At 38.4% G+C, this 144,179-nt stretch overlaps 3 protein-coding genes across 4 annotated transcripts in view; 1 reads left to right on the top strand and 2 right to left on the bottom strand.

Annotated features, from left to right (window-relative positions):
- Positions 1 to 630, bottom strand: part of GSX1 (GS homeobox 1) — a 2,302-nt gene extending 1,672 nt beyond the window's left edge. The window contains exon 1 of the mRNA XM_026708908.2: positions 174 to 630. Coding sequence (XP_026564693.1) covers positions 174 to 630 — 457 coding nt within the window. The remainder of the gene's footprint in view (positions 1 to 173) is intronic.
- A 39,094-nt stretch (positions 631 to 39,724) lies between these two features.
- LOC113441739 (protein POLR1D) lies at positions 39,725 to 47,141 on the bottom strand. Its single transcript, XM_026708895.2, has 3 exons — positions 47,029 to 47,141; positions 42,909 to 42,983; positions 39,725 to 41,192 (listed from the first exon to the last, which is right to left on the bottom strand). The coding sequence occupies exons 1-3, from the start codon at positions 47,052 to 47,054 to the stop codon at positions 40,895 to 40,897; spliced, it is 399 nt and encodes a 132-aa protein (XP_026564680.1). The 5' UTR covers positions 47,055 to 47,141; the 3' UTR covers positions 39,725 to 40,894.
- Positions 47,142 to 50,702: 3,561 nt separating this feature from the next.
- Positions 50,703 to 126,375, top strand: LNX2 (ligand of numb-protein X 2). 2 transcript variants are annotated; one of them, XM_026708883.2, is made up of 11 exons: positions 50,703 to 50,992; positions 51,691 to 51,825; positions 110,388 to 110,867; positions 114,229 to 114,479; positions 115,948 to 116,147; positions 118,886 to 119,254; positions 119,808 to 119,951; positions 121,300 to 121,477; positions 121,927 to 122,158; positions 123,519 to 123,677; positions 125,098 to 126,375. In XM_026708883.2, the coding sequence occupies exons 3-11, from the start codon at positions 110,473 to 110,475 to the stop codon at positions 125,231 to 125,233; spliced, it is 2,064 nt and encodes a 687-aa protein (XP_026564668.1). In that variant the 5' UTR covers positions 50,703 to 50,992; positions 51,691 to 51,825; positions 110,388 to 110,472; the 3' UTR covers positions 125,234 to 126,375. The 2 variants fall into 2 exon arrangements, with proteins under 2 accessions (XP_026564668.1, XP_087793330.1); XM_087937204.1 differs by lacking the exons at positions 50,703 to 50,992; positions 51,691 to 51,825 and adding an exon at positions 85,455 to 85,717.
- The last annotated feature ends 17,804 nt before the right edge of the window (positions 126,376 to 144,179 follow it).

The raw sequence follows: 144,179 nt of genomic DNA, 5'->3' as shown, positions 1-144,179 counted from the left end.
TGTTTGGCGGGAATCCAGCTGCCAAACCAAGCGCATGTTGCATTTAGACAAGGGAAAACGACTTTCCCAGCCAACGAAGAGAGACGATCGAACTTGGCCGAAAAGCTTCGCGTGAGCTACTGGCGAGAGGCTCAGTCGCTCCCCAGCCCGCCCCGCGCCCCAAAACTACTCACCCACGGAGATACAGTGGAAATGCCGGGGATCGGGCAGCGGGTAGGCGCTCTGGTAGAGGGCGGGTACGTGGCCACCGCTGGAGACGGACGAACCTCCGGGAGACTGCCTGGCAGCCAGGGGCGAAGGGCAGTACTGGGAGCCGAAGGGAGGAAAGGAAGCCTTGAGGAGCGGCAGGGCGGGCGGCGGCGGCGGCGGCGGGTGCAGCTGAGAAGCGGCGACCACGCAGAGGGGGCAGACGCAGAGCAGGCCGGCTTTGCGCGCAGCCGACGTGGACGCGGGAGCGGCGGGACAGGCGCCTCCGGAGGCAGCCGAAAGGCCGTGCAGGGGATGCGAGGGGTGCACGGCATAAGGGAAGAGTGGCGGGGGCGGCGGGCTGCCGGGAGAGACGCCTCCTTTCTTGTCGCTGCCGCCGGCTTCGCGCAGCACCAGCGAGTCCACCAAAAAAGAGCGCGGCATGACTCGGCCCAGTCCAGCCTCGTCCTCGCCTTCCTCGCTGGGGTTCGTCGGCGCCCGCGCAGTTGTTCGCAGGGCGCTGACCAGCGCCAATGGTGCTGAAAGGGCCGCGCGGCCTGCTTTAAATAGCGTCTTTGGGGGCCATGTGATGAAAGCTGCGCCGGCCCCCGTCAATAGGCTTTTTGTGCCGCGCCTTGGCACCGCCGCTACACACTCCCCCATTATGCCCCCTTGTTCTCCAAAAGCGCTGCACAATGTCCCTCATTCTTGTCAACCCCACCCACGTTTCTGGGCTGCCTTCCTTTCCCCCCGCTGCCGCCTCCTCCCTCGTCCCACCGCTAATCCATTGGCTCCTTCGTCTCCAGCTCCTGTTGCGCTTTGCTCCTTCGGACGGGTCATACCGCTTCCTCCCACGCGCTGCTGTGGAGTTTTCAAAACACCTTAAATCTTGGGAAGTTGACTTTTGTGAAGATTGGACAGGTGCAAGACCCCCCACCCCCCCCCACCCCCCACACCCCAGGACCGAGTTACACTCTGCAACGTTAAAAACATTTATAGACTCTGGTAAGAAGAGCGTTTTCATCAGATGCTGAGTTGAAAGCAAAAGTGAACTGGTCTGCAGCTAAATCAACAATCTTCGTTCCCAGCAATGCTACAGGCACTTGGCAAATCTATGGAATCTACTTCCATGAAAGCCTATGTCTTCAGACCATAACCGTCATTGCTTGGTTATAAAATCCATCCATTTCTAATTTTAAAGACTTTTGTTGGCAATTGATTTTCAAGTAAGTGGATGTTAAATAGCAGATTTGGATGAAGATTCCTTTATAAAAAGTTGGAGAGATCTATGTTTATTTATTTATGTTTGAGCCCTGCTAATTTTCAATATCCATGTTTAAAATTACAGTTTTTTTAAAAAAAAAATGGAAATAAAAAACTCTATCCTCTTTTATTTCCTATTGATCTCTTTTTCCAAATTGCATTTGTATTGAAACATACCTTACTTTGAACTAAACCTAGTAATTTAGTCCTCTGCAATAATTAGTCCACCTTGATTTTGTTTCACCAATTTAATAATCAACAAAATATCCAACCTACATTTTAAAGTAAAAATTTGGGTGAGGGAAGCATGATGGATGCTTTTTGACAGATAGCATCACAATTTAAAAATCAAAGCAGAAAGTAACAGATATTTTATTTTATGAAAATCTTACCCTTGCTCTTAGTTGGCGAGAAGGTAAAATTCCAGCTGCCATAATTCAATCCAAATGATAGAACGAGATATAAATGCTATTAAATGCTGATCACAGCCCAATATTCTGATTTTTAACTTTTTGATGTCATATTTAATATTTAAACATATTCAATGTAAATAACTGTCACATTTAACATGCAGTATTTTGTTTGGAATTGCCTTGGAAATATTCGTTTTATTATTGTTTATCTACTCAGGTTTATGCAAGTTATTCAGTATTAAAATAAATATCTGTCAAAATAGTAAATGATATGTTAATTAATTGATAGGTTCATGAGCACACAATCCATAGAACCTAAAACCGAATTTAAAAAAAGAATAAATAAAAAAGAACAAAGTCCAAGAGAATAAATGGCACAATTTTAGCAGTATTATTCAAATGTGATGAAGATTAATGGTTTAAAAAATAAAACCTTCTGCAATCATTCTCAAGAGTCTGATCATTTCATCACTGTTAATACTGATGTAAATCTGGATGGTCCTACCTAGGCTCACCATAGCTTTAAAAATGTAACGCCAAAATACTGCTAATCCCTGGAGGGACCACCATGCCAATTTTTTAGAAGAGATGAAGCCAAATTACCTGGAAAGGAAGAGGGCTTCCTTTCCAGGTAATCACATTTTGGGACGACAAGGTTTGCAGCATTAGTTCTAAACAAAAACTCTGGAATACACAAAACAACTTAAGGAAAGGGATGCTAGTCCACTGAAATCCACAGCTACAGCTTTGCCACAGAATTGTGCTCGCCTTCTCCTCTGCTGAGAATCCTCCATTTCTGGGGAGGGGGGGAATCCCCTTGATTTATCGAAGGGATTGCAATGTTAGGATGCTTCCCAATGCGGTCCAGCCTCTCCATACATCTATTTCCAGAATCAGGTCTCCAAAATGATTTAGTTTGCATAAAATAAGATCGTCCAACTTTTCAATGCAATGCACTCAGCAATGACTGTCTTCTCTGCATATCAAGGATAAAAGGATGCTACTTCAGCAGGCATATTCAAATAATGAGTAAAGGGAGAGAAAGAGAGAGGGAGAAACACTTCTCTCCTCACCCCCACCAATTATTTTGATATCAGTTACTACAGATTACGGAGATTCAAATGTAAGATCTCAGAGAAGAGGAGCGAGGAACCGAATTTGTACAGTGATCAATTTTATTCTTAAGAGACAAATGCAAATATTGTATCTCCAGTGTGTATTTTTTTAAACTATGGAAATGAGAGCTAGGACTGATGCACTAATTGACAACGCTGGTCTATTTAGCTGAACCAAGCAGCGAGGTTGAAGTACCTTGACATTATGTACCAGAAATAAGCATTAGTCTGTCTCTCCTGTTTTCCAGGTTTTTACTTTGGGAGGTCCTAACCAATAAAGGATGTTTATAAAATTATCTAATAGAGACTCAGAATCATACCTGATTCTTTTGCATATCATACCAATGAAAAGGGGCCAGGGAGATATTGTCCATCATGCACAGTATTTAGAAGCAGATCTTTTTTTTGGTGGGGGGGGGGACACCTGACGTGGATATTGCATATATTATTTGAGTGCCATTGGTCATTGCCATCATGGGGGCATCAATGTATTAGACATCACTCCTGAATGTGTAAGGATGCTTATGTCCTGATTCAGAGATACAGAAAAAGAACATTTCATCCACCAGATGTCTGAGTCTTGAGAAACTGAAGGGACTGTCAGGAAACTGAAGGGACTACAGCCACTGGATCCTAAGCAAAATCTAGCTGGCAGAAGGATGGAAATCCATTTTTAAAAATCACCTTCTTTTTTCCAGGCAGGTCTGAATTGACCATTACATACTAGTATCCCCAAACACAATAACTGCACTATGTTTTGGAGCAAGCCTTTAGGTATATTTGGACATCAAATCAAATCCACATAACAGAAGACACAATATGAATGGAGAAAATGTACTTAGTTCAAAGCCAAGAGAAATTGAATTAAAGCCTTTTCTGGTATTTTCATCTGCCTTCTCTTGCCTTTGCTGTTGAAAATTGCCAATCCTGCAATGTGCCAGTTTTAACAGAGAGTGTTGTAAAGTGTCACTGGCCATAATTCAGCAATTTTGAATAACACCCTTTCCAGAGGAAAGTTAGTTATCTATTTGAGTATTTCCCACTGAAATCAATGAGATTTAAAGTGTAACATTGCTGGACTGGACCCATGGCTTTAAAGGAAAAATGGGAAAGATGACAGAAATACCAATGGACAGTGAGACTTACTAAGGGAATTAGAAAGCTGTAGGATTGAGTTTTGCACCTAGACTGAAAGCAACCAAATAACTAAGTTGAGTGTACAATTATTAGTCCATAGGCACACTCTAGATCCTGAAACGAACTGTTAAATCAAAATCGCACTACTTTAGCTGAATGCAGTCTGATGCAAAATCTACACAGAAATGATCTGATCAATTACAGCTTCTAATCAGTGCCTCTTCTTTTTAGAATCCTCAAGAAAGGAGACATTCTTTGCACTTTTATGTTGTTGTTTTTTATGTGTAGATGCCTGCTTGCTTTTATTTTGGACATAGACCAGTATAGAAATGTAAATGCGGTTTTCCCACAACTTCACACAGAACTGAAGCACACTTTTTTGGAAATAAGTTCCAGAAATTATGCTGAACTTAACGTTTCAAATAAATATATCTGAATTCAAGAAATTCAAGAACTTTCCTTTTTCTGTAAAGACAAAGTTGGGGGAGGAAAATAAAGCCATGTAGAGATTTTTTTTTCTAAGTACCACATAACCAGTCCAAGAAAAAGGCTGCTATAGCACCAATATCTCCTGGCTAAATTATTGATGTATGATTGGAATGAAGACAAAGTTTGGTCTTGTTCTATACAGCTTTCTCCCTCTGTTGTCTTCCAGACATATTGGCAGGCAACAATATGCATCTTGTCCAAGTTTTTTCCATGTTAGTTGAAGGTAAACTGAGGTATAAAACAGCAACACATCTGTAAGGTGCTCAGTTGGGGAAATCCTTTTGAATCAAGCCTATGAGTTATTTTTGTTTTAGATGAATGAGCTATTCCTCTTAGACAATCCACCATTCTAGAAGGATATCCTAAAGTATTCCTCTACTTTGAGGATGGAACCCCAATCTATTATCTCCAGGAGGGAAGGAGTTAACCCTTCTCAAGCCCAAAGCTATTGGGAAGAATATGAAGGGGAGAATAACCAGTTCCCCCTCCCTTGTGCTCGCTCCCTCCAGCCGCTGGACTTTATTGAATGTCGCTGAAAAAAGTTTTGAATGCCAGATAAAGGGAGGCGAATTAAACTGTGTGACAGCAGAGGATAAGCAAACACAAAGGGAACTCTGTCACACTTTGGCCAAAATCCATGGGCTTTTTACCAAGTCTTTTTGCTATGATTGAATTAAGTAATAGGAAAACATTTTCTTTCAGTTTAGAGCCATTAAACAAAAACTTCAAAGCCAAGAGCACTTTCTAATGTGCAGTCCCCAGACAATGAAATCTCTGGTTTGCGGTGCAATATTGGAAATGGCTTCTTGTGCAAATTCTTGAAGTCCTTGAAGAAGGGAGGAAAAGAGGGATCACAGGAAAACAGGCGCTCCTTCTCTTGTCTTGATTTTGGAAGCCTAGCTGAGCCCCTGAAAGACAGGAATGGAGACGGAAGGATCCTTTAAAGTGCCTGCATCTGGGATATGGCATCAAAAAAGAACCACATAAGAATACCTGATCTGCAGATAGCAAGGACTACAGAAATGGCGCTTTCCTTATCCTGAGATTACTGAGTAATGTTGTACTTGCCCCCACTTCTGACCCCCCAAAGCAGATCTATTATCTGGAGGTGTCTCTAGAACCGTTGTCACCAATGGAGGCACAAGTAAGCTAAAATGGAAAGAGTGGGTCAATAACAGCTGTTTTAGATAGTGCTAGACATGGAAGAAGGAGGAGGAGGAGGAGGAGGAGGAGGAGGAGGAGGAGGAGGAGGAGGAGGAGGAGGAGGAGGAGGAGGAGATGATGATGATTACCATGTCTCAGTGGTTCTTGCATTTGGTAGCTTACAAACTGGACTATTAGAACATACTGCAGGAGAAGTATCCTTCCATCAGGAAAGAAGCTGCAGTTAATGCTACAGTTCATTTGTGAAGGCAACCTCCTGTCATAAATAACAAGCTGTTCACTGCACTGGCTGACAATTTGCTACTGTGCTAAATTCAAGGAATATATGTGTGTGTGTGTGTGTGTGTGTGTGTGTGTATACATATATATATGTATATTGTGAATATATATATATATATTCCTTTACTCATATATATATAGTTTGCCATTATTTCTGAGTTGTGGTGCCCCAAAGCTGTAAAAAAAACTTCCTCTGCTGCTCCTTTCTGATATCTCATCATGACTGGCACAATGTCACTTTTGCATTACTTCTGAATTTCTTTAAATGCAGCAAATTGTAAGACCTTCAGGAAATAAAAGGGGTGCAACAAACCTACAATTATAAGGTATTCTGTTATTGCTGAGTAGATGCCCAACATACTACAGTATTCCCCCCCACCCAATAAGAATCAGTTTCTTCTGCCCTACTGAAAGAAATAGGTCAGCACGGAATTACAGACGCCTTAAGGTGAAGGACAAGGTGAATGTACACCCAGGTTGGCTTGGCCTAGGGATGTCAGAAGGGAAGGATGACTCCTTTCACGGAAGGATCACCAGCAAAGCAAAAGGTCAGGCTTGTTTGTTTCTCACAGCAAGGTTGCATTAAGAACAAGCAGAGCCTGTGGCATCTCCCCAGCTTTTCGCTCCGTGGGTTCAGATCTCTTGTTGCCCCTCTGGCCTTTTCAGCTAACCTTTCGCTTGCATCTTCTTTTTTCACACACAGGGGATATTTGGTTGTGAAAGGAGGGTCTCCAGTCAGCTTCTTAGTTATCATAATTATGGAAGCTTTCTGACTAGTACCATTACTGGGGATGTTCCAGATTAAAAATTTGTGTTATTCCAAAATGCTAAATTTTCTTCCCAGCTTCTTTTTTATGTCCAAATGACCTCAGAAGTGTGTGTGTGTGTGTGTGTGTGTGTTGGGAAGAAATCTCTTTTTTTCCTTTTTGGAATTTGAAGGAAACAAATAATTCCCTCAACACTCTTAAACTATTTACTAAGTCTGCATTACTATTACTATTAATCCTCCCATCTTTCCTTTTACACATCTCTTCCCACTTATGACTGTAGGACTAACTTTGTGGCTTGTATTCTTACGATTTTTATTGATTGTTTCCATATGATTCGATTGCTTATTTGTACCCGGTTACTATTATTAAGTGTTGTACCTTATGATTCTTGACTCTTAACGAATATATCTTTTCTTTTATGTACACTGAGAGCATTTGCACCAAGACAAAGTCCTTGTGTGTTCAATCACACTTGGCCAATAAAGAATTCTATTCTGTTCTGTTCTGTTCCGTTCCGTTCCATTCCATTCTATACTATTCTATTCTATTCTAGTAGAATGGGAATGTTATGGCTATCCAATTTGCTTTTAGTTATAGCTTTTAAACCTTGGAAAACCATATTAATGAGTTAAAAGTTTGGTGATTTGGGTAGAATTGACTTTCCAGGGATTGCAAAAAATAAGCAGAAGGCAGTGCTATCGATGTTAAATTTAATAGGATCTCTAATTTTGATGGTAACTCTATATTACTAAAGCAACTAATCCACCATGTGAAAGATCTGGTTGTAGAGGCAACTGAAAAATAGGGAAAAATATTTTTCTCAAATGATTTGAGATTGATTCATTTCTTAGCCATGAAAAAGTTGTAATTTTTTTTTATTTCAGACAGAAAGGAATACTTTCTATAATTTTAGCCTGCTTTATAATATAGGTAATGTATGATAAAATGTGGCCAATTTACAAATGATTATTCAAAAATAACTGCAAGATGATTGTAGGTGTGGAAGAAAGTTATATAATGCTGCTGTTAATAGGGCAAAAAGCAAGCATTTTTAAAAGAAAAATAAGTATGTGATCTAATTTTCATGTACTGGGCATTCTTTAAAGTTGTTCAGCTGTAGAATTTGAAGCTTTGCAGTTTGCTAAGTAAAGAATTTTTACTCTACAAAGTATATGCAATTCTCACATATTTTTTGGGGTCCACATTTCAACTAACAATTTCCAAATATGCTTTGTATATAAACAGAAAATTAGGTATAAAATTAACAATAGATTAATGCTTTTTAAAAAGCACATACAAAGACTATTCACCAAAATTTATAGGAAAAGACTTAAGAATGCACAGCCCGTGGTGCACATCATTCTGTCACTTCTGCAAAGACTGGAAAAGTTTGATAACAAATGCACTGAAAGCAGAATAATAGCTGCCTGAATAAGAAAAGAAAGTACTGTATAGGAGTGGGAGGTTATGTGGGAAACCCCCAATTGATGAGAGTGATTCATCAATTGCAGAGGAAAAACTTTCTTTAAGAAAGAAGGTTGAATGAAATTTAATTCTGGGATAGATGCACTTGAAACCATCTCAAAGAAGAGCAGTAATATGCTCAACTATGTTTTCACATTAAAGGCAATGCTATCTAAGTTCATCTTGAACTAGCTGGTGAAAGAAAACTTCCATGTTTATATGAAGCAACATTGTTTGGATGAAGGAGTATTGTAAGCCTCAAGATTAAAAAAATAATCATCAGGAATACCATTAACATGGGTTTCCCAAATATAATATTGCAACTTTTATCAGGTAATAGTAAAAAATGGCTTAGGAGAAAATTTACTGCCATGGCTAAAAAAGATGAAAACTGAACTATAGGCCATGTTGCTATAAGAAAAACTGTCTTTTTGAAGAAGCATTATGTTTACAGAAAATGATAGACATTGTAATCTTTGGAATAACACCATTAATAACTTGTTTCTTTTTGACATGCCATAATCAAAGTATTCTGCTTTTATTTAGTAAGGGCATTCAGCTCACACATTTCTGTACTTTAAAATATGTCATGAATCTAAAGGAAAGACATTGTAACGCATTTTAATTTTATGCTTTTTTATGCAAATGGAAGGATTGCAAGGCAACTGCATTTTGTTGGATTTCTGTGGATTGTCTCCAGTCCATATTTCTTTCCCTTTTTTAACTATTTCCTTTTCTTAGCTTTTGATCTAAGAAATTGATAACCTCCCTTATTAGACATAAAAAAGACATTAGGTTTAAGTAAAACCCACTTTAAAAGGCTATAAAATGACAACAGCAGGAGTAGCAGCAATAACAACAGAACTGTACTGGCTTTTGAGAGGCAGTAAAGTGGGGAAGCCAAGTTGGAGTTTATTTGATTTAATGACCAAGATATTTTCTTAGGAAAAAATATGATGACACCTAGATAATGTTTGTAAAGTGTCCATAACATCCATGATACCAGTTCTAATAACATTCCCTTCCAATACAGGTAGTTATTTACATCTATTCATTTAGGGAGCCTTTGTAGTTAAAAAAAGTGACCAAAAAAAGAAAAAAGTGACTTATGACCATTTTTCACACTTATGACCATTGTAGCATCTCCATGGTCACATGATCAAAATCCAGGCATTTGGCAACTGGCATGTATTTATGATGGTTGCACTATCCTGGGATTATATGATCACCATCTACAACCATCCCAGTCAGCTACAGACAAGCAAAATCAATGGGGGAAGCTGGAATTTGCTTAACACAATTCACTTAATACCTCTGGCCAAAATGGTCATAACCCTTTGGCTCAATTGTGGTAATTAAATCAAGGGCTACCGTACCTGTATAATTTCAGCATCAGCTTTCTACAATTTCAGATCCCCAAGCGGTATTATGGTGGAACAATACAACTTAGAGATCACCAGGTTTGCAAATGGTGTTCACAGCTGCAAACACTATTTAAGCGCCTCCCCAGTTAATGCAAGGATGGTAAAACTCAATATGGCTTTCTGTCTTATTAATCTAAAACAAGAACAACAAGCCACATAAATTGTATATAGAGTCTTTACAGTTTTTGCAGGCTTTCAAGAAATAGTGTGTTGGGGACCCAGATCACACTTACACAAACTCTAGCCATTCCTGGCTCATTCCTCACTTGTAGTTTCCATCGTCACTTGAGTGCCAGGAAAATCCCAACTTTATTTCCAGGCCAAGGTTAGCCTACATTAATCATTGGTAGATTCAGAATTAGAATAGAGCTGGAAGGCCTTCTAATCCAACCCCCCGGTCAAGCAAGAGACGCATTTCAGACAAGTGACTGTCCAGTCTCTTCTTAAAAAATCTCCAGTGTTGAAGCATCACCCACAACTTCTGACGGCAAGCTGTTCCACTGGTTAATTGTCCTCACTGTTAGGAAGTTTCTCCTTAATTCCAGGTTGCAACTCTCCTTGATTAGTTTCCATTCATTACTCTTTGTCTTGCCTTCAGGTGCTTTGGAAAATACGTTGGCCCCCTCTTCTTTGTGGCAGCTCCTCAAGTATTGGAACACTGCGCTCATGTCACCCCTAGTTCTACTTTTCACTAGAGTAGACATACCCAATTCCTGCAACTGTTCTTCATATGTTTAGTCTCCGTGCTCTTAATCACCTTAGCTGGTCTTCTCTGTCCTTTTCCCAAAGTCTCAGCATCTTTTTTGTAATGTGATGACCAAAACCAGATGCAGTATTCCACATGGGGTCTTACTAAGGTTTTATAAAGCAGTACTAATACTTCACTTGATTTTGATTCTGTGCCTCTGTTTATGCAACCAAGTATTGCATTAGCTTTTTGGGCTGCAGCCATATACTGCTGGCTCATATTTAAGTGATTGCGCATTAGGACTCCAGGATCCCTCTCACAGTTACTGTTTTTGAGCCAGGTTTCACTTAATCTGTACTTGTACCTTTGGTTTTTCCTGCCTAAGTGTAAAAACTTGCTTTTCTTCACATTAAATTTAATTTTGTTGGATATATATTCATAGATTTTCACGGGTACAGGTAGGTAGGTCTAGGTGTGTTCGGGTCTTTTCCCATGTAAGATTAAAAGTATCTTGGCGACATTTCAGTGAGGTCCCACTCGACATCCTCAGGCTGGTGCTTTTGGCTTTGTGACAGTGCAAGCAGTGTGTGATCAGAGCTGCCATCTCTCTAAAAAACTGGTGGTGGGGGCTGGTGTGCTGGGCTGGTTGGCTGCGCTGCTGCCTCTTGATTGGTTGATGGAGTTGATGTTGGTATAATGGGCTGTGTGATGGCCTTGTGAGTTTTGTTGTGGAGATATCCTGGATCTTGTGCTGTAATCTCCTGGGTCATTTGTTTTGTAGTGATCTTTTTTCCATTAGCCTCTCGTGTTTTAACGGATTGGGTAATGGGTTGTGTGATGGGCTTGCAAGTTCTTTTGTTGTGGTATCCTGGGTCCTACATTGTAATCTTCTGGTTAGTTTGTGTTTTGATCTCTTTTCCACTAGCCTTCTGTGTAGTAGCAGCTTGGGTAATGGGTTGTGTGATGACCTTGTGAGATTTATTGGTGTGGTATCCTAGGTCTTGTGCTGTGATATCCTGGATCATTTGCTGTGTTGCAACTTCTTGAGTACTTGTGGTGTAATTTCCTGAGTTTTCTGATGTGATGTCCTGAGTGGGTGGCTGTGATGTAGCATTCTGGGTTTTAGTCTGGCTTCGAGTTTGGGGTCTGGGTCTGTGTTCCTGGCATGTGTCAGCTTGTTTGGTTTTGGGGTTGGTGGGTGTGACTAAGCAGTTGTGGTCTGTTTCTGGATGGTGGTTGTCCTTCATTTATAGGATGGGCTTGGGCCTGGGTCTGATGAGGGGGATTGGCGGTGGTGTCCCGTGTTGTTTTGAGTCTGGTGTTGGTTTTCGTGGCTGGGGCTCATTTGTTGGTGAGGGCTAGCTTCCAGATGTCTGGTAGGCGGGAGGTGTCATCCCGTCTATTCATATTATGGGGGTCTTTCTCTATCTCGATAGCTTTCCTGATTATTATCTTGCTGGAGTGTTTAGTGTTGGATATTAATTTGGTTCCTTCGAAATGAATTTCATGTCTGGTGTTGGTTTTTGTGGCCGGGACTCATTTGTTGCCTGGGACAACAAACGAGTCCCAGCCACGAAAACCAACACCAGACCCGAAACAACATGGGGAAACTATATATATCTGAGGTTCTCGCGGGTATTTGTATGTGGATCTTTGGTTGTTCGGGTTTTCTCCCGCGTAAGATTCGAAGTATCTAGGCAACGTTTCGATGAAGTCTCATTCATCATCTTCAGGCTTCTGTCTCCGGCTCTGTGCTTCTCAGAGTAATGTGAGATTGCAGCTGCTTCCTCCTTTAACTGCCAGTGGGGTGGGACTTGATTGGGTGGGGGCTTGGCTGTGTTCTGGTTGGGTGGGGGTGTGTTCTCATTGGTAGGGGGTTTGGCTGTGTTCTGATTGGTTGGGGGGTTAGCCGTGTTCTGATTGGTTGGAGGCGTGTTCTGTTCAGGTGGGGGCTTGGTTGTGCTCAGGTTAGTCTTAGTTGCTGGGGGATTTGAGCTGGTGAGTTTTGATCTTGCTGTTTGGCTTCGAGTTCGTGGTCGTGCTGCATCTTCATAGTGGGTGTCGGTTTGCTTCATGTATGGCTCGGAGGGGTTTGAAGTGGGTAGTGATGCAGCTGCAGTGCAGCTTCTGGTCCATGGTCGTGTCTCATCTTCTGAGTGGGTGGGAGTCTGTTTTCTACATGGAAGTGTGGTGGTGGCATCTTGTGTGGCTCTCATGGGTGTGGGTCCGGTGTCCTTCTTCATGTTAGGTACTCGTCTGTTCATGAGGGCGGGTTTCCAAATGGCTGGAAGGCGGGAGGTGTCATCTCGTTTGTTCATGCTGTGTGGGCGTTTTTCTATCTCTATGGCTTCTCTGATTATTCTGCTGTTGAAGTGTTCGGTTTTGGCGATAGTTCTGGTATTTTTAAAATCAATTTCATGTCCTGTGGCTTTGAGGTGTTGGACCAGGGAAGAGGTCGTTTCTTCTTTTTTGATTGAGTTCTTATGTTCTTCAATGCGTGCACTTATTCTTCTGTTAGTTTGTCCAATGTATGTGGTAGGGCAGGCAGTGCAGGGGATTTCGTATACTCCTTGGTTTTCTAGTTCGATTTTGTCTTTGGGGTTTCTTAGGATGGTGGATATTTTTCTGTTTGTGCAGAATGCTGTTTTGATGTTGTGTTTTTGGAGGATCTTGCTAATTTTGTCTGTAGTGCCTTTTATATATGGGAGGAGGGCTTGGCCGTTTTCTTGTTCTCTGTCTTGGATTTTGGTTGGGGTTTCTTTTTGGATTAGGTGGGTAATCTTCTTTCTTTGGAATCCATTGGCTGTAAGTACGTTGGTGAGAGTGTGTAGTTCGGTTTTTTGGTGTTGTTCATCGGCTAAGCATTTTGTTCTGGAGATGAGTGTCTTGGCTACGGAATTGATCTGTGCTGGGTGGTGGTGTGAGAGTGCATGTAGATAGCGGTTAGTATGTGTTTTCTTCTGGTAGATGGTGTGTCCTAGGGAGCCATTGGATCTTTTGTATACCAAGACATCTAGGAAGGGAAGTTGATTGTTGGCTTCTGTTTCCATGGTGAATTGTATTTTGGGGTGTAGGCTGTTGAGGTATGTGAGGAAGTTGTTCAGTTTTTCTTTCCCGTGTGGCCAGATTATGAAGGTGTCATCTACGTTATCTGAGCCAGAGTTTGGGTTTGTGGTCGTATTTTTCTAGAGCTTGTGTTTCAAAGTGTTCCATGTAGAGGTTTGCGATGACAGGTGAGAGGGTGATCCCATGGGTGCTCCTTCTATTTGTTTGTATTTTTGTCCATTGTAGGTGAAGTAAGTATTGGATAGGCAGTGGTTGGTTAGATCTAGGATGTGCTTGGGGGTTGTATTTGTTTTGGATGGCTGTCAAGGCTTCTTTTATTGGCACTTGGGTGAAGAGGATATGACATCGAAGCTTACTAGTAGGTCGCTAGGTTGTAAGTTTTGTTTCTTTATGATCTCGATGAACTGGAATGAGTTTCTTACGTGTGAGTTGATGGATTCTGCATAGGGTTGTAGTTGTTTGGCAAGAAATTTGGCCAGGTTTTGTAGAGGTGAGCCTATGGAGCTGACTATTGGTCTGAGTGGGGTTCCTTCTTTGTGTATTTTGGGGAGACCATAAAGCTTGGGGCATCTGGATGATTTTTCTCTGGGTATGATTCCTTGCTGGATTTCTTCACTGATGGGGGAGGCTTTTATTTTGGATTTGGTAGTTTTTTCTAGGTAGGTGGTGGGGTCTGTCTTTAGGGGTTTGTATGTGGGGTCTTGGGTAGGTTGGTTAACTTGGTTTGGTAGTCAGATGTGTTCATTACCACTGTCGCGTTGCCCTTGTCTGCTGGTAGGATTATTATGCTGGTGTCTTCTTTCAGGTTAAGTAGTGCAGTTTGTTCTTCTTTGGATAAGTTGCTTTTGGGTGGTTTGCTAGTGCAGAGGATGTTGGTGATTTCGAGTCTGATTTTGTTAGCATCATCAGGGTTGGTTTTGGTCAGGCTGGTTTCAACTCCGCATATGATGGTTTCTGTGGGGATGTGTTTGGGAGCGACAGCAAAGTTGAATCCTTTTGAAAGGATCTTGGTTTCAGCTTCAGTGAGGATCTTGTCTGAGATGTTGTGCACTGTTTGTTTCATGTGTGGCTGTGGGGGGAGGAGTTGGTTTCTGGCGTTGTTGTAGTTTCCTGAGTTTGTTGGTGTGTGTGTCTGTCTTGAGGATGGTCTGTGTTTCGGCTCTCCAGACAGCGAGTTGTTTGGATTTGTCCCAAAGTAGAGGGTGAATCTTGTTGCTGAGTCTGAGGTGGAGTGTGAGGAGATCTTTGTTGATTTGGTCTAGGAGAAACCTTTTTGTGTGAAGTTCATTTCTAATTAGGGCCAGTTCTGTTCTTTTAAGGATGCGTTTGGTGGCTGCTGTGTTGGTGTGGAATTTCAATTGGAAGCTTGTGGGAATTAAATTTTGATCTCGGCAGTTGCATAGGAATGCAAGGTCACATAAAATGGAGGCTCTTTGGACTTCAAGTTTTTCATAAGTCCTGGTCAGATGGTGGGTTTCCTCCCGTAGAGGTGCAATATTTGTTTTCTGAGGTTCTGCGGTATTTGTATGTGGATCTTTGGTTGTTCGGGTTTTCTCCGCGTAAGATTCGAAGTATCTAGGCAACGTTTCGATGAAGTCTCATTCATCATCTTCAGGCTTCTGTCTCCGGCTCTGTGCTTCTCAGAGTAATGTGAGATTGCAGATTGGAAACCCGCCCTCATGAACAGACGAGTACCTAACATGAAGAAGGACACCGGACCCACACCCATGAGAGCCACACAAGATGCCACCACCACACTTCCATGTAGAAAACAGACTCCCACCCACTCAGAAGATGAGACACGACCATGGACCAGAAGCTGCACTGCAGCTGCATCACTACCCACTTCAAACCCCTCCAAGCCATACATGAAGCAAACCGACACCCACTATGAAGATGCAGCACGACCACGAACTCGAAGCCAAACAGCAAGATCAAAACTCACCAGCTCAAATCCCCCAGCAACTAAGACTAACCTGAGCACAACCAAGCCCCCACCTGAACAGAACACGCCTCCAACCAATCAGAACACGGCTAACCCCCCAACCAATCAGAACACAGCCAAACCCCCTACCAATAAGAACACACCCCCACCCAACCAGAACACAGCCAAGCCCCCACCCAATCAAGTCCCACCCCCACTGGCAGTTAAAAGGAGGAAGCAGCTGCAATCTCACATTACTCTGAGAAGCACAGAGCCGGAGACAGAAGCCTGAAGATGATGAATGAGACTTCATCGAAACGTTGCCTAGATACTTCGAATCTTACGCGGGAGAAAACCCGAACAACCAAAGATCCATATATATATATATATATATATATATATATATATATATATATATATATATATATGCACATACATACATATACATACAGAAGCCTGATGATGGCAGATGAGATTCTGCTGAAACTTTGCTACAACTTTAAAAGCACAACTACTACGACGTGGCAAAATACCCGAGCAAAGCCGAATGCCATACATGTAAGTACCAGCGAAAACTTAAGAAACTATATATATATATATATATATATATATATATATATATATATAGGTCTAGGTGTGTTCATGTTATAATATGAATGAACTATAACTATAATAATATCAGACGAACACAATACAGAAGCCTGATGATGGCAGACGAGTTTCTGCCAAAACGTTGCTACAACTTTAAAAGCACAACTATAATGACGTGGGAAAATACCCGAACAAAGCTGAATACCATTCATGTGAGTACCTGTGAAAACTTAAGAATATATATATATATATATATATATATATATATATATATATATATATATATATATATATATATATCAATCAATCACAGGGGCATAAGAAACATTGATGACATTATCAGCAATGTTGTATTATTGCTCTGAACATCCGAAGGAATAATTGAAAACTGATTATGGATAATTTAATCAAGTTTTATCCTGTTCAGTGCTGAATGGAAGATCCTCCTTTAGTCCAATTTTCTCAGCCTTGACAACTTTAACTTATGTGGTCTTCAACTCCCACTTTTCTCCACCCAAGATGCTGCGAATTGAAGGCTTTACATCTTAAAATTGCTAAGACTGAGAAGCACTGCTCTAGTCTGTCCTTCCTACATTGGAAGCTAGGTGTGATCTGATCAATTATTCTAAGTAATTCTTCATTAGTTCTTTTCTCCTAAACATTAATTCCTTGTTTTGAAACTATGTCATATTGTCCATCATTCCTTGGTTTAGAAAACTGTCCCCACACTCTTGTTCTGACCCATACCTTGTTCCAAGAAAACAAACACGAAACACGAAAAACTAAGACTATTTTATGAAATCAAGGTTGGTGTTAATTTAAAAAAAGGCAGGGGAGCAGACTTCAATTCCTTGGTTATGGCCCCTATCTGGATTTGTTTTTACTGAAAAAAAATCTGATTTTTTCCCCCTTGTACCCCATAAATGACTCTGGATAAAACATACTTCCTATTCCATTCCAGATACTTTTTTCTGAATCAAGTTGTTACTACTTTTACCGATGGGGAATTTGTAATTGTTTGCTACATTACTTAAACGATTTGATTATTGTTCCTGGAATCATCTGAAGGAACATTACATTCATACTTAATTAATTAGTTCAGTGATGTTTATACCCACAGAAATGTGAAAGTGTTTATTTTAGCACAGTGAGATTCTTTTCTTTTATAGGGTGCTTGCTTTGATTTTTAGTTCCCTTCATTTTTTTTTCATACAAAAGTGGAATTAAAATATTTTATGACAAGTAAGACTGTGATGGTACACTGGACTTCACATTCCAATAAAAACTAGAATTTTGACACTGAAGCTTTGGATAAATATGAGTTGCTCTCTTCCATTCCCTGCTGTCTTGTTGCTTGAAGGAGCCTTTGCTGCTCTCTGCAGGTCAAAGCTGAAATCATCCCATTTTTTAAAGATGAGTATGTTATTTTAAAAAGTTAGTGCTACTTTGAGGATTTTCAAGAGCATGCAAAATGTCCTGCAAGCCATTGCACAGTCTTCTTAAGTAAACAAAAAAAAAAAGACTTTTATCTATAAAGTGCTAATTCATTCTGAATCAAGGGCATTTTTAGGTAATATCTGCCTTGCTAAATAATTGACCTGTCAGGCCCACAATGGAATAAATAAGAGAACCACCAGATGCAAAAACATATTGTTCCAATTTTTCTCATAAAGGGAAGGAGGGATCTAGATAAGCAAATCCAAAATCTAAAATTACTTAAAACACCAATTAGTAGAATATTCCATTTTCAATCTAGTCTAGCCCTATGGTTTGGAAATTGGACAACAAATTATCCCAAGAACAATTTCCTATGTGGCTTTTCCTGAGAATAGTCAGAAATATATATAATAGTCAGATATATACAACGCTACAAAACTAAAGAAGAAGAAAAGAGAACTCCAGGGAATCCCAGGATATAGATTGGGGAGTTGAAATAGACATCCCTAAATAAGGCAATGGCAAACTTTGTTATTTTACCAACTACATGGACATCTTCATGAAGTCATCAGACGTAGATCTTGAGTTCAAAGGAGCCCTGAGCTGAAATGAGTTGACTTGACTTTCACCACATGGTCACTGTAACTAATTGACAAACTATTTTCTTTTGTGGGTTTCTCTATCCTTTTCCCAAATTATTTGGGGAGCCAACATCAACACACTTTGTGCTGTAGATCTATGATGGGAAAAATATTTTCCTCCTTCATTCCTATGTGTGCTATCAAATCACTTTCTTGTATCACCTCCCAATACTAGCGTTCTGAAATTAAAATTTTTAATACCACAGGAAACAACATTTCTGGAGCAACGCTACACTGAGGCCATTTAAAAGATCTTCTGCGTGTCATTAAAAAAAAGAATATCCCAGAATGTGATAAAGAATTTCATCTCCAGAACTTTAGTGTACTGTCTTTGCCATCTGGTACCCCCATTTAAGAAATTTCTAATGGAGAAAAGGATAAATAAGAAGAAAAATTCTCTCCCTGTTTTCTTTTAATTTTTCTGGGAAAGGATCTCTATTGCTTAACAAAGCAAATTATAAATTATTCAAACTATATGTTACACATCAGTTTGTTTCCTACTCTTCCTCCCTTTTATTCAGTTTTAGCTGGAAATATATGGAAATGCCATCTCACCTCCAAGAATACCACAATTGCAAAATAACTAATTTGCTTAAGAACAAGTTAGTTCTTTATGGACCAAGGTTCAAATCATCTGTGCCAGTTCACCTCAAACACTTTGAGTCTTATATTTTAGGAATGCTTCTGAATTTCTATGAGCTCATATATTAAACCATATCAGTTCACATGTCAGGCATGAACACAATGGTTTCATCCCTGGCAGATATGTGGGTTTCAACATCCAAGAAGCTTTAATTGGAATTAATTACTATGAACTTTCCACTAGCAGCTGCATCATTTAATATGGAGGAGGCAGCCTTGGATCACCTAGAAGAAACTGTTGCTGATTATGCTCTTGAACTGCCTGTCCCACAGTTATTGTTTTTATAAGCCATTGTTGTTTTATAAGATGTTGTTTTTATAAGTTATTATAAGAGCATATTACAAATGTTCTTTTTCAAGAGTAGTAGTATCCAATATTGTATGGCACATGCCTATCTCCTGCCAATATCTTGTAAATTCCAAATTTGTGAAACATGAAATAAACCTCTAGATCTCAAAAATCTTACTTACTTGTTTGCCAATGATTTCACACTTTATTTAAGATTAGAGAGCTAGTCAATGTCACCTGTATGGTCATCCATTGTCAGCCTCTTTTTTTGGCTTCTGGAATCCCTCGGATGATACAGCCCAAATCTGAGTGTCCATCATTCAAATTACACTAACATAATTTTTTTTGTGTGCAAATAAAAGTAAAAGATTAAAACTGATGTATTAAGCTTCCATTATGTTTTTAGTGGACTTAGCAGTTTCATATTCTGCATGCTTATACACCTGTGCGCACCCACCCATCAATACACATTCATTAGGACTTTATTTGTTTGTATCCCACCTTTTTTATTTTTACAAATAACTCATGTCAGCAAACATATCCAATGTTCTTTCCTCCTTTAATTTTCCCCACAAAAGTAACACTCCTACGAGGTACTTTTCTTTGTTTGTTTCTCAAAGCCTGAACATTGGTGAACAAACTCCTGAGCTACATTATGCATAGGAAACAAGCAGTTAAAACCCATAGTACAAAAAAACCCAACAACCCTCAATCAGGGTTTTTTAGTGCCAGTGTTGAAAGTTGTTGCACACTTCCACATTTTAATTGCTACTTCTTTTTGCTTGATTCCTTCAACGAATCATTTTGCCTTGTCCCTGGATTACCCTTATTCTATTTCTGCAGGAATGAAAATATTTGCAATATGTTTTATCAAAAATAATTGAAGTAATTCCAGAAAAAAAATTATACACAAGTTCATTTGTGATTATTTCTTTCCATCTCAATGGGATCAGAATTTTATCATTCATTCATTCAGCTTGCCCACATACTCCTTTGCACAGTGTGAGTCAGAATGGATAACTTGAAGTTATAAAATAATAAAAAGACTGCTAATACCACCACAACGTCTATTTAGACAGACATATGTTATAGTAATGGTATTTTCAATTATTTAAAATAAGCCAGGACACATTACAAATCTAACCTGTTTATTATTTTATTAAGAAATGGAAGCCTTTTACCAAATGCATATTGTATCTGAATAGCCAAGCATCGTTTTCATACTTTTGATGGGAATTATTGACAAAGCAAAGCAATAAGTCAAAATATATTGTTGTTATTCTTCATCCTTCTTAGCCACAGAGTCCAATTATTTTGCACTGAGCTTGTTTAGTTATTAAAACTTACTAATCCATGGTGCAATAAGGTGTTTGTAAAGTGCACATCATCAAGTTATCACAACATCAGCTTATCTCAGAGCCTGATGCTGGTTAGGGCTCAGATGGGGTGACTGGTTCAAGATTACTTTTGAATTGAATTCTTTATTGTCATTGTATGTGGATACACAGTATACATACAATGAAATTCACACAACAGCCAGAGACCAGACCCAACATGCACACATACATGACAATCCCCAAACATCCCCACTCATCCACTAAAATTCCCCGCCCCTAAAAACGCACAAACATCCACACAACAGACCAAGTAATACTGTCCAACAGCTCACTGACAGTGGTCCTTAAGTTCATTGTTAAGTGCAATTACAGCTCTGAGATAAAACTGTTCAGAAACGTGTGGTCCAAGTTTTAATTGTTCTGTATCTTCTGCCAGAAGGCAACAGTTCACAAAGATTGTAAGCAGGATGGGAAGAGTCTCTGAGTTTGTTGTGCAACTTCCTCAAACAGCGAGATGCGAAGATGTCATCCAGGGCTGGTAGCTGGAGCCTGATGATATTTTGGGCAGTTTTAATGATTCTCTGTAGAGATTTTTTGTCCGCTACAGAGCTGCTCCCACACCATGCAAGAATGCTGTATGTCAGGACACTCTCAATGGTGCTGTGGTAGCAGGACAGAAGCAGATGCTGAGATAGATTTATTTTCCTGAGCATTCTCATTTTAGCTTCCATGTGTAAGGAGGATGAAAAACTGGGCCTCTCTACCCTTGTCAGTACCTTGAATACGATACTATGTTGAGTCACAAGAAGCTCAAATATACAATCATATTTCTTTATATTTCTTATTTCCTTCAACTTTTATTCCACTCCAAACATAATAACCTTGAGTGATCACAGTAAACCAATAAAAAAAACAGCAAACATACAAAAAAAGGAAATAAATAACATAGTTAAAAACAATCCTCTCATAGCTCTTAGATTCTTATACTGCTTCATAGTCCTTTACAACCCCCTCTAAGTGGTTTACAGAGTCAGCCTATTGCTCTCAACAATCTGGGTCTTCATTTTACCCACCTCAGCAGGATGGAAGGCTGAGTCAAACTTGAGCCTGGTGAAATTTGAACTACCAAATTGCAGGCAGCCATCAGTTAGCACAAGTAGCCTGCAGTATTGCATTCTAACCATTGCACCACTGTAGTTCTCATAGCATATATAATACATGCAGTACATTTTTTTTTTAAATAAGCAACTTTATACTGTTTGAGAGTCAGTTTGGTCTAGAGGCACCAGGCTAGAAAGATGTGAGTTCAAGTTCTGCCTTAATCATGAAAGCCAACTGGATGATTGGGGGCCAGCCCCTCTCTCTTAGCCCAATTTATCTCACATGGTTGTTGTTGTGGACAAAATAGATGGAGAAAGATGTGTTGGATATGTTTGCTGCCTTGAGTTATTTGTAAGGATAATAGATGCAGGACACATACAAATAAACACAGAGCAGAGAAAAGGAATAAGATAGAGCAAGCCAAAGAAATTAAAGGCATGAGATAAATAAAAGAAATATAGCTAAATCTCATTTATATCAGCACCATTCATGCGGCAATACTACTTTATACTGTCCTTAAAAACCATTCTTGTTTCCAACATGTCCACATGTTTATTTTATTTGTTAAACTTCTCATTTTTTTTCTTCATGAGGATCTCCTGATGTCTTTTTCATGCTTCCCCTTCTCTTGACATATTTCTTCTTCCTTTATTGACTTTCAGATTTGAAAGATTTCAGATTTCATTTATTCATTCTCTATAATCAATCATCTCAATGTTCTTCTTTTGTACTGATCTTACACTTATGTATTCAGTCTTTCACATAGGTGCTTTTTAAGTAACCATAACTATTAAATCAAACAAATCTTCCATGTAGCAAAGTGGACAGGAAAGCCATTTTTATGTCCATTTTAAATTCATGCTATGATGATTGAATGTGTGTTGAAAAAATAACTTTTTCCAACATGCATTCAATCATCTTAGCATGAATTTAACTCAACTCTTCAATGTATTGCCAACATTCTGATATACTGTATATAAATCCCTGAAATATTTCTTCCAGCATTTTTTTACTTTGGTTTCATCCCAAATCACTTTACCACTTTTCTTTTTAATTGCATTTACTGTGCTGGAAATTCATCATTTAGTTTTTTTCACTTATTTTTTAAATACAATTTTATTCCATTTTTACTTGTTCTTCATTACTACTTCTTCCTATGGCTACTGTCTTTACAACTTTGGGTGTTTTTCTATACACATTATACAGTAAATTTCTCTTATTTGTGTAGCATTCATTTTCCAGTGTACATTTTTTTGTCATCCATGCCTCTTTCAGTTCAGCACTTAACTTTTTTTTTTCATTCTTCCTATCTTTGCCATTCTGCACATTTCAATAATGATCCATAACATAATGTTTTTCACTCAGTTTCATGAAGTTTCTAAATACACTTTTCAAACACCCACTTTCCAACCAGTCTTTGGAAAAATTAATTTTCTACTTCTTCACATAGGACTTTTCTCTTCCTGCAGTCATTCAACTTTCACATTCATTTGTTTCCCTTATTTCTTTTTCTTTTATGTCTACTTTACCCAAGACCTAAGCTTCATACTTCTAGGAAACTGATTACATTCATTATGTCTTGTCACAATGTTTCATCATAATCAGTCAAATCTATCATGCTTTTATACCCATCATTTTGTCATCTGTACATAGGAGTAGTCTCATACTTGGAAGACATTCACCAATCACCATTAACGTTCATTCTTGAATGTCTCTGAATGTCCCCATTCATTCTTTTTATACTCTTGCCTTATTCCTACCCATATTGAATGTCACTAAACAAGAATATTTTGCTCCAGATCACGTTCATTCATTCAGAATGGTATGCAATTTTACTTACATGTCATCTCTGGTTCTTCCATGACTACCATTAATTGGAATATGCAACTACTCTTGCTGAGATTTCAAATGCAGATAATTTTCATATTATGAAATAAGCCACCTTTGTTTAGTCTTGCACTAATGCAATGAATCTTGCAATCTTAAATACTGTAAGAGTGTTTCTACAGCTCCACTAAGGCGAAGGGATTTGGTTTGTCTGGATCCCTAGACCAGTGGTGGATAACCTTTTTGGCACTGAGTGCCCAAAACACACATGCATCCCCAAAATGCAATATGCGCATGTCCCCTCCACATGTGCCTCTCCCTCTGCATGCATGCTGCTCCCACGCATCCGTAGCAGAGACCCAAAGACCAGCTAGCCACTAGGAGGTGCTCACACACATGCACAACAGAGCTGAGCTGGGGCAACAGCTCGTGTGCCCACAGAGAGGGCTCTGTGTGCCACCTCTGGTACTCATGCCGTAGGTTCGCCATCACGACCGTAGACTGTTATGTGGTTGTTCCAATGTACCTCCTCATCTGATGCTTCATGCATTTAGGAAGATATAAACAAGGATTTCACCAGATGCTCACAATGAGCTCCACCAAACATCATTCCAGCAAAGGTAGTCATGTTTAAACAAATATTAAGCTTCTGGTTTCTCCAGCATGTTGTATTTTTATCCTTTTAATGGCGATCCAGCCATCTGAGGGGGACAGAGAACCTCTAGATTGTTACTGAATCAGTGGGGTGCATTGCTGAGCAACAATAGGGTCACTTTCATGTGGATGCTGCAGCAGGCAAAGTCTTCCAAGGGCAGGGAGACTCTGAATGTGAATTTAGCTAGTTTTGGATAAAGACTCCTTTCAGCGTCAATAAACACCATGAATGCAGCCACAGTAGAGTTACAACTTAATGAGATGAGGGGAAGTGCAGGGGGTCAGGCCTCCTCTTTGGGCCTCTGTCATGGTAATGAACTGGGCAGCCTGCAGCTGAAAAACTGATGGAATTTTTATTTGCATTTCATTTAGTTGGAAGGAAATTGACCCAGATGGTCTACAAAGGCAAGGGAAGGCTGGCAAATAGTCCAGCCCTGCACACTTTGAGAAGGACTCCCTCTTGTTTGCCCATCCTTTTCAGAGTCCAGGCCATAAAAGACTAAAATAGCGTAAGGGAATTGATTTCATGATTTTTCTTAAAGATAACTTCTCCAAGATTTCAAAAAGGACATTGGGGTTTTTTTAAAAAGAGCCACCCCTAATTTAATCTGCCAGGACCTCAATAGTAATTAAAGGGAAGAAAAGCCAGAGTAATGGAGGAGGTGGTCATGACTTTTTTTGGTGTTGCTGGTGGGAACTTTTCTTAATTAGGAAAAGCCCAAAAACATAATGATGTTAATAGAGACAACCATGAACACTTATTGCAGAGTCTCCATAGCCATGGTCAGCTTTGATGATTAATTGTGCAAACAGCTGACTGTACATGAAAGCTTGAAATAAATTGCCAAGTCAAATGGTTGTCTGAAGAATATCAATGGCATTGTTACCCAAAGCTGATATTCTTACATAACTGCCATGGGGCTCCACACATCTATAATCTTAGGCGTGCTGTGATCATGCTTCTTGAAACAGATGGCTAGAGAGATGCAGAGAAAATTAATAGTCTTTTTAGTGTAATGTTTTAGAAGAAATCCCTTAGAAAATTCTGCTTATTTAGGTTAAGTATACAATGAGATTTCAACAACTTCTCGGGCCATCAGTTTTCTATGTCTGGTCTAATCATAAATATTTAGCTATATATTCCATTTTTATATTGCTGTAATCCCATGGCTGTGAATGATATAAATATAAGCCAAAGTATTATGGCAAAACATCCACCAAATAGTAATATATAGTAATCGGCAAGAAAAATACAGGCTCTTGCTACCTGTAACATTGGCATAATGAACTATGAGTCTAGTGCCAGTCAACCAGCAGGCCTCTGCATTTTATATCAACTGTTGGATTGGAGTTGTTCCCTCTAATGTAGAGTGCAGTACATCAATCTAAATCTCCTAATATTAAGAGCATGAGTTACTGTTATAAGAGCCAACCGTACTAAATATGGCTGTAAGATGCACCAGCTGGGCAAACATTCCTCAGGCAATGGCTTTCACTTGCCCATTCAAGCAGAATTTCCCTTAATCTGTACAAGCAAGGGTGGGATTCAAATTTTTTAACAACCAATTCTGTGGGTGTGGCTTAGTTGGTGGGCATGGCTTGGTGATCATGTGATTGGCTGGACGTGGCCAACTCAACATCACTCATATCGAGGCAAGCATCTCCTCGCCTGGCCTCTCATGACTGTGGGGATGCTGCAACAGTCATAAGTGTGAAAAACGGTCATAAGTCACTTTTTTCAGTGCTATTATAACTTTGAATGGTCACTCCACACAAGCAAAGTACCAGCAAGGGAGAGAAAAAAATTCCAAAGAAGTTCCAGAGACAGGAAGTCTAGTCCTGCCAAGAATGTAATAAGGGTTAACGGAGAGGCAGTTTCTATAAGCAACACCAGAATGTTTCCTTCCTGCCTTCCTTACAGGATTAGGCCAGTAATTTCTTCTAACAACCATTTCTCCAAACTGCTTAGAATGTTAACAACCAGTTCTAGAGAATAGGTGTGAACCTGTAGAATCCCACCCCTGTGTACAAGCAACAGTGGAGAAATATTGAGTATAGATATTTAAATTTTCCCAGACTATAAAACCAACATCCCCACTGCAATTGATTCAACTTACAGTACTGATAGAACATTTCCTATTTTATAAATGCCCTTCAAATGTTATCAGTTCTGATAGCAAGTTTATTAGCCTTGCTAGAACCAACAACTTGCAACCTTCTAAAAAATACGGACACATGAAAGGGTTTCCAGACCCTGGAAAGGGCAGGATCAGCCTTCCACTAAAAAAGCAAAAAGAAGAAAGGGGAGCAAAGAATCAGCTGCAACTGAAGCTTTTAAACACCTCCCTATCCCACCCCTCCTCCTCCTCCATATAGCATCATTTCACCTTTTTAACTCCAGCCATTAAATTACTGTCATTGAACTGGAGCCTATGCGGGTGATGGATGCTTCTCTTTTTATTGTAATGTCATTCTGAAGCTCGATGCTTTCAGCCCCATTCTCCCTGGATGTAGATGGAGGCAGTAGATCACTGCTCTATGTCATGTTTTGTCCTGCTTGGTCTACAGGTTAGTTAAGAAGTCTGGCAAGTGCTTTACATCACCATAGGCCCACAGGACAAGACCAGAAAACTCCTGGCTGTTTTTCATTCATGTGAGTAATGGTACATCCAGACCAAACTCTACTCAGGCCAATGCATTTCTTGAAATTTTCACTCTGCCCTGCATCTCTTGGTATGGCCTTCATTCACATGTGGCATCATCTTAGAAGTGACTTTCCTGATCTATTGGGTATATAGCAATACTAGGCAGCTGTCAATGTTTGTTAGCTAAACTGTAGATTTGGCAGTACAATTCATGTCATAGGCTGGTGAACTGCTGCCAGCATCTGGATCTGGGGAGAATGGGTACTGAAAGGTGAAACTGAGGATATGAGCCCCCTGAACAAATTGCATTGAACTCTGAACTCTGTATGCTGGCAGACATGGTGACTAAATTGAGAGAAGGTAGTGTTCAGGTCTCTTCAGCTGCAATTGATAGCTGTGAGAGCGCAGTGCTGCAATGAAGCATGGATAGCTAGAGAGTGTATTTTTGAGGAATCACTGTTTTAGGTAACCTTGAGGCCCTGCTGAATGCACAAACTGACAGAGCTTGCCTCATAGGCTAAGTAAAAAGGTTTATTTTACGTCAGGGGTATCACACTTGCATCGTCACAGCGGCATCATGTGACGAATTGGGACTTTCCTCCCCTTCACTAAACCGTGGTGTGGGTGTGGCCAGCGTGTGATGCACCTGGCCCATGGGACATGAGTTTGAAAGTCCTGTTTTATGTGGTTAAGCAAGCTTTATAAATGATTTGAAATAATTGTTTATTTAAATATGGATTTAAATATTTAAATACAGAAAAAAGCTACATAAATGTCATATTAAGCTGTATAAAGCTCAGTCATCTATATAAAGCAATATGTGGATGACTGAGAATCTCCATAGATGTCAAGCTATATATGTAAATGTTTTAAATAAATAAATAAATTTAAATAAATATTGTAAGTCCAGAGTCTTTCAATCATATTTGCTAAATAAAGTGTTATCAAAACTAGAGTGCAAACAAGGTGAATTTTCTATGTATTCCAAATGCTTTGTAGGGTTTGAATTTGTGTGTCTGTGTTCGTATGTGTGCATTTTTCAAAGAATATTTTTGCCATTGTCTTCTGGTTAAGGAAAGATTACATAGACATGGCCTAAAGAATGATTCTGGCTTTGCATACATGTGTTGCTTTCTTATTATTTTTATAAATAACTCAAGGTAGTGACATAACAAACATCCTTCCTACTCCTTCCTAATCCTAGTTGTAAGAGAAAGTATTGGCCCAAACTTACCCAGCCAGCTTTCATGCCTAATGTGGACAAACTCATGATCTCCTGGTGTCTCTCTACCTTAACTACTGTACCAAACTGGCTCTTCCTTTTTCTATAGCCTATTTCCACCTTTCTTGCAGCAATCTTGTCTACTTACAACTATAACTACTTATAATTATACTTATACATATAACTTATAACTACATTATATAAGTACTTATAACGATAACTGTGTTGCTTGTATCTTTACAATTTATATTGTTTTATTTGTTCCCTAGTATGATTTGATTGCTTATTAGTAACCTATGACTATCACTAAGTGTTGTATCTTATGATTCTTGATGAATATATTATATTTTTTTCTTTATGTACACTGAGAGCTTATGCACCAAAGATAAATTACTTGTGTGTCCAATCACACTTGGCCAATAAAGAATTCTATTCTATTCTATTCTATTCTATTCTATTCTATTCTATTCTATTCTATTATCCTATCCTATCCTATCCTATTCTATTCTATTCTACTACATTTAAAAAAAATGCTGTCTGGAAAGAAGCTATGGAATGACTGCTATATGGAACTATGTCCTCCCAAATAACTCTAGTTGGCTTCATACAAATATATAAATACTAAAAGCCACAAATACAAATATTAAAAACAATAATACAAAATTACTAGTACTTTATCTTACAAACTCTAAAAAGGAGGGACTTTTTCTCACCTCCAGAAGCACTATTATCTATACAAAATGCAGCATTAGCTAACAATTTGAAAACTTAAGAGAGTGGGTTAGTCATGCAAATAACTTGGTTCCCATCTTCCCATATTTACTTCCAATGAGCTGGCCAGACTCATTTGCTATTTAGGATCATAGAATTATATAATTGTGAAAAGATCAGAAGGATACTCTCACCCAACTATGTGTAGAGTGCTGGAAAACCAATGAAATCATACAGAGGGATGGTTTTCCAACCTCTTCTTCCAGAGATGAGGCATCATAACTTCCATAGGTGAACTGTTCCATGATCTTACAGTCAGGAAAGTTTTTCTCCTTATATTTAAATGAAATGTAGATAGCTGCAAGTTATATCTATTACTTTCAATCTCCCTCAATTTTCTGTCCCAACAGAAAATAGTTCTTAATCATTTTTGCTGTATCTTCTCTTCATTTATCTGAATATGTCTCCCCTCAGATTTCAACTCACCAGAAATCATTTGAGTTTGGACATTGGAGTCCATTTAGGTTGATGGTACATATTTTCCATTTCCATCAAGACATATTTTCTCTGAAGAAGCACAATGAAATGGTAGGTCGGTTTTTCCTTTTAGTGGCTCTAAATGCATTTTTAAAAGTTTTTTTTTATTCCTTTCTTGCTGTCATCTATCACACTGGATTGTCATTACTGGTTGCAGTGATTGAATGTGAGTTCATATATGTTATGTTCAGAGGATCTGATCTAACACAAGCACTCCAAGAAATATGTGTAAGGAATATAACTGTAAACATCTAAAATATATATTTCACTGGGCTAGAGGTCCATACTTCCTTAATCCTCTCTGTGTTTTATTAAACTTTTTCGAACAATGTCACACAAACCCTTGAAATTTTCAGTAAGTTTTGTACCAACAAGTACAGTGAACTTGCTAATAATCAATAGACTTTTCAGACCAACTTGAAAAGCTAGTTTTGTGGCTAACGATGAAGAAGAAACCAGAACACCAGAGGCATTATTCAGAATGTGGTCCTCAGAAGTAAAAGTGGGTAAATGCCACTCCATTGCTGAAAAAGCTTATAAAACTCACTGCCAGGTTGATGGTAAATATCAGTGCTCAGAGAGGAAGAAGGATGATCTAGTGACAAAATTCCCTTGTCGAATGATATCATGGACACTTGATATGGAGGAGGAATCATTGTCATCATATGTGTGTGTACTAGCAAGTACTTTGAATTTACAATTGAACAATGGATGTGCAGAGCATGAATTGGCTTATGATAACTTATAAATGAGGGGAAAGTGCTGTTCTATATATCACTGAAAACCCAAGTTTCAGTGAGAGATATTTTTGGCTGGCTATTTTTTGTGGGCAATGGTAGGGACCGGAAAAAGTGTGCTTGGATAAGCACTGATGGAGCATCCATTAGTTCAGAGCAGTAGCGGGATCCTACCTGTGCCACTACTGGTTTGGTGGGTGATCGATTGTGTGCATGAGCAAATGTGCGCACCCCTAATGCATTAATTAGCTGAGAGGATGAAGAAACAAAAAGCTAGGAGCTACCCTCCCACCCACCCATGTGCTTTTCTCCTATTTTATCCTCACAGCTGATCGGAGGCTTTTTTTTACTACCAGTTTGGCTGAACTGGTCCGAACCAGTAGCATACCATCACTGGTACAGAGTAAGGATGTGCTGTACATGCAGAAGAAATTACTCCTGAATGTCTGGATATATCCTGCTTTATTCAGAGAGCCACAACCACAAAAACTCAGCCTGTTTTTCAGTTTAGATGTGAAACAAGTGGTGAAATTAGGGATATGATCAAACTGTTGTCATGTGTACATCTTTTGAGTGGCCATGACTTTTCATTGAACTGTGTGAAGCAATGAGCAGTGAATAAAGGCTATGTTTGTCCGCACAGAAGTATGGTCATTGTCAAGGAGAAAGGCTCTCACAAAAGGTTTTGAGCTGTGACAAGAAATAAAAAACCTTTATTGATGACAGTAAAGAGGCCCACCAAGATGTTCTTCATTGTTTCAAGCAGAGTTTACTTTAACGATACATTCAGTGCTCTGAATAGCCTCTGCCTTTCGTGTCAGGATCAGTATGTCCAGGTAACATCTCTACTTTAATAACTGTACTGAACTGTATTTGGATTTGGGGTGCAATTTAAAGTTCTGGTTGTCTCCTTTAAACCAGCTAAATCATTACATGGCTTAAAAATGATATGCGAATGCAGCTATTTAGCATATAAGATGCTATTTTTGCATTGGTCTTTAAATTGCTTCTTGGTCAAGCTATTTTCTAAAGCACCTGTAGGCCAGACAAGGAATAATGGATGGAAACTGATCAAGGAGAGATTCAACCTAGAAATAAGGAGAAACTTTCTGACAGTGAGAACAATCAACCAATGGAACAGAAATTGCCCTCAGAAGTCGTGGGAGTGCCATCAGTTGAGACCTTCAAAAAGAGATTGGACTACCATTTGTCAGAAATGGTGTAGGGCAGTGGTGGCTAACCTTTTTGGGCTCCTCTGCCAAAAATTGTGTGCACGTTTGCACGCTTGCATTCATGTGCCAGCACCCAGAAGGCAATGTGTGCCCCCACACCCCCTATGCATGCGCACGTAATCCCCACCCCCGCTACCACCCCCTTACCTGCACTGTGCCTCACAACTGGTTTTCTGCCAGTTTGAGGCCTTTTCTGGCCTCCCAGAGGCTTGAGGAAGGCTTCTGCAGGTTTTGCAGGCTGAAAACTGGCCCCCTTTCGTCACTTCCAGTATTTTCAGAAAAACAAGAAGTGACAAAACAGGGCTATTTTTCAGCTTGCAAAGCCTGCAGAAGCCTTCCTCAAGCTTCGGGAAGCCAAAAATCAGCTGTGAGGTGCGCACATGATCAGTGAGGTAAGTTTGCCTGCAGTTCGCGTGCCATAGGTTCCCCATCACGGGTTTAGGGTCTCCCACTTGGGCAGGGGGTTGGACTAGATGACCTACAAGGTTCCTTCCAACTCTGATTATCTGTTATATTATCTGTTATATCTTTTATTACATTGCTGAAGGGAGCCCAAGGACAAAGGGAATACAATCTAGAAAGGGTGTCAATTATTAATATGTAAGTCCTCAACTTACATTCACAATTGAGCTCAAAATTTAAGTTGCTAAGGGAGACAGTTAATTTTGCCCTATTTTACAACCTTTCTTGCCATGGCTGTTAAGTGAATCACTGTAGTTATTATGTTAGTTACACAACTGTTAAATGAATCTGGCTTCTCCACTGAATTTGCTTGCTAGACAGTCTCAAAATGTGATCATATGACTCCAGGATGCTGCAACCGTCATAAATACGAGTCAGTTGCCAAGTGCTTGAATTTTTATCACATGACCATGGGGATGCTGCAACACTATGAAAAATGGTCATAAGTCACTTTTTCACTGATGTTGTGACTTCGGACTAAATGAATTGTTGTAAGTCAAGGACTACCTGTGATGTACAGTACATTAATAATGACATACTATATGTTTGTATGGTATAAGCAGGAAAATCCCATCACCTGACTTGAAAGTGGTGTTTTGCTGACTGTGCTTTGTAGCAGTGGTGGGATTCAAAAATTTTTACTAACGGTTCTGTGGGCATGGCTTCATGGGCGTGGCAGGGGAAGGACACTGTAAAATCTCCAGTTAGAGTGGTATTTGCCAGTTCTCTGAACTACTCAAAATTTCCACTACCGGTTCTCCAGAACTGATCAGAACCTGCTGAATACCACCTCTGCTTTGTAGGTGGATGTAAAAACAACTCAACTCTTTAGTTGAAGAACACTGAAGAAAAAACTTTATTCTATGTTAAAATCATAGGAAACCGGAGAAAATGTATATAGCCTTCTATATAACTCACAGTTCCAATGGCTATCAGACATCTTTTTCTATACAATACGTAGTTCAAAAAGGGAAAAAAGTACTCCAAAAAGGTTTTGTATAGGAACTTTAACTTCCCATCCCATTTGACTTTAGGTCTTTTAAAAACAGGTCAAATCAATGAATTTAATGAAGGCCACTGAACACAATAGCTTTGCCTTGCATTTTGACCCAGATAAAGAAGAGTCAGTCTAGGTCAAAAAGCTTTAGCAAAACTTTAAGTGGTTAGTACACAAATGTGACAGAATGTTTAGAATCTCAGAGTCTTGCTATTCCCATTGACAAGCAGTTAAAAGTATTTGAAACGGCTGCATGAATGAACTTTGATAAGGTAGGCCCATTGTCTTCTATTGTTGCTTTCTCTTCATACCAGAACATCTCCCTCAAGAAAAGAACAAGAGTCAATGAATGTATAATGTAGTCCCACTTTTACTGGATTTCTTTGGACTTTTTGTGGGCTGTTCACTCCATTTAAATGCCTTGCTACACATTAAAATCTTTCCCAAATGACTGTGACTGTTGAGTCATCCATATCAGACAGAAAACCCTTTAATGATGCCAAGAAAACTATAATGGGTTGGGACACAGATTAATAGAAATGAAGATTTAAATTAGGGATCTTCTGCCTTTCTCACAATATGAATTTAAAAAAAATTCCACTGATACCAGGTTGCTTAGATACCATAGAGTTAAATGTTGAGAAAACAAAATTTGACACTGGAAAGCTGGGTATCATTCATATCTGGTGTTTTCTTTGAAAAGCAAATTTGATAACAACAAAACCATCTTTCTCTCTTTCTCTCTCCTTCCCTCCCTCCTCCAATTATCTTGTGGGACTTTGTACATAACAGGTTTATATAAAATAAATCTCTCAAAATTAGAGGGGGGGGAAAGGGAAAGAATTAAAGATTCCCGCAACTGTGTTAAACTTTCTGACAGATGAAAAAGTTGTCTTTCCATGCCCAGCAAAATGACTAGATCTTACACAATCTCAGCAAAAAGCATGTTCTTGTTATTTAAAACAATTTTGCAAGTTCAAAGACTAATTGATCTTTTATGTATATTTTGGATGGACTGCTCCAAAGAACCATATGTTGATTTCACATGTGTTCTGTAGTCTTGAGCACCATGGTTTTTGGAAGGTTTTCCCCTCAGTAATTTTCTATAGCTAGGTTTTTATTGTATTTTACTCTTTTGTTTAGTTTTTTGTGCTTGGGAAAAACATTCCCCCTTCATTCATAGAAAGGCAACTTTCTGTCACCCATCTCTGACTTTTCTCCTTATGTCTGCATTAAAGCTGTCGTTTACTTTTTTTTATTCCCTCCCTCCCTTCTCAATATTTGACAGCCAAAAGCCCTTGTCTGCTTTTATGGCTTTTTTGTTCACATTAATGACATAACCTGTGCAAAATGGCAACAGCTCCCCCAATCTCTGCATGTAAAATTTGCAACATTTTTTGAGACGGGTCAATGCCCATTTTGGGGGTCCTTTTCTTTATGTGAGGACCGTGTTAAAAGTTTTTGCAGATGTGAGCCATTCAGGAGCGGTCTGTGACTGCATGCAGAGAAGGGGGGGGCGGGGGGGAAGAAAAGACCTTGCTATTTTCTGATTGCCATAGTAACTCAAGCATTGCCTGTGCATATGTGAGTGTGTGTAGAAGGATTTTTTGTTTTGGTTTTTGTGTGCTTTTTAAAAATGTTTTCTTTGGATTTCCCTCTTTTGGTTTAGTAGATCAAAACAATTCGATTTGATTTCCTATGCAATGAAGCATTCTGCTGACGAATATGGCACGGATGTCACCAAGTTGTTTGTATAAAATAAAACTATCTAAATTCAAAACAATAACTGGCTTGAGTCTATTTTGCTACTATTTCTCTGGAACACCAACAGAAAGTCCAATTATTGGAAATATAGCAGAAGAAACTAAGATTTTTTTTAAAAAAATGGTGAATGATGTTTCAATAGGTAGAAAGTTCTAACTGGCTATTAAGACTACAGTTAGCCCTATCATATTATGGAGTAAACCCATTCAGATACTATAAAACTAAAGAAATTATTTCTAGAATATGCATAACATGGAATTTGAGAATGAGAATTGATGAAGGAATATACCTCCATACTCTCCTAGTCAGCATGGCCCAAATCTCATCTACTGAGTTTAGTATAAAGCATGGGTGTCAAACTCACAGTGTCATGTTGCCGTTACATGATGCTTTGCGACATTTTTTTCCCTTCGCGGAACTGGGGTAGGTGTGGCCTGCATGTGACACATCTGGCTCATGGGCTGCCAATTTGACACCCCTGTGTAATGTGATTTGTTCCAGCTTGGCTTGGCGTGTTACATGAATTTACCCAGTCACTTTCATTTGCAGACCACCATAAGAGTATTATGACAAAATAGTATTCTGTGAACACAATCAATTGGGTGGATTTATCTGCAGAACGTCAACCCACTCATGCTCAGCCCAGTGGATTTGGCCTAAGTCTACATTCCCTTTCCTGAAAGCCTATGCCACTGAAATCCACTGATGCAACATGTGTGGTGGCTAGGTATAAAGCTGGAAAGTACAACTTATGAAGTCCAGAGCAACAGTTCCCGAGTGTTGATGAACACAGGAATAGATAAGACTTGAAATAGCTTTGCTTCTTTTGCGTCTCTGGGGGATAGGGATTCCTAGCTTGCAAGAGATACTAAAGAGTTAAAATGCTTTGTGGGCAAATGAAATAATCCTCATTTCCACCACTGCTCAGCTCTGTGTTGAAGCTTGATTGTATTGACACCTGCACTGGGAGGAGGGTGATGAGATGCTCTCCTTTTGTCACTTATAATAGATCATCATTATTGTTCTAAGGCTTTTAAAAAGAGAAGAAAGGGTGAAAACCCACGAAACCCTAATCTTCCCCTTGGTGCTGGTGACAGTCAACAATGGCGAGATAGTTTATTTTTCCCCAGTTCTTCTCTTACCCTGTCCCTTAACCTTCCATTGTCCCCGCAGCCTTTCTGCTAGCAATACTGTGGCGTCGCCTGGCTGGTTAGGGGGCAGTTTCTTGTACTGTACTGCCCCGTGCTTGATTGTTTAAATCTTCCTTATTCAACTGGGTTTTTTTTCCAACTGTTCTGAAGATTTACATTTTTAATGGCTCATTTATGTAATCCCATAAATAGAGGAGCAGCAAAAGCAGCCCCCACACACAAACGAGAGAATCGGGGGGCCTAGGAGGAAAAAAAAAGCCGCTAGTGGGGGGTCACCAGGGGTCTCAGCTGCAGAGGCCTTGATTGGTATCAACCACCTCGTAGCCACTGTGGCAATGGACTTAAGACCACCCAGTCAGCCCCCCAAATGGTGCTTTGCCAAGGAATAGGACGAAACTTCTATAGTTCCCTATTTATGCAGCAAAGACTCATTTACCTTATTGCTTTGACAGCTGCATGTCTCCCACCAAAAAAAATAAATAAAATGTTGCCATGATTAACTTGCCTTTCTGCTAGCAAGCAGCTGAGGTTGTCAGGGTTTCCTCACATCTCTCTCCCCATCCCCATCCCCTGCCCCCCCCCCACCCCCTACCCCAGTCTCCTTAAGCACTATATGCCTCGGCCTGCTGTAGAGTCAGTGAATCCGACCAACTGTCCAACAATGCTGTTTGAATTCCTGGATAGTAAATTAAAAAGGAACTAATATTCGATGACTCTCCATTCTTCTGCATTCCCTCCCTGCTCTTTGCTGCAGTACAAAACTTTGGAGAATGTAAAATACATTCAGTAGGTTTACGGAGGGAGGGAGAGAGGGAGGGAGGGAGGGAGGGGATAAATGGCAACCTGATGATTGCTAGTTTATCTTTAATAGCTTTTTCCATTTTCAGTTCAATTTCACCTAAATTGTAACATGGTTCTGATTCCATCACTGGTTTACTGTGAGTTGCAGGAAAGTACTAGTTTCTTATGTCAATTGATTTAAAATGGCTGTTTTGAAAACTTTCAGAGATTGCACTATGAATATATTTACAATATTCCACTTGGCAATATACACTATATACAATTGAAACATGTAATGATTAAACAGTATGGCAACCTTGAAAGTATCTCCAATATTAGGATCCATAAGAGATAACGCTCTTGATTTGAAACCAGTAATCCAATATTATAAGGAATTAAAAAACAGAATAAAAATTAGTATTAGGTGAAATGTGAAATGGAGAAATGGAATATCCAAAATTGGAAAATAATTGGGCCCGGTGTTTAAGAAGCTAAAACATACTTTCTTTAAGAATGAAATTCATTAATCAGAAATTCTTATTTATATACAGTATATTGAATGCTTCAACTGATTTTTTTAAAAAATGCTGGATATCAGATATTTTTTGTGCTGGCATAAGTAATTTTAAGATTTTTTAACTGATATTTAGTTTTGTCCAGTTATAGCTTTGATTTCAAATGACTTGTTAATATTATCATAAACATATAAACATGGTGGTGAAATATATTCCTAAAACATGGAATCTGCATTTCACAAAAACCTTGAACTCCTCCAAGTCTGGAACATGGCAAGCAAGGTAATTGTATGTAAACTGAAAGAAACCTATCCCGATATTAAGAATTGGTTTCAGAATGATTTTTGTCTATGTTTTGTTATGTTTTAAAAATGAGAAGGTACTTAAAAGAATATATTCCTATATCATCTGGATCAAATGATAAGGTTGAGAAATGAATTGATTTTATGTATATCAATAGCAGATTGATATTACACGGATTTTTAATTAATTTCCCTTTTCTGTTCCATTTAGTTTAGTCACTATAACTTTTTTCGTTGCTACATATCCTGTCAACTTTCTCAAATAAAAATTAATAAAATTAAAAACATAAATAAAAAGATAACAGAAAGAGCAGACTAGGTCTTTTTCTACCATCGGTTCTTTCTTTCCTTTCTTCCTTCCCTCTTTTTCTTTCCCTTCATTGTCTGTCTGCCTGCCTGCCTGCTTGCCTCTCTATCTATCTATCGTTCTATCAATCATCTATCATCTATCTATCTATCTTATATTTTGCTAGTTGGTGGGTGAAAGTTATTCACAATTTCATAGTGAACATATTCTAGCTAGGTTATATTAATCATATTACCATACTCACCCAGCATGGCATTTGGCATTATTTCATCTGGAAAACACACATGGTCCATTTCTCATCAATCAGGGATTGTCATATAGGGGGACCCAGGAAATTTGTGATTTCTGTACCTGTGCCTGCCATTTGGAGTATCGTAATGTTTACGATTCAGATAACTCTAATTCTGCTCATCTTTCAGAAAGCCTTGGAGATCTGGCTGTTATTCCTGGCATGGGAGTCAGGAGGCCAATTGAATCCACATTGTTGGGGCGTGCTGCTTTCAGTAGCTGAAAACATTGCATTTGATTTGTTATGATATGCATGTTTTCAAAACTTTTACTACTCACATTAGTGAGATAGAAGGCAGGCAATATTAATCAATCATCAGTCAATCAATCTTAATGGTAGATAGCCAGTTGGTATCTTTTATTTATTTGTGAGCACTAACAAAACTCACTGTAGAAATGAAGTAACCCTAAGACTTCTCCTAGCTCCCTTGTGTTTAAAATTCAATTGCTACATATTCCCAATAACAAGTGAGAGCAGTAAAAATGCCATGGCAGGAATAATTCCACTTTCTGGCCACTGCGAAATCATGTTCACTGGTAATTTTTCCTTTACTAAAATTGGTTCCTTAGCTTTCAATTCAGATGGCATACTAAATGGATCACAGGGAATGGAATTTTGGGGGCAAGAGGACATAATTCCAAGGAACAGGAAGTTTCAGGGACTATCAGAGGCTTCCTTATTGTGTTATTATTAGAGGCCGGGACCAATGATTGTTCAGCTAGTATAATAATCAGAGGATGACTTGCCTGCATGATATGAAGATTCAAGATATTGTGTACCTTTTAGTTCAGTAGCAGAGGTAGCATCACAAGGAACTGGTACTTATGGTGCATATCAACACCAAAGACATAAGGAAAAGTAGGTTTGCATCCTTATGTTTTGAAAAGATTTGATTTAGCCTATCAAATCTAATCTACTGAGCCATACAAATCCAGATTAATAATTATTAACTGGTTTGTCATTTTCTGATTCCCCACTTCCCACCAAGCCTTTTGCAAAGACAGATTGGAAGGGAAAACACAGGTTTTGTCTCTGATGAGCATAATCACCATAGAAAACAACCATATACACAGTATAATAATTACATGGGTTTAGTGAATCACAAAGTTGAATATTGTTGTATCTTTAGTGCCGCAGACTAGGTTATTTGTGGGACTTTCCCCAAGATTTTCTCCCTGTTCTAACAGGTCAGACTGTTTTTGTGAGCTGCCCAGAGTTGAAATGGGCCGCCATTTAAATAATGTCATACATATAAATAAATAATAATTGACTTTTCAATTTCAGCACAACTGAAATTGTTGTGCTGAAAATGATCAGTATCATTTTCCTAAGGAATGTTAAGGAGGGAAGACTATTTAAAATAGTGATTACATAGTTACCAAACACTGTCTTGTAGCAATCTGATTCCAGAAAGTATAGAGTGTAGAAAATATAGCAGAAAAATTAGCAGGTACCAAAGCAGCAAATAACAGATATGGAATAGGCCACTTTTACACATCACACATAAAAAATACTTATCTCTTATTTTATAACCTCAAAGTGTTGGGCTCTGACCAGAATATTTTAATGAAACTTGTTGTGAAATATTATTTAAGTTGAGAAAACAATTGAGAAAGTGGCCTTTCAATTTTCGGGCACTTAGCTGATTCATAGAATGGTTACTTGGCTAGTTACACACAACTACCAATAGGCAGTACCAAGTGTGCAACACATTTGATACTAGCAAGCTTTGCGGTTTAACATTTGTAGTGGTTTTAGCATCTTGATTTAGAACTGCTTACTCTTCTCTCTGTAATCTACCAGCATCTGATCTATCAATTACTGTATTTCATAGTTTCTCCTACGTACTTTTCTTATTCTTATCAGTTTCCACCAGAAACAGAATCTGTCCTCTTGTTTTTAGCCATCCTGAATTGCAGCTTAAAAGGCCTGGCAAATGTCAGCAATTTGTAATTATCTTTTCACTTTATCAACCTTGTATTGTATATCTCAATCATGTTTTTTTTTCAACTGTCCATTCTTTTCTAATGAATTCTATTTTGAGTTTTATCCGTTATTTACTATTCAAGCTGTGTTATCAGTAAAACTGAAGGTGGATTTATACTATTATGCTGAATCGATGTGAATTTTAAATGGAACAGACACAAATATATGCTGAAACCAGAATGGTACCTGCAGATAGCTGAGGATATTTTCACTTTTATTTCAAGAATGATTGTCACTGACCACTTACTATCTAATTTCATTATTTTCAGGAAAAAAATACTTGAAATATAATAAAGTATCAATTATATAATAAGAAAATCACAGTTTGACTCAACTGTAGAAATTGCAATTGCCAATGTTCAATATCCTTCTGCAGTTTACATATTCAGAATTTTAAAAATAGAAGTCCTGAGATACAATTTTAATTATCTCTTAATACAGAAAAAAAATGCTTCATTGTATTTATTAGCATGGAAATGCACATCATTTTAACTAGACGAATTCAAAACATTAAAACTTTATGATCAGGAAAAAAATGATGAATTCAGACATCTGAGTTAAAAGAGAACTTATTCACTTTGGTGTTGGGAAAAGTAAATCCATACATACATTTTATTATGAAATGAACAGACATTTTTCACACAGCATTCCACATCCCTACAGGAGCTCTGTTATTTAAATAAAATAATTTATAATATTCAGTTACCATGTAAATCTTTTTTCAAATTAAACCTACAGCAAATATATTCAAATTGAAAAAAAAGCCTAGAGAATGATCAAGATCCATATCTAAGAACAAAAAAAAAATTAAAATTGTATTAAGAACTTTTCTGAACAGAGTTACAAAGTGTATTTACATATTGTACTATATAGCACAGGGGTCCCCAAACTTGGCAACTATAAGACTTGTGGACTTCAACTCCCAGAATTCTGGGGGTTGAAGTCCACAAGTCTTAACGTTGCCAAGTTTGGAGACCTCTGATATAACAGGAAAAGATCATTCTTTACTGGACTGGGATCAGTGGGGCAGGTTCCTTCTCTCTGATTCTGATCAACATCAAACAGAGAAATCATTTCTCTAGGCAGTGAAGAAATATAGACAGCTGCCCCACAGGTGGTCCAAGAGATAATTTCCCAAATATCTGAGCCCAAAAGTCTTCACAACCATCAAAATTTAATTTGGGGTAATATAGTAACAGAAAGGAAGCACAGAATCATTTTTTAGGTATGTAAGGACTCAACTTTAAACTGTTACAACAGATATTTGTACTGAGCAATACTTTCAAGTCACAAGTTAAATGAACATTTCCCCACAGTTAATAGCTAAATTATATTCTTCGCCATAATGTTTTCTCATTATTTGCCGGATCGCTTTTCATCCTTGTCCTTTGTGTTCTGGTTCCCGTGCTTGTGCTTGTGCCTATGCCTGGGAGGAGAGTAGCTGACTCTTCTCCTAGACCGAAAACTAGGTTTGTAAGGATGCAGTCTGTGTCTCTTTGGTTTGGTTTCTTCTTCCCTGCTCTGACTTGGCTCAGATTCCTTATTTTCTTCTTGAGGCTTCTGTTCTTGGTCTTGCTCTGTTGGTGAGTGCAATGTGTTCTTAATAGTGTTAATGAGAAACCTTTTATTTGTACTGGCAAGAGGGCACTTCATCCTGCGAAAGTATCAAAAAGCAGTAATATAATATCTAAAATACACACAAAAATAAACATTATGAATATACAAAATGAGTACTACAGCTATTTTATTTTGGCTTTCCTTGTATGCCACCTAGTGTATACTTGAAGTACAGAAAGAAGCAGTCAAGACACGGGCATTTTATCACAGGTTTACCCCCCCTCCCCAAAATCAAAGACTTAATTTCTTCATTAAAAGATATAGAATATCTAGTGACATCTGCACATCTGTTACAAATGTAATTATAGACATTCATGTGACAAAATAAACTCTAACAGATAGAAGCATTTGCCACAATAAATTTGTTATGACATAAACCTTTGTGCTTTACTGTAAAAGATTTAACAGTTTTTCCTTAGCTATACATGAACAAGGAATTTAAATCTGACATGCTTCAGCTATTAGATTCGTAAATTAAGTACACATCCCAAAGCATTCTTATAAACCACTTATTTTTTGAATATTTGGTACATAATTATGTTCATTCTTAGACATTACTAAATTAATTACCAACATTGAAATTAAAATAATTGCAAACCAATATTCTTTCAGAAATAAGTGACAAATATGTCACAACTATTAAAAATCTCAAATCTCAAATCAGGTTAAAATTACTATTTTCAGATAGGGAATATCCTCTATTTTCCAAAATGCCAAAAAATATTAACTAACGGTAGATGGGAAAAATAGACTTGCTGGCTTCTTTTACTGAAACTCTTCTTTCTTGATAAAAGACCTCACAAGTATTCCAGATTTCTGAATTCAGAAAGAGGACCCCATCTTAAAAATGTCTTTGTGAGCTATTTGCTTATTTGTTGACTATGCAACCATAGTGAGTTGACAGAATATGACAATTTCATGTGATTTATTTTCAAGTACTAAAATAGCAATCATATCCTGCTGATTATTATGGTGCAACTTAGGATTCCAAGAATGTAGCATTAATTGCCAGAGTATTTTGATCTGATAAAATTAGGGCATCCAGTTAAACCTGTTTTTATAGCTCATTAATCCCACAGTAGCTACAAGGAATTTTCACTGGATATGAGTCTATTACTTACACTGAAGAAGGAAAGTGCTACCAGGTTCCTGAGAAAGTAAAATTGTTTCTACACTTGCAACCACATGCCATAAATTCATCCAAGAGTAACAGCATTATTGGAGTCTCTAGAATACCAGTATCATCTATTTCCATTAAAAAAATAAGAGCTTCTGACGGGTGGCCAAGTAAGGTCTCTTTTCAAATAGGAAGAATTGAATTATTTAGACATATTCCATTCTTTTTCTTTCTATATAGCACTCCAAGTAGACATTCATATATCTCTGTTTTCATTTCAGAAATATAGAAACATTCTAGAGAAATGTTTTACCAGAAAATGTGTTCAAATTTTTAAGACAATTACAGCTAGATACTGAATATAATAGACAATGACCAATATAATTTCCAAACAAGTAAGAAAAACTATACATAAAAGAAACTAATTCTTATTCTTAGTTATGTGTCTGTCTACTTACCAACAAAAAATACAATATTTTAATCCACTGGTGAAGAATTTATATGACAATGCCCACTATGCATTCTTACTCTAGTCCTTAGTGAGACTTATTTATTAAAGCACATTTGAAATTGCAATGTTTAGGATTTTTTTAAAATAAATATTATTTTAAAACATATTTAGCTTGAAGAACTTACCAGCCCATGGGCCCCATGGTTTCTGCTCTAGTTTTCCCACGCTTAGCTTCTGTCAATAGCTCTTCCACTGCCTTCCTAAATATTAAAAACAAATATTAATTTAACATCTCTTCCAATACCTTTGGAATGTGGGTGTGTTTCTTTCATCCAACAGTAATGCAGATTATTACAATTCACTCAAACTGCAGTCCCTGAATCAAAATCAAACTATAATAATTGAAATTCAGATTGCAAATAATAATCTTTCATGTTCTAGATCCCATTAGTCACTGGACAGACACTTAGGTATTTATCTAGAGAGTCGCTATCTAGACAGCCAGTTAGGTATATAATTAAGGTGCCAATCTACAAGCAGCCTATAACTTTAATCCTCCCTTAGGCATAGAAACCCGCTGGGTAACTTTGGACTAATCATTCTTTCTCAGGCCAAATCACCCTCCCAGAGTTTTTGTGGTAGAAATAAAAGGATGTAAAGATACGTTAAGATTTCTTTTATCACATTTTAGATACCTCTACTCGATTTTTCCTCCACTTGATGCATAGAGCTTGTCAGCTATATAAATTGGGGAAAATGTTTTAATTTTAATTATATTAAAATTGGTTAAAATCTCATATGGACACAAGGAAATCAGCAGAGAGATTGGTAACAGTAATATATTGTGATCATGAATAATTTGTCCAATATTTTTGTATGGATTAATTTTCCCATTAGAATTACAGCATACACTTTTATTCCACTTACATTACTTATCCTTAATATAAGTTTATAGACTGGGGTTAAGGTACCTACAAGATAAGATAACCCAAGTACATCTCCTTAAAGTACCTAACTTTTTATAAAGTCTATGTTTAAGTGGGAAGTTGCAATGCTGATCACTAAGTTTTATTTGCAATAATATATCTAGCTTTCTCACAGCTCTCTAGGCACTGATACAACATTCACCTGTATTATGGAAGGTGGAGTCATCATATACACTTTACTCTATTTGCTACCTAATTTATCAGACATCTGAATCTTTTGATCTCTTTTTCTAATCCTGATATTGATGCTAATTAATTGTGGAAAACTGATTTTAATTCCGATTGTTCTAGATGATGGTGGAAGCTTTAATCTCACTCTTCTAGTTATCTAAACTTTAGGGGTGAGGCATTTCTATCAATTACAATAATAAAGTTTTTAACTGATTTAGGGGCAAAGAAGAGGCTGAACAAAAAGGTGTGTTTTGACCCCTGTCCTTTACCTAGTATACCTATTTTTTCAGCCTTCAAAGAATTTCACAGGAACAAAAAGACTTTTTTAAAAAAACTTGTAATTTCTGATCCCAAGAGAAAAAATGCTTTCTTGCATGAATATGCAGAGATATTTATAAGGGAACTATGATAGTTTGTATGCTGCCATTTGTGTACCTATTTATCTCTTTTAAGAGTTAAAGTAATCTGCAAAATAGAATTAGGGTTTTGAGAACAAAAAAATTTCAGACTATGTTAACATTCATTATTCTTTCCTCCCTAGTCAATTATTTTCTAGCTGTAAATGGATCACACTGGAGTTATACTACTTGCCAATACTGTATCTTGAGTGTACCATTCCAACACTTGTAAATCGTTGATGGGATACAGGAAACAGCATGTTGGCTTGCAAGGTGGCTCTAGATCACAGATCCTAGCATGCATAGAGTAAGCTTTAAATAAAACCAGGCTTTAGCTATACTTGTGGCATACAAATAAATATGTGCCAACCTAGACTCATATTGCACCTTACATTTAGCAAGGAATGCTACATGTGACATAAGTACAACAAAAGAAAATGCCCTATTCTTCATTTGCCACTGTTTCTCTTACTAAAACACATGCAAGTTACAATTGGTCAGTCATGCTAGGCAGTCAGTATTCATGAACCCACCTGTTGACAACCACGGCATATAGAATCTCAAGAAAAAGGGACCATCAGGTTAAAGGAAGCGGAAGGTCCTTGTTTAAAATATTATTTCTGTAGCAATAGGTAAATACAGAAAATCTGTGCTGGATTTGTATTCTATGGCACTAAGTCTTTTTTTCTCTTTTCTATACCAGTTAAAAAATTGGGATTGCTATCTTTGAAGTACACCACAAAATACGTTACATGAATAACACATTTTCTTTACAATTGCCTAATTTTGGCAACACTCATTTGGAACTCTTGTCTCTATATGGTAAATACTATCATATAGTCTTGTATGCTATTTTGGATTTTCTCTTGTTTAATTTATTTGATCCCGATCTGAAGTTCTCTGCCAGCTATCTCCTCGCACACTGTTTGCATGTTCCTATTTAAAGCTGCACACTTTTTATATAATAGATTTGCTTTCCCCTTTTGGCAAAATGGGTGGCTCTTTGTTTAGGGTCCATTGGCTCAGGGAGAATTGCCACCTTTGGTCTTGGATGGGGCTACCACAAACAGACCCTGTGCATAATCTAGGGGTTTTCCTGAACGCACAACTCCTATTCGAAGAGCAGGTGGCGGTCGTGGCCAGGAAGGCCTTTGCGCAACTGCGGGTTGTGCACCAGTTATGCAGTTTCCTGGACCAGTGGTCCCTACTCACCGTCATTCATGCCCTAGCCTCTTCCCATCTTGATTATTGCAACGCGCTCTACATGGGGCTGCCGTTGAAGAACATCCAGAAGCTCCAGTTGGTGCAAAATGCAGTGGCCTGGATGGCTTTGTGCAGACCCTGGTGCGCACATGTTTCACCTCTCATGTGGGAGCTGCATTGGTTGCCAATTTGCTTCCGGGTGCAATTCAAGGTTCTGGTTGTCACCTTTAATGGCTTGGGACCAGATTAACTGAGGGAACATATCTTGCCGGTTACATCTACCCAACCCATTGGAGTGGGGAGACAGGGAAAGCTGTGGGTCCCATCCTGGTGGGACCCAGAAGAATGTCCTCCTCCGTGGTGGCTCCCTCTCTCTGGAACATCATCCCCCAAAGATTAGAATGCCCCCTCTCTAATACTCTTCTGGAAGGCACTGAAGATCTGGTTCTGCCAGCGGGCCTGGGGAACCCAGAATGGGATGGAATCCATCAAATGGCTTGTGTGATCTGCTGTCATCGGGGCAGGGTGGGTAGGAGTTGGGGTGATTTTTTATTTTTTTTTCCAGATTTTGTTCTATTGTACTTTGTTAATTTATTTGATTTTTTTTTTATTTTAAATATGGTTTTACATTCTGTAAACCGCCGCAAGTCGCCATGGGTGAATAGGCGGCAATATAAATTCTATAAATAAATAAATATATGACTGTCTTATATCTTGTGAGTCCAAAACTTCTTTGGCACTAGATGTATTGTTTACAATTCTGCAACTTAAAAAGTGTTGGACTTGTAGCACCAATAGTAGAAAAATAGCCCCTAGTATTGAATCTTCTCAATCAATCACAATTTATAATCAATGGCAAACACATTAAATAGCTATCCCAATTCCCGATTCTCCATTCTTCACATATTCCCTACAAACATCTCTACATCTGCAGCATAGTTAGAAGGATAGAATTGGGATAATTCAGTTTAGGCTTTGTAACTGTTTTATCATTTAGTCATTGCAAACTGACAAGAACCCTCCTGATTGAACTCTGCAAGTAGATAGAAAGTGACGTCATAGCCCCCCCCCTTTATTTTAGGGACAGTAATTTTAAAAAACCACCACTTTCACTCCCACGTTTGGATCCAATATTTCTTTATGGACAGAAAAGGACACCAGGAATTTGATCCCAGAGTTAAGGCTAGGCAACTCTTCAAGCCCTCCAGCAAATGTCCCGGGTCAAAAACTGTTCTAGGTTGCAATTCCCCGAGACCTGCAGCCTTAATTCTGGGAAACCCTTGGCCAGCCCACAACTACGCGGTTAGTCAGTGAGGCAGCATCACTTGACTGAGTAATAAAACCGCTCCAGGCTAACCTGGTGCCCGTGAAGACGGAGTACAATTCCTATAATTCTTTGGCCTGGCTGGGGATGATGGGAAATTGTCCTCCCAGTCCCCTGGCCGGCCCCAGATTAGAGAAGGGTGCCTGCTCGCCCTCCGCTTTGGCACGCAGCCGGCGGGCAGAGCACGAGCGCCTTCCGTCTTTTCGCCGCCTTCCAATCTCACCTCTCCAGCTCAGCATCGTCCGCCATGGCGGGCAGCGGTCGGGCGGGGGGTGGGGGGAAGCCGCTCTCAAGCTCCCACCGCCTCCATCTTGCTCGTCTTGCCGGAAGCGCAGCGGCAGTTCCGCGAGAGCGCGGGCGACGAGCACCAACAGCCGCTCGCGAGGACGCCGAAAAGGGGCGGGGCTCGGCAGCAGGCAGCCCTCAGCCCCGCCCTCCCCGGCATAGCTCGCCCTCTGGCTCATCCGAAGCGGCTCCTCTTGGGGGAGGGAGGGGGAGGGGGCGTGGCAGCTGCTGCCGGGGCGGGGCTTACATCTGACTGGAAACCTGCGGAGGGGATTGCGGATGCTAATGGAAACGTGCTGTGGTCCTGTCTGTAGATGGAAGTTTTGATCTGCTATACCCTTTGGCCTGGGATAGTCTCCTTAACTTAACGCAACTTGTTTGTCTGACATAGTTGCATACAAGTGTAGTAGCACAGGTTTGTGTGTGTGCTTATACACATACTGTATATTGGTTGGATGGATGTGGATGTAAACACACACAGCAGATAGCTAAATCATATACAAACACATCCTTAGATAGACATAACACATAGGCCTGTATCCATAACCCTAATTCCCACAACACTGTCAAACTATTTAGTAAGACTGTATTACTGTTATTATTCTCATCCTTCCTATTACCTATCTCCTCCCACTTATGACTATAACCATGTAGCTTGCATCTTTACGATTTGTATTGTTTTTATTTGTTTCCTAGTATGATTTAATTGCTTATTCATAACCTATGACTATCACTAAGTGTTGTATCTTACGATTCTTGATAAATGTATTTTTTATTTTTATGTACAATGAGAGCATATGCACCAAAGATAAATTTCTTGTGTGTCCAATCACACTTGGCCAATAAAGAATTCTATTCTACTCTACTCTACTCTACTTCTATTCTATATACACCAGGTATTTATTTATACAAACACACATACAAACCAAATAGATAGGTACATTTACATACCAACATATACACACACAAAACCTACGTGCCTCCTTCCTTCTTTTCCTCCCTATTGATCTATTTGGTTGTCACAGCAAATGTATTTACTGCCTCTAACCTTTACTTTCTATGAGGGTAGAACATTCCTAATTAATCTTCATCTCTTAAAGTAATTTAAGCTTTGGCCAGTCATCAAATCTGATTAATTATGTGCCACCAAGTCATTTTCAACTTCTAGGGATTACAATGCAGGCGGAGAGATGTTGAGGGATTGGGGGTTCTGTGACTTTGCATTCCCTCAGAAATTGCATGCTGATGGGGCAGCCCAATATTGTTCCCTTTTTCCTGCTCAGAAGGGTGCCAAGTCTGAATTGATTGTTAGCAGAGATCTTTAATAATATGACCAAAGTTAGAAACTGTGGACAAGAAATTATAAATTAACAATGTCAGTGGCTTATAAAGAAAATTTGTATGTTTTACAGGTGGCACTTACCCCCAACAAGAATAGCGAAGATGTTTAAAGGCAAATCGGCGAAATGTTGGAAATGTCATCCAATACCTGGATCATATTACCATATGTGGTGGACATGCATTGAAGCTAAAAGATACTGGACTAGAATACACATGTGATTGGAAAAAATGATAAAACAACACATAGATTTGAAACCAAAGATATTTTTATTGGGAATTATGCCTGAAGGTTATAATAGAGAGATAACATATTTAATTATTAATGTATTAATAGTAGCTAAAATTGTATTTGCACAAAATTGGAAAATGAGAAAAGTCCGACAGAGGAGGAAACAATTAGGAAAATAATGGAATGTGCAGAAATTAGTGGACTAACAATGGCAATTAGAGAACAGGAAGAAAAAGAGTATTATAAGATTTGGGATTTATTTTATGAATGGTAAGATAGAAGAATAAGAAACCTAAAGTATGTGTAATATTAATAATAAACTATAACTGATCAATCTTGAATGAGTAAGAGAATGAATATAATTTAGCAAGAATGAGATATGTTTTTTTAAATAACTACGTCAATAATATAATTGAATAAGATGATATAAAATATTGTTTAGAATGGTTTATAAAGATAATTAAGTAATGTACAATAATATTACTATACGCACAAGATATATGTACCCAACCAACACTTTGTAAAATTGAAAGATGGTTTTATTTGTTGTCTTTGTTAAAATAAAAAAAACTTTTAAAAAATAGTATGCCCAAAATTGCTGTAGCTGCAGCCACCTCAAAATTCACTTAGCTCAAATGATTCCAGGAATCCTACTGAAGTTCACATGATGGGAAATTACAATCCATCAGAACTTGGGTGTTCTCTCAAAATCTTGACTATTTACAGAACATAAAATATGAAAATCAAAGTAAAACACATTAAGGTTTGCTATGTTTAGCGAGTTCAATCAGCAGTTATATGCAAGATTTACTGAGCCTATTAGAAAGATAAATGTCTTAATGACTGTGGTTACCCATGGTTAATTGAACTAGTTTATTGTATTAGCTCAATTGTATGGATTCCTACTGTGTACAGTATTAAAGCATAAACTAACTCTGCTGCACGTGATTGCAGATTGTACATGAATGACAAGCTTGATAATCACATTTTACTCTGGCTGTTGGACCATTCATATTCTTCCTGCAGGCCAGTGTCTCTAACATGGGAATTTCAAGATGCATGGATCTCAACTCCCAGAATTCCTCAGCCAGCATGCATTTTGAATAATTCGGGGAGTTGGAAGTCCACACATTTTAAGTTCCCAAGGTTGAGAAACATTGCTGTAGGGAAATGATTAAGTACATGCAAAATCAAATAGTGGCCTTAGATCACAGTGGCAGGTGTATAGCCCTGCAAAGGTTGTTGGAAATCATAATCCTTCACTTTGGCCAGGCCATTAAGGCTGTTAAGACAATTTGGGGGGTAGATACAACCCATCTTCCTTGCACATGCTTTTGCAACTTTAATACAGCTCTCATCATCCCCATCCTTAATAATGGGTGGATACCTGGTGGGTTTTGTTGCTTAACAAGGCCATTCAGGGGAAGGCTGCCTAGCGTTCCTGCCATCTTTGCTTCTGCATCTCTAAAAGGAACCAACCACTGGCAACCACTCATAAATGTCTCGCAATTACTGCAAGATCTATTAAGGCTACCAAACCAATCAACAAGGGAGCTTTCACCGCGATATATTTTAAGGCACTGACCACACTGGCACCCAAGACATTTTTATAAGCTAAGGGGAATAGGACAAGACAATCCTGCTGATGAAGACAATCTCGATGATGATGTTACCTAGTCTGGTAACGAGACGTTCAGAAACTAAATTGGAAGAAGCTTGGAGAGCAAACCACTGCCAATATTTTAAGGTTCTCTATCCCTTCCTTCCCCCACCCCACCCACAATCTTGCTCCGCCAAAGAAAACTGCTACAGCCCCCAAGAATCAGGAGCGTAACAGAGACAACAACTCCGGCAAGACTACCACGGCCTGCGCGCCGCATCCCTCCCGGAATAGCTTCCGATGGGCTGCAAGCTCTCTCTCTCTCTCTCTCTTTTTTCTTTTCTCTTCTTCTTTTGCCTTAAGGCTGAGTCGTTCTGATTGGGCGGAACCTGCCGTCGTTTGGCCCGCCGGAGAAAGGAGTCCCCTGGCCGCGGTCGCGCTCAGGCGCGGGTGCGCGCAACCGAGAGGGAGAGAGATTGGCGCTCGGTTAAGCGCTGCTTGGAGCTTCGCCTCCTTTCCCGAGACCGGCGCCGGCGGTGTGGAGGTAGGAACCGACCGCGGAGGAGGAGGAGGAGGAGGAGGAGCCAGAGCCCCAACCCACGCCACTCCATCTGCGGCGCTGGGGAAGAGCTGCTCGGCGTCAGTCTCCCACGATCCTGCCCCTTCGCTCGGAGCACGATGCCCGGGATCGTGCGGTGACACCCGGAGCTTTGCGCTCCCCTACCCGGCAGGGTAAGTTCGGGGACCACCGATCCGACCTCCGAGTTCTTTTTTTTTAACCCCCCTTTCTCTCCCGCCTTCCCTTCCCGCGGTTGTTTCGCCCAGCACCGATGCTTGCAAGCTAGTTTTCAGAACAGATCTGACCCCCCCACCCCCGATCCTTAACGCTCTGCGCTTTCCAGAGCGATCTGGCAGCCCCTTTGCCTTCTGCAGTGGATACTGCCCGTGTCTGACTGGCTCCGCTGCCCAAGAAGCCTCCGGGTTTAGAGCCTCTCCAAGATCTTCGAATTTGCCTTTACCGAACCCACGCACAGTTTTGGCTTGGGGGGGGGCGCTGGGGGGGGGGGTTTTGGGCAACCTCTCTACCTGTGAATCTCTTCCGGGCATTTGCCTCCCGCCTGGGTTTGTTATTGAACAATGTGTTAAGCAGCGAAGCTTCCTGGCTTCTCCTTTCCCAGGTCAGCCGAGAAAGGGTTGCTGGTGACTGCCTACCTATAGGGATGGGGGAGAGGCCCACACCCTTTCCAATGTACTTAAGGATGGATGGATGGATGGGAAATCAATTTCCCGGGTTGCCAAAAATTGGTGATGGGATGCAGGGTTTCTTCTTCCCTCTTCCCCTATCTGAAGAAGTTCTATTTTTTTTTCATAACGAAGTATTTTGCACAATATGCATCATATGCTCTTGCCTCCCACCCCTTTCATTGTAGGTTTCCAAACTGCTGTTTCAAACCATCACCTCATGGACATCTTACCTCACACACTTGAAGTAGGGGCTCTCCAAAGTTTGTTAGATGGGTTCTCTGAGGAACCGCCAGAATTGCTAGCTCTTCTTCCTTTCTCTGGTGAGCTGTAATGCATATATTGATTGTTAGAAGCTGCTATGGATTCTTCTGCTTGTAACATTGGCCTTCTAAGCCAGGGGTCTCCAACCTTAGCTACTTTAAGACTTGTGGACTTCAACTCCCTTTGCTGGCTGAGGAATTCTGGGAGTTGAAGTCCACAAGTCTTAAAATTGCTACAGTTGGAGACCCCTGTTCTATGCTACAGGATATCCTCCTCTCCATATTCCAGTTAATCCACTGCCTCTTGCTTTTGTAAGAAGTTAAGATGAATCTTGTTACTTGGTTGGGGCTTGTGCAGTTGTGGTCTCACATTTCTATTCTAGTCTATCGTTTCCTTAGTTGTGAATTAGAAGAGCCTCTTGCTGAACTGCCTCCCTTGGTTTTGTCTCAGTTAATTGAGTGTTTATAAATGCTCCCACTTGACCTAAAGAAGCTCAGAGAACAAAGCTGGAGGAACTTTGAATCTAGAGATTCATGAAACAATTGGCATTCTGTTCATTGGCAGAATATGGAGGGGTAATGTGAGCAAATGAGTCCCAAACACACAAAACTTTCCTGCTGGGCCCTCCCCTTCCACCCACCTTTTTTCAGGAAAATGTTAAGAAACTGTTTATAATCTGAAGGTGGTTACTTAAAAGGTTTAATCAAGAAACATCTTGATGTGCATGCATACTGAAGGCAAAGGTTGGCTCTTAAATTATAGATCATAGGATTGGTTTAAACTAATAGGTGATTTTATTTATTTATTTATTTTGTCAATTGCTTACAAGATAATAGGTATAAGTAAAAACATAGTTATGAATACATGGATACATATAAGAAAAATAAAAAAAAATAAAAGAAACAAAAGGACAGGGATGGTAGGCACTTTGGTGCGCTTATGCACGCCCCCTACAGACCTCTTAGGAAAGGGGTGAGGTCAATAGTAGACAGTCAAAGGTTAAAGTTTTTGGGGTTTGGGGAAGAAATTACAGAGTCAGGTAGAGTATTCCAGACACTGACCACTCTGTTGCTGAAGTCGTATTTCCTGCAATCAAGTTTGGTGCGGTTTACCTTGAGTTTGTATCTATTCTTTGCTCTTGTGTTGTTATGGTTGAAGCTGAAGTAGTCATTGACAGGTAGGACATTGCAATGTATGATTTTATATACTATATTTAGATCAGACCGAAGGCGGCGTAGTTCTAGGTGTTCTAGGTCTAGAATTTCGAGTCTGGTGGCATAAGGTATTCTAAAACGAGTAGAGGAGTGGAGAACTCTTCTTGTGAAATATTTCTGGACTTTCTCAACTGTGTTAATATAAGATACTGTGGGTTCCGGACTGATGAGCTGTATTCGAGTATTGTTCTAGCAAATGTTTTGTATGCTCTAGTTATTAGTGTAATATTACCAGAGAAAAAGCTTCATAAGATTAGGTTAACAACTCTTAACGCCTTTTTGGCTATGTAGTTATAGTGGGCTCTAGCACTTAGGTCATTAGAGATGAGTACTCCAAGATCCTTGACCCGACATTGGATCGTCAACAAGGTCTTGACTATTCAGCCTGTATTTTATTTTCTGATTTTTTTTTGCCAATATGTAGGACAGAGCATTTATTTGTTGAGTTTTGAAGTTGCCATTTGTTTGACCATTCTGATACATAGTCAAGGTTTTTTTGAAGGGTAGCAGTATGGTCTGTGGTGTTGAATAGCTTTACATCATCAGCGAAGAGAATGCAATTGCTCTTGATATGATCACAGAGGTCATTTATGTAGAGTATGAAACGAGTTGGTCCTAGAACACTGCCTTGGGGGACACCACTGTTGAGAGGTACAGAATTTGATAGGAGGCTCCCTATTTTGACCATTTGTTGCCTGTTTGACAGGAATGCTTCTATCCAGTTATGCAGGTGTCCAGAGATACCATAAGATTGTAGTTTTAGTAGTCGTTTGTCATGTACCACTGAATCAAAGGCTTTACAGAAGTCTATGTAGATTGCGTCTATTGCTTTGTCCTGATCAAGTTGTGTAGTCCATATGTTTTTGCAGTGTAAGAGTTGCAGATTACATGATAGTTTTTTCCAGAAACCAAATTGTTTATTAGAGAGTAGGTTGTTTGTTTCTAAGTGGAGGATGATGGATTGGTTAATAATTGATTCCATGACTTTACAGGTGACGCAGCATAAAGAGATTGGTCTGTAATTTTCAACTAGGCTGGGATCTTCCTTTTTGAAGATAGGGGTGACCGTGGCTAGTTTTGGCAAGGAGCTGGTCCTGAAAGATTTTTCAAAGATTATGCTTAGAGGTTATGGATAGCTTTTTTCCAAGTACAGACTGCCCCATGGAGGCCTACAGCACAGAGCTGGTGAGAAGAATGTGACTGGCAAAAATGTCCCAAATTCACTTTTACAGGGATAGCATAATAGGTCAGAATCTCCAAATTAGAACACTTAGACTTTAATACTTTAAGGCAGGGGTCTTCAAACTTGACAACTTTAAGACTTGCGGACTTCAACTCCCAGAATTCCTCCTCCAGTCATGTTAGCTCAGGAATTCTGGGAGCTGAAGTCCACCAGTCTCAAACTTGCCAAGTTTGAAGACCCTTGCTTTAAGGCAAGTCCCTCACATAGAAATAACTGGCAGTGAACATGAACCTTAAGGGTAATTATCACAAACATATCTGAAATCAATCTGTTTTTCCCATGAATTAAGGCTCACTTCTCGAGGATGATTTGAGGATAACCTAGGAACTTTGCTGAAACTATGGGTCTTGATCTGATCAGGACAAATCTATATGCACTGGCTGGGTGGCTTGTAGCTTAGAACAATGTATAAAGTAACCATTGGGATTTATTCAGTAAATCATAGCTAAGCAAACCAAATTGATATTTGTGAATCTAATAATTGTAGGGGAAAAGGGTAGAGTTTGACAGCATATTTTTCTTTCATTGTTTAATGTCCTTATGTCTAGATTGTATTTAGGTATATGGATCTAATAACTGACAGTATTACAGCTACCAGTATTGCCTAAAGTATTTGTAGATTCATAATTAAGGAACCACATTAACAATATAATGGATTTGAGTATCTAAAAGTACTCAAATCCATTATAATTGTCCATTATATTATGTTTGTTCTGAGAGATCAAATTGCCCAATACAGATCAGTATGTATTCTCCAACTTGCCCTCCAGGTGTTTTGGGTTATAATTCCAAAAATGTATAGCTAACATAGACAGAAAGAATTACTGAAATTGTAGTGTAACATACCTGAAGATGCTACATTGAAGAATGGTTTCTTTATTAAGTTTCTATAGTGAAACTTAATAATATGTATAAGGCTTTCTCTTTCTTACTTCTGTGAGTCAGGAAATGCCCACCATTGAACAGTGATGCCTTTCAGGAAGCCATTATTCTGCATTTGCATTCTTAATTTTCCTTGGGATAAATTGGCCATGAGAGTCCAGATGAAGAGTAGCAGTATATCTGTTTTCATTGAAGAACTTATCATCATCTCCAGGTAGAATTGGAGAATCCTTTCTGGACAGAGGTCAGCAAAGTTTGGGTCTTTTTATAAGATGACCTGGATGCCTCTCTCAAATTATTGAGATCTTGGGCAAACTATCTCATATTTCACATGGTTTTATCAATTGTACAATGCTCAAGGACTTTTTGGCTATTTTGTAATCACCATTTGAAGTTTCCTGATCTGGAGAGATTAGTGGTGTAAGCAGGACTGATATTCCTGAATTAGACTGGATGGATGTAAAGTAGCTTCCATTTTATTTTAGCAGTATTTTTTATAGTAATACTACTTTCCTAGTTTCTGCTAGAGATGTGATGTTTGATATATCCTGGCATTTTAGTTTGCCTGTTTTGTACTTCATGACTTTTTGTGGTTCCTATTTTTCACCTCTTTTTTACAGAGATAAACATAGTGAATAAAGAACTGTTCGATTTTCCATGTTTATTGTATGGAGTTTTGGAGGTTTACTGCATGTAATCTAAAGTATTTTGTTTCCTTCTGTATAATTGCACCCTTTACCTTTTACTTTCACTGTTCAGCATGGTATCATCCATTTTTTATCCCACTAGAATTTTATTCTTTGATTCCTGCAAGTTAGTCTGGAAAATATTAGATAAAACAGGATCCATGTCAAACGCCACTAGATAGTTTTTCCCTCTCCACATCCACTAGCTTTAAAGTTTATTTTTGATAAGGATTATCATACCTATCAAAGATTGTATTCATTTACAGAATTCATCTGCATTTTGTCTATCAATACTAGACTTAGTAAAGCCTTTGGAAAGGCACAACTGGGATATATAATAACACCTCAATGTTAGTATTGCCTGCCATTTATGGCACCATTGCTGAATATGCTACCATTCTTTTCAAGTAATTATTGACATGTTATGAGTAATGGATTCCATAGACACAGTTTGTGAAAATTGGTGACATATCCTGCCATTATATGATGAAGAAATACTAAGATTCTGTGATAACAATTTCTATAAACTAAATTTAACTCTGTTCATATCATACACATATATACAAAATCAAATTGCTCTCCAAACTCTTAAGACAATAGCCAATTAGGATATGGTTGCAGGGGTCTAAGTCACCCCCTTCAAATTAACTGTGTCTCCTCAATTATCAAAAGGTTGCCTACCTTGATCTAAATACATATAGCCATTTTATCTAGATGATTAAGTGAGGTCTTAATTATTTTTTCTACTGTCTGAAACAGGTAATGTTTCCTCAGTCATGTTTTCCTTTTCTATCCTTTAACCCATTTCCGAACCTGCCTGTTTTCTGATTACAGTATTTGAGAAGGCAGAGGTTTATCTGCAGAGAAAAATCAAGAGATGGGAGGAGTTGGCACTTTCCTCCCACACTCCTTTGCCTTTCACTTCCCACTCAGAAGAGTTGGTTGCTGGTATTGCTATCTAGCTAAAGGTTCTCTTCAGGGAGAGTTGATAGCTGGATGATGGTTAGCCACTCCTCTAATTAGATCATTCTCCCTTGCTCATATCCCTCATTTACCTCTTGGTTGGCATTAGCGCAGGCTTGATGTAATGCTGGGAAGTTTTACCTGAAGCCATTAGGTGTTCAGTTTGGGCTGAGCAATTTGCTTGTGGTTTGTAAGCCAGTGCTTACAGTTTTGTGAATTGGTTGAGCTCAGCCAGATGTGCTTTCTTCAGTAAATCATGTTTTAAAAAATGCTTACTATGACACATGAACCCATGTTGTGAGAGTGATTGAACCATTGACTTTAGTGAAGGAGAACTTGACTTAGAAAGAGGATATTGTTCCTTGTTGCACCTGTTGTCTTAGACTCTAGAGAGAGTTGTTAAGCTTTAAATTGTCTGTTGTCAGTCAGCAGTGTGCTTGTGAGTGTCAGTTGTTTGTGTACAGACAGTTATAGATATGCTTTCCTTTTTTGGGAGAGTAACATATCACCTTTTGCCTGGATGACGTTGGGTAAAACAGTTCTTAGATGTGAAAAAAAATGGAATTACTCTGTGCGTGGGTGGATGAGAGAACAGCTGCAAGTCAGCCACTGTTACAAGAAGAGAATTCAGGTTATGATTAGTCCTGGCCAAAAAGAACCAACCCTTTAACACTGGGTAACTTTCTCTGGAACATATCAAACTCATAGTTCTTTGAGAATTTTAGTTTGAGTGTATCCACATCATGATTTTACAAGTTCTTTCTCTCTGACACTTTTTTTCGTTTAAAATTATAGTCTTATAGTGTTCTGTTTTTTTCCTTTTAAATGCATATTTCTGTGTTGTTACAAAAACACTGTTTGCATTTAGTTAATTGATTGAATATTAGTTTTATAAAATTGACATAATTGAGAGCCATTTAAATTTTTTAATATAATTGTAATCATTCAAACTCAAATCTGTGTTCATGCAAATATTAACAAAGTTTTCAACATTTATGATTTTATTTTATATGAAATGAATAAATTCTGTCTGTTTTGGTTTCACAGTTTTTTCTCTCATTGCCTTTGCCTGCTTGGTAGTAGTTGGTTGTTTGCATTTGTAGAAATCTGTTAAGTATTTCTGAGTTTTGTTTCATTCCTTTTTTATGTAACATTACATTATAGGCCTTGTTTTGCTTTTCTTACATATACAGGTACGACCATAATTGAGCCCAAAATTTCTGTCGCTAAGTGACATAATTGTTAAGTGAGTTTTGCTTCATTTGACAACTTTTCTTGCCACAGTTGTTAAGTGAGGCACTGCAGTGGTTAAATTAGTAACATGGTTGTTAAATGAATCTGGCTTCCTCATTGACTGTGCTTGTCAGAAGGCCACAAAAGGTGATCCCGGGACTGCAACCATCATAAATAAGAGTCACTTTGCTAAGTGTCTAAATTTTGATTATGTTGTTGTGGTTCACCAGCAGCCAGTGCAGACAGCAGTGGTAACGGACCGTGAGGAAGAAAGGGAACCAATCGGGGAGTCTGGAGAGGACTTGGACAAGGGTCCTGCATCCGATGCAGGGATGGGGCCAGGACCACCTGAGAGTAGGGTGCTGCCTTTGGAGCCTTCGGAGTCTGGCAGCGGCGAAGCAGAGAACCCAAGGGAGCCTGTTCCCCGTGCACATGTGCACAGAGCTGCTAGAAGGCGAGAGCAGCTGAAGCAGAAGGGGCGACTCGGGAGTAAGTTTGGGAGGTGATTGCCCCTCCCATAAGGGATATAAGTCAGACCTCAATGACGAAAGCTTTGCAGGAAGCAAAGCAGTTCAATAGATTCTGAGCCCTTCTTGAAACTTCGTATTCTAGTCGGCTTTTTCTGCTACTGTTATAATTAATTTGTTTTTGGCAGCATTCCACAGCACTGACAGGCATGTGCTTATCTTGAGGAACTGTTTGAGATTACTTCTGGCTGTGAATGAAAATAATTCCCAGCGTTGCATTAAAATAGGTTTTGCTTTTAAAACAAGTTTGTGTTTAATTATGTTTGATGAAGCCTGGTCAGAACATATGTGACCATGGAGATATTGAAACAATCATGTGTGAAATATGATCATTAAAAAGTCACATTTTTCAGTGCTGTTGTAACTTCAACCGGTTACTAAATGAACTGTTATAAGTTGAGGACTACCTGTGTAGAAATACTATCAGATTCAAAGTATCTGGGAAATATATTTAGTTCTTTAAAAAAACAATTTCTAATTTGTAAACATGATTGGATTTTTGTTAAGAAGGAAACTGGCTAGATTTTTTATCTTTTATCTGTTATTTTGTTACCTATGTAGTCATTGTGAATTCTTCTTTCCAATTCTTAGACTTGCCAATATTTTATAGTTGTTAAGTATATAATAATCAGGCCGAAGATCAACAAGGTTAAAGAATCATGTGCATTGAGTTGCTGTTCCAGTAAAAAGAAGCTTCAGTCATATATGGTTGTTTGGAAATAAATTTCTTTGTGTAGAAATAAACCCATTCAGTACTAGCAAAATGGAAAATTGTTTTACAGCATTTGCAGGATGAGGAGTGATACCGCAGGCAGATTTAAAGAACCGTTGCTGGGTGAAAACCAGCCAGCCTGCCTAACTGTGAGAGATATCAGGAGTTGAGATTTAGAACATCTGGATGGTAACAGTTTCCCTACACCTGCTTTAAGTTGCCTTATATCCTGGGGAATTATTCAGTTATATAGGCATTTCTGTTTACAAACAAGGACTCTGTGTGTTTGTGTATGTGTGTGTGTTTATTTGTTTTCAATAATAAGCATTTCATAAGAGTGTGGAAATTCTTCTGTAAGGCCAGATGAATAATTTCTTTGGCTTCATCTTCAAGAAGTATGCTAAGTCTCAAGCTCCAAAAATGGACCAGGCCAGGACAAAATACACTCAAATTAAAAATTAATTAGACAGCTGACCTGACTGGTTCATCCCACACCTCAAATTACAATTCGGCCAAGGCTTTCTATGGTGCACCAGACCTTCTTTCTTGAAATCTCGAAGGATATCTCTTCTATTGTTGATAGGACTGAGATCAAAGGGCAGGAAGGGAGTGGCTCAAGTCCCAACATAGACTATATTAATGACAACACAACCTTGAGGAGTGAAAGAAAAGGAAAGTATGAATGCTAAATGGAAAATCAAGAGTGAATCCTTGTTAACATAACTGTAGATATGACTTGGCTGATCCTGGAAAATTATGTTGGGTTGAACCTAATTACCTTAATAATTGGATGGGAGATCATCCACCAGTACTAGAGCTAGAGTTTAGCCTAGGTAACTTAGGGGAAGAAAACCTGGTAGGAGGCAATAGAAAAACCCATATTGTTGGCTAAAAGATGACATGGATGGATCCATAAATTTATCAGATGTCAGACTTGATTCAAAAGAAATGATATCTTTTGTATATTTTTGGGGTAGTAATCATCTCTTAATTCAGTCATGTAGACTTGCCTACTTGCCTAGAATGAATTCCACTAACCATGATACTTTTTCTGAAAAAGGATAAGATTGGGTATAAAAATGTGAACATGGAAAACAGAAATGAAATCAGCAGGACTGAAAAGAGAATCTGGAATTAATCAAATTCACGACATTTTGTGTAGAAGCGTTTTTTGTGAAATCGACATGAATGAAATACAATATATTGTCTAATTTTAATTGGGGGTATTTGAGAGTAGGAATCGTTGAAGTTCTAAATAATCTTTAAGGCAGTAAGTTTGTCTAATTTTTTGATATGTTAGTAAAATATAGAAATAAAGTGAATAATCTACAGTATACATAGGTCTTACAATATTAGCATGTTACATTTATAATGTTAGAAGTACTAATTTATATTATGGTACTAACTGAATTGGGCATTTTCCTAATTCAGGCTGGTTCCTTTAAAGCAGGGTTTTTCAAGTGTGGCAACTTTAAGATGTATGAACTTCAATTCTCAAAATTCCCCAGCCACTCTGGTAGCTGAGTAATTCTGAGAGTTGAATTTCACATATCTTAAAGTTGCCAAGTTTGAAAATTACTGCTTTAAACTATTGTATATAATGGAATAAACTTTGTGCTTACCTGCTTCCTCCTTGCTTTTCTTTCCATTGTGAATTTGTTGTTTGGTTTATTACAATTTGTTCAGATCCTCTGAAACAGGAAATGCTTTCAAAACAAAGATTTGGAAAAGATACAAGATTTAAAGCTCCCACAGGCTCGTGGAACTAGTTTTGTGGTTCTTTGAGTAATGGTTCTGCTGAAATCTGCTTGGAATTTTCTCAAAGAGATAAAAATAAAGACAATTTCTTTAAAACTTATTTCTAGCCAGTTGACCAGCAGCCAAAACAGCTGTGCATTATTGAAACTATTGTCAAACATATCTTTATTATTCCATAATGGAGGAGGTTATCACAATCTAATAAGGAAATTGTTGAATTGAAGGGAGCAGCCAATGTCAGTGAAAAAAACCCAAAAACCTAAATTATCACCAGATAACAATTTTCAAGGCGATTCAAAACTCTGCTCTAACTGGGGAAGCAGTTATTTTGCATTGGACCTAATATTTCAAGCAACTTAAACTTAAAACACAATTGTTTTGATAAGAGCCAAAATAATCCTATTTTAATGTAATCTTAAATGTGGACTGTATTCATAGATGAAATTCCTCTGTGTGATAGAGGAACACTTATCAGCTGAAGGTAGCAAAATATTTGTGTCTGCTTCTACTGTGGTCAATACCGCTTGATTTAAGTCGCTTGTTCTTAAAGAAATTTGAGTTCAGCAAAAGTGGCAAGGCAAATTTGGGATCGATAAGCTGAAAAAGAATTCCCTAAACCTCTATCGCAATCCATTTGACAAATATTTTTCTATGGCTTCTCTTAAGCACCTGTTGGGCAATATGTAATACACTCTGGAGTTGAGGTAAACGATGCTATAATATGGTTTCTTGGTGATTTTGTATGTTGCCTGCACCCAACTGTTGCCATTTATTTAACAAAAACAGTTAAACCATGGCTTAATGTAATATGTGAATGTAATATGTGAACCCAGGCACTGTATTATACTAGAATAAGAAGGGATTTTGGAGTTCAGCCCACTGCTGATTTCAGGAAACTTGCAGCTGTAGCATTCTTGACAGATGGTTGTCTGACCAACAAAAGAAAATCCTTCTCTTCCTGATGTAGAACATTTTAGTAGGCATTTTCATACTTGCTCCTGAAGCCCTGGAAAGCCTGAGTATTTTCCTCATATGTATTCATATTTTCCAACATGTCCAGGTCTTATAAGGAGCCTCTCCTCTAAATTAGACCAGAATTGAGGCCAGTACAGGTAGTCCTCGGCCTACAACCACAACTGAGCCCAAAATTTATGTTCCCAAGTGAGACATTTGTTAAATAAATTTTTGTAAAATGAATCACTGCAGTTGTTAAATTAATCTAGCTCGCCCACTGACCTTGCTTGTCAGAAGTTTGCGGAAGGTTGAACACATGATCACAGGGTACTTCAACTGTCATAAATATGAGTGACTTGCCAAGCAGTTGAATTTTGATCATGTGACCATAAGGATGCTCAATGGTTGTAAGTGTGAGAAACAGTCATAAGTCACTTTTTTCAGAGCCATGTTAACTTTGAACCGTTACTAAATGAACTGTGGTAAATCAAAGACTACAGTACCTATATAGCAGCAGTATTTTGTTCTTCCAATTCAGGCCACAAAGTTTTGGGAATGATATTCTGGAGGGATAGCATGTTTTATGCATTCCTTTAACAATGCATATATCAATATCATTAGTATTTTTATATTTTTTTCTTTTTTCCGTTTGTGTTATTAATTAAAAAAAAAAACAAATTTTCAGATTGTTCATCAATCCACAAACTTTCATTATAGGAAAATAATTTAATAAACACTATTTTAACTAATAGTACTATCAATAATAATATAGTAAAAACAACAAATTGACTCCTTGGGTCAATTAGCCACCATTAGCCCTTGGAGGCTAATTTTGATGACTGATTTAATTCTGATTTAACCCTTTTGTGAAAAGATTTTGCAGATTAAATTGGTGTTATTACTTTTATTTCTGTGTCTAGCCATAAGTGTAATTTATTTATTTTATCATGGAAATGGGGCATCAGAAACATATCACTTTTAAAGAGTCATTTGTGCTCTGCATTCGGCATATATTTGAAAAAGCCTTCGTGGATGTGATTTGCAACTTCCTGTCACGGTTGAATAAAATGGCAGGAAATAGAACAAGCGTTTTCTGGCACTGCAAATCGGCTGCAGCTTTCCCTCAGGGATCCCCAACCCCAGTTGCTTCTGTTTGTCAGGGGAGTTTTGGAAATGGATCTAGAAATAAGGATCAGAGAGTAAATAGCTACCACTTATTACAGTAGCACTGAAGTACAGGTAGTCGTTGACTTACAACAGTTTGTTTAGTGACCGTTCTAGGTTACAATGGCACTGAAAAAAATGACTTATGACCGTTTTTCACACTGACGATCGTTGCAGCATCTCCATGGTTACGTGATTTACATTCGGATGCTTGACACAGTAGTTCATATTTATGACGGTGGTAGTGTCCCACAGTCACATAATCATCTTTTGACAAGCGAAGACAATAGGGAAGCCAGGCTCACTTAACAACGGTGTTATTAATTTCACAGTTACCATGATTCACTTAACAAATGTGGTGAGAAAAGTTGTAAACTGGGGCAAAACTCAGTCTTATATAGTACAAACCTCCCACTGATTCTTTTACAGCCTGAGAAGCTAGGGAGGGTCCCTTTTATACTTCTTTCTCAGCCCGTTATGCAGCTATAGATTATGCCCTCTCTTATCTGTTCATTCCCTAGTCAGCATCTCTCCCACACACCCCGCCCCAAAGATTCTTCACACATACCATTCTATTCTGACAATTGAACATATGTTCATATCAGTGGTGGGATTCCGTTTTTTTTTACTATCGGTTCTATGGGCGTGGCTTGGTGGGTGTGGCAGGGGAAGGATACTGTAAAATCTCCAGTCAGAGGTGATATTTGCCGGTTCTCCGAACTACTCAAAATTTCCGCTGCCGGTTCTCCAGAACTGGTCAGAACCTGCTGAAACTCACCTCTGGTTCATATTAAGTTTATATTTGGATTCAGGTGGCTCAAAGCTATTCCTGGAAAAGGTGACTGCTTAAGATGCATCTGTTTTAGCCCAAAAGGTATGGAAGTTGTAATATTAAGCATGTTAAACATCATGGGATATTTGCATTTAGCAAACCCATTTAATCATTTTGGGTGGACTCCATTATGTGTTCCGTTACACAGAGAGTGTGCTGTAAATGTTATAACATCTGATAGGACTTGGAAGGATTTTTAATTTATTCATTTTATCCCACCTGTATTATTTTTATAAATAACTCAAGGCAGAAAACATACCTAATACTACTTCCTCCTCCTATTTTCTCCCCAAGAACAACCCTGTGAGATGGGTTGGGTTGAGAGTGAGTGACTAGTCCAAAATTTTCCAGTCAGCTTTCATACCTAAGGCAGGGCTAGAACTTACAGTCTCCTGGTATCTAGACCAACACCTTAATCACTAGATCAGGGATGTCAAACTCAAGGCTGGCAGGCCAGATCTGGCCTGCAGGGCCAACCTGGAAACAGCGAAGAACTAACCCGAGTGCTTTGCCAGCGAAAACGGGCTCCCGAGCTCCGTTTTTGGCTGCGACAGCCTCCTTCAACCCTCTGCCAGCAAAAACGGAGCTTGGAAGTGCTGCTGGTGGCCATCCCAAGCTCTGATTTTGCTGGCAGAGGGTTGCAGGAGTCTGTCGCAGCTGAAAATGGAGCTTGGGAGCCTGTTTTCTCTGCTAGAGCACTCAGGCTACCACAAGCGCCCCCGACACGAGTGATGTTGAACTGACCACGCCCACCCCAGCCTCTGAGGTCAAACAGAACCCTGATGCAGCCCTCAGTGAAATCGAGTTTGACACCCTTGCACTAGACCAAACTATCTGGTTGTTTACCAATTCCTACTCGGCTAAGAAGGAGAAGCTGGAAGGCTCTACCTCAGTTAGTTTTGCTCTCTCACTTTTTATCATATGGTTTTCTCTGATTCTGGTTAGTTCTTTTCCCTCTGCAAAGAAAAAAGTGACTATTTTTGTCTTGGATGAGACAAGTTGGGTGCAAAATGGGGAGAAGTCACAAGTCAAGCTACATCCTAACCCCAAAGAATCATATTTTAAAACAAATCAAAATCGGCATGACTTTTACAAAAGGGTTCAAAAGTTTCCTTATCATCTCCTAAACCAGTGTCTTCCACCTCTCTATACTCTTACTTCCTTGTTAGATTACCAGTAGTCCTTGAGCTATAGCCATTTGTTTAGCAACAGTGGTACTGAAAAAAGTAACTTATGTTCTGTCCCCATATTTATGACTGTTGTAGCATTCTCAGGATCTCAGTTGGCCACCAGCATGGATTTATGATGGTTGAAGCTTCCTGGAGTCATGTGATCACCATTTGACATTTCTAGCTGGCTTCCACCAAGTCAATGGGGGAAATCAGATTCACTTAACAACTGCATGATTCACTTAATAACCGCAGTGATTTGCTTAATAACCATGGCAAAAAGGTCATAAAATCAGGCACAACTCACTTAACAACTATCTTGCTTAGCTATGGAAATTCTGGTCCCAGTTGTGGTTGTCAGTCAAGAAATAACTGTGCTAACTTCAGTGCGCAAAATGTAATAGGTGAATTGGGTTTCATTAATAGTTGGAAAAGAACTAATACAAAAAGAACTCATACAAATACAAACTGCCTATTTGAACAGTTTTATTTTTCCTATCTTGTTGTGTAGCACAGTTCTGAGGAGAAAATGTTGCTATATTTACTATCTGTATGTGCTTGCTCTGGAATAAATCCAATATGTTTTATATCCAAATAATTATGTGTAGGACAGCTATTCCCAGTTTTCCCTAAGTGTGTCTCTCAACCTCTGGGAGGTTGGCTGACATGGAACATGTAGAAGATGTTGATTAAAAGGGATAAATATTCTATATTGTTGAGAAAAAGGTATATTTGGGATTGGCATTTCAGCATTTTACAAGTATATCCTGATCTTAAGTGTGCTTACTCAGAAGTAAATTCCCATCAATTGCAATGAGACTATTTCCGGATAGTGGTCCTTAGCACTGCTACCTAATACATACCCTTTTTTTTCTCCCATGACCGTAATTGCTAATGGATTAAAATGTAACATTACCTCCCAAGAGCTGTGCAGATCAATGCCAGGATGGTTGAGGCATTTCAGTGTACCTTGGAAGGGGAAATAATCCTGACCTAAGTAATATTACACTCAATAACATTGCTTAAAGGTTCTGCTCTTCCAACTTTTGAGTTATTGACATTGACATTTTAATGTGTATTAGTCAACCCGTGACCCACTGGGGCATCATTTCAGAGAAACAGAATGACCATGCGCAAAAAAATTAGTGGGAACGGAAGTGATTTCCAACTTCCTGCTGGCATTCCTCTTGATTTTCCTTCTAAGACGCTGGCAGGGCGCATTGGAAGTGACAATCTCCAATTCTCTAGTCGCTCCAATGTGACTAGTAAAAGCAATCTTTTTGGCCAGAAGTTGGTGAATGTGAATTTTCTTCAAAGAGATCTTGTTCCTTGGCTGGGCATGCCTGTGAGCATCTATGCAAAAAGGCAAAGATGTGTGGTGGGCCAGGGAGAGGGCTCAGGCTTCCTGGCCCACGACAGGTTTCCATGGGCCAGTGGGTAGTGGCCCTCCCGGGGTCTCCCACACCACATTTGGATCAGAATTTGAGATTCTCAGGGACAAAAAAAAATATCCTTGTCTATAAAAGAGATGGAAGGGTCAATTTATTTTCCAAATCACCAGAGGGCAGGACAAGAAACAAGGGTTGGGAACTACTCAATGATAGAAGCAACCTGGAATTAAGGAGAAACTTCCTAACAGTGAAGATAATTAACCAGTGGAGTTAATCAGCCTTCAGAAATTGTGAGTGCTTCATCACTGGAGGTTTTTAAGAAGAGACTACACGGTCATTTGTCTGAAATGGTATAGGGTCTCCTGCTTGAGTAGGGACTAGATGACCTCCAGTGTCCCTTCCAGTTCTATTCTGATTGATTGATTGATATGGCTGATGCTAGAATGGGTTGGATTTTATACTCAGCAAGTCTTTTTCGTTGCAAGGATCAATTCCTTTGTGGGAGATCGGTGATATGTAACATATGTGGGTAATAGAATAGAACTGGGGAAATGTTTAGATTCTAACTATGACATGCATAATTTACACAAACACACACACAAACACATTTGTTATCCTTCCCAAAATGGCAACAAATTCTTCCATCACTTTTTAGGTGAGATTTAGTTAGGTATCAAAGGCCTATAAAATGGGACTTAAGGACTGTATGTCTTTGTTTGGCATCTCAATTTAAAGTAATCAGACTTTCAGCCTCAGAACTACTTAACCTTCTACAAGGGATTACAGTACTAAATCCTATAATGCAAATATATATATATATATATTCCTACGGATACTTTTTGTAAAATAGTGGTGGTGGATCAATTCATTATGCCTACTTTAGTACCTGGATGGAATAAAGAATTAAACATTGCTAGACAATGAGATGAGATGTTAGTATCAATACCCAAATCTTTAATAGATTACATGTCATTCATTTATTGGACTCTGTTGCCTGTTTGTAGAAAATATTTGAGTAAATACTTGAAGATAGAGTGATATCAGTGCCTTGTCTAAACTTATTTTCCTACAGAGTACTATAATTGCTATATTTGTGGGGAAAGCTGTTGCATGCATTAAATTAACTCTGAGACAAGATTTAATATTTTCAGATATGTGTATTGTTTTGAATCCTATCTTATGGAAGTTGATATTTCAACAAAGATTGTGGATTTTCCCTGCCCTATTTATAGTTTAAAATACTTATTCTTCAGAGTTAGAAGGATATACCCCCAAATCTTCAACATTAAACTGTCTACTATTGACCTCACCCCTTTCCTAAGAGGTCTGTAGGGGGCATGCATAAGCGCACCAAAACCTGTTTATCGTCCCTGTCCTATTGTTTCTTTCTTTTTCTTATTCGTATCCATTTCATGTATTTATAACCATGTTTATACTTAGACCTGTTATCTAATAATTGTTTGACAAAATAAATAAATAAATACAATAAATTAATATATATTCAGCTATTCAATGAATCATTTTTGGTATAGCTCAGCTTTGAAAGATGAAAATGAAATATGCTACTACTCACTGAAATGCTTATGTAGAACTTTATGAATATGTACTCTTGGTATTTTTGCTATTTTTATGTATGTTTTTCTTCTTTTCTTCTTTTGTTGTAATTTGTGTAAAGTTTATTTTATTGTTGTTTTATCTTGTACTCAGTAGAGGCCCAAAGAAGTTTTTAAATGTAGCTGTGGATCAGACTTTGCCTTTGCTACAAAGATGTGTAAGGAAAAGAATTAACTGATTACATTTTTGTTAACTGGAAGCTTCAGAAATATGTGATGGTTGTTGAAAAAGCCATTTTTCTTCTTTTTCCACTGGTGCTAGGTTCAGTTGAGCAATGCATATATTCTAAAATGTTCACACTAACACCATCCTTATGATGATGATTACTCTAAAAAATAATGTGCCATATTCATACTGTAAAAATATGGAGTGTGAAATAGCTAAAGCACTTTTTTTTCCTTTAAAACTGATGAGGTATCTTGACCAAATTGTGGGGTTCCACATGAAGAGTTACTTATTAGCTCAATTCACAGCTATACTTGGTGGAATAAGATGAATAAAACATTTGCAGCTTTTAGATATAAGTTGAAAAATAGTACAGATTTTAACAGGTGCATCAGGTTTACAAGCTCTTCATCCTCTTTGATGGAGGAGAAGATTAAATGAAGAGAAGCACAGAGATAGAAAAAGGAATGTTGGAGAGAAAATAGTGTCTCATCATTTGTTTCAGGCCTGCCTTCGTCTCTAACAGATCATCTTTGAAAGAAAGATGTCAACAGAAGATAGTCTGTGTTAAGTATTAATGTTAGATCAAAATGAACAGTGTTGTTGAAATCTGGGGTAGGATTTCAATCCCGTTCTTTTCATCTGTTCTTTTGATCCGACTGCCATCAAGTCATTTGACTCCTTAGCAATCACAGAGGTAGATTTCCCAATGAAACCTAGATCTTTGTTACTACATTATTGGATCTAATAATATTAAGATACCAGGGTATGGTGGACACGTTTCAGTCAATCCCAGCTATATCTTACATATATCTGAGAAATAATAGTAATTGCCCATTTTTTAATCTATTGCCTTCCAGGGAGCTAAGAACTTAGAATTTCTTAGCCAGCAAGTTCTGTAGCTTTTGACTTTGCTGACTGGGGGATTCTACATTTGGAAGTTGGCAATTAAAACTTTCCTTCTTAGAAATATTCTTGGACCATGTGTTGTTTTCATTTGTTAGAAGCTGTCTGATTAAATCATTTTCAATGGCTGCCTATATTTTGCATTTTTTATTCCATTCTTTTTATGTTTTATTGCTGCTATTAGTATTCTTATTTTTATAATAGCTATTGGCTGCCTTCATGAGTGTTTTAAATTAATGAATGTCATTAAATAAACTGCATCGTATCATTTTCCTGATGATAGCGTGCATAAACTTATGGCCTTCTAGCCTAATCTCATGTGAACTCAGAGCTCACCAAAGGGAGCCTTTATATGATTATGTGAATAATAGCGAAATGATACTTTGCCTCAAAGGGTACCATAGCACTTTGTATATACAGCCTAGCCTTAGCACATTTATAGGTATATCAGATTGTTAGTGCTTCTTCCCTTAGAATTTATTTATTTATTTTATTTATTTGTTTGTCAAACATGTACAAGATAACAAGTATAAGTGTGAACATAAACAAGAACAAAGGAAGTAAATACAGATAAATGGGGACAGAAAGACAGGGACGGTAGGCACGCTGTTGCGCTTACACACAACCCCCTTTAAGGACCTCTTAGGAATGGATGAGGTCCACGGTAGACAATTTGAGGTTGAAGCTGTGAGAGGTTGAGGCTGTAACAACGGAGTCGGGTAAGGCATTCCAGGCATTGACCACTCTGTTGCTGAAGTTGTATTTTCTGCAATCGAGTTTGGAGCAGTTTACCTTGAGTTTGTATCGGTTGTTTGCCCATGTATTATTGTGATTGAGGTTGAAGAAGTCATTGACAGGTTAGACATTGTAACAGACAATTTTGTGTACTATGCTTAGATCAGACCGCAGGCCGCGCAGTTTTAGATTGTCCAGGCCCAAGGTTTCAAGCCTGGAGGCATAGGGAATTCTATTGTGAGTGGAGGAGTAGAATCGTACAGATGTTCTCTCTACAAATTCTATACTACAGTATAGACTCAGCAAGAATCTATGTTTCATTATACTACCTAGATGAAACAACCTATGCTGGTAAGTAAAGACCTATATATAAGTCTCCATTTTACCATAAGACCAAACTGTATGACTTTGGGCCAGTCTCTCTAACTTGAAAAGTTAGTGCTTGGACAATTAAGCAAAACCTGGTCTACAAAGGGCCCAGATATAGGGGCATTGTTATGGTATGTGGGAATGACTTTGGGTGACAGGACAAGAAGATGTTCAAATAAAAGGGAACTTCACCCACAGCAGGAATGTGGGTGATGCAAAAGGCTCAGAAAGCACCCTCCCTAAAGATGACATGGGAGATATACATTTAGTCTTGCAGGATTCTGTTAATGTAATCTTATCAGAATAGAATTAGCTCCTCTGGCCATGTTTCCTGTGAAGGCTGGCAGTTGTGTTTGAGGTTTTATTTTAAGTGTGGCATAGGAAGACTTAATCAAACGAGCTATTAGATTTAGTTATGAATATTGCTTTTTTATTAACAGTCTTTTATCTGATATATAATATTGTTAAGTATCTATAGTTTATAATATTCATAACCAATCATGTGACACTAGAACTGCCTATTATCTTTCAGGAAACATTGAAATAGTTTGAGTGAACTTACAGTTGATTCCCATCTTTAAGTTCCACTTAGTTCATTGGACCATGAACTATGTTCAACTTAATGTACGTTTGATGCTTAGAACTCAAGAATGAAATGTCCAGTGTAATGTGACTGACTTCTGCACTATTTAAGCATCTAAAGAGTTTGCTTAATACATTTGTAGTAAACAAGTCCTCAGATCAAGTCTTTGTGTAATTTGCAATTGTAAAACATTACATTAAAGCCATGTATGAGTAACGGCTCCTTGCTGAACCCCAGAGAGTTAATTATAGACAGTTTTCTGCTTGTATAAAATGCTATTTACATTTGAGCACTAATAATGAAAGGCTCTACAGGACGCAAAACAAGCAACGATAGCCTTTATTTTCCAGGCGATTGGTATTCTCTCCTCCCCTTATCCTTGGGCATTGCTGTCACTTTGTTTCCTGTCTAATGGCCTGAGTCAGGATGTCATAATATCCAAAATCAAATGTACCAGAAAATGTAGTAAATTAAGGTCAAGCTAGCAGAGTAATTGAGTGATAAATGGAATTTTAAACACCAGTAGCAAATGTTACAGCATGGCTTGACTGCTGTGCAACAACATCTACTGAAAGTGATTGAGTCCACAGGATCTTTTGCTGTTGATAGGAAGCCAGTGAAAGAGTGAAGAAATAATGTGGAGAAATAACGGGACCAATTAAGTATAGCAACATGGTTTTGCAATAGTATAACAGGAGTAAGTACGTTACCTTCAGATTTCATAAGGGTGGTTTATTTTTTTTCATAGTGCATAAAAAGTGCTTTTTATGTAGAGTAGTATTTGAAATTGTAGTGCAGGGGTGTCAAACTCAAGGCCCGTGGGCCTGCAGGACTGGCCTGGAAATATCAAAGGACTGGCCTGCGGTACCTCTGGCAGCCAAAATGGGCTGTTTTTGGCCGGGACAGTGCTGCATGAGGTCATGGAGGCTGAAAACAAGGCACAAGGGGCTGTGTGCATCCCCCTGGGCCCCATTTTGGCCAGAAGAGTGCTGCTATCCTATCTACCCCTGCTCCCTGCCCCTCTGGGCAACCTGTGGAGAAGAACTACAATGCTGATCCGGCTGTCAAAGAAATCCAGTTTGACGACCCTGCCTTAATGGATCTATTCATCAGAGGTAAAAGATGGAAGGAATGATCATGTCATACCTAGAACCCCAATTATATCAGTTTTTTTTCGATTTATAAGTGTCTGTAAATGAGTCAGGAAGATGATTGTTGTGATGATCATTGTGTTCTAGGTACGATATTATCATGCCTTTCGGCAAAAAGTAAAAATGCTTTTACTCTCTCTATCCCAGGGATGGTGAACGATGGCCCTTTTATGATTTGTGGACTTCAACTCCCAGAATTCCTGAGCCAGGAATTTGGGGAATTGAAGTCCATAAGTCATTAAAGGACCATTGTTCCCCATTCCTGCCCTATCCCTTTCATCTGACTACTGTTCTGACCAAGGCTTCCTGAGATACTAACAATCACATGCTGTTCCTAAAACCCCTTTTTTAAATTTCAACAGCTATGAATTATATGCATTCACAGCCTGTAATGAGTCCCAAACAATTGATGAATGTCCAACAGAAGTCTGCCACAGTCTTTTGGGATAAGGCTGATAAGCAACCACCTTTATCTCCCTTGAAATGCTGTCAACGACTAAATTGCCAATTAGTTGTACAAGGCCAAACGGAGCACAAAGTCAACATGGAGCTTCAGATTTTAAACAGACCAGAATGAACAAAGTTGCTTCTTGCAAAGGCTTGTGTCTCTTTGCTGCTCCTTTATGTCTTATGGGAGGGGCCTATCATCTCCAAGCCTTACTCCCGAGTCGCCCCTTTTGTCTTAACTGTTCTTGCCTTCTTGCAGCTCTGTGCAAGTGCGCACTGGGAACAGGCTCCCCCTGTTCCTCTGCCTCACTGATGTCAGATGCTGGAGGCTCCGGAGCCCATTTTCCTCCCTATTGTCCGACTCTGCTGCCAGCTCCACAGGCCGCCGGTGGACCACAACACTTATACTATTGGTGCTAATAGGCTGTAGGTTTTTTTTAAAATGTCAATTACAATGGAAGTTCTACAAAAAGGGGAGAATCTAACCTTAAAAGTATTTTGACAGTCTTGGCTCAGTTTTCCATTGTTTATTGCTATAGTTCTCTCATATAAGTGCTAACATAATACATACATTTTGATGGAACATCTAGGGTGTCTGAAACCTTTCTGGGGGTTAGAACCATAGCCTCTTTATCTGCAGCCAGGGTTCTTAACCCTTTTGTGCTGTGTAGCCCCTTAAATCTGGTGAAATCTTCAAAAGATCGCATCTTGAAAAATGTAAAAAAAGAGTGCATAAAATGAAGTAAAATATAATACATTGTTCTATTATAAAGGAAACCAGTTCAGTTCAATACTGTTATTAACATACTGAAAAATAATGCGTTATTAATAATAATAAACAATATATATATATATATGTTAGTAATGCACATGCTTCTCTATTTCAGTTAAATTTAGTTAAAATAAAGTTTCCCCCCACCCAACTTCACAGACTCTTTGTAATCTCTCTTGAGGGTCCCTGGAATCCTGTTAAGAACCCCTGTTCTAGAGATTAAAAGGTAATCCCAGGGAAAAAAAATGTCTACTCACTGCAATCAGTGTGTCAGCTCTGGTCAGTGGTAGATTTTCCCTTTATCTCTATGTTTCCTAAGCTTCTTTTTCTGTTCTCTAACCCCCCAATCCCTTCACTGACCTGGCAACACCCAACATTTCCTTGATTGTCTTTAGACAGGAAGGACCTATGAGGCTAACTTGCCATCTGTCCCCTTGTCTTTTGTCCTATATTAAATAAATCTAGTTGGAATTAAATTCTCTTGACTTGGATAGAAATTCCTACCCAGTACGCCTGCTTAGGATTTCTTCTTTAATTGAATTTGATTCCTGGCACTTTGATCCTAAAAATGTTTGGGGAGATGGCTCTCTCTCTCATCAAAATTAATGGGCCTTGCTTCTTGGGCATAGGTTTTCCTCTGAGTCAGCACCCTAGTTTCACATATGTAAGCAAAGCAATCCATTGTTTGCAATAACTCACGCACTGCTTAAAAGCAACTACTATTCCAACTTGTGTTTCCTTCTAAGGATCATTTCACATAAGAAGCCTAAAATGGGATCCTCTTGAAACTCTACTGTGTGAATATGGTAAAACTGTTTATAAGCATGTGCATTCTATAGGTATATTTATCATTGTCCCCACTGTTCTTATGGGGATAATGCCACTTATCATTCCTCATGGCAGCCAATTTGTAGATGGAGAAGACCTATATATGACAGCCACAATTTATTCTAAAAGTTTCAGATGTGCCCAAAAATCAAACAAGGTTGAGATCTTCAGTTATACATGATGTAGTACCTACTTTAAATATGGGTATCACATGTACAATGAAGCACAATAAAGAATGTCACCCCTACATTTTTGGGAAAGCAGGAAAAGCAACTTGAGGCATTCCAGATGTTACTAAGCTACATTTCCTCAAAAGGAGTAGGGTGTATAATGTGAACTGAAGCATCATGGAAGTTTGCTTGTCTGGCACATACATGGTTGGATGTAGCCTACCTATAACCTTATAGGTAAGGTGAAGTCCTTCTTAAATGTTCTGAATCATTGGAAACTAATGGAGGAAATACAGATTTTCCTCTACCCCTTCATTCATATATTAGTGCTGGAGTGATAGGGGGCTATTATGTGACAAAATGTTAAATATTCTTGCTTTGAAGATCCAAAGCTTGTTTGAAGCTGATAAAATATGAAACTGGGGATGAATAAATATAAAAGCTTTGCTGAGCTACATTTACATTAGCTAAGCATTTGGTTTTATATCTCAATGCATCTTGCAATGTTTAATAACAATTTAGTTTGTTTCTCCTCTTACAAGCTGTTAGTCAGATTTCTCCTTGGTTAAGCATTTAGTTTCCGAAAAGGAGCTTTTTATTACTGGGTGGACAAGAAGATAGAGAGAGATCCTTGTGGTGGAACTGGAGGTTTCTTAATCAACAGAAAAGTGAAGAGTTAAGGAAGAGGAAAAACCAAAGATGCCTTTTATAGGATTAGAATGTAGACAGGAAGCTATGAAATAAGGCCTTAATTCAGATGGTCAGAATTACGCAAAACAGTAAGTATGTTATAAGGGGACTGCATGAGTGAATAAAAACAGGACCAGATGGGAAAGATTGTGAGTCTAAAAGATGACCCAAGAATTGAACTTGAACAAGAATTGTCCCTTGAAAGAGTAAGATATATTGTTTTAAAATGTAGCTGGAGATTCAGAAACATTACAAAGGTGCTATGACTAAAAACTGCAGTGAACTGAAATTACGAGGGTGTATACAAAATTATCTGGAGGAAAAAGACCACACTGAATTATATCAGATTTCCTCCGAGAAGACATTGGTATCCTTATTTGGAGTTATTTCTTTGTTGAAAATCTTTTTCAACATTGCTGCTGCAGCTGACAGCAGATTGTTTCTTAAGTGTTCTGTATCAGCCAAGATTTGTGATGGAGGAGGACAGGTGTCGGTAAGAGATTTGCAAACTGTTTTGCATGGCAGCAACAGATGTCCTGGCCTAGAATATGATTGCAATGACAAACCACATGATGTTAGTGCCATGAAAATCTGCACGAAAAGCATTTAGTCTGATCTCTGCCAGTAAGAATAGCAAAACTCCAATGTTTTTTTCAATTCAAATGATATGCCTGTTCCTACAGGTACTTAAACACCCTGAACCAGGGGTGTTAAACTCAAGACCCTGCGGGCTGGATGTGGGCTGTGATGTGGTTGAATCAGGCCCATGGAACCATCCTGGTCTACCCAATGCAAAGAGGAAAGATCAGCCTGGTCTACCCAGTGCGAAGAAATCAGGGCAATGTATCTTCAGCCCAGTCTACCTGGTGCAAAGAGGAAACATGGTAGCAAATTGGGGAGTGGCGTCAAGCTGGCCACACCCACCCAGTCAGCCACACCCACCCAGTCAGCCACACCCACCCAGCCCTCCGAGGTCAACCAAAGCCCTGATGCAGCCCTCTAAACCAGTATTTCTCTACCTGGGCAACTTTAAGAAGGGTAGATTTTAATTCCCAGAATTCCCCAGCCAGCTCTATTCTGCTCTGGGGAATTCTGGAAGTTGAAGTCCATCCGTTTTAAAGTTGCCCAGGTTGAGAAACATTGCCGTAAACATCACTGGAAGACACAAGCAGTTTAAAAACAGAGCTTTGTTTATGTTCATTACAGACTAGAAGAAAAGTTAATTTATAGTTTTATCATGTAGATGGAGAGGGGGAAAGCATTTTATATATAGTCTGTTCTTCAAGTTCTGGGCCAGAGCTTTCATTTAAAAAAATGGGGTACATTGAATTGTCTTGCAGACAGACCTTACAAAAAAAGTGGAAGAAATAAATGGAAGGAGACCCCAGACATAAAAGAAAAACAATTTAATTTTGATTTTGATTTTAATTAAATTTAATGTGGCATTCTTGACCATCAAGTAGAATAATATAATTGATTCAAATTTAATGTCTAAGAAAAAGACATTTCTTTTCTTTAGTCTTAGTCAAAAGAATTAAGTTCCAGGGGAAGTTTAAGGGCTATTCTGTAATAGAGTGTACTTATTTCCACCCTAACAAACAGCAGAAGAGAGAGAACCTCTTTCTCCTCTTGAAAAAATATAATTATTTAGGAAAATATTTGCTCTCAGACTTTCAACAACAAAGATCAGAGGAAGGGTCAGAATATCTGGTACTAAGTAGGATATACTGTATATTTTAGTGAATGAAATAAATTCAGAAAGCTGATGATAAATTGCAGAGATTATTTTCAAGGTGATGCTTTCTTCTCACCCTTGTTTCAGAGAATGCTAACAACCTCCAATTATTGTTGGAGGAAAAAAAGCTCCGTAAAGTACTACTCACCTAGTCTTTCTCCTGGGTGAAAATTACCAGTAGTGACTTGTTTGTAAATGCAAGCATTTGACTTTTTTTCCCTTCAACCCACAATTTTGAGAGGCTTCTGGGCTATTTTCTACATATACTAGACTAGGTTAATAAGGTTGGTTTTAGCAAACTTTGAGGCAAGAGTGGCTTAAGGAAGAAACATTTGAGTTTGACTTGATTATCACCTTTGTATCATCCATGATTGCATTGTACATACCAGATATTGTGAAAGTAATAGTTCTTTTCATCCTTAAATGAAGTTCAAACCAATATTTCCATATGTTATCTAAGCAGCATGTTTCACATATAATGTGTCATTTCTCCTTCCATGTGCAATAAGCATAATCTCTGGACACATCTCTGTATTCTGAATTATATAATGCAGTTATTTTATTGCAAGTGGACAATTATCCACCTAATCTTAGTCCCAGAACCATTTTTTCAAATGGATTTGAATGGAGTTCCTAGATCCTTTTAATGATGACAGATGTTGCCACGGTGTAAACTATAATATGGTTATCAAAGCACAAAAGCCAATATTTTGTCTTTAAAGTCAAGTGTACAATAGGTGGTTGTGTTTAGTGAGAGTTTCATGCGGTTTTAATTATTCTACTGATGTATTCTGGTTATACTACACCAGCATGCTGGCAGTTTTTCCTTTCCAGGTTCGGTATTATCAAATGATCTCTTCCAATGAGAAGAACAATGCCTTTCATTCTATGCCTGCATTATTTGCAAAGGTATGCCATTCTTCTTTTTAAGCCTATTGACAACATGAGAGATCAAGGAAAGGAAGAAGAATGTTTCTGAATGGGATTGTGGGTTTGTTGCATTCTTGGTAATGTTTCTATGCTATCATTTTACTTTTCCACAAACTTGGTTTACAAAGCTTTTCCTCAACTGTTTCTTTCCATGATTTGAACTTTATTCCAAAGGTTATCATGTAGTTAAAGATGGCATATTTACCAGAAAGTATTTTAAAACATGGGAGATGGGGAAGAAGACCATTTATGTAGAAGCAAGTATGCATACACTCATTTTCTTACTCCTCCAGATAACTTGTAAAGAGGCAATTTCAACTGATGTCATGGAGTCAATGAAAACCTAAGGCTGGGAACTGGTATATGGTTTTATTGTTGAGTGCATAGAGCCTGTAGTTTTATAGGAGAAATGAGGAAGACGTATTATATTCTTTGGGCATGAGAACTCAATCTGTCAAGCATGCCAGTTATTTGTTTGTAGGGCTTTACTGTAACCAGTGCATAGCAATGGCTATAAATGTTTTATTATTAGGCTGCTAACAGCAGAAAGGTCTGTGTTTCACATATATGATAATGGTATGTGTTTCGTTTAGAAAGTGTTTAATCCAAATAATACAGTTGAGTCAGATTTTAAAGAGAAAAACTGAATTTTTAAAACAGGATTTGGCTGATGGGTGACTTTCTTGAATTCCCAGTATTGGTGTCTACCTTTTGAGGCTTTTGTAATATTCAGTCATCATTTGAAAATATTTTATTTAAGTTATTTTCAGATTACTCTATTTGGATATATTTTGCTTGTTTCTGTTCTTTAAGTTCTCTCAAAGAGGAGGCAAAATATAATAAAATGTATTAATTGCACTCTAGAAAATCTGATTCAGCCACATATCTAGTTCCTGAGATTTGCTAAGTCTCTAAAGAAGTAGAGAAACATATAAAAGCAAAGAATCTTGGCATATAACAAGCATACTATTGCATAAAACACATGGAATGTATAGTCTTAATGCAGAAAATAGTATTTATGTGGTCAAAAATAGGGGGCCAAAAGCAACACAATCAATATGTATTCACTCTGGCGTTCCCCATACACTTTCAGATCCGTTTTTACAGTAGTAAGAACTAAAAACAGTTGGAGTGTTTCTCTGGTTCAAATATCTCAGCAGTTTACCACATTTCTTTTACAAATTCTAATACATATTAGCAAAAATAACACTGGAAAGAGAAAGTCATATAGATTGGTTAGTGACACAGTGGTATGGCTGGCTATTTCTCTTGTTCCTAAACTACCCACAAAGCTAACCAGAGGTGGTATTCAGCAGGCTGTGACCATTTCTGGAGAACCGATAGAGGAAATTTGGAGTAGTTCAGAGAACCAGCAAATACCATCTCTGACTGGCCCTGCCCCCATCTATTCTCTGCCTCCAGAGTCCCAGCTGATCGGCTGGGTCTTCTTTTGTTGCCCTGCACAGGAGAACAGAGCTGGAAAGCAGGTTAGTGGGGTGGGAATGAGATTTTGCAATAACCTTCCCCCAGGAGTGGGGTGGGAATGGAGATTTTACAGTATCCTTCCCCTGCCAAGTCCACCAAGCCATGCCCACAGAACCGGTAGTAAAAAAAATTGAGTCCCACCACTAAAGCTAACTGAAGATAGAAGACTCCCATCTGACTGGCTCAAGACTGACTCAGCTTTCCAAGGTCAGTAAAATGAGGACTCAGATTGTTGGGGGCAATAGACTGACATTTCTAAACTACTCAAAGAGTGCTGTAAATCTCTATGGAGCGGTATATAAGTCAGCGCTATTGCTGTTGCTATGGTTATTTACCCATTGGCAGTTTGATGCCATATGTAAAATCAGTAGCAACATGCATTGTCAACAAGAAGAGAAGCCTGACCTCTAATGTGGAATGATTGAACAAGAAGGATGAAGATGAATCAAAATGATTTAAAGGCTGTTCAATAGTTTGCCTGTACATGGATGGTAGATAAATCAATTGGGCCAAAATGCTTTTTTGTGGTGTTTTTCATTTGATTAAATAGAAAAGAACTGCCAATGAAAGTAACATCTGAATGAAAGTCTTCGCGACAAAATGTAAGGTCTTGGAACTTGCTCTTGTTGCAAGGTTCCTGAACAGTTGTTGTACCCTTGTATGTGTAATTCCAGCATCTAATTGAACATCTAATTGTGTTTCCAATGTTCCACAGCCTCTCTGGCTTCCAACACTTCAGTTTAGTTCAAAAGGAAGGTTTCGTGAAGGGATTCCGCCTCTGGGGAGTTCCCTTTTCAGTTTAGGCAACCACAGAGGCTACAGAGAGGCAAAAAGATAAAACAGGAAACAGTAGCAATCGCATTTTCTGCCATTTCTAAATAAAAGCACTTACATAAATTCTAAATAAGCTGCAAAGAATAAGATGTGAAACCAAAAATAACTTAATTTGGAGAAAATTGAAAGACTCTTTTATCCTTTTTTTAAGGGATCTTAGAATCCTAGTGGACAATCATTTAAATATGAGCCAGTAGTATGCTGCAGCTGCCAAAAAAGCCAAGACAGTTCTAGGCTGCATAAACAGAGGGATAGAATCAAGATCATGTGAAGTGTTAATACCACTTTATAATGCCTTGGTAAGGCCACACTTGGAATACCGCATCCACGATGTAAAAAAGATGTTGAGACTCTAGAAAGAGTGCAGAGAAGAGCAACAGAGATGACTAGGGGACTGGAGGCTAAAACATATAAAGAACATTTTCTGGAATTGGGTATGTCTAGTTTGATGAAAAGAAGGACTAGAGGAGACATGATAGCAGTGTTCCGATATCTCAGGGGCTGCCACAAAGAAGAAGGAGTCAAGCTATTCTCCAAAGCACCTGAAGGCAGGACAAGAAGCAATGGGTGGAAACTAAACAAGGAGAGAAACAATCTAGAACTTTCCTGACAGAACAATTAATCAGTAGAACAACTTGCCTCCAGAAGTTGTAAATTCTCCAACACTGGAAGTTTTTAAAGAGAGATTGGATAACCATTTGTCTGAAATGGTATAGAGTTCCCTGCTTAAGCAGGGGGTTGGACTGGAGGACCTCCAAGGTCCCTTCCAACTCTGTTATTCTATTCTATCTCCTGGTCACTTTCTCCAAACTCAAAAGTTCCTATGGCTGGCTGGAGTTGCATATTTGCTATGATTGGGAAACTGCAGTGGCCACTTCTATCTGGGACTAAATGGGAGCCTGTTTGTCTTTTACACAATAAAATAAACCTTCCATGAAGAGTCAGGTTCAGCCATATTTGAATTTGAGTTCAGTACTTTGGGGGTGTTTTTGATTCTATTTTGTGTTAATTGGTTTTGTTTAATTTTAATTAAGCCATTAAATAGCTAAAATGATCTGAAATTTTGACCTATATATTAAGAATGGGAAAAAAGCAAAATGAGAAGATCTTGAGATCATCAGTTTGATCAGGCATATGCTTTTCTTTTTCTTTTTCTTTTTAGCAAAGTCTAATGTATAGCTGGATTCATGAGATTGAAATAAGATGTATTTTTGACTTGTGTAAATGAAGTGTTATTTTAAATGGTATATTCTGTTTGTCCTACAATGATAGACATTGATTTGTGTAACCATTAATGTCACTGTGTGTCTGAAGGTAAGTTTAACATCTTGAATTGATAGTGTAGCTGCATAAAACTTTTTAATATTACGAAGCATTGGTGCCAGTTTGAAAGAACAAAATATATCAAATAGTCTTTTTTATCTATTCCTTTTGAGCTAGTAGACCCATTTCAGATCTGAATTGCCAAGGTAATTATAGCAGTATAATCCATGGCTATATGCAACATTAGCACAATCTTTTTATCTGGGATGAAGAGTGAGATGCCTATTGGGTTAAAAATATAACAAGACATTTCTTTGTTTTTTAAAAAACTGTTAAGCCTCTCACCTCAACTGATTTCTTTTTATCTGATCATTAGGTAAATTGCTTTCTTCCTTTCTTTCTCAACCATTAGCTATCTAGTTAGAGAAAAAGGAAATTATAATCTGACTCATTTGGAGGGTACAAATTGGAGAAAGATTAGGGATTTTTGCAGATGAGGCATTGTTACTTTTATTTATTTGTGATCAAACAAATGTAATTTTCTGGATGATTTAACAAAATGTAAGACAATATTAAAATTATAAACATAGCTCCAACATAGTTTAAAAATAGTATTAAAACCGTTATTAAGAGTTTTTAATGAAAATAAAATAAGTTAAAAATAATATAGATCTAAAAAATTTCTTAAGAGGAAAAATGCAACCATAATACAAAGTTGACTGTCAGGATTCTGACAGTTACTCCAGTTAAACCATGAGCTTTGAGCCACACTTCCAAAGCTAAAAAAGATTTATTTGAAGTTAACATTCTAGTCTGGCATTTACCTGGGTGTAGCCAACTCTGAGATACGTAATTCACTGCCACCCTTGATCCTGCTTCCCCCACCCCCCCCACCACCACCATTTCTCTGGATGTATCATCCAAGGAAAAACATCCATAACCAAGAGCCATCAATCATACTCTCCAATGAGATTTTTGCAAGGCAGAAGCTTCAGTCATCTAATTAGTCTTTGAAGAAAATATGAATGGAATGTATTTTCGATTCCACACTGCTGCCTGCTCTCCCCACTTCTTTCTGTTGTCAACTATAAAACGTGTATACAAAATGTTTTACGAGTTGACATGGACATAGACAGAGCCAAATTTGAAAAGTATATGGGACTGAAAAGTTTTGTGCCTGAAATTGAATTAACATTAACATTAAGACATCAGCTGAGTCCCTTGTCATTAAAAAAAAAACACCTGCTGTAAATCAGAATTGGAGAAAAGTCTTTTTAGGGTGGTTTTCTTTTTAACTTTGTTCATTCAGGACAAACAGCATTTCAACTTCCATATCTGTCAAAGAATCCTACCGTGACATAAAAGGCCTTTATTAGAGAAGGACCCAACATTCAGGCTTGTGGGATCATCTTTTTTAAAAAATTGAAAGTCTTCCTTTGTCAAACCATTTCGCCATGAGGGACTTATAGCATCTCTGACAATCCTTAACAATATTACTAATATCTGAATAACTGGGTAATGCAATGGGGAAATTATTTCAGAGACAAAATAGTGTCTTTGTAGCAGGGGGAGCAAAATGTTTTCTGTACAGCATAGTCAGTTTGATGTTATGGTTAAGGTGCTGGCCTAGAAACCAGGAGAATTCTAGTCCCGCATTAGGAATGAAAGTTGGGTAGGTGACTTTGGACCAATCAATCTCTCAGCTCAAACCATCTCACAGGATGGTTGTTGTAGGGAAATAGGAGGGAGAAGGTTATTTCTTGAGTTACCTATAAAGTGATAAAGAAGGGATAAAAATCTAACAAATAAATAAATACCTGATACCTTGAATATAGCTAAGACAGATTTTGAGAGGCTAAATTTGAGAGGAGAAGAGATGTGCTCGCTTTGGTTGGTGCTTATGATTTTTAAAAAAGGATATTTTCACTTAACGACCACATTGTTCAATGTCAAAGTTGCTGGGCCCAAAAGTATTTGGTTAGTGAACCTGTATTAAAATAATATTCCCATAACATTCAAGCATTCAAATGTTTTATTTTGGAAAATTTGCAGAAAATTTGCAGAAGTAGAAAGTCAATAAGGCAAATATATAATTTTAAATCAGTCAAGAAGGAAAGTATTTTTTCTACTGTAATTTTTAAAAGCAAGTGCCCCAATATATACAGTACTTTAAGCAATTCCAGATGCTGACTTCAGCTTGTAGATGACTGCTAATACAAACCCTCTGTCTAAAGGAATGCTACAAAATAATGTTTGAAATATACTAATATCCCTCAGAGTCTATGTTAGCATAGTTCATTGGGCAACCAGTGAGGTAGATCCAGTTCAGGGAACAGTGTGCTCTGGCAATGCCGGAGTAGAGGTGACGAAAATGGAAAAAGTTGAGTCACAGCCCATGAGGGTGGAAAATCCCAATGCTTTTAGGTGTCCTTTTGTCCCCACATTTTTTCCATACTTGTCACAATTTTCCATCTGTTCTTCCACCTTTCCTGCTCTCCTATGTGTGTATCCTTACTGCTTTTTCACCTAATTTGCTGCAACAAATATGTTTTTGTTCAGGAGTATCCACGAAGCTATAACAGATATAGCATTGTATCAATATTTATATAATTGTGTGAGATTATTAATAGAGCCCAACAGATTAAAAAAGATAAAGAAGTCTTTGTGAGCAGCATAGGGCCACTGAATAGGAGCAAAACCAACTTTCTAGAAGCTTTGAAGTTGTAGAGAATTTATTTATATTCCTATGGACGTAGTAGAACTGAGATCTGTGATCAGTCTACAAAAGATAGGTTGATTGATGGGACACAGCATATAACTTCTGGGGTCTATTACATGTGTTTAGTATCTCCCCTTCAAACATAATCCTGAATAGGCTAAATAGCATAAAGAAAAAGAAGATAGATGGTACAAAAGACGGAAGAATATCAAAAGGGAATAGGATTGCAGGCTAGATTGGAAGTTTAAAATCATGACAGAACATACCAAATACATATAATACCCGGCAAACCAGTATTCATAATGCTAGAAAATCTAATTCATTAGAGTCAAGATTTGGCTGGCAGGTCATAGTTTCCTGACCCCCAGGCTTAGAATATCAGAATATGTATTAATGGCCAATTTTATGTAACTTTTTCACTAGAATTAGAATAAGTAGAAAACAATTTTAAAAAATCCTTTTTGCTAAAGCTAATTATATTGGAAAGTATCCAACTTTTTCATAAAAATTAGAATCAGTTGAAATAATTATTTAAAAAAAAACATTTTTGCTATAGTTAACTATGTTGGAAAAAGTCCAGCATTTTTTACCATGACATTTTTACTGTGCTTCAGTTAGAAAATGAGATGATAGAAAATCTGCCAAATAGGTTCTCTAAAACTAAACAATTATATTTTTTTGCTATTTAGACTAGGCAGGGCACAAATGTATTGGAAAATCTGGAATCTAAACTGAACCAACGTTGTAACGTTCTAGAAGATTACATATGGACTTGCATACAGACAGACAGACATAACCTGTACATCACCTGCTAAGAATACACACATACAAACACACACACACATAGGTGATGTACAGATGGGGAATCCATTAGCTAGATTCTTTTAAAATTGAATTGTCATACTTGGCTACATCTAGAAGTAAAAAATTACCTTTTTCTTTTAAACACTAATGATATGGGGGAGAAAGGTTGAATGTCTTTTTGGGGTAAACAGTAAAGATTTCCCCCTATTGCTAATAATACTATTCTGAAGTAGTGAGTAACTTTAGTTTCTTCGGCGCTTTAGTTATAATGTATTCTAACTTGAGATTTACTCTTTTAGGACATGAAGCTTTATTTTACAGTACAGGATTAAATGATTCCCCAGTATTTTTTGCAAGACATGGGCACAAATTTAAAACAGGCATTTCGCACAGTCTTCATTTTTCAAACTAGATGGAGTAAAAGATGGAGTAAGCATTGTGCATTTTTGGCGAAAGGCACATTAAAAACTTCCTTACATAAATGGGGAAATTCAGCTCTCCAACCTTTTATCCCTTTTTTTGTTCTAAACATTATTGCGAAGAATCTAAAATGACTGATTTTTTTCATTCCAATAATTATTAAAGAACCTTAACTTTTCCATGTTCCGTTTGATCTCTGAAAGCAGGAAAAGAGTGGGCCTGACTAATGACATTAGACTTTGAAACCTGAAAAAAGCATAGAGGTTTTTTTTTTTTTACTATAGTTAGACAGATTGTCTTGTAGGAATGAGATTCCTGCGCAAGCATATTTTTATTCCTCCTCTTTCCAAAACTCATTGGATCAGTGAGAAGGAATTGGCTTGGTTAATTATTCCCTTTCTCTTAATTACATGACTGCAGGCATAAAATTCTGCCTCTTCAAGCTTGGTAGTTATTTTTTCCTAGCATTGTCTTGTCTTAGAACAGATCTTGCCTATCTGGATTAGCATTATTTAAATGTAAGAGAAGAAAGCATTTTATAGCTAGATATTCTATTCAGATTTATAAAGCGTACAATGGAGTAATCAGCGTGGATGCAACAAGGTATAGTTTAAAATGTTTTTCTCTATTTTAGAGAGATGGTTCAGCATGTGATATGATGAATTAATTGTACTTAGCTTCTATACTTGATTTAATAATACATAATTTCATATATTTTATTTTAATTGATGAAGTTGTGGAAGGAGTTGTATTTTACATTATCGCTTAACTATTTTTCTCTATGTACATTTCTATATTTTTATTTGATATCCTACATACTGTAAAAAAAACATATTTACAGACTTATATTAAAGATGTGCAAATATATACTCAAGCCACTAGAACATAATTCAGTCTTTTATAGATTAATATTCCTCTCAAAATCTTCAGCAGTATTAACTTAATGCTACCTACTTAAGGCGAGGTCAAATAGGGATGTCTTATGTCAAACTGGAAGTTCTTGTTTAAATTTGAAGAACTATCTATCAAAAGGTCAATCTGCTGGTTCCCACAGAGGTAGCTTTTTGTGTATCCATCCTACATCAATCTGTCCGTGTGGCAAGCACCATATGTCATGGTAGTATATTTTTAATTAATTGTATATAATATTGTATGAAGAAGTCTGTAAAGATTCTCAGTCATCCAGGTCATGGTTGTCTCAAAGGTGCTTTTTCAGGAGGCAACTGGACTTTCTTGTTTTTTTTCTTTTGAAGACATTTCTCTTCTTATCCAAGAAACTTCTTCAGTTCTGATATTCCATTCTCTAATATCCTGTCAGAGCTGAAGAAGCTTCTTGGATGAAAAGAGAAATGTTTTCAAAAGAAAAAGCAAGAAAGTCCAGTTGAAAAAGCACCTTTGAGATTGAAGGAAGAAGTTCTGTTTTTAAAAGTCTGTCCCGAGTGTTCTGATAATAGCTTTTTATGAACAGGTATTAATCCAAGGCAGATCTAAACCATCTTTCAAGGTCTCTTTTTATGTTGGCCAAGAAACAGAGGGCCTGATAGAGTGCCTGAAGGGATGAAAGCAAGATTTTCAGACTTTTCCTCTAGCATTTTCAGGTATCTTTGGGGAAGGATTTAAGAAAACTAGGTCCCTTCCGTTTACCAGAAACTTATATATCTATTTTAATACTTATTTGCCAAAACAGAGACATAGTTATACTACCATGAATTTTGAGTGGGCAAAGTTACGGAATGACACGATGAAAACAAGAAAATGAAGTAAATTGCCTGGATTTCTGTTTTAATGGAAATAAATGGTACTAGTGAAGAACTCCCATCAGTCTACCCAGTTGGCAAGGAGAATGGGGTTTTGAATTCCACAAGAACTGAAGTACATAGCAGTTGGAATCTTATATTACTGAAATTATACAATCCTGTTCCCTGGTTTGCAAGAAATGCTGCCCTGGAGTGACAGTCTTGCCACCAGAGGGTTATCCTAATGGCTCTCCATGAATGATCCCTGGCAGATTTTTGGACATTTACTGAGGAAGAATCACTTATTTTTGCCAATTTTATGAATGTTGCCTGATGTTATGGGGTGGATCAGGAAAGTGGTGGAACAACGAAGAACATCCGTTGGTAGAGAACAAATAGTAAAGTAATAATTGGCAGAGGAAAAATAGGGTGGAAAGTTACCATTACAAAGAAAGAAAATCAGGTTGATTGACTCCCTGCTTTTTAGTTTGCAGGCTTTAATGTATAAGTCAGAGGTCTCCAAACTTGGCAACTTTAAGGCTTAACAGATAACAGATAATCAGAGTTGGAAGGGACGTTGTAGGTCATCTAGTCCAACCCCCTGCCCAAGTGAGAGACCCTACACCATTTCTGACAAATGGCAGTCCGATCTCTTCTTGAAAGTCTCAGGTGACGGTGCTCCCACAACTTACGAGGGCAAGCTGTTCCATTGGTTATTGTTCTCACTGTCAGAAAGTTTCTCCTTTTTCCAGGTTAAAACTCTCCACGTTCAGTTGCCATTCATTATTCCTTGTCTGGCCTACAGGCACTTTAGAAAATAGCTTGACCCCTTCCTCCCTGTGGCAGCCCCTCAAATATTGGAAGACCGCTATCATGTCTCCCCTGGTCCTCCTCTTTACTAGACTAGCCAAGCCCAGTTCTTGCAACTGTTCATTGTATGTTTTAGCCTCCAGTCCCCTAATCATCCTGGTTGCTCTTCTCTGTACTTTTTCTAGAGTCTCAACATCTTTTTTATAATGTGGTGAACAAAACTGGATGCAGTACTCTAGGTGTGGTCTTACTAAGGCTTTATAGAGTGGTATTAGTACTTCCCTTGATCTTGATTGTATCCCTCTGTTAATACAATTTAGTACTTGTGGACATTAACTCCCAGAATTCTCCAGCCAGTTATTCTGGGCGTTAAAGTCCACAAGTCTTAAAGTTGCCAAGTTTGGGGACCTCTGGTATAAGCAGTGCTCCCTTTAATCTGATCCTTTGGGAATCTATGTTACTATTATATAAAATTATGTAAAAATGCCATTTTTCTATTTGAATTATAAAGTAGTATAGAGATGTAGTCCTTATGGTAAGATGGAATGTTGGTTCGAGTTGAATGTATTCTCTTAATATAAGTGTTTTAGACTTCAGCTTCTTGCATGTTATTGATTTTAGTACAGGTAGTCCTTGACTTACAACTACAATTGGTTACAACCCAACATTTCTGTTATTAAGTGAGACCTATGTTAAGTGAATTTTGCCCCATTTTATGATCTTTCTTGCCTCAGTCATTAAGTGAATCACTGCAGTTGATAAGTCAGTAACCTGGTGGTTTATCTGAATCTGGCTTCTTTCTTGACTTGTAAGAAGGTTGCAAAAGGGGATCCCGGGACACTACAATGGTCATAAATATGAACCGATTGCCAAGTATGCGAATTTTGATCACATGATCACAGGGATGCTGGAAATATCGTAACTATGAAAAATGGTCATGTCAGTGCTGCTGTAACTTTGAACGATCACTAAGCAAACCGTTGTAAGTCAAGGGCTAGCGAACTGCATAACTTCTTCCTTTAAACGGAAGCAGGATCTTATCAGCATTTCTCATATATATTACAACCTATTAATCCTGGTGCTCGCTTTTTTAGTTGCTGTTGTTGTGTCAGGGCTTGATGCTCATATATATTACTACCAAACTGCATTTTTCAAATTATGGCACAAGGTATCCATGACTCTGCTGTGTATTTCAGAAAATGTAACACTTCAGCCGTTAGTTTTAGCAAGCCAAACAGGTGAGAATTGGCATCAGTTAGAAAAAGCTGTTAGTCAGCAAAGTTGAATGTTTTCCTCCTTTCCAAAACCATTTCTACTTGCTGTATTTTTGAGGGAAATTTCTATGTTCGGCTTCTGTCATTTGTTTCATCTTTGGTTATACATTGCTTTTTTATTACATCAAACAGACCATAAGAGAATGATTTAAGTGATTTAAAAAAAAAATTCTGTTCTTGTGTTTTTCCATAATAAAATGCATTGTTTCCTTTAATCATTGTTCGTAGATACATAACTTGTATATACAAGTATAAAGAGTTACAGTTTTATCGTTTTTTTTAATGAGAAGTTTGTGAGAATCTTTTAAAAATGAAGATAGTTTTGAATACAAATCTTTTGTATTTTAAAAGATCTTACAAGGGGTGGAAATCTAAACCCAAATCTTTCTAATTTTTTTAATTCAAGGGCTTATTATTGGCTTGAATTGAAGTTGGTCTATCACTGTTACTGGTGATAGATCAGTGATATTACTCTTAAAGAGTTGTATCCTTTGTCCTCCAGGTTATATGTTGACATGTTTTTTTTTGGCTAAGAATGCTGGGAGTTGAAATCTGCAAATCAGGAAATCATTCAGATTGGGTTTGAAGACTGTTTAAGTCTGTTTTTATTAAGTGTTAACAAGGAAAGATCTCATATTATTCATCTTGCTCAGAAACGTAGGATTTGTTTTCTTCTAAAAGCGGGGTGTCAAACTCAATTTCACTGAGGGCCATATCAGGGTTGTGTCTGACCTTGGGAGGCAGGGGGGTGGGCGCAGCTGACATAGGTGTGGCCAGGGTGGTGGTTATGGCCAGCTCAACGTCATTCGTGTTGGGGGCACCTGTGGTGCTCGGGTGGTTCATTGTCTCCAGCAGAGGAATTTCTGGATGCCTTCTTGCCTTGTGATCAAATGCCACTTTTGCTAGTAGTTTGTTTTGTTAGCCATCTACCAATGAAAATGGAGCTCAGGGGGGGTGCACATGCCCCCCGGCTCTGTTTTCAGCTGCGACACCTCCTGCAGCCTTCTGCCAGTGAAAACAGACCATGCCCCCCGAGCTTCGTTTTCAGTGGCAGAGGGCTGCAGGAGGTCATTGAGGCTGAAAACGGAGCCCGGGAGGACTGCCTGAGCTCCGTTTTTGATGGCAGATGCACAGTGGGCCAGTCCTTTGCTGTTTCCAGAATGGCCTTGTGGGCCAGATCTAAGCACCCCATAGTCCAGATCCAGCCTTTGGGCCTTGAGTTTGACACCCCTGTTTCTAAAACAAAGCAAAATTTCAAATTATTTGCATCTAAATATGCTTAAAGGGGCCTGGAAGCTGTTGACAGGAACACTCCAGAAAATAAAGGGGAGTCAGCTCCAGGATGTGGAGCAGCAGAAGCGGGGTGGAGTGTTAAGTGTCCCACAGCTATCCTTCCTTGTAAGGCCCCTGAACAAAGACAAACACAATGAAGATTGTTTGGAACAAACTTCGACCATTTGTAGCATTTAGCATGAAGGAAGAGACAGCATTTGATGTATCTCCTCCCCAGCTAAGTCACAGAGGCACTGTGTATAGTTTATACTTGAACCTAATATTAGCTTTTCATAAGACAACACACAGAAGTGTCCTTGAAAGGGAGAGGAACTAGTCCTGTTTTTAAAAGTCACTGCTTTAATTAAAGCCTGAAGCCTCTGGTAACTATGGAAACTCAAGTGAAACACAAATAATGAAATGCAAGTTTTAGAGCTGTACTGTATTTAAGGGTGCTCTAATATTTGCTCCTCGTGAGGAAGAAGAAGCAACACATCTTGTTTTCTACTGGATGGGAATCTTATCTTGTTGATGAGAGGGTAAGTGGCTTTGGAAGAGAAGACATTTGCAAGTTTTAGAAGTACAGTCCAAACAACCAAACCACTTGTTGAAAATGGCCATTAAATAGGAGATGTTTTATGATTCCATATCCTATCCACTCCTCTGGCAGCCCAAATTTCCCATAAACTGCAGTGGAAATTATTTACAAATACTTCAGTGCACAACAGAAGACTGAAGATCTACAGAAACCCTTCTCCCTTCTCCCTTTCCACGTTAAGGGCAGAATTCCCTTGGGAGTAATACCCGTGTCAGCAATAGATGGGCCCAGAAAGTCCCTTATTTTTTTTCTCCCCATTCCATTCTTCCTGTGTAGCTGACCATGTTTTGGAAGTTCAGATGTCAAGCATAAGATTATCATCGGTTAATGCAGTGGCCCCCAAACTTTTGGGTGCCAGTGAACCAGTTCCACAGAGAAAGGTTTTTCTGTGGATCAGAGGGAACGTGGTTTTACATGCTGCCTGCATCCTCATTTCCGTGGTCCAGTTGCTGACATGCCGTGGACCTGTGCTGGTCCACTGACTGGGGATTGGGGGACTCCTGTGTTAAGGGATAGAGCAATCTCATTCTTAATGCATTCATCTCAAATTATAATAGGCAGAATAAAGGGTATAAATTAGGGTAAGTTAATGAAACTTATATTTCTGTTCTACTTTGTTCTAAGAGTTAAAGACAATCGATAGGTGGTGAAAGAAACATTTAAACTCAGGCATGATGTATCTCCATGCAAGGAAAGAGACTTGTTTTCCTATCTGATTCCCCAGGCATAACCATGGAACTTCCACATAAACACTGCCTTTACCCCTCGATCCTTCAACGACATGCCCCTGCTGGTTCACAAGTCTCCTCAGCATTGTCATCTTTGCAATGATCTGAATTCTTCCCAAGTCAGCCAGGATGCCTCCTGTCAACTAATAGGGAAATGTAAAATTGGCTTTTAAGAAGCATTCTTTTCTTCTCATAGGGCCTGTTGGAAGAAATATCCATCTGGGCTCAGTTCCAAGCGGGGAGGAAGACACTGGAAACATGGAGGCTGCTTGGAAGGATGGTTTAATGGTGAAGCAGAACCACCAAGCACAAGGGCTAATCCTATTATGTCCTGAGGGTCATGTCTTAATTCCATCACCCTGGAGCTGAAGGTCTAATTGTCTTGTAGATAAGTTAACCCAGTCCTGCTCAATGGGCACCAAAGACCTGCTTGGGGCTCTTTGTCTTTAAAAACCTGTTTCTCCTTTTGTCATCCAGGGAAATATAATATTCTGTCCTTTTAATATTTCCCAAAATATTTCATTCTTCTAGGAGGGGTGGGTGCTAACTTTCTTCAGGCCTTTTCTTATTACTCAGTTGATCTCCTCACTGCTTATCCTTGAATTCCCATTGCCACCATGAAACTTGCCAATCTCTTCGCGGCCACGACTGCCTCGGTAAGAAGCCATTTGCAATCTCTTCAAGATAAGGACTGACCCTTCCTAACAGGCACACCTTAAAAATATCTTCCGATAAGTAGCAAAAATGATTTTAATACTGATAACAACTAAGGGTGAATTAAGCTTTGCCTTTGGGTCAACACGAAGGAAAGATTACAGAGACATGGCAAGTTGCCACCCATGTTTGTGAAAAATTTGGATGGAAGTAGGGAAAAGCCTGTTATTGTCTCCTGTTTGTTTTTGCAAAAAAGGAAAAAGATACACTAAGTTTTAAGAGTACAGGTAGTCCTTGACTTATGACCACAACTGAGCTCAAAACTTATGTTGCTAAGTGAGAAATTTATTAAGTGAGTTTTGCCTCATTTTACAACTTTTCTTACATTTGTTAAGTGAATCACTGCAGTTGTTACATTAGTAACACCATTGTTAAGTGAATTTGGCTTCCCCCGTTGACTTTGCTTGGCAGAAGGTCACAAAAGATGATCACTGGGTGGTGTAGTGTCCATGGGACACTATACCACCATAAATATGTACCAGTTATCAAGCATCTGAATGTAAATCACATGCCCATGTGGATGCTTCAATGGTTATAAGTGTGGGAAATGTTCATAAATCATTTGTTTCAGTACCATTGTAACTTTGAAAAGTCACCAAAGAAACTGTTGTAAGTTGAGAACTACCTGTACAGTTATGATATTCCCATAAATGTTTTCACCAATGTTCTTGCCTCCAGTGCTGATTCATTACATTCATTTATATACTGTAGCTGCCGATCTCACAATTGTGATTCTGAGTGGTGCACATAAGATTAAGTGTTGCAGCACTGTTCTTGCCTCGTTTTTCTTCAGTGTCACAACTGAGTGGAAGGCTTAGCTGCTTAGCTGCAGAAATGCATAGATACTGGGAGCAGATTCCAGAACAGCACAAATGCTGCACGTAAACAGATCCTGTGCTAACTGTTCCGAAAAATGTGTTTGAACGGAATAATATCTTTTTTATACCCCGTCTTTTCTACTAGGATTTCAAGTAGTATATTGTCATTCCTTCAGTTTACATTTGCAATAATGGGAGAGCAAAACTAATCACCCCAAATCTTATTTTGTTTAGAGGATTGGGGCTAAGGCAGGAAAAATATTTCTTTTCATGTGTTATGGTTTAGTCAGCCCTAGGAAAGAATGAGACTATGTAACATCACTGAATAAGGTTAAAAACAAGGGCAGAACTGAAGAAATGATCTTCTGAATATTTCTTTTTATAGCATTACAAAGTAAAACTCTTCTGTCATCTGATACAGGGAAGCCTAAAGCTTTATTTTATGGAAAATAATTTACATAATGCTGATTCAAGGCAGAGGGCACCCAATAAGAACTTTACCTTCCCTGGGACATAAATATGGGTGGTAGGGATGGTGAAATAATCCCTCGTTAAAAGATGGTTAAGAAGCAATCGGCAAAAGGAAAATTGAGAATTGGGGAAAGAAACTTTGACTTGAAGGAGGGTCATATATTATATAGACTAGGGCTTGTATCCCTTTAACTAAGGAGTGCCTGGAACAAATAATTGTTCCTGACAGATACAAAGAACAAATCTTATGGTTGGCTCACGAAAGCCTATTAGCTGGACATTTTAGGTAATAACAGTACTCTGTATTGAATTGTAGACCAATTTTACTGGCCAGGAATAGCAGAGAAGACCAGTCAATTTGATTCATTCCCTCCATTAAGCCATTCATCTGGATAATAAAGAGAGGTTAATACCCCTTTTATTCCTAAAGCAGCACACTGATGTTTTAATATGGTGGATTGAAAGTTTGGCCCGCTATCTGTGAGGAACTCTTTGGGTATCCCTGCTCTATTGAAGACTTTAACTAGCTATTGAATTATTTTTCCTAATATTGGTGTTTTTACTGGGATTATTTCTCAATAATATATTACATACATATATGGGTGGCGTTAGGAATTTAAGCACCTGTTCCACTCCAGCAGAAATGCGGACAGTCTACAGCAGCTGATAACACTCTTTCTGTCCAGCCCCTCAAAAAACAAACTGAAAGACTTCTCAGTAGTGAAGAATTACAGGCCAACAGTCCTTAGCAGATAATATCAAAAAATAGCCAGTAAGAGAAGCCAAAGCCCACTAAGATGGCTAAGTAATAGCTAAAGGATTATTTATAGCTCAGGCTAGCATACTTGCATGAGAAAAGAGAAATGTGTATAGGATTTAGGTGTGGTATGGCTTGGTTTGGTTTGGTTGGCCATTAACCTGGGTAACTCTGGGAGATTCATAACAGTTGAAATATTGCAACAGATATCTAATACGTATGGGGATTGACACATAAGTCAGCCTAGGCATAATATAGTATAAGTTTAGTGGTAAGAGTTAAGTGAAAAATAAAAAATAAGTAGGAAGCATTAAATATATTAAGTCACTTTGTATTATAAAAGCCTCCTTGGAAATACAGAGAAAAATATGCTATTCTCCATGTTGGGGGTCAATATCACTTCTCCAAAGAATCTCTCATAGTCGTTTTAAGAATTTAAAATTCATTTTAAATTTCCATTGTGAGGCAATACTTTTTATTTTTTTATACCAAGAGCTTAATGTTCACTGAATTTTTGCAAGATGGGAGAACATGATGCATTTGGAAGTACTGAAGAAAAAGTGTCACAAATTATTCTTCTGATTGTAAATTTGACACTGATCTAATCTTAGCATTCCCTTCTGCCTGTTTAGCAGCCTCTCCAGCTTGATGTTGTCAGCATCCTTTGTGAAGCAATATAATACCTTTGTCATTTAGGCACAGTGAGAACAAGGATGCTCAGTATCATTTTGTAAGATGAGTCGTAAAAAAATTGGTTCTTTCGCTTTTTGAATGTAAAACTTCAAATATTTTTGTATGGTTAGACTAAGCATCTGCACAGGCTTTTTTTCCCCTCTGTGAGAAAAAAAAGAAAAAGAATGAATGCAGTATCAAGAGCCAGCCAGCATCAGAACTAAGGTTGTGGAGAATGTTGAAAACAAGAATAAAGACAAGGAAATGATAGGTCCATTAATGGGAGAAAACAGCAAGAAGGTGACGAGCAACAAGGAGAAAGCAGAACTGTTTAACTCATTTTTTTTTTTGCACCTGTCTTTACACAAAAGGAAAAAAAAAACAGCCCAACCTTTCAAAAACAGTACCGTAAAAAACAGTTTAGGAATATAAATTAAAATAGGCAAGAAAATGGTAAGTGAGCATCTATCTACTTTAGTTGAGTTCAAATCACCAGGACCACGTGGATTACACCCCAAGGTTCTGAAGAAGCTGGCAGATATGATCTCAGAACCACTGAACCATGCCTTTCAAAGATTCTGGACCACAGGGGAACTATCAGAGGACTGAAAAAGAACTGATGCAGTTCCCATCTTCAAAAAAGCAAAAAAAAAAGTTGATCCAGGAAATGGACCCTGATACAGACCTAATAGCCTTACATCAATACCTGGGAAGATTCTGGAAAAGATATTCAAGCAACGAATCTGAAGGGAAACAAAGTCATAATCAAAACCCAACATGGGTTTGTTAAAAACAGATCATGCCACACAAATCCTATTGCATTCTTTGACAAAGTGACAAAATTAGTGGACCAGAGAAATGCGATGGATATCATTTACTTGGACTTCAGTGAGGCATTTGATAAAGAAGACAACTTAGTACTTGATAAGATAGAAAAATGTGGGTTAGAACCATCACCACCAGACTGATTCATTAACTAGCTGACCAACCATACCCAATGTGTAGAGTCCTCAATGGAACTGCCTCTACATGAAAGGAAGTATGCAGTGGGGTACCCCAAGGCTCTGTCTTAGGCCCAATACTCTTCAATATCTTATCAATGATTTAGATGAGGGTATAGATGGGGAACTCATCAAATTTGTAAACAACACCAAGCTGGCAGGAATAGCCAACACTACAGAAGATAGACTTATAATGCAGACGGATCTTGGGTATGTTTAGTTTAATGAAAAGAAGAACTAGGGGTGACATTATAGCGGTATTCCAATATTTGAGGGGCAAGACAAGAAGCAATGGATGGAAACTAATAGAGGAGAGAAGCAATCTAGAACTAAGGAGAAATTTCCTGACAGAACAATTAATCAGTGGAACAACTTGCCTCTAGATGTAAATGCTCTAACATTTTAAAGAAGAGGTTGGACAACCATTTATCTGAAATGGTGCTATAGAGCTTCCTGCATAAGCAGGAGGTTGGGACTAGAAGACCTCCAAGGTCCCTTCCAACTCTGTTATTCTGTTCTGATTTGCCTGGCAGAGGCATTCGGTCTAGAGAAATGGAGAACTATTATCATTTGTGAGGGGTACTCATTTTTTGCTTACCTATTTGCCTGCCTAATATTTGCCATCCAAATATTACCAGCATTCTTGAGCTCAGCCAAGGATAGTTCACAACAGATGATACCAATGCAACCAGTTTTTTAAAAGTTGGAACATATAATAAAGTAATGGAAAAAAAATACCAGTTTATTTTTCAATGCATTACTCCTAATTCCTTTGTGGCTGCTACTTGAAGTTCCATGTCAACACAATTCGATGCCTGAACACAAGCAATGAGCAAGCTGAATAAATTCACATATTAGCATTTTTTAGAGGAGAACGCACACCCTCTCTGTCTCTCCCTCTCCCCTCAGCCTTCTTAGAAGAACACCTTTACATAGTATAGTGTCACTAACCCTAATGCTGCCCCACTAGTCTTGAAACTGTTCTTCTAGAATCATTTCTCTAACAGATGTGAGTCAACTCTTTACCACAATCTGGCAACCAATCTTTTGACGCAATATCATAATGATCTTCTTCCTCCTCCTCTTCTTTTTTTCTAGCTTCAGTAAAACCGAGGAGATCATCAGAGGCATTACCTTGACTCACCATTTTTTCCTGCTCAGATCAGCTAAAACCATCTTCAGTCTTAATGAGCCCATCACATCAGATTTGTAGGTTTTAAAAGTCAATCATCTTGATGCTGTTATTACTCTCAGGCTTCTAATTGTCCTCCCTCTTCAACATCCCTCCAATCTGAATTTGTCTACCCCATGCTGAAAGGAGTAATAAAACCAATTCCTCTTTGCAGTGGTTCCTCGAAGGTCCTACTCCTAATTTCTTCATTGAAAGAAAAAGGCTGGTGCTCTAAAATGAACTTGTTTATCAACCTGATCAGGAAGGTTCTTTTTTTCCAATTGCCCTAGCACAGGGGTCTCCAACCGTGGCAACTTTAAGCCTGGAGGACTTCAACTCCCAGAATTCCCCAGAATTCTGGGAGTTGAAGTCCTCCAGGCTTAAAGTAGTCAAGGCTGGAGACCCCTGGCCTAGCAGACATGTTGCCAGACCATAAATTTTCTCACCAAAGGTTTCTGTCTCTATAGTTTTATAAAAGTTCTGGAAATGGATGTGGAATTGGGAGCAGTCAACCGATCTAAATTGCATCAGTGATGTGAAAGTCTAGTAAGGATGGGATATGTCTGGCACTTTGAGAAGGAAAGAAAGGAAAGGAAAAGAAAGGAAAGGAAAGGAAAAGAAGAAAGAGAGAGGGAGGGAAGGAAGGAAGGAAAGAAAGAAAGAAAGAAAGAAAGAAAGAAAGAAAGAAAGAAAGAAAGAAAGAAAGAAAGAAAGAAAGAAAGAAAGAAAGAAAGAAATTCATTATGAAATCTACTATGAGGTAAAAGACCAAATCTCTCCTTTGATTTTGCTGGGCAAGAAAACTTTGGAAGTGGGAGAGAAAAAGGGTTTGGATTCTTAAGCTGAGATAAATTTGTGGCTTCTATATTGCTATAAAATGTTAAAGAAAAGAAGACAGGCCCATAGAGAAATTAGAACAACAGAGTTTACAGTTCTGCATCATTTATTTGCTGTTCTCTCTTGTCCATTGCCAGTTTGTACATTTTTTAAATAATCACTCAGATACCCACTGAGGCAGGTCACATTTGACGAAGAATGAAGTCATCAGAAATTGACAGGGATATTGCTTTTGTTTACAACACCAGGTGTTTGTCATGAAAAAGACAAGGCCAAAATATGAAGCAGTTTACGTCATTCTTAATTTGCTGATGTATCCCTGTCTCATTAAGACAGTCAGCTAAGTCCCACATTACCGGCTATAATTCTGCTAAAGTGGACTGAGCATTTTCTTGGAAGCCAGGACTTAATTACGGTTCAATCTGAATTTTGCTGATGGTTTGATTTTGGGTTGTGGTCAGATGGTTATTTATCGTTGTCAGAGCTGGCTCCAGTGGAGTTGAAGATGAAGCAGTTGGCAGGCAGTGTAGTCAGTGCAAATTCTTGTAAATCTTTCAACCAGCCTCACCTGCTTCAGAGATATGGATGCACAAGAAACTGTTCCCCTTTCCTTTCAATATCCTATTCAACCATCTGTTGCTCTTTAATTTGCTTTTCATTCACTGTCAGAATAGTTTTGGAATCAGTTCATTCATATGTTTCTGAGTTCAGTGGGAGATCCAGCCAGACTTAAGGCACTTAGTCTGCCAAATTTTAGATAAATTGGACAAAACCTCCCGATATCCCTCAGATTGTAGATTCAAGACCTACCTTGTTGATCAAATCTTGGCTTTAGAAAAGTACTGGACTTAGCTTACAAAAGAGATAATTAAACTGGGGTGTGTGGGGGTGGGGTGGACCCTGAATGGATCCTAGATCCAAGTCCATCACTACCTATAATATGTTTTCAATTTGTTAATTTATTATTCTTGGACATTGTGAGGATTAAAAAAAAGAAGTATGCGGATCCAATTATAAAAAAGGTAAGATATAAACAGGCCTTTAATTATAACTAAGCTTAGCTGGACCATGGGGGGCAGAATTAGCAGATTCTGGGCACGTCATAACTCCAGTAAGATTAACAAATGGTTCTGGAGCTATTTGTGATTAAAATAAGTTTCCCTGGACAGCTATATTATCTATTGTTTCTTCTGGGAAAATGTAAGTGGTGCACAGTTTTCCAATTGGGTGCCTTGTAGATTGAATAGCCCCCTCAATTTCTAGTCATTATTTTAATTGTTATTGGGAACTATAGAAGTTGTAATTCAACATGTCTGGAGAGATGCAGGTTGAGAAAAATCACATCCTGTATAAAAACAAAAATTTACAAATGTGCAGACTAAATAAAAATCATTGGGGAGCAAGCACACGATTAATCATTTCTACTGCATTAACATTTCAGGATGCCAAAATCCAATTTGCTTTCCTATTACAGATTGTTCTGTAACGATAGATAATGAATGCTGGCCAACTTTTAGAAACTGTGAAAGGCTGAAATGGAAAAATGTAACATTACACAGTAATTAATATGTTCTTAGATTAAGGATTGCCATGTGGAAATCACTGAATATTCCTTATATGTTTGCCTTTAAATGATTTTTATATACAGTGATAGTTTAGACTTTTCATTTAGTATAGGGTTCAGGCATCCATATTTTTGTGAGCTTTTCTATAATAACTCTATTCTTTAAATTGCATTTTCACTGTTGATTAAATAATGCAACCGAATTCAGTTATTGTAATGAAAATATATTCATTTGCAGATTCATTAAATTAAACTGATCAGATTTGTTAATAGCTTAGAAAAACCACCCAAAAAATAAAAGCAGTTATTTGAGTAAGCTTTGGTATATTGTTGAGGTTTCAAGGGCATTTTTCAAAGGAGTCGTGGTGGTGCAGTGGTTAGAATCCAGTATTGCAGACCAATTCTGCTGACTGCCAGGGTTTGATCTTCACTGGCTCAAGGTTGACTCAGCCTTCCATCTTTCCGAGGTGGGTTAAATGAGAACCCAGATTGTTGGGGGCAATAGGTTGACTCTGTAGACTGCTTAGAAAGGGCTGTGAAGCTCTATGAAGTAATATACTGTATATAAGTCTAAGTGCTATTGCTATTTGACACATGAGCATACAAAGAGCCTTGCCAGATTCAGATTAAAGATATATCTAATCCAACATCTACTGTGGCCAATCTGATTTCTTTTACGAAGCTTAAACATTTGGGACTCTCACATTTTTTCCTGAGTTAGACCTGATTCATATGGTTGGATGTTTCATGATATGACAAGAGAAGAAAGGAAATGCAAAATAAATGGGCAGGTTTATTTATTTATTTTATTTATATCTTTATTATTTTTTTACAAGTAACTCAAAACAGTGAGCATGTCCAACCTTTCTCAACCTTTGAGTCTTCTCCAGAGAGCTTGGTCTTTACATAATGTGTCCAAAGTAGGATAATTTGAGCCTGTCATTTGTGCCTTGAGTGAGAACTCCGTGTTGTTAACTTGAGTTGCGCTTGATTTTATAACTTTTTTTTTTTGCCGTGATTGTTAAGTGAATCACTGCAGTTGTTATATATAAATGGCACAGTTTGTTAACCAAATTTGGCTTTCCCCATTGACTTTACTTGTCAGAAGCCAATTGGGAAGGTCACAAATGGTGATCACCTGACTTTGGAATGCTGTATGCTGGTTGCAAGTGCCCAAATTTTGATCACATGACTGTAGGGTTAAGCGCGAGGACCAGTCGTGAGCTGTTTTTTTCAGGGCTATTGTAACTGAAGAGTTGTTAAAGGAATGTTTGTAAGTCAAGGACTTCTGAGATCCATCTGGCTGAGACTAGGGAAAAGATCTTTAGTAACTGAATTTAGGGTTATGAAATTTAGTGAAGATTTTCCATTTTAAGGGGGCTTTTTGTGGCTGCTTCTGCAAGATTTTTATTAGTACTGTTGCTGTTATGATATTTTTCTTGTATTCCTGTATATCTCGATTTCCAGTTCACTTTGAAGACAGCATGTTGCTGTTTCTTTTCAGAAAGGGAGAAAGAAACAAGTTTTAATATGTAGAATCTCCCTTCTAAGGCTAGGTAATAATGTGTCTCATCACTGCAGAATTATAGTTAGGAGCAAAATCAGAATCCTGATTACGTCATGAAAAAAGAAACAACAGGCTTAGGAGGGAAACAGCCTGCAGTTTAATGATTACGTATCTGGCTAGTCAATTGTGGTCTATAATTTTAAAGAGGAGACAAGGGAATCACCTCTGCTATTTGGTTATCATTCCAAAGGGGTAATTTCCAAGTGAATTATATGGTTTATACTTGTACACTTTTTCTTCTTCTTATTGATGCTTGTTTTCAATTGCTTACATTTCTTCAAGCGTCCTTAGCAACCTGGCAGTGAAAAATGTAATGTGGTCATTGTGTATACTCACATTGGAAATCTGATGTCACATAACTAAGTACTGTTGATCTTAAAGACATGTTTTCCACAAATGGGATAAAACCTAAACCTGTGTATATTATACATTTTTGTTTTGGAGCTGGCAGTTCGGTAGATTACTTTGAGTACCTTACAAATTCCTTTTCATCCATTCCTTTGACTATCTCAATAGCTTTCCATGTGCAGGGGATGTATCTGCCTTCAGTATCATCATGTTCTCACTCACAGTCAGAAATGTTCTATCCCAGATTCATTTTTCCCTTTTATTTTATTTATTTATTTGCTGTAAAGCTTCCTGGCTTAACTCAGAAAAGATTTGACACAAGATGGTTAGATGAGAGTATTTCTTGGCTCATTCCCCCCCGCCCCCCCCCCGCCCCCCCAAAAAATTACATATCATCCCCATCTAAAGATTCTGGGCAGTTTTCATTATAAAAATAACTTTCCACTAAAATGACAACAAACAAAACAATTATTTTTTAATAATATATTAAAATATATATTATTAAAAATTAAACTGGAATTTAAAAAATAAAACCAAAATAACTTCAGTTATGTTAACCAACAGATCAGTGAAAACATTTCAGAACAAACAACAACAAAAATGAGCCATATTTTCTGCCTTCCTTAAAGCATGGAATATATCAACCTTGACTCAGGGGGCAGAAAAAGGGGCTACTACCAGTTTATTTATTTGATTTTTACCCCACCTTTATTACTTTATAAATAACTCAAGGCAATGAACATGTATAATTCTCCTTCCTCCTCCTATTATCCCCACAACAATAACCCTGTGAGGTGAGTTGGGCTAATAGGGAGTGAGTGGCCCAAAGACGCAAAGTCCTATTTTTAAACGTCTAACCCCATAGCCTTCTGTGGGTAGGTGGAGGGATCCAAAGCATTCTCTCTGAGATTGAATGCACAGAATAGACGGATTCTGTTCAGAAAAGATAAACCCATAGATTTATAATGTATGTATTGGATTTCTATAGCCATTATATGGTTATAATGGTCATGTTTATAACTCTGGGCAACTCACAATATTAAACCAAGAATGACGCATCAGAGGGTTTATAACCAACACTTCGGATTGTACTCAGAAACAAATTAGTGGTCAAGGCCCTGTGCAGCTGGGGCAAGAATAAAGCAAGAATAAAAGCAAGAATAACTTCAGTAAGGCATGTTTAAAACTAGTTTGAGGATAAATACAGAACCTTGGTGGCTGCAAGAGTAAATTCTCAATCTCATTTGCAGTAAGTCTCCTTGAATGATTTGAAATGTTTAGGTCTTTTGGCACTAAGTCAGAACTGTAATTTATGTCGGTGGACTTCATGCAGATGGATTTGCCTTCTCACTTAAGTGTTCCCTCTTTTCCATACTTTCCAAAGTCTCTCACATTGGCAGCCAGTACCATATTTACAACTTAGATGTTGCTGTAATGTCTCCCTTATGCCAGCAAACAGGCTGCTGTGTTATGCACTGATTCCAGTTTCTGAGTGGTCTTCAAAGGCAGCTCCATGTGCCGCACATTGCAGCAGTCCTATCTTGAGATGATGAGTTTGTGAATGATTGTTGTCAAGGTGATAGTTACTGCAAACTAAAATAAAGCCACCTTAAGCAGTTGATATGAGAGTGCAGTTCCGTCTTATAAGTAAAATTACACTTGCAAATCATTTTGGTTCCTGGTGACATCTCCTGCAGGGCTTTTTGGCAGCAGTTTTGGAAGTGACTTGCCAATTCCTTCTTCCTAGGGCTGACTGGCCCAAGGTCACTCAGTCAACATCTGGGTCCACATTTTACCTACTACAGAAGGATAGAAGCAGTGGTGGTATTCTACCGGTTCTGCCAAGTCAGTAGCAGCGATGAGCTGAACGATGAGCTGAAAGACTGAACCGCTTCTCTCCGCTGCTCTGCTATTGGGCCCACCCGCCCACCTGAGCTCCCATTCTCACCTTTATCCTCTGAATTTGAAGCGTAGTTGCTTTGCATCGCACAGAAGAGTGCTGCATCGCACAGAAGAGTGCTGCATCGCACAGAAGAGTGCTGCGTGGCAGCTGCTGAAGCGACCAGGATTGTGGAGGCTTGCAGGAGGCGAGTGAGAATGCCTCTGTGCTTGCGCAAAGTGCACCTTTGGCACGCGCATGCACACAAAGTGTGTGCATGCGTGCAAAGCGTGCCCACCAAGCCACGCCCACCAAGCCGGTGGTACAAATATTTGAATCCCACCACTGGATAGAAGGCTGAGTCAACCTTGAGCCAGTGAGATTTGAACTATTGAACTGCTTCAGCATATTGCCCCCAACAGTCTTTGTCCTTATTTTACCGATTTTAGAAGGATAGAAAGAGTCAACCTTGAGTTGGTCAGAATCAAACTCCTGGCTGTGGGCAGAATTAGCCTGCAATATTGCATTCTAACAATTGCACCGCCACATGTAAGATTGTGTAAGTCTTACACAATTTAAGATGACCTTATTTATCTTGGTTAAGATCAGGGGTGGGATTCTACCAGTTCGCACCTATTCGCTAGAACCGGTTGTTAACATTCTAAGCAGTTCGTAGAACCGGTTGTAAGAAGAAATTACTGGCCTAATCCTGTAAGGAAGGCAGGAAGGAAACATTCTGGTGTTGCTTATAGAAACTGCCTCTCCGTTAACCCTTATTACATTCTTGGCAGGACTAGACTTCCTGTCTCAGGAACGTCTCTGGAGGGTTTTTTTTCCTCCTTTGCTGGTACTTTGGTTGTGTGGAGTGACCATTCAAAGTTACAATGGCACTGAAAAAAGTGATTTATGACCATTTTTCACACTTACGACCGTTGCAGCATCCCCACAGTCATGAGAGGCCAGGCGAGGAGATGTGTGCCTCGATGTGAGTGATGTTGAGTTGGCCACGTTCAGCCAACAATGTGACCAGCAAGCCACATCCACCCAGTCACATGACCACCAAGCCATGCCTACAACCTAAGCCATGGCCACAGAACCGGTAGTTAAAAATTTGAATCCCACTCCTGGTTAAGACATCAGGTTAGAAACCAAGAGGCTGGGACTTCTGGTCCCACCTTAGGCACAGAGCCTTCTGGGTGAGCTTGGGTTATCATTTTCTTTCAGCCCTAGGAAGGAGGCAATGGCAAACCACTTCTGAAAAAACTTGCAAGAAAACTGCAGGAACTTGACCAGGCAATCTCCAACAACTGAACATGATTGAAGGGAAGGGGAAAAAAGTTACCTTGTTCATGAAGTTGACCCAAATTAGAGGTGAGAAGACTGCTGATCACACACATTTCATCAATGCTGAAGGATTCAATCCCACTTATGGCTGAAGTAGACCTTTTGTTGTGGACAAAAACCTGGTGATTATTTCTGCTATGGGTCACAATAAGATAACATGACTTTCATTAGGGCTTTTAATGGTTTTTTTATGTAAATAGATTAAATTCACAGGTCTTGCATTAATGGGCAGATAAGAACTTCATACACCCTTTCAGCTCTGAAGTTTGGGGTGTAGTTTTCAGTTGTCAAGCCTAAAGCAAAGTGCAGATGATACTCTATTTTTCTGAGTACATGATGCAAACCCAGACTTTTAAAAGAAGCATAGCATTTAGGCAATAAAATTGCAGCATATTGTTTAGTGATACATAGATTTTGTTCTAGAAGAAATGTCTGTATTTTTCCTCATAGTGTGATGATGAGAGTCTAAATTGGAGCATTCCCAGCAGAGAGGAAATAAACAATCCATTCACAAGGTTAAAATATAACTGAAAAGGAAAAAAACACATTAGATCCTCCCTCAACTCTGTCTTTTCCACCAATTGTTCAGGTGCTTGTAGATATCCTCAAAATAACCTGTTGTGGAAACATGCAGTTAGCCACATTCCTTCAGCTTCCTGAAACTCTTTCAGAATATTTAGTGATATGATTTCCCATTTAGACAAGCGGCTGTAGTTGAAGAGGAAATGGCCATTCCGGGTTCTGTTGATTCAGAGGAAAGTAATAAACACCATAGAATATACTGGTTTTCGTCCCCAGTGAGCCTTTTCAATCTTATAGAGACATCTAGGGAAACGTCTTTCTAACAGCCGTGTTTTCTGTCCAAGATGATGAATGAGACAGAAAGGTGCAAATAGATCAACATCTAAGATACATGCCAAAGGCATAGTGTTTGTTAGCATCTATAGATAATATCCTTGTACTCTAAACTGTACAATAATTAGAGCACTACCACTATACTTTTTGCAGCTCCTTTTATTCCATAGTAAGATTGCTTGAAGACAATTGAAATGCTTGCCTAAGGAGCTGGCTTGTTAAATTAATTTCTGCTCCTTATTATGAAATACACATAGAACCGTGCAGTGGCCTAGAGGTGAAAACATTCACCTTCCACTTAGAAGGTTGAGAGTTCAATCCTAGGCAGTGACAGATGTTTCTCTAACAGGGTGCAAAGAGAAAATATCTGCTGCGAACTCCGCAATAGGAATCAGGAAGAGCATCCGGCTAGTAAATGCTCAGCTCCATTCAGTCACCCCAATTCCACTTCAGTGAAAAGGTATTTCATGGATTTGAAAAGAAAAAATATATGAAAATATAAATGATCTAAGCAAATCATGACAGATTTAGCTGGTTCAATAGCCCTTTTCTATTTAGTGATTTCAAGCCATGACCCATCATATATGTGAAATTAGGTTTACTTTAAAAAAAAAACTGTGTAAAGTGATACACACTTTTTAGCATTCTGTTGCATTTTCTCCTGTTGTGCCCATTTCTTGACTTACAGAATTCCTTACGTAGAATTTACTTGCCATCCCTTTTATTTTAAGTATGCACGAGAAGCTACTTTACTGCTCCATTCCTACGTCTGTGTCATTTAGGAATAAATAAAAAGCACCGATCTCAGTACTGCACAATTTGCAGGCTCCATTACAAAACAGACTTTTTGTGAAGTTATAATTAACCTCGGATATCATCTAAAAGTGAAAGTAAACAAATTCATCACCATATTTTCATTGGGAATAACAATTTTAAATATTAATAACAATTTAACACTATGGGTAAATCCAAGCTGTCACACTTATAATTGGAAGTGGAGAGTAAAGCTTACTTTTTTTTTGAGGGGGGTGAAATTTCAAAAGCTCTGACGGCAAGACAGACAGCCATATGTGTGAGATGCTTTAATTTGGATTTCTGTATTGTGTAGGAGGCTGGCCTTGATGGCCACCTTAAATGACAACTTCCAGCTTGGCAATTCCATGAATACCAACCTAAGTGCTTGGGAAAGTTGATAATCTAATGCCCAAATAATTTGGGGAAGAGGAAACATCACTATATTTCTCCTTCTCATTTAAAGCATATCAATAATTATTTCTATGTTTCCCAGTCTTCCTGTCTCAAACTTCATCCTATGTATTAGTTAATAAGCCTACATATTTGTCGCTTTCTCTGTTCATTCCCATTTTTTCCATTTCATCTTCCCTTTATTTCAGTTATGAAAAGCTTGGGGGCCAGTGGTGGTATTCAATTTTTTTTTTACTACCAGTTCTGTGGGCGTGGCTTGGTGTGGCTTGGTGGGTGTGGCGTGGCTTTGGTGAGCATGGTAGGGGAGGGATATTGTAAAATCCCCATTCCTTCCCCACCCCACTAACCTGCTTTCCAGCTCTGTTCTCCTGTGCAGGGCAACCAAAGAAGACCCAGCTGACCAGCTGGGACTCGGGAGGCAGTGAATAGATGGGGGCGGGGCCAACCAGAGGTGATATTTACCAATTCTCCAAACTACTCCAAACTACAGGTTCTCCAGAACCTGTCAGAACTGACTGAACATCACCTCTGGAGATAGCTGGGTGTCAACTGTTTGTACAAGGAGGTAATAAAGGCTTAGGATAAACCCTGCCAAATAACTAGGCAGTGAAACATCCCAAACTTGTCATCTAGGTGAGGATTACCTTTGCTATTAAATGGATTTACACATTCTTCAAGGTATTAGTTTTTGTGAATCAAGTGGATAAGAGCAGTGGGATTCAAATAATTTAACAATCGGTTCTCTGCCCTAATGATTTCTTCCTACAACCAGTTCACCAAACTGCTTAGAAAGTTAACAACCAGTTCTTCCGAACTGGTGCGAACTGGCTGAATCCCACCACTGAATAAGAGGCAGGTAAATAAATTTAGAATAGAATTAAAGAGAAGGGTTTGGGATGCTCATTGGTTGTTCCGTGGCTAGACGAATACATGGGCGGGAATGAAACAAAATAACTCAGAAAAAGTGATTGGGCCATTTGGAAAGAATGGGAATGGTTTGTTTGTTTCAAATACACTTTTTAAAACTTTGAAAAAGAATGAATACAAATGTAAACAAAGTGTGATGGATTAGCTTGCTTTATGAAAAAAGTTTGACAATATGAATGAAGAATAGTGAATAGTGATTCTGAATTCAGAACAGAAAATTTCTTTGTAATGTCACAAATATATCTAGGGGAAAATAAACAAAGAAGGAAAAATGTAATTGGAAGTAGAATGATTGCAAGAAAAGAAAATGTGAATCATGTAGGAAAATATGAATCAAAATGAAATGATAGTGAGCATAATAAATAGAAATTAGGTATACTAGAGTGGATGTGAAAGTTACTTTGGAAAGAGTAAAAATAATTATGTTATGGGTTGACTGCGTAAAAAACCCGGGCTGATCAAATGAAGAAGTAAAGGAACATGTGGATGAGAAATATGCATGTAAGAAGATGATACAAAAATTCTAGCATGTAAATTGTTGAGAAGAGAACTGATCTTGATTCTGAGAGCAGAATAAAGATGTAATACAGTGGCCCCCAACCTTTTTTGTACCATGGCCTGGTACCGGCATCACAAAATGATCCATGGACCGGTACAGGCATCAGCACGCATGACCAAGGCAAGGCGAGCTGAGCGACCTGTCAGCCAGCCATCCCCCACTTCTCCCCACCACCTTCAACTCCTCCTTTGTACCTTCTCGCCGTCAATGGGCTTTTTGGGCTCTTTCTTAATCTCCTCCTGAGTAACGCGAGACTCCACCGCCATCGGGACGGCTCTTCGTTCAAAGCTGCCCCCCCCCTTCGACGAAACTAAGGCGCGAGGATTCCTTCAGCACCCAAATGCCGCTTTCCATCCAACCAACCACTGACAAGCTCACCCGGAAGCACTTTCTCAAGCCCCATCGAAACAAGATGGCGGCGCCCAAGCAAAGTAGGCGGCCCGGTACAAAATTATCCACGGACCAGTACCAGTCCGGGGCCCAGTAGTTGGGGACCCCTGATGTAATATACTGTTCTATAATATTCTGGGCACACACTATGTGCCCAGAAGGTAAAATAGCTGCAAACGGTGTAATTGAAGAGGGGACGGGCGGTGGAGAAGGGGCTCAGAGAGACAGAGAATGAATATAGAATGATTTGGGTGGAAATAAAACTTATTTTGGAATTAGATAAATAACTGTAAAGAAGAAGATTAGAATATATAGCAAACTGAATTGGATAAATAACTGTAAAGAAGAAGATTAGAATATAGAGCAAACTGAATCTGTGTGCAAAGATGATAGAAAAGACTCAAAGGTTGTAAGAATGTTGGAAAATTGTAAGGCTGCTGTTATAAAAAGTATAAGTAGAGAAATGTAACAGTTGTTTATGAAGAAGCTGTGGAAGTTGTTTAATCTTAAGGCTTAAGATTATATCCGTGTCTGAGAATTAAAAGAATACTGGTATTGTTCCTCTACAAAAGAAAAATATGGTAAAACTAAATGCCAAAATTTGACCAAAAGGCTGTGAGAAGTGGCAATCAGCACAATTTGGCATATGCAGTGCACCTGGATTTTTCAGCCTTTTTTCATAAAGGATTATTAGAAATACAGAAGTTTGCATACTATTTTATAAACTATTAATTGGTCTACAATAATGAAGGTGCAGCCTAATATAATTTCTGGATTTTGGGGGAATATGACTGCTTTTGGTTTCCATGTAATCTGGGAGAAACAATGAACAAGCATACATTGTAGATCAGTTAAAGATTAAAATGTGTGCGGAACAATTCATCTAGCAAAAAAAAATTTTTTTAGGTGTTTACAAAGGTACATATGACTTTGGACTATTAATGGTCCACTCCTAAGATCAGCAGACAATGTAAACTTTTCTTATATGCATTTGACTTTTGATATGCACCCTGTTAAATTGGACAGCAATCCTAAAAGTGGAAAGGAAAAGACATGTGTCATTTTCCTACAGCTTTAAAGGGAAGGATTGATTAATGGGGTCTCTTCAACTTTACTGAACAATGAGAGCCTTGATTTTGTGCTTTTTCAAAGAAAAAAAAAGAATTACGTGCTAAGAGCTCCAGCTGTTTTTTTCACTTATAGTCAAAAAGTCCTTAATAAAAAGTATGCCGCCTTACAAAATGTTTGACTGTGGGAAAAGAGCAGATAGCGCTATGCATTTATTTCCATATACAGCATTGGCTGGAAGAATTCCATGCATATACAATGAGTCAGAGAACGAACAAAAAGAATGCACAATAAGATACTGGATAACTAATTAATTTTCCCAAGATTGTCAAGATTAGTGCTTGGGATATCCTACTAGTTATGGTTTGGCCATCAATCAGTGTTTGAGTGCTAAACGCAGTAAGACTGAACTATGATTTAGAATTTACACACATTTGTATATGATAAAATCTTGGCTGCCTCTTTTAAGGAATGAGCAGTTAGCAACAGAATTAAATGCCACAAAACTTCAAAGGGAAACCAATGTGTTTCCTCTTCCTGTCACCTCCACTCCCCTTTTCCTGCATATGGCCAATTTTTAGTCATATGATGTATGTATCGCAAAAGTATGAAGTTGCTTCCTGCATTGTATTTTCAGTATTCTTGTTCATCTTAGCTTTAGCAGCTGATCTTTGCACCAGTAACTGTACATTTGTCGTATATTTCAGAGTAATGACTCTTTACTAAAGGACCTTTACAAGCAAGATCTCTACTGGGGAAAAAAAAAAAAGAACTGATCCAATTTACCATAGAATGGGCACCTCGAACGAAGAGATGGTCTCCACGGAACAGAACCTGAACCCACTCTGCTTTGAATGTGGCCAGCAGCATTGGACAAGAGAGAACCACTTGTACAATTATCAAAATGAGGTGGACGATGATTTGGTTTGCCATATTTGCCTTCAACCCTTGCTACAGCCATTAGACACGCCTTGTGGTCACACATTCTGCTATAAGTGCCTACGAAACTTTTTGCAAGAGAAGGACTTCTGTCCCTTAGACCGCAAAAGGCTGCATTTTAAACTGTGCAAAAAATCTAGCATCCTTGTTCACAAACTGCTTGACAAGCTCTTGGTGCTGTGTCCCTTTTCTTCAGTATGCGAAGAGGTAATGCAGAGATGCGATCTGGAAGCACACCTGAAAAACAGGTAAATAGTGAGACAGTAGGCCTAATTGACTTTATTATTATAATTATCCTCTATGTTGCCTGCCTGCCTGCCTGCCTTCATATATTTTGTTTCTTTCCCATTCTGTCTCCTTTTGGAATGTTATTTAAAAGGTGTTGAGTAGCAACAGATCAGCCTTGTGCTTCTTAATAAAACAAAGTGAAAGGAGAAAGAAACTATCTCTGGGACTGTAGATATTTTACAACCCTATGTATGCATTCTGTTTGGGTGAAAAATTATGTGATAAATAAGACTCTTTCTCCCTTCTGATTTTCTGAAATGTAGACACAATTGCAAAACTACATTAGAGAAAAGATTCTCTAACGTAGAATTGTCCCTTCAAAATGTGGGTAGCAGGGAGAATAATTGAGCTAGACTACTTGGATTTGCTCTCCTATTAAACAACCAATGGATCACATCAATTAATTAAATCACTCTCAATTTTCTTTTTCTTTTGACCCTTTCCTGTCAAAAATAAGTAAAATCTTACTTTTCTAGAGTAAAAATCAGTGATCGTTATCATACTCTGGATTGCAAAATAACAAATAGAAGGTGTTATCAAAGCTATGCACCCAAGGTTGCCCACACAAAGAGAGATCTCTACTCTACAAGCTGTTTGTAGGTCATGAAGAGAATTCCCATGGGGCCCAAGGGATGATTAAAGACAATGTGAAATATGGAAAAGGCATTTGGGAGATCAGGAAAAATTGAATAATTGCTAGTAGCTGCTTGCAGCTGCTACTACTACAGTGTACCATCTACCTAATCAAACTGCTATCCAGTATTAATTGTCTTCTTCCTAGAAAACTTTGTTTCCTAACTTTTTGCTCTTTGTTGCCTCCCGGTTCAACTTAGTACATAATTGTGGCAGAAAAAAATGGAGGAACTGATGCTGTGCTTGAAAATTTGATTTCTCCAAAGAAAGGCAGAGTTATAAATATAACAGATAAAACAGATAGACATTCTGCTTCACAAGTTAGTCAAGTATCGACTGTGATTTAACATCTTTACTTCTGGATGAGGTACAGTACCCCAGACAGACCTGGTCCACAACTTGGGGTTCTCATGCCCCCCTGCTCAAAAAGCAGCTGGCAGTGACAGCCTTTGCACAACTTCAAGTTGCAGCATTTCCTGGGTCAGGACTTCCTGATCCTCCCAAGTCACTCAAATCCTAATCATTCCAGATCCGGATTATTGCAATGCACTCTACACGAGGCTACCTTTGAAAAACATTTGGAAGCAATAGCTGGCACAGAATGCAGCAGCGCAAGCAATTCTTAGTGCTCCTAAACTGGCCCATGTTATACATACCATTGCTTTGCAAGCTTCACTGGTTGCTGGTCTGCTTCCAGGTGCCATTCAAGTTTTTGGCATCACCTTTAAAGCCCTGTGTGCACATGACTCCAATCCAGTGGTGGGATTCAATTTTTTTTTTTACTACTGGTTCTGTGAGCGTGGCTTGGTGGACATGGCTTGGTAGGCATGGCAGGGGAAGGATACTGTAAAATCTCCATTCCGTCTGCACTCCTGGGGGAAAGTCACTGCAAAGTCCCCATTCTCTCCCCACCCCACTAATTCTAATAAATGATAAATTGATTATATGATTCCAGCCTTGAGGAACAATCCCCAACTAAGGGATTGAGGAGGGGGTTGGACTAGAAGACCTCCAAGGTCCCTTCCAACTCTGTTATTCTGTTCTGTTCTGATTGATAGCCCATTGGAGGTCCCCACTGAACACTGATGGAGTTTAACGATGTGATGTATTAAGGTCACAGATATTCATAGAGTGAAACCTTTGGGTATCAAGACAGCCAACCGTATCCACAGAAAAGTGCAATTGTTGTTTGCTACCCGTCTCACCAATTCAACTTTGGGCAGCTAAAGGAATTTCAGCACAATATAAGTACAATGTATATTAAATAAATAAATACTGTTCCAAAGATTCCCAAGCACATCATTCACTAACAGCATAGGCTTGATTCCTCTCCTGACCCCTGTGCCTGGAAAAACACTCCGGTCTTAAAGGTAAGCAGAGTCGGGACCAGCTGAACCTCAGGTGATGTGGTGTTTCAGAGGGCAGGTGCAGCTAGAGAAAAGTCATGGTTTTTGGTCCTTTTAATCCCTTAATGCATCATAAAGTCTGGACTATGTCCTCTCCTGACCAACCTAAATGAGACGGGTAGAAGTTATGCTGAAATAGTGACATGTGCATTATGATGTCATTGAACAAATGCCACCATTATGTGGTTTTGTTCTGACATCTGATGCAAAATATAGGTGTGGGCATTTGTGTGATGATGCCACAAATGTCGTTTTGCTCTGGTTGCGGGCAGCTATGAAGTCAGCTAAATATGTTTTGATTGCTTTCAAGCTTCATTTCTTGGGAGTATGAGGCAGAAGAGTTCTTCTTTTGTTAATGCGTTAGTTCCCTCACTTACAGAACATGAAAATAAAATGAAGTCTACAGCTGGTTGGAGTAGCCAAAAACATGTACATATAATCCTCTCCCCTCCCCTCCCCTCCCCTCCCCAGCCCTTCCCTCCCCTATTCTATGCCTGCTGTACCGGAATTCCTATGAGGGTTACTTCCTTTTCTGAACCTAAGACAAAGATCATTGTTCTAAAGTTTGTAGATATTTTTCTTTTCTTTAAAAGAAAACACAAGGTATGGCAGTAAGAAAGAGTGCTGAAAGTACTAATCATACTTAATAATAAATATTGGTGGACCACCCACAATCATTTCATATAGGAATCACCAAAGAAGAGGATAGTTGTAGCTCAGGGTTGAATGATGGAGTCCTTTTGCTCTCTGAGCTTTGTTGTTTAAAGAGATTTCATTACCCAACTAAGTAACATCATCTGTGTGACTGAATGAGATATACAGTAGCTTGTCCTGGCAGTTTTGGGTGTGGCTTTCTCCTTGACAGTTGTTTTCTGTTTTTAACAGTAACAGAGAGCAAATCCTACACTCACCCACACTGATGATACTACCTAGTTGGGCAATGAAATCTCTGTAAACAAACAGCAAAGCTTAAGAGAGCACCAAGCACTCAACAGAAGTTCCAGAGACTGAACGAAATGTATGTGTGAAGAAATTTGGAAGATCTGAATCCAAAGGACATTCATGGCATTGGCTAGTTCTCTGTACAATATCAATATTGCGGCAACGAACTTTCCTGTTATATCCAGATTTTTGTCTTTTAATTATAGCTCCCATCATTTCCAAGCGACACCATATGGGGATGCTTATATTACATTACTTTATGCAACTAAAGATAGTTGTTGTTGTTTTTCAAGCATCTGTTCCCTGTTTTTATGATAATATAGAAGCATTTCTTCTCTAGGTGTGCTGGGGCTTCCAATCGAAGGGCTGCCTTGGAGACAAGAAGGATGAACAGCAAACTGCAGGCAGCCATTGAAAGTGAAAATGAGAATGCCATGCTAGATCATCTGGACTCCCAGTCACCTGAAGCAGAGCATGCTGGGACCGGGATGGCATCAGTGGAGCAGATCATGACCTCCGCCACGGTTTCAGTGTGGACAGATGAGTCTGGGGTTGATAACCCTGCTTTTGAGGAGAACATAGGAATGGAGAGTGAGTTTTGTTCTTCTTTTAGTTTTCGCTTTGATCGGTGCACTTTAAATGGTAAACTTTGAGAAATTTCAAAATCAGATTTTCTCCCGCATTGCAACCAAATAACCTGTTTTTATGTATGTATGTATGTATGTATGTATGTATGTATGTATTTAACTCATATGCTGTCCATCTCACCTAGAAGCAACTCTAGGCAACTTACAATCAATATAAACAAGATAGAACATTACAACAACTAAAACAGTATTATTTAAACATTTGTTTACAGAAACCTTGAGAATTAATTAGAGCTACACAGAATAAATACTTGTGTTAAAAAATAACCAGGAGGTGTTTTTTTTTTTTAAAGTCCTATTTATCTTCAGCTTTCTTGATTGTGACAACTGCCAAGCATTGAAAACTGGGAGGTACAATTTGCTCAGAATCAGGATCTGGAGAGCTCCATGCCCACATTGGCATTTATACCTTTATTTTATAAAATAGAAAGCATTTATGCCAGTGTTATGCTGCATATGTACAACAACAGTTTTAATCGATTGTGTTGTTTATACATTTGTATGAACGGCTCTGATATCACTTTAAGTGAGTGGCCATTACAAATTTAAATTTGTCTGAAGCCAAATCATATGAATTTTCCTTTGGCTTTCACATACATCTTTTTGTGAAACAATTTTCTAAAACTCCATCATTATTATCCCACACAACCTTATGAAATATTCTCCCTTCCCCTGGGAAGTGAGTTTAATTCCATCCTTTATTTCTAAAAGTCCCTAAAGATTTAGCTACATCATTAAGCCTGGGATTCCCAGGGGACTGTTTGAAGTGGCTCCATTATTGCTGTTAACATTTAATCTTTTTGTGCCTAATGGCTTTTTAAAATGTTGTAATTGTGACTCTCTTTTTTTTTTCAGGTGCTTGTTGTTTTTGTATCTTTGTTGTATGCTTCCCAGAGTCACTTTTTATAAGATGGGCAGCCATATAAATTTGATATACAAATAAACAAACAAATAAATACATAATTGGAGATGCACAAGCTGCTTTATGGTATCTGATAATCACTGGCTGACTATGTAGCTCTTGCTGATCTGCTTTGGGCTTTAGCAGCCCTGTTAAAAGTCACATTTCAGATGTAGAGATGGGTAAGGCCTGGAAAAAACCTGGAAAAATTGGGACGAGACAGGGGGTTTTTCCATCCTGTCCCCACCCCTTACACACACACAATTTTTCCAGATTATTTCCAGCCTTCCAGTCTCTATTCAGGTGTCCCCACATTAGCTACCTACTATCAATTTGAGTTTGGTCAAAAAGTCATGCAGGCTTAGTTTTAATTTGTTTGACTTACGACATATCGGGTGTCTTTTATTTTACTTTGTTTTATTTTATTTTATTTTATTTTTGTCTAGCAACATATTGCATTGGGAAAAAAAGTATTTATATGTACATATTGACTTCTTTCCCAACTGGGCAGCAATCCATCAGCCATCAAGTTTACCGGAAGGTGAGATCACCACCATTGAAATTCATCGGTCCAATCCTTATATTGAATTGGGAATTAGCATAGTGGGTGGCAATGAAACACCTTTGATCAATATTGTTATTCAAGAGGTTTATCGTGACGGGATCATTGCCAGAGATGGAAGGCTTCTTGCTGGAGATCAAATACTGCAGGTATTTATATATTCTTCTCAACTCTGGTGTGTCTAGATTGTGCAGCTCTGTATTAGATGATGAGTAAGCAAGAAAGCTTCATGATTTCCTGGCACATTTTTGGAATTCTCTGTTTGGGATAAAAGTTAATGTAGCAGCTAATGGCCAGAACGTGCCATAATTAAAGCAAAGTAAAATACTGTAAGCTTTTTCAGTAGCTATATTCCTGATTTCATGATTTTTATATTCATTTCATATTTTTCAACAAAAAAATAGGGAAATCAGAATGATTGTTTATTCCTTCTTTTCTGAGAGATATGCTTCATATAGAGCAGACTGTATAATACATTGGAAAAATATAGCAATGTCATTTTTGTTTATAAATCATGTTCATGTCTTCCTTTGTCATAAAAATTCTAAGAGATTAGGATTAAGATTTTGTGGGTGTCCATGCCTTCTCAAATTAGAATGAGGTCTTGCATTTTATATGAGGAAGAAGGCCGATGGAGGATGGAAAATCTTATTGGAGTTTTAGGAAATCCATTAGTTTTACAATTATCAGTTCCTCAGGTTGATAACCTATTGGAAGGATCAATTTAAACCAAGTCTTGTCTCCCCCCACAAATTTCCTGCTGTACTGCTGCTTTTTCCTTCCCCAGAGGGTCTATCTTGAGCACAACAAGACAGAAGCAATTTTACAGACTGCAAAGAAGGCCATAGAGAATGTCATCCTGAAAGTCACCATTGAACAGAACATTTTCTCCCACCGAACTGAGAGATATTGTGTCAGAGATGGTTGCATCTCTACTGCTTCTCTTGTCCTCTTGCTTCCTTTCAATTTAGCAGGTGATCCTCAGATAGAGTTTTTTTTAAAGGGGACTAATCAGGATCATGGAAGATAAGACAGTCAGTGGCTGCTGAACTGTAGGCTGCATGCTCTAAAATACCGGTTGTTGGAAAGCAGCAGTGAAAAGGAGCACCACCCTCCACTCTAGCCTTGTGAGCTTCCCAAATATATGATATATATAGTTGGTACCAACAGAAGAGAATTTGACCAGTTGGCCATTTGTCTCGTTATGATCCATCCAGGCTTTCCTTATATTTTTATGCCTAGTGAAGGTTTCAACAAATTTGTTCAAAGATAGCAGTCCTTTTAACAGTTCAAATACTCAAAAAGAATTGATAACTTGAGAGATGAATAATAGGATGTTTACAATTTCCTAATTAGTTCTATTGAATGTTGTCTAAGGTGCCTGCTTAGAATAGGAAAAGAGTTAGGGTGCTACCAAAGCATCATTTAATTCAAGAGGTGTATCCAAAGTATTTATTCTGGGTTGATGAAAATGCTTGAGTGTGAGAAGTAGTACAAAAATACAACATTGGAAAAGAGATTGGATTCCGCTTTCTGCTTGCTGAGCTTACCTTAGGCTGCATAAAATCATTCCAATGCCACCCCTGAAGTCAGTATTCATGCATAGGTTTAGCCTAATATCGCCAATCAAAGCTGAAGACAAGAGCTACAGTGACAAAATAAGGCAAGAAAGAATTCTAAAGTTGCTTTCTAAAATCACTTGGACTTCCTGAATAGATCCTCTTTCTATATTTATTGTGTCTCTTAAATTCCCTTTCTTTATGTTGCGTTATGCAATTATTACCAATATCAGTGAACTATCATTATTTTGCTTTGGTAAACTCTGTTCTTTCATTTCCCTTTAAAGTTTAAATAAAAGCTCATAAATATGCAATTGAGAAGGATTTTGCCAAATTTTCCCCAAATTTCAGTTCTCTGAGAATATATGTTCTCTACTGGCAGGAAAAGTGAGAAATGGAGACATGTCTCAAAGTTTAATTAACATGCTTTGGGAATACTGAAGCATATTGTGAATTAAAAGAGAGAAAAATAGATTAAAAGAGAAAGAAGTAGAATGTATTTTTTACGCCTTTACTAATACTCAAGAATGTGGCAAATAGCTATTTCACACAGAATGTGAAAAGGAAACAGTTGTTTGAGTCTCAATGATTATTCTAATCATAAGGTGTCAACACATTTAGTGGTTTAGATTTTGGATTGGTCTTTTTCATCCTATTAAGTGATACTACAGCCTCTTTCCTTCTGATGTTTCAGGCTCTTTCCTTCAGGGTTCTTCTTTATTTTCCTTCCTCATCATGTGGCACTAGCTCCCCTCAATCTACTGTAACTGGGGAAATGTAGTACAATACCTCTGGAAGGCCCCAAGTTGAGGAAAGCTGATAAGGATAGAATAAATTCATCATACAGAGTGTACCATTAGCATTCCTGGCTATCAGTAAGGGTGAAAACAGACTAATATAGGTAAATATGTAGATCTTTTCAAAAGATCTACCTAGCTGCAAAAGAAAAAAAATGTTCCCCAAAGGTTGTTTTTGAAATTGCCAAGAATATTTGTGAAAAACGTTCAGTACATTTGGCTTCAATCTTACAAAGTGTGAATTCTGTATATTAATAGCTCACTCATTCCCTGAATGCTTAACCTTATGCTCCCAGAACAGCAGCTTTCATGCAGAAAAGATGGTGGGAAAACTTCCAGAAATGCAAAATCCTTGACCTAAATGTAGTCATGCTGATTATTGCAGGAACAGACAGAGAAACTGGGAAATGGGAGCCAAAAAGGGTATAGAAATAAATGGCATGTCCTGGAAACAGATGCCCGTCTGGAACATTGAATAGGGGCGTATTGTCACAAAGTCCAACGTATCTTTTCTGCCTCTTTTCTTTCTAGGTGAATAACTTTGACATCAGTAACGTGTCTCACAACCATGCCAGGGCCATCCTTTCCCAGCCCTGTACATCACTGCATCTCACTGTCCTCCGAGAGAGACGATTCGTAAGCCGAACACACAATCATAGTGATAGCCCTCCCCAGAGAGAGGATAGCTTCCATCTGACCTTACACAAGCGAGACTCCAGTGAACAGCTTGGCATTAAGCTGGTGCGCAGAACAGATGAGCCAGGAGTGTTTATTCTTGACCTGCTGGAAGGGGGGTTGGCTGCTCAGGATGGCCGGCTCTGTAGCAACGACAAGGTGTTGGCCATCAATGGGCATGACCTGAAGCACGGCACACCTGAACTGGCTGCTCATATCATCCAGGTAAAATCCGGTAGCTGGGGATTCACTCTCTTTTGTGTACTGTGATTTGCCCAAGCTGGACCGGGGTGGTTGGGAATGATGGGGTTTCTTGCCTTAATACACCTGCCAGTTGCCAGATTAAAGATGGCCGGCCTTCTAAAAATCAACGATGTTGTTACCCAGTGGCAGGATTTAAAACATTTTACCACCGGTTCAGTGGGTGTGGCATGGTGGGCGCACTTGGCGTGCATGCACACACTTTGTGCCTGTGTACCAAACATGCACTTTGCGCAGGCACAGAGGCGTTCCAACTCACCTCCTGCAAGCCTGCACTTTCCCGGTCACTTCTGCTGTGCCACGCAAACAAGTCATGTGACCATGGTGTGTGTGGGTGTGGGTGTGAAATTGCAATGAAATTGCAAAACTGGCTCCTAAATGGCTTTTAGTGGGTTTGTTGTAACTTGAAACAGTCACTAAGCGAAGACTGCCTGTATTTTGACTCTTCTTTGCTCTCAGAGCTAGCCAGTGTTTATGCCCCAATCCTCCTCCGTTCATGTTTCATGTGAATTTGCAGGCCAGTGGCGAGAGGGTGAACTTAACCATTTCCAGGCCTACCAAGTCCCAAATTGTAAGCATTCTGAGAGATGGAGGAACCCATCTTACCAGTCATCATCAGTCCTATCAGCTATATCACAGCAACAGGCCAAGCCCACATAAGGTAAGTTTGGGAATGGACAAGATATTATTTAAATGTATATTCTAATATAAATCTCCCTCTGTGTTTCCTAAACAAATAAATGAATTGAAATGCATTCAGTGCATTTCAGTGTTCGTATCTTTACAGAATTTTTAATACAGTTTTCCAGTAAACTAGGTATTGAAATCCATACGGGAGGAAATATCCACATAAAATTTAATGTATTAATAAAAAATAATATATAAAAATAATGTATTGGGGAACTGGGTGTTTTTTAAATGCAGTTATTAAGCAAACCAACATATAAAATAGGTATATTGAAGGAAAATGCGTATTAAGATGTGAAAAACTTTTTATGCATATTCCTTTTAAGAAATTGCAAACTAAAATGGAATGAACCCAAAATTGGGAAATGAAGGGAAAAAAATGAAAAAAAAACCAGGAGTTACCCCTTACCTCTACAATGTTGATTGCTGAAAGAATGACATTGTCCATACATTTTTGTTAAGGTTACACATTGTATGATTAGATGCCTAGGAAGTTGGAAAAATGCACCCTCTACTGGATAGCATAGCTATTCCCACAGGCATCTGTTAATTTTTATAATTAAAAATATTGTCCTATAAATATGGGCAGGCACTTAAAATACCCCAGCAGAATAGATAGGAATGTGCCGCCTCTCATTATACAATTTCTCAACTTGAAACGTACATTCAGAGCCAAAAGGATATAAGCCATCTCCAAATGCACACATATCCCCCCTCCAAATTGTATTGTATATTGTATTGTTATACAATCCACACAGCAAAAAAAAAAAAGAATTTTAGATCAGAGAGGTTGATTGGGGAGAGCACCAATATTTTGTATTTGTAAGAAGGTTTGTGGAGGAGCACTTAAGTTCCTGAATCTTTGAGGGGAGGGAATGACAGTGTCTTAATTTAAATAACTATATGAGTCTTTTTAAATGAAACATCTTATCAGTATCACTGTGACAGTAATTCGTTTGCAAAATGTTTTTTAAGAAAATCCACTTGCATTGATATACTTAATTTTCTGTAATAACAGTTGTGTTGTGAACCACTCTAATATATGCCGTTCTAAAAACAATTATCCTCAATGCGTTCTGTTAGGTATGAAATCTCCTGTGAAATATATTTCAAAATGCAGTCTCCCACAGTGCATGTTTTTTGCAAGCATATTTCAGTATTTAAAAATTGTTGAGCTACAGTTAATGGGTGCTGGCAAAGTTTACATGACTATTTGTTCTCCATCAGGATCTGCATGTGCAGACCTTTTGGCTTCCCTCCTTCAGGCTTAATCTAAATTAAATGTGTGCCTAAACTCTTGTTTGTTGTTGTTTGTTTTGTAGGACCTCTCACAATGTGTGACCTGCCAAGAGAAGCATATCACAGTGAAGAAGGAGCCACACGAGTCCCTTGGCATGACAGTAGCAGGAGGTCGAGGCAGCAAAAGTGGGGAATTGCCAATATTTGTTACAAGTGTACAACCTCATGGCTGTTTGGCAAGAGATGGCAGGATCAAAAGAGGTAAAAGCAGAAGGCAATATTGAGCCAGTCAGATGGATGGATGGATGGATGGATGGACGGACGGACGGGAGGGAGGGAGGGAGGGAGGGAGGGAGGAAGGAAGGAAGGAAGGAAGGAAGGAAGGAAGGAAAGAAAGAAAGAAAGAAAGAAAGAAAGAAAGAAAGAAAGAAAGAAAGAAAGAAAGAAAGAAAGAAAGAAAGAAAGAAAAGAAAAGAAAGAAAGGACTGCCTCTTTTAGCATATGAGGCTGATTGGAAAATGCTGGCATTGCAGCGCAGATATAACAGACCTTATAGCTCTGTCAAGCGTGATGCAAGCTGCCATATGTCCTCTGCATCTGTACATACGTGACATCCTGTTCTTAGATAAAGCACAGAAAATAGCAACTTGGTGGTATGCATTTGCAATTGAACATCCCCTCAACAGGATCTCTTGTTGGTTTTTGCCCAGGTGACGTGTTGATGAATATTAATGGCATTGATCTGACCAATCTGAGTCACAGCGAAGCTGTGGCTATGCTCAAAGCCAGTGCTGCTTCCTCGGTCGTTGCTCTAAAGGCTCTAGAGGTCCAGATTGCAGAAGAGCAGCCCCAGGCAAATGATGAGCAGCCGAGCACCATCAGTGAGAATGAATATGATGCTAGCTGGTCGCCATCTTGGGTCATGTGGTTAGGACTTCCAAGGTATGAGTAATTTCTTCTTCTTCTTCTCTGTAGCGTCTGCATATTTTTTTTCTGAGCAGGGTTGAAGAATCATGCTGTTTTCTGCATTCAACCTCAGTTCTTTGCAAGTCCTGTGCATGCCTTCTCTTACAGTATAATGTGTTAAAAATAGAAGACATTATTGTAATTTTTAATAAGGTTTCTATAAATATACATGATTAGTACAGCAATACCTTTTTTTAAAAAGAATTTCTCTCAGAATATCAGGATCAGCCTATAGTTTCTTGTGAAAGCTCAAACCAACAAAACAAAGAAGCAGGCTGTTCTGACCAAGGCTTCCGAGACTGTAATTGAGCACACGCTTAGTGCAAACAGCTCTTGTTTTATTTCAACACTGAGAATTATGTTTATTCCCAGCCTGTAATGAGTCTCAAACAGTCCCTCGAGATAAGCACCCACCTTTATCTCCTTTGGATTGCTGCCAACAACTGAAGTGCCAAATTAACTGTAAAAAACCAACTGAAGTACAAAGTCCACACAGAGCTTCAAGGTTTAATCTGAACAGAGTGAACGACTTTGCTTCCTACAAAGATTTCTTCACCTTTGCCTGTCCTTTATACCTTATGGGAGGGGCAATCACCTCCAAGCCCTACTCCTGAGTCCCCACACTTTAGTCTCAGCTGCTCTTGCCTTCTAGCAGCTCTGCGCACATGCACACTGGGAACAGGCTCCCCTTGTTCCTCTGCCTCGCTGCTGCCAGACTCTGGAGGTTCCAGAGTCAGCACCCCACAGCACACCATCCCAGATAGATGGTCCTGGTCCCATCTCTGCATTGGATGCAGGACCCTTGTCCGAGTCCTCCCCAGGCTCCTGAGCTGGTTCCCGTTCTTCCCCACTGTCCAGTTCCGATGCCGTCTGCACAGGCTGCTGGCGAACCACAACACAGGCCCTGTTTAGTAAAAAGGAGTCCATTTTAAAAAGGAGCTATAAAAGTGATTTGTCATATATTTATTATTTGCTATTTTATGTTTAAAATGTATCTGCCCCTTTCAAGACCTCAGGTTACTTTTCCCAAGAGTTTCCCAAAATTAGTTATTTTCCACACATCAGCATTCTTGATCTCATAGAATATAGATCCAGGTTTGGGTATGAAGTCAGTTGACTTAATGTTTTGCCTGGATATTTAAAAGGTGTGCCATGTTTCAGGGAAAGAAGAGATTTTGTTTAGAAAGACATCTTATTGAACGATTACTGTTTGAATTATTAAAAATCATTAATTCATCGTATGCAGGCAAGCCTGAAAGAGTTAATATTATTTGTTAGTGGGCTAACAGATTTGCTTAATAGATTTTACAACTCCTTGCCCTTTTTCCCCCCACAGCTGCCTACATAGTTACCATGACGTTGTGCTGAGAAGGAGCAATCTAGCCAGCTGGGGATTTAGCATTGTTGGTGGCTACGAGGAAAATCACACAAACCAGCCTTTCTTCATTAAAACAATTGTTATAGGAACACCAGCATATTTTGATGGAAGACTCAAGTAAGGCTTCTTTTTGTTTTGTTTTTAATCTGTGATTTTAACAAGATAAGGATAAGTCACCAGAGCTCACAGTTGATACTTCAGATTCGTTCTCAAGTCCAGCATTTCTTAATCTTGGTAGCGTTGAGATGTATAGACTTCAACTTCCCAAATCCTGGGCGTTGAAGTCCACTCATCTTATGTTATGATGGACTCATCCTCAAAGTTATGACTACCTCCCCCTCTTGCAGTCACATGATCACAGCTGGGTGGTTGGCAAGCTGCTTGTATTTACAGCCAGTTGTGTGTTCCGTGGCCATGTGATCAGGATTTGGGACCGTTTTTTGCTGATTTTCAGTAGAAAGGGAAGGACAGAAGTTGTCTACCTAGTTGAGTTCCTCAATAGTTGTTTTTTTTAGAAGGGAATGAACCAGTTCCTCCTTCAAAATTGGCAGGACCAGGCCTTCATTCCCATCACCAGATCCTAACTCCATGTCATCTCCTGGGGATGTTTGGGTAACCAGGAGGGGCAGGGATCCAAGCTTATAGTCTAAGAATCCTATACACTTGCTGTGAACTAACAGGGTCAATTCCTCCCAGATAACCAAGCCAGACTGAGGCTCACAACCTTCATGGCACCTGCCTCAAGGCTAGCGTCCAACATTTAGCAGATACTTTAACTCAGAGGTCTCCAACCTTGGCAACTTTAAGACTTGTGGACAGAGCTGGCTGGAGAATTCTGGGGGTTGAAGTCCACAAGTCTTAAAGTTGCCAAGGTTGGAGACCTCTGCTTTAACTGACAGATACCTAGTATATTCCTCATAGCAGCCTTGCCTGGTGAACTTCTGACTGCTGCTTCCTCAGGAGGATCTGGATCATTTTCCCAATTTGATATCCTTCAGGTAATCTATCACAAACCAAGAATCCATTACCCACCAAATCAACCCACATTCCTCTTTTTTTCACAATTTTAAATGCTAAGCTGAATTTTTTTCAGTTTTCTGCCTTTCCAGATATTTTCCACAGCTATGCTATTTCGTGAATCCACTGTAAATTGTTCCATTAACTGAAGTGTTCTCAATTACTCAGTCAATCAAATTAAACATTCAAAATCATTTGAATTCAATTGTTACTTTTTAAAACTCTGAATTACCAGCATCATCTTCAAAGAGGCATGCTCTTCTGCAGTAGAGACAGTGAGAGATTGTACTTGCTGTAAGATGTATATTTCATGTAAACAAAATACCTTCTTCTTTGGAACAATTATTTTTTGCATGTATACATCAGCCAGTTAACATCCTTTGCAACGAGAATTGTGTCAAATTTAGTTTTCCATCATACCTAAACAGAGGTATCTAAGAATTGGTCATGCAAACTCAGGTCATTTCCTGCAGTATGTGGGATTGTGTAATTTACTAATCCTCATTGTTTCTCTCCGTAGATGTGGTGATATGATTGTTGCTGTCAATGGACTTTCAACCATGGGTATGAGCCATTCAGCGCTGGTTCCTATGTTAAAGGAACAGAGAAATAAAGTAACCTTGACTGTTATCTGCTGGCCAGGAAGTCTTGTATAACATGCAAAGAACATATACATTGGTTGAAGCAGCTTTTTTTTTTTAATAGCTGGCTCGACTTTTTCAGGCAAAGCTGTGTTTTTTTCCCCTTTTCTACTAATGCAGCTGGTAATAAGCTGGGCCAAAAAATTGCTACCTTCAAATCTGACAAATGTGTGTGAACAGCGGGATGTGTGGGGAAGGAAGATTTTTAACTGTACTGTGTTGTTCTTCTCATCCTAAAGAAGCCATTCCTATCAAGTTTTGTTTATTATTATTTTATTTCAAATTATTATGTCATTGCAGTATCCATGTTCATATACTTCAGTTTCTTGGTTGGCTTAAGGAGATCAGCCTATTTCCAACTATTGTAGTGGGAACAGGATTGCACCTAGTTTGGGTGCCAACATGCTGGCATGTTAGCTACCTGCTAGGCTGATCTCCGCATTATTAAATACAGGTGCAAATGTATAACCTGAAGACAGCAGGTTAACAACAAGGGACACGTAAGGCCTTCTTCATAAGTGATGGTTATTCTATAAGGTGTTTCCTATTGCTCACGGAAGGCACACCTGGAACCCTCCGTTTCAATTGTTAAAATGTGTTGCTGCGTTAACATTTAGTAGATTAACTTCGACATATTTTTTCCTACATTTCAGTATTCTTCTGTTTAAATGAGCCTGAGCAATTGTTTGTGCTATGACTGCCACATAGAAGCTGCAGGAAGTAACTCCATGTAGCACATGCTCCATATAATAGTCTTAACCCACAAGAAGGCCCACTGTCCCAAGGTTACAATTGGTTTTCTATCCTCAAATGCATTGGATGGCAGGGAGCACTGGAAAGAAAGAAAATGATTGTCAGCCGTTGTCCGAAAAAAGTATTTATGGCATCATAAATTATAATGTACCAATTTGTCCCTGGCTACATGTAATCAGCAAGCCCATGTTTCATGTGAAGCATGACAGCAGCTTGTAAGAACCTCTGGTAGCATAAATAGTTGCCACAAGGCTGAAACTGCATCAGTATTACTATCTAAGGCATGCACTGATGCATGACCAACCCATGAAAGCAGCATTGGATGCAGAGCAGTGCTTTGCTTATAGGCAGGTATCTTTTGTGACAATTCCAAATCCTGTAATCTGAATAAATTATGAGAACTTGCCATTATGTCTGCATTTTCTGTTTTGCATAATTTATTCCTCCATTAAGTCTTCATTGTGTATTTTGCATTATCATTGGACAAGGCATGGGGTACAATGGAGCTTCTTGCCACAGGAAGCTTGGCTCACCCATTCACTGACTTTCAAGATTCATAAAGTAATAGGGCAGGAAGGGACCTCGGTCTTCTAGGCTAGCTATAATGAATAACCAGCCATTGTTCTAGAGATGGAACACTCACAGCTCCAGAATGCCACTGCTTAATAGCTGTTATCATCAGGATATTCTTCCTAATTTTAAATGTGGATCTCTCTTTGTGAAGCTGCCACCTTTTAGTTCTTGCCCTATCTTCTGACACTATGAAGAATAAATGTACATCCTCCACCCTATGTTAGCCCTTCTGGCATTGTAAAGTCTTCCCTTAGCCTTAACTTCTTTAGGGTAAACATCCCCTGTCCTTTTAATTGTTCTTGATAGGATTCAATTGCCAAACCCCTCATCATCTCTTGTTCTTCTCTGCCTTCTTTCCAATTCCTGTACTGTGGCAGCCAATCCCAGATATATTATTTTAGTTGTAATCTGAGCAGGCCAGTGCATGGTAGAATTGTTGTTCCCCACAATCTCAAGATTATACCTCTGTTAACGTAGCCTAAGGTGGCATTGGCTTTTGGGGCAGTTGCAGTACGTTGTTGGCTCTTACTTAATCTGTGGTCTACCAGGACACCCAGATCCTTCTCGCCAATACTACTTTCAAAACAAATACCACCAGTATTGTACTTGTGCATCTGGTTTCTTTCCACCTTAATTGCAGAACCTTAACATTTCTGACCATTGAACTGAATTTCATTGAAAGGGCTCAATATGCAAATCAATCAATATCCTTTGACACCTGAGCTGGTCTTCTAACGTATTACCAATCTCTCCTCTCGGCTTTGTGTCATCTGCAAATCTGCTTAGCATCCATTCTATAGCTTGCATAAAGCATTTATAACAATGCTGAAGAAGGTTGGGTCCAGAATAGAATTCTGAAGTATCCGCTCCTCTTGATCTACTAAAAATCATGAATTGGTTACTATTGTTCAACCAACAGAGAATCCATCTGCTAATACGACCATCCATTCCAGAACAGTTTATGTAAAAGAAAGCTATGGTCAATTTTATTAGACTAGGCAGCATATTTCTTCAACCATAAGGTCCAGATTTTTTTAAAGTGAAAGATTGGAATGATAAGTGAAAGTGGAGGTACAAAGTACAATGACTCTTCATGAAGTGTACACAATTGTTAGAGTAGATACAATATAAATTCTTTCAAAAGAATGATGCTTTAATGAAAATCTGCCACTTCTATATATAACTTTATTTGCCTATTACAGTTCTTGGTCATCTAGGCCCTGCCAGTTCTCTCTTTCACTAAAGGAGATTTTAGATTTAAGAAATCTAGCAAATTAAGTTGTGTGTGATTTAGTCCCTTTCAAAGGAGCAAAAAATTATGTGTGTCTCAATATTCCTAATCCCTACAAAAATTATTTGAATTTCTTTCCATCCTGACTATGTTCACTGAGTAGGACCAAAGCCTACTTTAAAAAAAAAAAAGAACTGCAATAATTGGATTGTTTTTTTTAAATATTTCATGTGTAAAGGGGGTTGTCCCCTTCAATAAAATGTAATGTGGGTATAACAGTGCTGGCAACAGTAACAAAAATTAATTGGGGGTGACATTAGTTTAATCTGCAATATTAATATGCATTGATAATTGCTGTCCAAAGTGAATGTTTTGCTATGTAAAAAAATGTTTTTCTAAAAACCATTTTTACACTTTATACTGCAGCTAATTGTAGCTTTCTTGTGTGTCTTATATGCAAAAGCTGAGAAATAATTTAGAAAAGGGAAAAAACTATTACTAGGAGTGCTATGTTATAATTTCAGGAAGTCTAATGGGGAGAAGGAACCCAACACCCATAACTGGGAGAAAGAATGGTATTTTCCCTCGTTATTTTGTCTCCAGATAAAAGCCCAGATGCCTTTACCTAAAATGCTGAAACAGCCTACATTGTTTATGGAGTCGTTTCCTTAATTATTTATCTTCTCTGAGCTGAGGACAGCTAGTTTGTTTTATACACAGATTCACACTTACATTCTAAGACAAACTTTTATCAGAGGTAGATCACAGTTGGACAATATGGACATCCTTTTGTAAAGCACTCAGCGTTGGCTTTCAAATGAATCCAGATTTCCTCTGCAAAAGTTATTTGGCCTACTTGAAAGTCGTCTAATTCATAATGGTTAAGTACGTTTAGAATGATCTGTGTATTATAATGCTAGTATTACCTATCTGAGAATGTATTTTACCCTTACATCTATCTAATATGGGCATGCATTTTTCCTGCCTCCCTTCACTCCCATGTTTGAAATATTCTAATATGGAATAATATGGCATGTCTTTTTGAGTTCTTTGCTCTAAAGAAAGCAGTAAGACTTTGATTTAAAAAAACAACAACCAACACAACGAATATTTTATTTCTGTCCTGTGCAATGCAAAATCTTTTGCTTTCACACTGTAGATCCATACAGTATTACTGGGTTTAATAATATCCATCAAGGATAGGGATTTATTCAGCCCAGTCAAAACTGCAGTGAAAATTCCCATTTGTACACAGACCAAAGTCCAAAGAACTTCCTGGGGTTGCATAAGGACTATTGTATCTCCATGATTTTTTTTCTAACTGTCCCTGATGCTATATTGCATGTTGCTTTTGGAATTCTCTGTTTCAAAAGCAGTTGATGTGATGCATAGGAGGAGGTACTACCTTGCAAGACTTTTCACGTTCTAGTTCTAGTTATTGCTACTATGTATGTAGCCTGCCATATTTGCTGTAATAAAATGGTCCACCTTTGTAAAGAATCCCATTGTGGAATCCCTTGAAGGTGGGATACATTTTGGGACCCAGCAGCCACAGAAATCAGGATTATGACGGGAGAAATATGGCTGTGGATAAGAGGATATCACTGTAAAAAAGCGAGCTGGCATGATGAGGTCAGTGTTGTACCACCATTATGGACACATTGAAGATGAAAAGATTGAGGGCTAAGCCTTAATGTTTGTACAGTAATAAGCAAGAACAAGTTAACTATTTTCCCTTCCTTGAGTGAATGATGGGGTATAACTTTTCAGTTTTAACTTTGTAAACAAAGCACTGCATTTTATTGCAAGTTACCCTAAAGGCTAATGAGGAACATAGTTGTCCTATTTTCAGCACATGGCATTTGAAATTAGGCCATTGCACTGAATGCTCAGGCAAAACCATCATCTCATGTAGTGGCAAAAAGTACCATAGACTTTGTGCTAGGATTTTCTACTACCAATTACCATCTCTATTAGTAGAAGCTGGTACCAGGTGGATTCTCTTATCCTTGCCCTGTTTTTTTGCTGACATGTTATTTCAATTTCCTTATTATTCTCATGTATATCATTGGGTTGGTTCTTCAGTGCCTTCTGTCTTAAACTATACTATACAGTGAATTCCAGTGCTGTGGTATTAACTGAAGGATAAGAGAAAAATAAAAATGAGTTTTCCTTTTGCAATGGTGTATGGTCTTGATTGTTATCTTTTATAATGTTCTTCTCTCACTGGTTAGCCAGGTCTACTTGAACCTTCAAGCACATCTCAGTTCTTTAGCATAATTGTGACTTTATTGAGCTTCCTGCTACTATGATATGTATGTTTTAGCTATAACACTTTGTTATATACATTGGCTTATATTCTCACAAACCTGTGAATTGAAAAAATTCCATTGTTGCTCTGCTATCCCTTCTTGCATGGAAGAAATCCACCATATGGAGTACCAATGTGGTATAGTGTTCCTATAGTAAAGTATGCTTTACTATAGGAACACTTAACAGAACTCCACAGCTCAGCTTCAATGAATAGGATATGCTTCTTGGTTAAAACGCTCAATTCATGAAGGTTGATATATTTAATTCTATAACTCTACTTTGGTCTTACATGCTGGGATGGACAAAGCACCCTCAGAATTCAGCAGTTTTATGGTCTACTTAATAATATTTGTGCAGGGCATGGACATTACCTACCCATAGGTTAATTATCCTAGTTCTCATCTCCATGTCCCATGAGAACCCTTTTTTATTTTGAAATTAATATATGGCCTAAACAGCCCCAACTTGATTGTTGTTGAACTGAACTGAATTGAACTGAATTCTTTATTGGCCAAGTGTGATTGGACACCCAAGGAATTTATCTTGGTGCATATGCTCTCAGTGTACATAAAAGATACATTTGTCAAAAGTCAAGAACCATAAGGTACAACACTTAATAATAGTCATAGGGTACAAAAGCTTGAAGATGGGATACACTTTGGGACTCAGCAGCCACAGCAGTCAGGATTATATAAGTTCACATGATGGTGATACGTTTCCTGGGTCCATAATTTCAACAATCTTATTTCACTGCATGTTCCACAGAATCTAATCTTTCTAAAATTGGTTACAAACCATTTGTACGGTTTGGTTTTTTATCAAATTCCTCTTTCATAGGGCAGTCTGGGTTTGATCATCATTGATAAATTTGTGGCTCAGATGACAGGAAATGAAGAGGGAATGCATTTTAGGAAGAGGGTAGAAAAAAAATATATCAGTGCTTCAAACTTTTGACCAGATTCTGTATCAATAGCACATTCAGCTAGCCAAACCGGGTAGTAAAGATCAGTGATTAGCAATAACAATGGAGCCAGTTTGGTCTAGTGGTTAAGGCATCAGGCTAGAAAGCCAGAGACCAAGAGTTCTAGTTCCACCATAGCCACTAAAGCCAGCTGGCTAATCACTCTCTTTCATCCCAACTCACTTCACAGGGTGGTTGCTGTGGAGGAAATAGGAGGAAGGTATGTACTTTATGATTTGACTTATATTCTTTCTAATCTGCAAGTCTTCGAAATAGCAGACAATATATTTGAAATATGGGTTAAAATTAATGTTATCGGTACTAAAATTGTTCTGTTGCAAGGGTCTGTTCGTCTGCATGTCACTGAGATGCTTTTCTCAATCCTGCATAGATCTCCCTTGCATTATATACTTATGGTTGTGAGCAATCTATATCACAGTCATGTAATTTGTACATCCTAGAATCCACTGGTGCTTAGTCAAAATGGAGCACATCATAAAGAGATCTCATTATGCTATTCATACCATAGTTCCAACATTTATTTGCAATGTGAAGCTAGAAATAGTGTCATTCTTGACATGTATTATGATACATTCTATTCATCATTTTATCCTCTCAGCTTGCTTAGGTAGCCAACATCTACTATACATTGACAGGATCTTAATTTGCATTTCTACTGCGTTGAGAGTTAATTCCTTAAGTAATTATTTAGACAAGGGAAATGTTTCACGTGTATTGACAAATATTTGAAATGATTCATTATTTAATCCTTTAAAAACTCTGTAACATGAGTAGACAGTGATTTGAATAAAGCTTTACAGGAGAAAAGATGAAGGCAAGAATTCAAGATTCACAGAAAAGCAATCTGAAAGTGATGATACTGTGTTCACAAAAATCTCATTTTAGCCTGATCTCAGAAGCCCAATATATTTTAGGCATTGTTATTTTTAAATAATTCTGTTTTAAATTGCAGCCTTGGTTGGTCTTCTGGTTTGCTCAATTATCATATCCAATCTTCTCAGAAGCAGTGACTTTGTAAACCTTTTGAATCAAATCCCACCAAACATTTGGTCAAAGAAATTGAGTCCCATACAATAACCACACACAAAAAAATCTTCCTTTCCCAAAAAAGATCATTTACATGATCTTTTACATCATTTATAGTAGTTTCAGGACATAATTATACTTCAATGACTTGCCACCTGAACTATTTCTAAGTTCCCCTTGGGATATACTGTATGTATTACAGCCACATCCTACTTACAAGAGGGTGTGCATACTTATGCAACTATGTTATTGTAAGGGTTTTTTTTATTTTTACTTTCCCCCCCGAAATATTTCAGTTTGTTTTTCAATTGAAGCTCAGCATCTTATGGGTTAATACAAAATATCACTTATACAACTGATATTTTGTATTAACCCATAAGACGCTGAGCTTGTCGATCAGAAAGGTCGGCAGTTCAGTGGTTTAAATCCCTAGCACCACGTAACGGAGTGAGCTCCCATTACTTGTCCCAGCTTCTGCCAACCTAGCAGTTCGAAAGCATGTAAAAATGCAAGTAGAAAAATAGGGACCACTTTGGTGGGAAGGTAACAGCGTTCCATGTGCCTCTGCCATTTAGTCATGCTGGCCACATAACCATGGAGATGTCTTCGGACAGCACTGGCTCTTCAGCTTTATAACAAAGATAAGCACCATCCCCTAGAGCCGGAAATAACTAGCACGTATGTGTGAAGGAAACCTTTACCTAGTGGTCTTCTGTCTTGTCACCTTAGGAAGGCTATTTAATCTGCTCAGCCTGTTAAGAATGGTTTTGCCTAACTAAGGTAGAATATTTCTCCTTCCAATTGTCTCCATCAGCCTAAATAGCATCCTTAAAACTGTGACAATCTACAAGATGGTGGGGTTTTTTTGCCTATTAAAAAGACTATCAGCCAGATTATTTAAAAAGTTATCTGAGACAAACAGAAACCTAAGTGTGTAGCTTTGATAGTGGATAATAAAAATGGTTAAGAAAATGATGCAATATAACACGCTAGAGTAGACATTAAACACTGGCAAATCAGATTTTATAATAGTGGCAGAGCTCCACAGAACTGCAGAGAAGGAAGCAGGCAAACTTTGGGTTCCTGAAGTTGGCCAACTTTACTTTCTTTTGTAGGAACAATGGCATGATAATGAATAAGAAAACCAGCCTGGATACATTCCCCATTTATCTTTCTTTCCTCTTTTGGTCAACATTTTCCATTTGTTTCCACCATTTGGAGGAGAATGGTGAGACTGATTTTTCTCAACTGTGCAGTTAACAGGGTGCCAACCTTGTTCTGTAGCTGCAACATCCTATGTGTTTATAACCATGTTGAACTGATTGATGCTACGTTCCATAATAATACATTATACCTTCGGGTATATACTTTCAGATCAATGTTGATTCCTGCAATTGTCTGGACAAGTTCTTGCAGTTTTCTTGGCAACATTTTTGGAAGAGATTTGTCTTTACCTCCTTTGCCTCTTTTCATTTAGGGCTGAGAAAAAGTGACTGGCCACAATCACTCTGACAGACTCACGGTCTCCAGTTTGTAGCTTGGTGCCTTAGTCATATCAATCTGGCGCTCTCATAATAATAAATAATATTTTTTTTAAAAAAAATGTAAATAGATATTGTACAATTGTGAACTGAAACTTGAGTGTTGCTGTATGGAGTGTTTCAGACTAGCTACGTCTTTCTCCAAACTGCTTCAGTCAATTTCAGATCCAGCTTTCCACTTTCTTCATAGCCTACGTGTTCTAAATGTATTGGGTTAGATGCACTTGGGCAGGGGGAAGGGGAAATAGTTAGGCTTCTTAAGTTTTAATCATCCTCTTTATACACACACAGAAACAGAGAGAGAGAGAGAGACATGGACACACTTTGCAAATCTCAGGATTACTCCCAGTTTGCTAAATCCCTCTCTTGTGCATCAGTGGTGCTGATTTAGCTATAGAAGGATCCAGATAGCATTACATTAATACACATTATGTTAAGAGCTAAATTAAATGCAGCATGTCTTTACTGGGGGAAAAAACAGGACTGATTTAAAAGTAAGCTCCTTGATCTACTGACTTAGACATTCAGTTCTGAAAGTAACAGATAACAAATAATCAGAGTTTGAAGGGACCTTGTAGGTCGTCTAGTCCAAAAAACCCCCGCCGCCCAAGCAGGAGACCCTTCACCATTTCTGACAAATGGCAGTCCAATCTCTTCTTGAAAGTCTCAAGTGATGGCACTCCCACAACTTCCGAGGGCAAGCTGTTCCATTGGTTGGTTGTTCTCACTGTCAGAAAGTTTCTCCTTAAGTTGTACAGCTTTGATTACTTTGTCATTTGCCAAGCACATGCCTGTTAAGATGTTGTGGCATTTGGAACGGAGATTGTTCGGCACAATTTAAGGGCCGTGAAGCTTATAGATGCTTTGTGCATTACTCTGTGCCCTTGATTTCAGTAGAAAACAAAGAGTGCACATTTTTAGTACACAACGCATATAATATGTGTTCTGCATATCGTTTCCTCCCTATACTGTCATCAACTAAATTTGCACACTTAGTAAATTAAAACTGCATATGAAAAATATTCCCCCCATAAATTGTGATTCATAGATTGGAAAGATAATGGTTAGAATCAAATCAAATTTAATTTAAGATTTATTTATGTTTCTCCACAGCTAAATTGAAACACTGCCTACTTATCAACAGAAAATGAAACAGGCATGAACATTGCTATCCCCACTGTCCGTTCCTAGCTACCTCTATCGTCTCAATTTCAGTTCCCAAGTTCCTCCAAGATCCTGGGTGAGAGTCCCTAACAAAGTTTACATATTGTGGGATGCCCTTGGAGAATATTGGAATAGGAAGGACAATATCCCTTCCTAGTACACCTAACAATGACCTCCAGGGCTGGGGGTTCGCAGGGGTTTGTGAGAGCCCCTAGCTAAGATTCTGTGCAGTTGTTAACATTCTAAGCAGTTCAGAGAACCGGTTGTTAGAAGAAATTGCTGGCCTATCCCTGTAAGGAAGGCAGGAAGGAAACATTCTGGTGTTGCTTACAGAAACTGCCTCTCCGTTAACCCTTATTACATTCTTGGCAGGAGTAGACTTCCTGTCTCAGGAACTTCTCTGGAGTTTTTTCCCCCCTCCTTTGCTGGTACTTTGTTTGTGTGGAGTGACCATTTAAAGTTACAATGGCACTGAAAAAAGTGATTTATGACCCTTTTTCACACTTACAACTGTTGTAGCATCCCCACAGTCATGAGAGGCCAGGGGAGGAGATGCGTGCCTCGATGTGAGGGATATTGAGTTGTCCATGCCCAGCCAATAACATGACCACCAAGTCATGTCCACCCAGTCACATGATCACCAAGCCATGCCCACCACCTAAGCCACGCCCACAGAACCGGTTGTTAAAAAATTTGAATCCCACCCCTACCCAAATCCCACTCCTGGCTGGCCCCACCCACCCCGCCCTGCCCCTCCCAGGAGTCTCCCACACATCCTATTTTGGATGCAAGTAAGTGCAGGGTGCAAACAGAGGCTCGGGAGGGAGAAAAACAGGCTCCCCAGAGGTTCGGGAAGGCCAGAAATGGGCCCATTTCCAGCCTCCGGAACCTGGGGAGGCCATTTTTGCCCTCCCAAAGGCTCAAGGGACGCTTCCAGAGCCTGGGAAAGGCAAAAATGTCCCCTTGGTGCAGGAGGCCGACTGGGCCACGTCCACCATGGCCACGCCCACTCAGCAATCAGGCAGAGAACCTGTTGCTAAAATTTTTGAAGCCCACCCCTGCTTACCTCTGTCTCACTTAAGATGAAGCCAACGTTATGTACACACGGCACATGGCAGAAAAAAGTTTCAAGGATATGTTTGTAGCAGGATTGCTGCAGGTAAAGGATCAATATCAATTTAAGATTTAGCAGATTTGTGGTCAACTAACAAGGCTTGTAGACCATACAGGAGGCCCCGGCATTGTTTTTACTTGGCACTGCTATCTGTTCAACTATCTTTCCTGACTTTATAAATAGATGCAAGAGAGAGAAAAAGAACAGAAACTTGCTTTTCTCCCTATTACTAGGTAATAACAAGGATTCCTGACAAAAGGAGACAATGGTAAGTAAGAAGTTCCTCAATCAAGACAGGGAGCATGAAGGCCTTCGGTGGATATAGATGGACTACTACCTAAAGTATTTGAAATCACAGAATGGGGTAATTGCATGCAGGGGTCTCAGCAGAGTGTGGTAAAAAAATGAAGATAGTATCTACAATAATGAGATCAAAGCTCTGTGGGTTTTTTTTTTTAATGTATGGTACACGTAAAAAACAAGCAGCGTTTCAAAATGTACCATCATGGCTGCTATATTGACATTTTAAAATCTTCCCCCACAGACGCTTCTTGATCTGATTAATTCTGACTAAAATGCACAAAGAAACAACAAAATATGCAAACATAGTTAACATTAATCTTTACTCCAAATGAATCATGATTAAGATGTTTGCAGATCTAACCACTCTTTTTAACAGTGGGTGGATGAACATAAGACATTGGTTTGAAACACTGGAGACTTAGATCATAGTAAGTGAAGTTCTTTACATTTGAGTTTTACAGAGGCTTTCATAATTATGTCCCTTCTGATTATTCTAGATGAAATTCTGATCATGCCCTTCTAAAAATGCCTCAGATTAAAAGCTTTTACGAACTCTTTAGGCCATGGGCCTGCAATTATAGAAAATGAACTGCATTTTAGCTTTCCATTGAAATTAATAACAGCACTTCTCCAATTGACTCAGTCAGTAGTTAATGGAATAAACTCCATATTTCACTACAATATGGTTTTAAAGCCATTTGAGGTAGGTTCTGTGTTTCAAATGGGATAATAATTCACACAGTACAACCCCTTCTCTGGGGCAGATGTTACAAAATCCAAAACGTGTCCTGATTTTAAGATGTAATGGCTCAACAATAATTAACTGTATGAATCTGATGTTCCTCGCTCAATATTTCAAAACAGAGTTTTTTAAAATAAAGATAGTAATGTTTAAATAGAAATAAATTCATAGAAATAAATAAAAGTTTAATGATAGGGTGGTAGATAAACAGGAATCTACCATTAAACAACTTTCCATTTCATCATATTTTTCAGCATCAAAGAAAACAGATTTTTCCAATTGCAACTATCATTGATTGGGAGAATATCCACAATTAAGATGAAAATATTGCCTAGAGTTTTATATTTATTCCAGACAATTCTATTTGATTAGGGAAAGAGTTTTTTGAAGATTTAAATAGAATTGTGTTGAAATATATTTGGCAGGGTAAAAAAACAAGAATAAAATTAAAGCTGTTGCAAGATGCAAGAATAAGAGGAGGGTTTGCCTTGCCCAATTGGAAGCTGTATTACCAGGCGACAAGTTTGATGTGGGTAAAGGAATGGATGACACTAAGGAACAGTTGATTATTGACTTTTGAAGGCCATGACTTGCTGCTGGGATGGCATGCCTTTCTCTGGTATAAGGGAACTAAAACACGGGTATTTTAGAAGACATTATATTCGTGGGGCATTGTTTTTGAGCTGGGAGAAGATAAAAAGACAATATTATTTAAAAATTCCAACATGGATATCAACTATTGAAGCTTTTTCTTATCAAATAATATATAAAAAGGAACAAACAATTAGATATGGGGAGTTATTGAATGAAAAGGGTGAACTTAAATCTATGCAAATGTTGAAAGAACAAGGTATAAAAATGAATTGGTTTTCTTATTTGCAAATACAATCTAGGTTTGATAAAGACTCCAAGGCAGAAGGTATTTATGATAAGTTGGCTGTTTTAGATAAAATTTTTATGGGTACTGATGAAAAGATAATTAAAAAACTTTATTAGAATTTAAATTGGAGGAGGAGTAAGTTAAAAAAACGATGATTGCTTAGGGGGAAAATTTTGGATATGGGATTGAATTGGAAAAATGGCAAAAATTGTGGTGTCAAAATTATAAAATGACAATGTCAACTGCATATAAGGAAAATTTGTATAAGATGTTTTACAGGTGGCACCTACCCCCAAGGAGACTTGCGAGAATGTTTAAGAATAAATCGGATAAATGCTGGAAATGTCATCAGATACCTGGTTCATTTTACCATATGTGGTGGACATGTTCAGATGCAAAGGAATATTGGACTAAAATCCACACATATTTGGAAAAAATGATAAAACAACATATAGACTTTAAACCAGAGATCTTTTTATTGGGAGTCATACCGGACATATACAATAAAGAACTGAAATATTTGATTGTAAATGTTTTAACAGCGGCTAGAATTGTATTTGTGAAGAACTGGGAAAATGACAAAATACCTATGCAGGCGAAGTTATCAAAAAAATTATGGACTGTGCTGAAATGAGTAAACTGACATTCGAAATTAGAGAACAAGAAGATAAGCAATCTTATATGATATGAGATTTGTTTTATCAATGGTTGGATAAAAAGGCATGGTAATATAATAGACTAGATAATTTTGTGATAGAAATCTAATAGATTGATATAAAACATAATATAGATATATATAACCATTGGTTGAAAGTATAACATAAATTTTAAGATAAAACTTGGAACATCTCGTATAAAACGATGGAATGAATAGTTTAGTCATCGATGATTAATAACTGATAAATATATAAACATATGTTAGTTTGACAAAGTGAAGACTGATATAAATTGTGAGTAAATGACTACAAAAGTATAGCACAAAAGATACGTAACCAACTGACACACTGTATGTATATAAAATGGAAGAGGATTTTATGTTTTATGTTTTTGTATGTGTATGTTTGTGTTTAAAAATAAAAAACTTTATTTTTTAAATAAAGTTTTCCTAGCTGATACTTTCGATACATGTTGTACTACAATTCTTAGCTCGGTGCCTGCAAATCATCTCAGCTCACTTCCAGTTTTGTTTAATTACAACAAAATAATAATCTCATCTGGATCAGGACCACTGCCAATAGGGTAAATGAAGCCTGAGCCTTTCCCAATCCCATTCAAAATAACTATTTATTGCCAGCATCTCAAAAAAGGAGTAAAGCACTCTTTTAAAACAATCAAAGTAATGCATCTTTTTCTTGGTTTGTATGGCTGCTTGTGGAATACATTACAAAGCAGCCATTAAAACATGGATAAAAATGCAGCTACTTTCATTATTCGGAAAAAAAAATGTGCTCCGTCCACACTTTCATGGATCATAAAACTCCTTCTTATGAAGAAGCACAGATGTCATGTTTAGTAGTGGCATATAATTTTGTTTACTCCTGAAGTAAACAAAGATACCTGACAGAACAATTAATCAGTGGAAGAACTTGCCTCCAGAAGTTGTGGATGCTCCAACACAAGTTTTTAAGAAGAGATTGGATAACCATTTGTCTGAAATGATAAGAGGGTTTCCTGCCTAAGTAGAGGGGTTGGACTAGAAGACCTCCAAGGTCCCTTCCAAGACTGCTATTCTATTATTCTATGTTTACCTGTCACATTCCTTCTTCCCCAAAGAGAAGCCATTTTCCAAGATGGCCTTGGGAGACAATTCTCAGGGACCAGAATAGAGGCAACACGAGGTCAATAAGGGCTATGCAGACAGCATTGTCAGCCACAGTGCCAGTGAAGTATGCCATCTTGTATGCACCACTGAATATATTCATTCACGCTGCTTGACTCTGGGCAGTTTATAAATAAAAATGTGACCCAAAAGAAAAGGGAAAACACCACTCTAAAATTGGAGTCACTGATGGTGACTAAGCTGGTACATTACAGGGTGAGAATGCAAAGAAGACAATATCATGAGGATGTGCTGGGGGGAAAAATACAGCAGGGCATATTTGTGCAGTATTTCGGCAAACGGAACATAAAAAAGATAGGAACTCTGGATACAAAGCCTTATTGTATCCCTTCTTCTGGATCACTCTCTTGCAGTTTTATCACCAGTGAATGGCCCAGGAGAAATAGTTTTTCAACAAATAGATCTGGGTACTCATGCTAAAACTCTATTCTTCTGGAAGAACGGAGTCCACCCTTGTATTCATCTCTTAAAATGCAATCCTATATAGACTTACCTGGAAAATAATTCTACTTAAGGCAATGGGATTTTCAGTGTTACACAGATCTATGGAAGAAACCCAATAGAAGTCAGTGAGGAATGTTTCTGGGCAGACTCTGATAGCTCTGTGACGGGTAGTTGATAGTGCGTTTAGATAAGAGCTGTTCTTGATGGAGGGCTGGAGATCTCTGCAGTTGAAGCATTATGAAATTTGCCATGTAAAATTTTTAATGGTGATTCTAAGCAGTGATAGCTCAGGATGGGTCCTCTTCATGATATGAATGTGAGGGCTCCAGTAGTTACCCCCATTTAAATGATGAGTCTCTAGCTGGATTTTCAAAGCTTAAAGAAGATTTATTAGGAGAAGACATGCTGGTACTGCCTGGGTGTAGCCAACTCTGAGATACATCATTCATTGTCACCCTTGACCCTGGTTTCCCCCCACCCCCTGGGTGTTTCATTTCATATTCTCTAGTGGGACACATCCATAGCCAAGAGTCATCAATCATACTCTCCAGTTACAATATTGCATGGCAGAAACTTCGGTCACCTAGAAACTATCTTTGAAAACATTTATGGAATGCAAGTTTCAGTTTTGCAAGCTGCTGCACTGCTCCCCTTCCTTTCTGTTGGCAACTCTAAAAGACCAGAGAAATTTTTTATGAGTTGACAATGAAATCATATGCCATTGACAATGGGCCATGGTATAACTATATTACTAACAACATCTTCCAAAGCCAGATGATGAGAGGGAGGGAAGGAGGGAGGATAGATGATAGACTGACAGACAGACAGACAATATTTATTTTAAGGCTGGCTGGACAACCGATAATCAATCAAGAAATGCAGTGAATGCTTTGAGAAAATGGCATCATACAGATCAGTGGTGGGATTCAAATTTTTTTACTACTGGTTCTGTGGGCGTGGCTTGGTGGACATGGCAGGGGAAGGATACTGTAAAATCTCCAGTCAGAGGTGGTATTTGCTGGTTCTCCAAACTACTCAAAATTTCCACTACTGGTTCTCCAGATCTAGTCAGAACCTGCTGCATACCACCTCTGATACAGATTGAGTACAGTTTTGTTTTTAGGAAAAAAAATGGGATTTATCTTTTGCTTTTTAAAACTGTGATTCACCAATTTTAAGATTTCGGTTTACCATTTTCATCTCTTTCTATATCTGCAGCCATTATTTTAAAAAAACACTCTCATGTTATCTGGGCCTATCTATGAGCTAGAGAGGAGAAAGAGATCAGATCATATAGTTGTGTCTTTAAAGGAAATTGAATTTTGAGCCAGAGTTAGGAAGATGTGTGTTTCTGCAAAATACTAATAATGTTTTACTTAGATGAAAGTCCACTGAATTCAGTAAGGCCATTTATCTCAACAGGACTCTTTAGGATTGCAGTGATGATGATGATTTTCTACCTTCTATATTCTATTTGATATAATTTTAAACCATTCTATTTATTAGTATGTGTACAATTAAAAAAGAAGGATATGAAAATATTTTGTTTAAGTTTGGGCACCAAATGTTGAAATAAATGTAGAAGAACTGTTTTTCCTGAAAATTCCTATTTATTGAATGCCATCCCCAAGCAAACTTTTACAGATATACGCAGAAGCTGAGTGACTGGTTTTTCTAATGGAAATGCTGACAGACCTTTACTTACAGCACTATAGAGAGTAGCCCTGTAATTATTCAATTGCCTAATTCCATTTATCTTCCATGAACCATTATGGGCTGCCGACATGCAGCGGTTCCCATAGCACAATACATAACTGAGTCTAATGGACTCTAGGCAAAGTCAGTTAAATGGAATAAGGTTTGTGCCTTCTTCTCAAAAGCTATTATTTTATAAATGAAGCAGGTGGATGCATTTACATTATTAGGATAAATATTTATGAACTTTGTCTCTGATACCCGGCATTACAAAAGCATTATCTTCCATATTTTTTTAAAAAAAACACATACAAAGAACAATCTATCACTGAGTACATTTTCATTATTGTATTGATTGCAGTGCTCCTTACTATACAGCTGCTATATAGCAGGATCCTAGTGATGAATGTTGGGTAATCTTTGTATTTAATTTTCTGCCTTATTCAGAAGCAAAGAAAGTGATAGCATTAAACAACAGCTGAAAACTGACATTTTCTAATATAATTTTAGATGGAAAATGTAATCTTAAAGTAATAATTTCCTATTTCAATTTTCAAGCATATATGACAATAGTAAATCAGTTAACCAAAAATGATCAGTATATTATGCCATTAGATGAAATCTAAGCAAGGAGGAACATGAGAATAGGGAGAAATAACTAATAAAGACCCATAGATTCAAAGAGGGCTTTAGCAAGTTTACAATTCCATTACTCTAAAGAGGAAAATGAGACTAAATTATAATCCTTGCTATCATAAATATGCATTATGATATTTATGGTAATAAAGCCCCTTTTCCAGAACCTTGGTGGTTTTCTAAAGCCATACAGAAGTAATAGAACAGAACAAGAACATTTTGAACAGGAGGTTATTACTCTGAAGCAGGGGTAGATAGACTGCCTTTTTAGGCCAGGGCATGTTTTCCATTTGAAAGTACATGGTGTCTGCACTCACAAAATGGCTGACCTGGAGTCTTGCCCTTTCACAAAATAGCCACACTAGCAAAAATCAAATTAATTCTCTAGTAATCTCCCAACACACCTTCCAAAATCTCGATGGAACTTTTCTAGGGGCCATTAAGAGGGGTGTCTGGAGATATATTAGTGCCTATTCATGTGTGCTGGCCAACTAGTTCAATAGATTAAGAGATTTGGACTTACAATGGTGAATCTATGGATGGCTTTGGGGCTGAAGACTAACCACATTCTCTATGACTACCCAAAAGGGGTAGGTGAAGGTCGACAAATCCATTGTCAGTTCTTAGGTATGTTGACCCTGACGACGACATATTGTGTAGCCATGTTTTACTATAGTCATTTCTATTCTTTCTTAGCTTCTTTATTATTGTGTAAAAGAGGCCATGGGTGTTTAGGCTCACCACATTCTAGCAACTGGGAGGAGGGGGTATAGATAAGGGGGGATGTTTTGGCTAGGTGCGATTCACAGAGTGTGTCTGCAGCTGCCTGGAAGTGGAATTTGAAGTCATTAGACATATATACTCCAAACACATGGCAGGCTTTCCTCTTTATATTAGTGGGAATATGGAAATTCATGGGAATGTAAAGGTTATCTGTATTGGACACTATCCACTGAGCAAAGTTTATCTTGGGGCTTGAAGAAGCGTAAGTATGCTGATGGACAGGTCTGCATATCCTGGAACAGCCAACATTTGATGTAGCCTTGGAATTTTTAAAATTTATCTTATATCCTGATAAAATCCAAATTGAATATGTGAATTCCCTGAAATTCTCCCACGATAAGATGCAGAAGATACATATCTGAAGTTGACAGAGAATCCTCTTCAGTTCTCAGAGACTGAAGGGAAAGTGAGGCATAAATCTTAGTATCAATGAAAAAGGCTTTGGTGTAATTTAGCCCCATAAAATTTATAACCATTGTGTAATTAGTATAGCTAATTATCTCTAAATGCCTATGAAATAATCATTACCCTTTGGCAAAACACTACTACTGTTTTCATCTCCCAGCATAGTGTATCCTACTTATTTGGTAGGTTATGCTCTTCTGTTTTGACACACACAGTGTCCTTTTATATATGCATACATGCACATGCAAACATACATTTTTTTATACTTTGCAAACTCCTGCTTGCTAAATTCTCCATCCCTCTTTTTGCATCTGGATACTATTTTAGCTATCAAAGAATCCAAAGGAGATACTGCGCTTCTTCATAAACAGCACAGAGCAAAATAAGATATACAATAAATACCTGTATTGAAATAACTGAACAGCCATAAATATGTGTCCCATGATCTATGGACATAGACATATAATCTTAAAGGCTATTGAGTTTTGAACAGGTCAGTTGATATATATGAGAATTTTATATGTTGGAACATAACT

Source organism: Pseudonaja textilis, chromosome 7, assembly GCF_049901715.1.
Source record: "Pseudonaja textilis isolate UNSWEBS1 chromosome 7, rPseTex1.2, whole genome shotgun sequence".
Classification (NCBI taxonomy): Eukaryota; Metazoa; Chordata; class Lepidosauria; order Squamata; family Elapidae; genus Pseudonaja; species Pseudonaja textilis.
Note: the sequence above shows the minus strand (reverse complement) of the source record. Positions and strands in the feature narration are given on the sequence as shown.

Excerpts from the sequence above, each read along its gene's own strand:
- LOC113441739 (XM_026708895.2), bottom strand. The coding sequence starts at position 47,054 with ATGGCGGACGATGCTGAGCTGGAGAG. Across the intron at positions 42,984-47,028 it reads GACGATGCTGAGCTGGAGAG|GAAGGCAGTGGAAGAGCTAT; the intron begins GTGAGATTGGAA and ends TTTAATATTTAG. Across the intron at positions 41,193-42,908 it reads ACCATGGGGCCCATGGGCTG|GATGAAGTGCCCTCTTGCCA; the intron begins GTAAGTTCTTCA and ends ATACTTTCGCAG.
- LNX2 (XM_026708883.2), top strand. The coding sequence starts at position 110,473 with ATGGGCACCTCGAACGAAGAGATGGTCTCCACGGAACAGAACCTGAAC. Across the intron at positions 119,952-121,299 it reads ACAGGCCAAGCCCACATAAG|GACCTCTCACAATGTGTGAC; the intron begins GTAAGTTTGGGA and ends TTTGTTTTGTAG. Across the intron at positions 122,159-123,518 it reads ATGTGGTTAGGACTTCCAAG|CTGCCTACATAGTTACCATG; the intron begins GTATGAGTAATT and ends TTCCCCCCACAG.